Source organism: Amia ocellicauda, chromosome 13, assembly GCF_036373705.1.
Source record: "Amia ocellicauda isolate fAmiCal2 chromosome 13, fAmiCal2.hap1, whole genome shotgun sequence".
Classification (NCBI taxonomy): domain Eukaryota; kingdom Metazoa; phylum Chordata; class Actinopteri; order Amiiformes; family Amiidae; genus Amia; species Amia ocellicauda.
This window is the reverse complement of record NC_089862.1, coordinates 35,499,154-35,622,269: the sequence shown is the minus strand read 5'-3', so window position 1 is coordinate 35,622,269 and position 123,116 is coordinate 35,499,154. Positions and strand designations below refer to the sequence as shown.

At 40.5% G+C, this 123,116-nt stretch overlaps 1 protein-coding gene across 1 annotated transcript; it reads left to right on the top strand.

Moving 5' to 3' along the window:
- Window positions 1-8,306: 8,306 nt before the first annotated feature.
- On the top strand, window positions 8,307-101,908 carry pigg (phosphatidylinositol glycan anchor biosynthesis class G (EMM blood group)). Its single transcript, XM_066720758.1, has 13 exons — window positions 8,307-8,792; window positions 9,374-9,570; window positions 29,758-29,967; window positions 30,092-30,280; window positions 44,051-44,189; window positions 45,699-45,911; window positions 54,044-54,261; window positions 59,992-60,273; window positions 67,365-67,762; window positions 75,074-75,265; window positions 87,166-87,475; window positions 89,114-89,277; window positions 97,915-101,908. Exons 1-13 carry the CDS (start codon window positions 8,633-8,635, stop codon window positions 98,132-98,134), a joined length of 2,892 nt encoding a protein of 963 aa, XP_066576855.1. The 5' UTR covers window positions 8,307-8,632; the 3' UTR covers window positions 98,135-101,908.
- The last annotated feature ends 21,208 nt before the right edge of the window (window positions 101,909-123,116 follow it).

The following is a 123,116-nucleotide window of genomic DNA, read 5'->3' as shown; positions in this document are numbered from 1 at the left end:
GTTATAAATTGATTTGCATGTTAATGAGAGAAAAAAGTATTTGATCCCCTATCAATCAGCAAGATTTCTGGCTCCCAGGTGTCTTTTATACAGGTAACGAGCTGAGATTAGGAGCACTCTCTTAAAGGGAAGCACTCTCTTAAAGGGAGTGCTCCTAATCTCAGCTCGTTACCTGTATAAAAGACACCTGTCCACAGAAGCAATCAATCAATCAGATTCCAAACTCTCCACCATGGCCAAGACCAAAGAGCTGTCCAAGGATGTCAGGGACAAGACTGTAGACCTACACAAGGCTGGAATGGGCTACAAGACCATCGCCAAGCAGCTTGGTGAGAAGGTGACAACAGTTGGTGCGATTATTCGAAAATGGAAGAAACACAAAATAACTGTCAGTCTCCCTCGGTCTGGGGCTCCATGCAAGATCTCACCTTGTGGAGTTTCAATGATCATGAGAACGGTGAGGAATCAGCCCAGAACTACACGGGAGGATCTTGTTAATGATCTCAAGGCAGCTGGGACCATAGTCACCAAGAAAACAATTGGTAACACACTACGCCGTGAAGGACTGAAATCCTGCAGCGCCCGCAAGGTCCCCCTGCTCAAGAAAGCACATGTACAGGCCCGTCTGAAGTTTGCCAATGAACATCTGAATGAGTCAGAGGAGAACTGGGTGAAAGTGTTGTGCTCAGATGAGACCAAAATCAAATCGTGTTTGGAGGAGGAGGAATGACCCCATGAACACCATCCCCACCGTCAAACATGGAGGTGGAAACATTATGCTTTGGGGCTGTTTTTCTGCTAAGGGGACAGGACAACTGCACCGCATCAAAGGGACGATGGACGGGGCCATGTACCGTCAAATCTTGGGTGAGAACCTCCTTCCCTCAGCCAGGGCATTGAAAATGGGTCGTGGATGGGTATTCCAGCATGACAATGACCCAAAACACACAGCCAAGGCAACAAAGGAGTGGCTCAAGAAGAAGCACATTAAGGTCCTGGAGTGGCCTAGCCAGTCTCCAGACCTTAATCCCATAGAAAATCTGTGGAGGGAGCTGAAGGTTCGAGTTGCCAAACGTCAGCCTCGAAACCTTAATGACTTGGAGAGGATCTGCAAAGAGGAGTGGGACAAAATCCCTCCTGAGATGTGTGCAAACCTGGTGGCCAACTACAAGAAACGTCTGACCTCTGTGATTGCCAACAAGGGTTTTGCCACCAAGTACTAAGTCGAAGGGGTCAAATACTTATTTCACTCATTAACATGCAAATCAATTTATAACTTTTTTGAAATGCGTTTTTCTGGATTTTTTTGTTGTTATTCTGTCTCTCACTGTTAAAATACACCTACCATTAAAATTATAGACTGATCATTCCTTTGTCAGTGGGCAAATGTACAAAATCAGCAGGGGATCAAATTATGTTTTCCCTCACTGTATATCTGTATACAGATCATATGGGAATTACTCCAGTCAAGTCATGGATGATGTACAGTATTATCCAAATTCTGTCTTGCACTGGCATTGTATAATTGTCATTAAAAAGTTTAAATTATTTGCATCAGTTGCAATTCAGCTTTGCCATTGGCCTGTGGGTGCTGTGGAGAAGATGTGACATGTTCAAACTCCCATTCCTTGGCAAAACGCCTGAATAACTTGCACTGGAACTGCGGTCCATTGTCTGAAATCACCAGGTCAGGCTGGCCATATTGTGCAAACTGAGCCTTGCATCGCTTGATAAGTCTGGGAGTAGCTCGATTTCCCAGAAATCAGAGTAGTGGTCAACTATCAGCAGAAAGTCTTTTTGCAGACTGTGTGGTACTTGTGCTCTTTTCCCCTGCTACAGCTCGGCTGAGAGTGTCTAATGTATATCTCAGGGCCTGGTTTGCATGTGACGTCGAGATTGTAGTTCTGCAGGGTTAGCATCATGCTCAACAGTCAAGCCCATCCTTGCTTGAATCACTCTGTATGGTGACAGGCTTTGCAACATCGTAGTATTTCAGTACCGGTGTGACTGTAACCAGACGCTTTATTTCCTGCACTGCATTGTCATGTTTAGGAAGTCAGTGCCACACTGCCTACTTGTCTAATAGTCTCCGCAGCGGCTCACATTCCTTTGATAGATGGGACATAAAATTTGCCAGGTAGGTCACAAACCCAATGAAACATTGCACAGCCTTGACATCAGTAGGCTTTGGCATCTCTAGAATAGCTCTAGTCTTCTCTGGGTCAGCTTTCAAACCATCAGCGGACAGGATGTGCCCATGGAAATAAAACTCTTTCAGTTTGAACTGTAGTCTCAACCTCACCTGCCTGCATTGATCCTGCAGAGTCAGCAGTTTCTCCTCATGGTCACGCTCTGCTTCCTGTTCTGTCTCACCACAGCCAACAACTGGAATGTCATCTGCAATCGGCTCGATGCCACTGAGCCCCACCAGCAGTACGTTATTTTCGTTGATGGACCTCTGGTGCGATGGAGACTCCAAACAGCAGTTTCAACCTTTTCAAGCATTTCCGACCTCGGGGTCCAAAAGGTAGCTGCTCCCTTCGTCTAGTTTACATTGCATAAGAGCATCCCGTGCATCTGCCAGGGTAAAGAGACATGCTTTTGGCAGCTTGTATAAAATCTCCAGGGTCAGCAACATGTAATGAGATCTCTGGAGAGCTTGATTTAAGAATTTGGGGTCAATACAGATTCTTTACTTCTCGGGCTTTACAACAATCACCATGTTGCTTATCCAATCTGTTGGCTCTGATACTGATACACACTGACATGTTGAGCCTGACACTAGGGGGTTTTGATGAGCTTCTACAATCTCAGATTCAAGGCTGTGTGCGCGACCCCGTACAACACAAATTTCATTAGTTGTCCAGAATATAGCCTCAGTCTGGTGTCGCTTGGCTGCAGCCTGGTTCCAGGCGCTAGCTTCATCTTGTCTGACAAGCTCATTACGTCACATGTTGTCCAACTGGCAGGGTTGAATTTTGTTATTGAATGTGAGATTCATAAACCATTTTCGGGCCTGGTGACCTGATGGCTCCAATGCTTTCTGTTGAATATATGTCCCCTGTGTTGTGGTGATCTGCATCAGCTGTCATTGTTGGGTTTTTCTCCTCTAATTTGTGTATTTTCTCCATTGGGCTCTGTCTCTTGCTTGCCAGGCACACTTCAGAGAAGTGGTTTGGGATGCCACATGACCTTGACCTCATTCCGGCGCTTACTCAAGACACACCTATTCAGACAGTACTTATAATATTAGTCCTTTTAATCCCTGTTAGATAGCACTTCACAGTTTTATTATGCTTCTTCTGTTTCTGATTGTTTTCCTCCTTGCTCCCTTTCCCGTAGCCCTTGACTGTGAACCTACATCTTGATAGCACTTAGCTTTACCGTCCAGGATGTATGACCTCACTTACTGTACTTGCCTGTGTAAATAGGAAGTTGTAAAATGTATTATATTTTGTATTGCTATGTTTTATGTAAATTGAATTTGTAATGATTGATGCCTTGTACTTCACTGTATTTTTTGCACTTTGTTTTGCACTTCTGTTGTAAGTCGCCCTGGATAAGGGCATCTGCCAAAAAATATAAATAAATAAATAAATAAATAAATAAATAAATAATAATAATAATAATAATGACCTACACATTTTCCTGTACGCGGGGCATTGCTCTCTCCCTCACATGTGTATGCCTGCAGTATTTGCACATTCTATATTTATTTACTGGTGAGCTTTTGGTCTGGAAACACATTGCAGTCTGTGGGAGCGGTCATCTTTGTTATACATTTGTTTCTCTGTAACATTAACATTCTCAGTCAGTTGTCTGTCCATTGCTTTTATTCTTTGGTCTGTGAGCTCTGCCTTGCGGCAAATTTAGATTGCTTTCTCTCTCAGCCGGGTGACGAAGCTGTTGATGGGTTCACCATCCTCCTGTTTGCAGTTGCCGAAGATGTATCTTTTGTAGATCACATTCTTTGCAGGCTTGAAGAATTCCTACAGTGCATCAAAAATGGCTTTCACATAATTTATTTGATCCGCAGAGAGGTTCACGTTGTGCTTGTAGATATGCCGACACTCGCTGCCCATGACCCGTCTCAGTGTGGCTGCCTGCACCTCTGCTGACTTGTCTGTAAGAACCGCTGCCAGGATGAAGTCCTCAAACTCTGCTCTGAAGTTTTCCCAGTTTGTACTCACATTGCTGCTCATCTTCATCCCCTCTGGTGGAGGAGTGTTATTTATATCTGCCATGGTCTTATCCAATGTATTTAATGATTTTGTACTATTACCTAAACTGCAAGTGGAAGGCTAGTCACTTCTGACACCATGTTTCAGAAATATGCAATGAAGACATGCACAGGTTGTAGTTTAACAGTAGCCATGCACTTCCTAACAACAACCTAACAACGACCAGGTCAAAGTACAGTTCCTGTAGCTAAACGAACATAACCTGTCTTGCCACTAGGTGGTACCCTATATAACTAACTCCATATCGAAACGTACCCCTGTTCTGATTGGTTACGCCAGTTAGGTAACATACTGTATCGACAACGTAAGGACATGACACGTCATAAACTGACATTCCTAATCCTGCTCCATTCACACAGAATCACACAAGGTCCAGGGATGGAAAATTGCTGCGGTCAATGTGCCGGCTTAGACCCCTTCACACAGACCATGCCGGCTCAAGATTAAATAGACCTTGCACATAAATGCGGCGAAACACATTCATGCCGGACAGGTAAAGTGAGATTGCTTGGAAACCATTTAATTTAAATTTTATTTCCAATTGTGATGTAAGGTTTTACAAAAAGTGCTTAGGTTTACATGTCATGCACGTGAAAAGGTTATAAAAATGATTGAGGGGACATCCAGGGCAATCCTACATCCTCTTCCTTGTTTTGTCTTTTCCCACCTGCAGAATTTGGTCTGCCTCTATAGATAGCTGCCGGGTTCACCAATGGATGTACCACATTTCAGAAAGAACGTGGGATTTAACATTCTGTTTCAACACCTTCCAGAAGTGACTGCACCAATGCTTCCACTGCCAGAATAAGGGGAATTACATACAAAGGACCATTCAGCTCAAGCTCATTCGGGTTTCTCAGACCTTGGTTAATTAATTGTACTTCATGGACCAATATATTCTTCCGCAAACATAAACTGTATATTATCAAAAGCATTGGAACAACCCTCCCTCTGAGGGGAATGGATTGTACCAGAGGTCATGTTGTCGTCTACATGTGTATAAAATATATTAATCAATGGTGACAGCGTTTCAACGTGGAATGGAAGTTACCCTCCATATATCCAGTCTTCCAGAAGTGGAAGATTGTGGGATATTCTAGAGTGGGACTGGGACCCAGAATCAGCAGCCCTCAAAGTGTCACAGACGCCTTCCTGTGAATAGCAAAATGTACAATGAAGACACACAAGATGCTTGACTTCAAAGTGGTCATACAGGAAATAGCAGCCACACAGGAGGGTCCACTGAAAGTAGGGAATTATACACACTGCCATTTTATGGCTAACCAGAGTGTGGAGACAATCACAGAGGTCTAGTGTAAGTGGGGTAAAAACAAAACAGGAATATGGGGGGGCTGCAAAGACCAGCTTCACAAAACACAGTGCCATGGTACTGATACAGGAATTCTCCAGTCATCTGTCAAGAGGTGGTGGTAGGTTTTCCTGCTAGAATTGTTTTAAAGGACATAACATACACAAGAAAGATGATCTGTGTTAACGGTATTGTAGGTCTGTATTTTCTAAAATGTTTCCTAACCTCCTATTATCATCCACTTGTTTCTACAACCAAATTTTGTCCTGTATCTAGACTGTGGTGTATTGCCTATAAAACATACACACAGCTTACAAAATATACAAATACATATTTATTTATTGATCACAATATAAAGCAACATAGATTTTGAAATGCTTGAAAAGACAGACTGGACTGGTTAGTAAGTGTGTGTGTGTGGGTGCGGGGGTTGATTTAGAATAAGACAGATGTTTTTCAGCTAGATTTCTATGAAGAAGCAACAGAGAGTGTAAAATGTGACGTGTTTAGATTCCCAGAAGGCTTTTGTTGAAGTCCAGCATAAAGGATGTATTACCAAATTGAAAAGCCATAGGAGTCAAAGGTAATTCATGCAGATGGGCTGAGAAATGCTTAATTTGGAGAAAACAAAGTGGGACAAAACCTCAAGCTGGGCTGCGGTAATTAGTTGAGTACTGTGGGGATCTTTTTAGCCCGGCTGCTCTTCCCAAATTACATGAATAAACTAGACTCCTGTTAGTAAACCTGTGAAAGTGATAGATGATATGAAAACAGGAATGTAGCAAAAATTACAAAATAAAAATAAAATTAGACACTATTTGTGATGGGACAAATGTTGAAAAATGCAATGTACGTGTAGCTGCAGGTAGGATATTCAATATAAATATAAAGTGTGTGGTAATGACCTTGAAGTAGCAGTTTATTATTATGTGATATTAAGTTCTCATTAAGAACATTGTTTTCCATTTTGGTCAGTGTGGGGGGAAAAAGGGCTATTGCTGCTCTGGAAACTGTTAAAAGAAAAGGAACCAGAATAGTCTCACATCTCAGGTGCATGTTTACACACAGAGGTTAAAGATCAAAATCTCTGAAGTCTTGAACAGAAGAGAAAGAGAGTGGAGATTTGATTAAAGTATTCAGAAACCTCAAAGGTATTGACAAAGTCAACCGAAAGGACTAGACTTCAGCTCAATGATAAAATGAAGGTCATAACTGGAAATGAATAGGGAATGAAAATGGAAGGAACCTCTTACACAAACTGCATCATGGGATTCTAGACAAACTACTCAGCGAAGGAGTTCAAGGTGACTTCCCGTGATCCTTCAAGAAAAGGCTGGATGAGTTTCTTAGATTACTTAGTTCTAGACACACAAGAGAGATGGTCTTTTGTAACATTTCTTATGTTCTTGTATTAGTGGGCTGATGCCTGGAGACATTATGCATCAGAGCACTGTCAATTGGATAAATAGATTTATTTATAGGACAGGTGGTGATGAGAAGAGATTTCTCCTGTAATATACTCCATATAAATCACTTTATTTTATGCCTCACTCTTAATCTGAGTTTTTAGAGGTGTATTTAGCACATATTAATCCCCCCTTGCATGGAAACATTAATTACTTCTTTCAAAACACTTAAAAAAACTAATTTTGACTGTATTGGTTGGTGAGTATGAATGGCATTGCAGCAGGAATAATTTTAAAAAGCTATTTTAAAATGTGTAGCTAGAAATTAGAATTCCAGTTGATGGCTGCATTACTGACATAACTCAATTCAAATAAGAAGACCTTTCAAAACACCTGCCAGAAAAGAGGAGGAAATAAAGCAACCTATTAAAAATACACTGTAGATATAATACATCACATCTCTTAGTAATTCCATAAATCCTATCTTGGGTTTACAAATCTAAACCAGGTTGAGCTTGCCTGTATTTGTCATTCAGTCCATCATCCAGCTCACATACACGTGGCTTCAGTAGTACACCTGGTCTGTCTTGGGAAAGAAGAGACAAATATTTGATTGATCGGCAGCATAAAAATGACAGGACTATGAATATGAATATATTGCTGGTGATGAACACAGGGGACAGGAGGGAGCCTCCAGAGGTTTAATCCTCCATTTTCCCTCTTTGATGACCAGCTTCCTCCGTGTGTCAAAAGACCAAGACCTCCTCATCCATGCTGAACTTGCTCCATCATGTCACCAGTTCAAAGGGCAGCTTTTGCATCTTCCACTGCTTCTGTTGCTGCCAATCTTCGCCTATTTAACTAATGACATTTCCAAATGAACCATAGCACCCTTAAAACTCCTCGGTTAGAGAGTTGATTACTATCACTTATGCTTTTATGCATAATACTCCTAAACTAAATTGTATTACAACTGCTTAGACTAATGTAGAAACTACCACTGATACTAACCTGCATATAGTTTCATACATCACAATACACATTCAGTAATAATTTACGCAAAATGTAAGGTCAGATGCAGATATAGATTTTTAAATTGTTTATTGTCCTGCAGCGCCATCTAAGGTTGGGGACCGGTGTGGTATTTATACTATTTTAATCAAATCCTTTTCTTATTGTAGAGGAACTTATAAGTAGAGGGTTTAAAAGTGTTCTGCTCGGATGCTAAGCCTTAACAGCAATGTTGATTGCAACATCTGGGCTTTGAAAACCACTGGACACAGCAATGCATGATTCTCTTTAATAGTCACTTGCAGTCACCGCTCTGTTTGAACCTACTCCCTATCCGTAGTTCAACCTGACCCGGAAGCTTGAATTTCAAAATAGAAATAAATCCCATTCAAAGGGACACATACATGTCATGAAGTGCTACGGAAATGCATCTTTGTTTTAAAAGAAGCGGTAATATTGACATACGTTGTACAAGGATAGCTGAAACTGTTGTTTCCCGACTTGAGCAGCACTGTACACGTCGATACCAACTTTCCAATCCGTTGTAAACATTGAAGATGCAATTGTTCTGGTTGATCGGTGCCTAGCTCAGCACCACCGGGCTGTATCAGCATTACACTTCATTTTGAAGTCATTTAAGTTCATCTGGCTTTACCCTCAACTGTATGACAATGAAAATCCGCTCGTCAGTGTTTGCGTCCCTGTGTCTGATAGTCGAGGTGTTTGGAATAGCCTTGTTCCTGAGAGGATTTTTCCCTGTTCCCGTCAAATCCTCCTTTTCATCCAAAAGCAAATTATCTGACCTCCCACCGGAACCTTTAGCAGGTAAATCATCCATATATTAGTGTGTGTGTGTGTGTTAAAAAGTGTGGATGAATGTAGTTACACTTGTGTTAAGGCGCTGTGAATGTACATGATGCCACATTGTGAGGATGCTATGAAGACTGCGAATGTGAATGTCAAATCTCAATGACGTCAGCGTGACTCTATTAGTGAGTCAGTTACGTCACTGTAAAATGTGCCTGCCTTCTGTCACTAAATAAATAGGCCTACTACATACATCGACGTTTAAAAAAGTAAAATACAAAAAGTGCAACAAGGCACAGAGCTGTATGTGAGTGAATATATGTGATAGTGTGTAAAAGAAAACTAAAATTCAGTATAAGATCAAATGCAGGAGATGAAACACTAGAATGGATGATGAATCTGCAGCACGATTAATTAAGCAGTTTTTAGATCCTAACACCTGTAATATGTAAACTAGACACATAAGGGAAGGGTACCATGTGTCCTGGTGGATGTGTCTGCATTTCAGTAAGTGTTGATATATTGTAAACCTTGCATGCATGAACAGGGCTTTCAGGAAACATGCAACCGCAATTGGCTCTTTGATTTTACACCCCCAGGTAATTCCAGCAAGATCCCACCTCCTCTCTTTAAGAAAGTCGTCATTGTGCTGATTGATGCGCTCAGGGAGGACTTTGTGTTTGGACCCAAAGGAAGGCAGTACATGCCCTACACCAGGCATCTGGTTGAGAGAGGGTCGGCCCACAGCTTCGTGGCCAAGGCCAGGGCCCCTACTGTCACCATGCCTCGTATCAAGGTAAGGGGGGATAGGCCTCATTAATGTGCTCTGCAGATAACAGGCTGCAGTGCCCTTTGACTGATGCCTTATTTTTAATTAACAGTATATGGGGAATAAGAAAAAGTCCAAATTTTAAGGGTGTTTTTACTGCCCAGCACTATGTGGGAGTCGAAGAAAAGTGTGAAATTAAATTATCACAAAGTCTGGCCGACATTATTATTCTAGGGAACCTAACAAGGTGCACAAGCTCAGACAGACGGATACCCACACATGACTACAGCAGTTTAATTCAGAGGTATTCCCCTAATGTTCTTGTGGCTGTTCTTCCACCTCCGCTGTTTGGCTGCCCAGAAAGCTCCAGTTCCCTGGGGTCCAGCACTCACCTTCCAGAAATATGATTCAAGGAGCTAATGCCTTTTATTTTGTCAGAAGCACGAACTGGTCTAGTTTAACAGCATCTTGGTGTGCTGCACCATCATCTGCTGAGGCACAGCGTGCTGGGCTTGTAGGATACGTGTTCCGACATCCTCCCCTGCCCCTGTGGCGCATCCAGCCCGGCCCCGTCTTTTTTCTGTTTGAATTAAAGTCAAAAGGGGAATGGATGAGAGAAGGTCATTCAGCCGACCAAGGCTCATTGATTCTGTAAGATGTGGCTGGCTCCCAAAACGAGGCGTCTCATATCTTTATTCTTTCTGTGCTGCCCATGACTTTTCTTCTCAAATGCCCGTGAGGGAAAGTTGGGAGTGCGTTACAGGAGAAATCAGGTAACAAAAGTGTATTGCGTATTTTTCTTCCTAACCACACAACAGCACTTCTTAAATTGAATTGAGTGCAATGTGCATTTCTTGCCATAGTTCAAACCTGTTTTGAAATAGATTAACACGCTTAAAACTGACAGTGTTCTGTAAAGTGACTTTTATTTCTTTAAAGAATCAACTTATATTTCAGTTTTCTCAGGTGTCAACAAATATCAGAGTTTAAAAATATATACAAATGAGATAATAATGGGACACAGAGGGTAATTAAAAGTTATTATAAAGAAAGAAGAAACAAGCATAATAACACAAAGGACTTGGTGTGTATATTATAGTCTCTCTGTGCTGTGGATTTTGGAAATCATTTTCTTGTATTTTCTCTAAAGCATATGATATGGGACAATCACATGACATTATCCGTGCATGTTTTGTAGTCTTTGTTGGTGCACTTGAGTCACTAAAGAGGTTTTAACTACCTTGTTTATGTAGTGGAGTCATGTAGACCCATATAAAAGATGGCTTGCATGTTAAACCCAGTATGATTCAGCCTCTGGCAATTCTCATATCCTGCCATGCAAGAGCTCACAGTATTGTTCCTGCCTCACACCACAGGCAAGGTTTCCTAGTTGACCACCCAGCAGCCGTCCTGCCACCTGCCAATCCACTTTGTGGAAGATGATCTCATAAAACGACTTCATGAAAAACTGCTAAGCCTTTTGAAAAGCTCTTAATACAATTGTGTTTTCGAAGATTTACAGTGTCATGGTCTGAGTGCATGCACTTCAGGTGTTTCATTTTAATAAAGTCAGTCAGTTTCAGAAGATGAATGAAAAAAACTTTATACTTTATACTTCTTAAGAACTTTGTTTAAATGCACAGAAGGGAAGATAATACGTTTTGTAAAGTGGGGAGATAGGAACGTTGCTGAGTAAAGAGGTCCGTTCAGGTAACTGCTTGACCTTAACTGTAAAGTCAATCCACCTGCACAGTAAAAACTATGAGGAAGTATTTATGTCTGAGGTTAATGAAATGGAGAAAGTAAAATGATGAGACTAAAAGCTATGACTGCTGTAAAGCCATCTTTCACCATGATATGAAATAAATAATAAACCAAATCACTTATCAATGCGCAGGACTTAAGGAAAGCAGGTGCGCGTGTGGCCAAATGACGTGATCTGTTCTTGTTATGGACTGATCAAATCCTCTTGCAAGAACAAGCTCTAGTGTCTCTGATTTCACACTGTGACACAAGCGTGTACGTCTTTACATAATATTGCATGTAGTTTTACAAACGCACTCCTCTGGTTTGACAATGTATGATAGTTAGCTACATCAGCCGAATGTCAGTGATAAGCTGCTCGAACTTAAACTGTGAGTGATGGCGAGTTTCAGGTGCCTTCTACATTATGTATGTGCGAAACCGAATAAAACTGATGAGCCATCTATTCCTTTGCCTAATTGAGCCTGTCACAATGTAAAACAGTTTTAAAGAGTGGCAAGCTGGTGTAGTTTTCACTTGTTACTGTCAAGAAGAAATAGTGAGGAATGACAGCTATGTGACAGTGACAAGAGTCTAGCAGCAGTACAGACACTGACGCGCTGGGATACATTATTGCAGTAGTGCAGACTGTGTGGACGGCTGGACTGGTTATATGGAAAACGGTATATACTCTAAATAACTCAAGTGCGGCCTCTCCATGAGAATTTGCAAAAAATACTGGAGTATATGTATCATTTTACCCTGGGGCAGAACCAGGGCAACCTGGCTTATTACTGACTCTGCAACCCCAGTCCTGCAGAGAGGGTTCATTTAACATTTGGGAAGAACTGCAAGAAAAGTTTCTTATAGTACTTTTTAATGTTTGTATTAGTGTATTCTATCAATTCTACATTGTACAAACTTCCAAATGGGGAAATGGGCAATTACATGACAAAGTTACCATCCAGTGGTGAAATTACAAAATATATAATTGCTGTGGCCGGTGTGCTACTTCAGTGCTCCGGTAAATCATGTAACCAGATTGATTCATCATGACTTTCTTTTAATGGTCTGAGGAACATCATATTCTCCTGTTGCCTAAAATTCAAAACGTTCTTCAGTCAAAACTGTAAATCGTTTGTTATTGTTTGCTGTTATTCTGAAGAAAAGCCGCAAGCCGAAGGGTGCATAAGATAATCAGTTTAATTAGAATCAGAAGACACACTAACCAGCTGCCGTGCTGTTGCCTTTTTATAGTCGGTCCTACCTGGAAGCTTTTAACAGCAAACCATTGATGGGAAAGTTTCTCAAAGGAGCTCTATCTAGTGATTTGCAAATTTTAGTGTAAGAAAAGAAAATTAAAACTGCCGGAAAAGTTCCAAGACATTTCTCTGAATTTCAATTACAGTTCTTACCCTCATTTATTTCTGCAACATCCGTGCACAGACAACGGCTCCTGCCAATCAGTAGTGGTGTCCACTTTTTTCATTTTATTTCTTACATCTTTTTGGATATGAAATGTGCTCCTAAGGATCCCCTGTTCTAATTTCTGTTCTGGTTATAAATAGTCATTTTAACTCTCTTCCTCAAAATGTAAATCTGTTTGCTTAGTCTGGAAATGATTTTCTTCTCCTTTTGAGATCAAAAGTACAGCTTGTTCCACTTGTTCAAAAAAAAAAAAACTAAAGAGAAGGTTTTGTACTTTTGGTAAATCCATCCTGTATGTTTTTGTGAAGTGTTCTGTCAATCCTGAGGTGAGTAGAAGAAAGTGGAAGGACTAGCCTTTTTTCATCTGCTCATTAAAGTGTAATCTACATTAGAATTATTAATATTATTTAACATAACCATGTTGCAAAAATGTATGTTATGCATGTAAAGAAGCACTGTATTGATTTGTAAATGACTTCTTACTGTCACTAAGATGTTTGTTGTATTATTTCAGAGGGATTTATGTGAGAGGGTTGAAATGGCCAGTGGAGAACTTTGATCCTTTGCGCCTTCAGGAATGGTGCAGTGACCCTGGCTGTGTGCTTTGACCCAGAGTTGTAGGCCTAAATCTGTAACCGTAGTAGAAGATTGAGCCAGCAGTGTTTATGTGCATTGCTGCGTTTCAGTTTCCTTCATTCCCATGAAGATATCTGCAATGTCTGAAGCTTTAAAATAGGACTGTATCCGCATATTCTGTGACAAACTTTTAGTTTTAAGAATTGGAGTACAAGAGGGTTGCATCTCGCCCTATGACCTTTTCCATAATTATTATAGCAGTCTCTTCCACCTGCAAATCTGACAATGTAATCTCAAACAGTTAGTCTTCCTGTTTTAATGCAGTTGAACAGATTAAATCCAGCAATCTGTTGGGTAGTGAATATTTTTACATTGGACTGCGTGTACTAATGAGTAATTAACTTTTCAACATTTACTGCAATCTGTACCTGTATCTGTGAAACCCATTAATTTCTATTACTCTCCTGGAAACAAGTTAGTGTTAATTGGATTATGTACAATATAATGATGGTAAAATGTAATAGCTTGATTAAAACACATGCATTTCCAAACAATTAACAGGCAAGCAAAAGGGGAAAAAAGTTTTTCTGTTAAAATAATATAACTCTAAAATTGAATATGCAGTGCACTTATAATAAAATATATTTACAAGAATAAGCATAGCTAGCATAGTTTTTCTTAATATACAAAGATATACTGTGGGAAAAGCAGTATGCTGCTGATTCTCATGGCAGGGGGGACTTTATATATATAGTAATATAGTAATGGACTTGCTGATGTTGATATAGTAAAATATTAAGGACATCCAGTGATCTTTTTAGTATTTCCAGATGTGCCAGTCCTTATTTGCTAAACTACACCAGTAGGTGGCACTATAGCCTGGTTGGTGTTATGAATCCTGGGAATTTGAAGAATCTGGGTAAATGCAGTAAACTGGGTAAACTCGCATGACGTGACCAACTAACCTGAATAAACATTAGAGGAGTTGAATGATTTGGTCACTGAGCATTAGATAATAATGCCACTTTTGTCTCCTTGACCGAAGCATAGCATCACAGCATTAAAGCGAGAGGCATCTGTGAGTGGTAGGCCTTATAACAAATAAAGGAAAGAGAGTTATAAAGGAAGTCTTCTATTCATATTCACAAGTGTATTCATTGGAGCAATTGTCCATCCAAGGGAATTACAAATATGGTTCTGTGTGACAATTGCATGATCTAGGTAAAACTTATGTAAATACTCTTTAAGTAGTAAATGATCAAAGTAAGACTTGATAAATCTTCAAACTCTTGAGCAGGGTCAGTGTCTTGGTATGCAATCTCACTTGTATTTGGCGACGGGTGTATAAAACATCCTCTCATAGTAGTAAAGTCTCTCTAGATAGGATAAATTTGTGTTTTACACTTTTATTTCTTACTCATTCTTTTATGGGTGAGAAACAGATTATTGCATGTTTTGCTGATGATTGAATCTACTGCAGATGTCCCTGGCTTTGGCAATGAAGAGTTTGCAGTATTACAGCATCCGTTTGCCCGTACTGCCATAACTTGGACCGCGCCGGAGTCTAGCAGTAAACTCGCATTGACTGTTCCACTGGGAGCTGTGCTGATGGAGCCTTTAAGCCATTTTATTTGCTTGGCTAATTTTCCTCAGTAACGATAGACTCGCAAATTAATTTTCCTGGACTTGGAAGGCTTTTGTTTTTTGTTAGTACACAGAAGCAAGAACAACATTGCATTTCTTGAGAATCAACATATGCTTTATGATTTGGATGTCTCGTCTGTTTTTTTGTTCTAACAAAAAATTATTATGTTTACTAATACTGCCTACCTGGAGATTAATTGAAAATATTCATGTTTTTCACATTTAAAACAGCATAAGCAGTGAAGTAAGTAATTTATATAAATGGTTGCACCCTATTATTTTGTTTTATACATTGTTTTTATTTTTTGTTTAGTATTGTTCAGTTGGAATCACCTTAATACCTGTTTAACTGTCCAAAACATTATATGTCAAAATAATGGTCTTGGCTGGTTTTGTCCCCACCAGTGTAATGGACACTCTACAGCTGGTTAGTTTACTATATACTGGCATTTAACATATTAACCACAATAGTCCAATAGCAAATAGGTTAATGGTTGAAAAAAGCCTGGAATGCTTAAATACAGGTTAGATTTTTTTTTATGTTATATTGTGTTCAACACATGGGATGGGCTGAAGGTTTACCCCATCTTTACTATGTTTTTAGAGGAATCCCTGTAGCTGTAGTTCTATTCACAGTGTCTTCCTTCAGGGAAATGCCTTGGCCACATTCAAACTCTGGCTGCTGTATGATAGAATATTTTGGTTTTACCTCCCTCCGTTCATTCTGTATTTGCCATTTTGAGCTTCTGTTGCTGTTAAGCTAAACATACCGTTTGTAGGTTTCACTCATTTAATGCTAATATGTCCTTTAGATTGACAACATGAGGTTTCACTCTGCACACCAGTTCACTTCTCTTGGCAAGGTTGTTCCCAGGTGCTTCCATGGGGTTTTGAGGTAGAGAGACATCCACAGAGAATTAGATAGCTCCATTTAAAATACTTCATTAGATTAAAATTATTGACCCCTTGCAGAATCTAAATTTGTGCAGTTCTGTGCATTTGTCTCTTACTGCTAACTTAGGCAAGTAATACTGTGGGATAGGACAGGATGAAGACCTGGCACAAGTGTTGCATTTCTGCTTTTTTAATTCCTCAACTTCTTTGATAATTAGTGTTTAAGGAAAAAGGAGTTACATTCTCTACACAGATTTCGGTATTCTGTGTGATTAAGACAGGTGTAAGAAAATAATTGAAAACTTTGCTCATTTCGGTTGGCAATGTTTTACTATTAACATATGAACTAGCAGAAACAGAATATGAAAGGCCGTTGTCCTTTTGAGGATATGTTCATCTTGATGACTTTATCCTTTTGGATGCCTTAGAGAGGGTATGCTCACACGTTGTCCCAGTAGGTTCAGGTAGACTAGTTTGTTGTACTACTTTAAATGCTGGTGACTCCTTTGTGGTTTTGCTTAATGCAATTGTACTTTACATCTCATATCTGCATCTTGGAATCAGTAAAGTAAAGTTATATATTCTATGAGTAACTAACAAAAGACAATTAACATTTCCCAACAAGGGACAGAAGCAGTTTATAATGAGGTTATATTTATTTACAACTTCGGAAGGGGACTTCTTCAGTTTATTGGTTGCTCCAAGTGGGAGTCTAATGTTTCATAGCAATTGAATATATCCTGTTTTCTGTCGAAGGCTTGGATTTCCTAACTCACTATTTACACTGCCTCCTGGGACACACTGTGTAAGAATTTACATGGAGGTGTTCAGATTAAACAAATTAGCGTTGCACAAGCCCATTGGTGACACACTGAGCAGTATTGAATTGCAACATTCATATAATGTCTTTCATTTATTTTACTTACAGATAACTGTGTTGTTCCTACAGAGCAAGTCCTTTTCTGCTATGCTTAGATAGCAGGGTAAATTAGTGGAAGAAACAACATGGCATCACATAGTACACCCAATATCAATGAATCTGCCAGAATTGCCAGACTTTGATCCATGGCTGTTGTGAGGTCACAGCGGAACTCCGCAGTTGACCGATCGATCTAAATCACCATCAATGCCTCCGGGATCACATGCTCATTGTTGGAGTTCACATGTGTGTCCTAAGCATTTTGCTCGAGACGAAATGACCCTCTCCCTGTCCGAGGGTCTACATGGGCCTGGCCTTGCTTCGCTTGGAAAGAGCTGCTGATAACCCAAGATTTGAGGTGCAAAGGCCAGAGCTCTATTTGTTATTTCTTTGCTATTCCAACAGGAGGAAGTGATGATTTCCACGCACAGAGAACACAGACCCAGTTTGTTTGCCAGGTGAAACCTTTCTCCTGCTGTCTTGGAACCCACTCTCCTTTTATTTTTGTTTGGATTTCGTTCTTATCCTTTTCCACGTGTTATTTGTGCCCTTTTCTTTTTGTCTTCTAACGTCCGTCTCCTGAGTTTTTGACCCACAAGTGCATGTGCACAATCACTGTCTATAAAACCCACCACGGACCGTGGATTACGAGAACACCGATCATTCACAATCACCAGCTGCCAACACTGTGCTCTTCACGTCGTAGAAAGGGACACAGGGACAGACTTTTCACTGGCTTGCCGATTGTCAAGTCTCCTGATCATGTTGTTTTCACATCGGACATTTTGATTATACACAGAGCTTTGCAGCATGATAGGCTATTTAGGAATTAAGTGCATTAGCCGGAGATTATATCTCTGAATCATGTCAAAAGTTGTACAGGATGATTGTACCGTATCCTCAGCTCACTCGAGAGTTCATATGGATTTCTGTGCTGTATGGATCCTCTATCTGTGTGATGTCTATGCTAATGCGAATGACACCTTCTAAGGAAGTTCTGCATTGACAGGAATTAATTAATGGGGGAGGGGGAATCAAACCAACCTCATTACACCAGCAAATACGACTTTAGATGAACATGTGAAAGTAACACCCAGAAAACCCACACAAGGCACAAGGAAACAAATTACTATATTCAGATATTATAATTGAATAAATCCCAGGGAGGATTTGGTAGTGAAACATCAGATGTATGACTGGTGCACCATCCCAGGTGTTCAGTGCAGCGTGCAGTTCTCGTGTTAACATGCTGGTAAATAAGACAGGAAAGATAGCAGCATGTGAATACATCCAATCAAGCTGAAATCATTACCACTTTGTAAACCAGATTTGTGTACTGCACAGTTTGTTCTGCACCAGCAGTTGTAAGTACACTGACAGGTGTGTCAGTTAAATACCTGCATGTCTGTAATATCCGTTAAATGGAAAAATAAATATTGCTCAAAGTAAGAGGAAAAACAACAGGAATTAAACATACACATTCTCACAAGCTGTTGAAATCTGTCTTACGTTTTCTTCCTATTTTACATTACGCTGCTCATTGCGAAGTTATTATTGAATATGCAATTATAGCAGTTCTGTGTGTGACGGGTGAATGGATGTGGCTAGCGATCTTCAAATCCCGTTCATGCCCACAGTTCAGAAGTGGTGGTGACATAGTGTTGATTTCAAGCAGCTTTGTGTGGTGAAGGCGAGAGGATGTGCAAGCGTTTGTCACTCGCCGTGTCGTGCAGTCACACTGGCCCGTGGGTTTTTTTTGCATCAGTTCGTGCCAGCGCCAGCCTTTTATTTTTTACTTCCCTGCTTAGATGCTGACAACATAAACTGCGAATGTATTGATTTGCCTGCTTCTGCGCTGAAATCGATCGACGAGGGGGTTCTGTCATGGGCTGTTCGATTCTGTTTGGACACAGTATTGACTTTTCCTTCTTCCCCCCCACCCCTCATTTTTAGCTATGGTTCAGCTTCATCTTCAGCTGCCGCACTGACAGCCCAGCTTCAGTGAAGTATATGGTGTTTCTCTACAGCCGGTGCTTTTTGGATGTCCCCTATCCTTTTTTTAGGTCTTTCTCTGCCCACTTTTCCCTGGAAGATCAACCCAAACAGATACTCGTTGGCCTTTTTTATATTCTTCGTCTTGTTTAACCTTTTATTTGTACAGAATAAATATGATGTTGTTGTGAAGTACGGGAACGTAAAAGATGCAGTTTTGGTATTTATCCGTAATTGGCTCAGATTGCTGTTTGGTTTAAAGTGCTGGATATATCCCCCTCAAAACAACATTTGTTTGATTCCTTTGCTGTGCTCAGACAGAGCTTTTGCTTCAGCAGCAGGGATGCCAGCGGCTGTGAAGCACAAAAACAGTAGTTGCTGATATTTTTTATTCAAATCAACAATCCCTGAAACAGAAATTGGTATATCAGAAACTGGCTGCTATGTGTTAATGTCAGACACTGTCTCTTTCTATTAACTGTGAGGATGTATTTAACTCCCTTGCTTGCTCCGGGGCATATTTAATGATCCCTTTAACAGCAGGATGAACTTGTACGTTTTTCCAATGAATTCAGCTTGGTGTTTATGAATATTCTAGATGATTATCAAATTTGACATTTTTTGTCTAGTTCTCAAGGCAATTGCTTGTGATAAAGAATACAGTGATTTAAATACCAACATATATAAACACACTCACACATATTTACACCTCTCTCTCTCTCTCTTTCGATCTTATTTATCTATACACCTTTTTCCTCATCTCTCTTCATTTACAAGTAGGTTTTCCCCTTTTTTCCATTCAGTCTCTTGTGGGTGAAAAATATGAACATCCTATCCTGCCTTTGTCCTTGGTGTGCTGTTACTCCTAACTTGGTTATCAGCAGCTCACATTCCTTTCTTGCAACATATTATCTGCAAATTACCTTCCAATGCAACTGGCAATTCAGAGGTTAATTATTATTATTCATAAGTATTGATTAGGAAACAGGCACACATGAAACAAACAAACCAAAGCAGAGCTTGAGCTCCCCTGGAGGCCCAGTGGCCGAGGGAACTGGTAGAGCAGAGTGGAGGTTTAAAAAGTACACGCAAAGACAGCAGATCTGACACTCCAGTACCAGCAGTAAGCAGGACTGAGTAAATGAGGTTACATTGGTTAGTCTACATGTATGGTTCTGAAAGATATTGCTATTGAGTTTACTGTAATCCACTCCTGAATGAGAGATTAAGCCACACACTTTGTGCACCACGGAAAAGTAGGTGTTAATTCTGCTAGTAAAACCACGGTAGCCCTGCAGTGGCCTGTGAGAGCTGAACACAGCACTGAAACCTCCACGGAGATGTGTGCATTACCAAGCCATCTGTTTTTTTTCCACTCGGCAGTCTTGATATATAAACATTTATACTCAAAAAAACTGTTTTAATACTAAAACACAGTGAATACACATCAATCACAATTTTTTCAGACCTGTAAGCAATATATCATTTAGTTACTTAATCTCTAAGCTGATTTCAATTTATATTAATCAGTGTATATTTATTTAGCCATAGTAGTCTTTGCACTGGTCACAAATTACATCGGTCTAAAAGTTGATCAGTAAATTCTGCCTAATCCTGTATAATACTGCCTCCATATTCGGTATTTCTTCAATGCAAGCTGGAGGACAGTTCTTGTTAACAACTTGCCAGGCTGCAGGAAGCTGGAACCGCGACAAGGGTCAGTGATTGTAAAGCCACGCCCTCTCCCCCCACTGAAATCTACCCCACCTCAGCAGCACTCAGTCAGTTATGTGACTGAGAGCTCCCAGCCATTATCGGGGGAGTGGTGCAGCTTGGATCAGCACCAGCCACCTCCGGGCTGTAGGATCCAGTTGGCATTCTCAGTGGATGCTTTTAGCAGATGAACCCCTTTATTTTTGGCTACAGTGAGCGAAAAAAGTATTTGATCCCCTGCTGATTTTGTACGTTTGCCCACTGACAAAGAAATGATCAGTCTATAATTTTAATGGTAGGTGTATTTTAACAGTGAGAGACAGAATAACAACAAAAAAATCCAGAAAAACGCATTTCAAAAAAGTTATACATCGATTTGCATGTTAATGAGGGAAATAAGTATTTGACCCCTTCGACTTAGTACAAAGGTCAGACGTTTCTTGGAGTTGGCCACCAGGTTTGCACACATCTCAGGAGGGATTTTGTCACACTCCTCTTTGCAGATCCTCTCCAAGTCATTAAGGTTTCAAGGCTGTCGTTCGGCAACTCGAACCTTCTGCTCCCTCCACAGATTTTCTATGGGATTAAGGTCTGGAGACTGGCTAGGCCACTCCAGGACCTTAATGTGCTTCTTCTTGAGCCACTCCTTTGTTGCCTTGGCTGTGTGATTTGGAAAAACACCCCCAAAGCATAATGTTTCCACCTCCATGTTTGACGGTGGGGATGGTGTTCTTGGGGTCATTCCTCCTCCTCCAAACACGATTTGATTTTGGTCTCATCTGACCACAACACTTTCACCCAGTTCTCCTCTGAATCATTCAGATGTTGGCAAACTTCAGACGGGCCTGTACATGTGCTTTCTTGAGCAGGGGGACCTTGCGGGCGCTGAAGGATTTCAGTCCTTCACGGCGTAGTGTGTTACCAATTGTTTTCTTGGTGACTATGGTCCCAGCTGCCTTGAGATCATTAACAAGATCCTCCCGTGTAGTTCTGGGCTGATTCCTCACTGTTCTCATGATCACTGAAACTCCACGAGGTGAGATCTTGCATGGAGCCCCAGACCGAGGGAGACTGACAGTTATTTTGTGTTTCTTCCATTTGCGAATAATCGCACCAACTGTTGTCACCTTCTCACCAAGCTGCTTGGCGATGGTCTTGTAGCCCATTCCAGCCTTGTGTAGGTCTACAATCTTGTCCCTGACATCCTTGGACAGCTCTTTGGTCTTGGCCATGGTGGAGAGTTTGGAATCTGATTGATTGATTACTTCTGTGGACAGGTGTCTTTTATACAGGTAACGAGCTGAGATTAGGAGCACTGCCTTTAAGAGAGTGCTTCCCTTTAAGAGAGTGCTCCTAATCTCAGCTCGTTACCTGTATAAAAGACACCTGGGAGCCAGAAATCTTGCTGATTGATAGGGGATCAAATACTTATTTCCCTCATTAACATGCAAATCAATTTATAACTTTTTTGAAATGCGTTTTTCTGGATTTTTTAGTTATTATTCTGTCTCTCACTGTTAAAATACACCTACCATTAAAATTATAGACTGATAATTTCTTTGTCAGTGGGCAAATATACAAAATCAGCAGGGGATCAAGTACTTTTTTCCCTCACTGTAATTCATTGATGTGCTTCTCATGCAAATGTCACTGAGAACACCAGAGTATAGATTTATTTTCACAATGCACTTAACTCCTTGGTGTCTGCTTTAATCCTTGAGACCCAGCCTATGAATAAGTACATGAAATTAGCATTTTGGCTCGGTAAAAGGATTAAATAAAAAAAAATGAATATATATATATATATCCATTTCACTGCCGTCGCTCTTCATTTCATCTTACTTCAATTTAAGCAGCTGGGCAATCTGTTATTAGTGCTTTCAGAGGTCTTATAGAAAGGATTAGGGTTATTAAGGTAAGGTGTTAATGAATCTCCGGCATTGCTTGTTATGGGAATGCTTGATCTCCATGCAGTTCATTATTCTACATTATTCTACATTATTCTTCTGTGGTATAGCTGGTGGTGAATATTCTAGTGTGCGCTGTGTGTTCCTGGAATAGGATGGTGTGGCTAAGCACATCATTGGCTGAGGCCACATGATAGTTTCTCCTATTGTCAGCATTGATTACATTGTCTCTCATATATCTTTCCCCCCTTTAATTTATTCTTTGGGGTGTGTGAGTTTAAGCTAAAATCTCAAAAAATGAAAGTGGAATATGTATGTACACTTTATTTTCTTACTGGCTTAGGTGGTGTTCAAGCATCATGTCTCAGCAAGTGTGTCTCAGGGAGTTTAGTGGTCATAGGTGCACAGAGTTTGCATTGCAGAGTAGCTCATGAAAGCGATCTGCCTGTGATGTGACAAATAATGAAGTTACCGTGGTAGTCTCTTGGGGTCAGCCTGGGGCTTTCACCTGCCCCTGTAAAACCCAGTAAACTGGAGAGGACAGATGCATTACATAAATTAATCAGTAAATTAATGTCAGCATTGGACAATATTTGAGAAATACATATAGTTGCTTAATGGCCGTGACATTAAATTAGTATGCAATTAGAAATGTACTTAAGGAAGTGTGGCACAGGGTGGCTGCTCCTCTCATGGTGTTGAGATGCTGACCAGATGTCCTTATACATGTTGGATGTGAGAACTCTGGGAATTTTTAAAGTTGTTTTAGGGTGGCATCTGGGTGGAGCAGATGTGGGAGAGAGATATGGGAAAGGACTGGGAGCCAGACAGTACTGTTAAGGATTTATTGTGCCAGTAATTCTCCTTGTCCGATGCGGTTGTGTTGTCAACCATCCTGATATCCTAGAAGATAGTCCATGTAGCTCGGAAGGTGCAGCCGGTCAGGATGTGAGCAGCATGTTCAATGAACTTGTGTGCGCAGAAAGGACTGTGAGGACACAAGAAAGGTAAATGTGTAGACATCAGGGAATCCCCAGAGCGTAAACACTTCAGTCTACTCACAGTACCTGGAGGTTTGAACTCGATGTGCAACTTGGTCCCGAGTACACACACAAAACTCTTTAGCATGAGAACTGTGCTCAGATGAAGCAGATACCCACGCAACTCGCTGCAGTAGAGAAGTGTTCTGTTTCTTCGGCTTGATTTTTGAGATAATGTAATCTAAAAGAACCTGCCAAAAAAGATGACAACAGGAAAGCATCCTCTTTTGTCTCACCCTGTATTTTGGGGAATTTGTAAAACACTGATCCATTGTTCAAGTGGCTTCTGCTGTGACAGACTGCCTCTGAGCAAGTTACCGCTCATGAAAGTAAAACTGCACACAGTAGTCACAGCCGGTGTCTAAAATATCTTGACATCCAACACGGTGGCATAAAGAAGCACTCAATGTTTTGTTATTGTATTTGCAGCACAGGGTACCTAGTCCTGATAAGTTCTTCTCAGAAACTTCTAAAAGGCTGAAAAGGCAACTTCCTCTCATTGATGCCAACGGTAAACTTCAGAAGCTTCTGTAAAAGCAACTTCTGACCACTTCATGTCAATTCCTTTATTGTGTAGAATGAGACGTTTTGGAATGAACTAATCAATTCCTTTCTTTTGAAGTATTGAACGTCCCCAAAGTTGCTTCAGCTCAGAAGATACAAAGCATTCCCAGATGGGGTTTTATTCCCCCAACCCCTAACTTCAAAAGACTCGTTAGTAATCACCGATGCAGGTTTTCGCAGGAATGCTGGGAATTTATTTTCCTTAAATTTGTATTTATTTATCTATTTATTGCTTTGATGCTTTACAGTCACCTAGGTCAGCACTCTTAAAATGTATACCCGTGGGAGCAAGCAGCCTTCTTGTTTTCCTCTTCTTTAATTAATTGACGTTATTAATCACTAGATGGAATCAATTAAACCCTGCTCTGATATCTGAAACAGGTCATGATACACACCTGGTAAAGGTACTGTTTACAGTTAGGTGCTTGAGGACTGGAAAAGAAATGCAGCGATTATAGTCCGTGTATTATTCCCTGAAAATAATCTCACAGTGCTGACAAACCTCCATCTTCTTTGGTCATTTAGTTTTTTCTTTGGGTTTAAAACTGACTGTAATGTAGAATGAGAATATTTTAGCATGATTGTACATGTATTATGTTTTTTCCATGTGTGGAGTTTTTGGGAAAGTTGTGATTTTATGTATAATTGACTTAATGGGCTGCAATATTCGTATCTACTCTGAAAAACCTCCCAGGAAAAGGCGTAGTTATTCTCGCTCGATGTTACCTGATTCTGCAGAGGTAATCTTTGGAGTGTAGGGATGTACTGACTTCATGTAAGAATTTGACCATTATTATTTGATCATTGCTGGTGACGGCTCCAGGATTACGCTTCAGCCTAACCCTGAAAGTCTTCTCCCACTTTGCTGCTGAACTCCTTCGCTTCTCGATTCGAAAACTACAGAGAAGTTAAGAATCTGGTTATCTGAGAGAGACAATAATACCCAAAGTCTGCATACAGATGGAGCCAGGCGGTTCTCCGTTGCTGTTTTCTCAACTGGATCTTTACTTCACTAGTCATGAAAGAGACAGATGCCAGTTTCTAGCTCTGGACTGACTGAACAACCTTTATACCTGAAAAGCTATTTTAAAATTCTTGACTTAAAAACAGACCATTAAGAAGGAGTCTGTAAGGAATTGTTCTGAAAATATAATATGGAGTGATCTGATGCCACTTTCCACACAGCTAATTGCTCTTTGGCTTGATGCACGTCTGTGTAAAAAATTACTTTTTTTTAAATCCAAACATTAGGGCAATTATAATTATAAGCTATTTGGTTTTGCCACCAGTCCCTTCTCCAGCACAACCTCTTTGAGACCAGGTTTGCTGATTCCTTTTTAGGATTAATCAAAAGAAAATTTTCATTCCTCTGAGTAAATATTTCAAATTGCAATAGCTGCAACTACATTTTGAGAATTGCCAGAGATAACAGTGGAAATATTTATGTAATATTTAAGTGTCTTAGGGCTGGTTTCATAGGCAAAGATTAGCACTAGTCTTGGACAACCCAGTGTTATTGTTACTGGAGTACTGGAAGCTGTGAAACCAGTATTAAACCAAGATCAATCCTTGACTAAAAGCGCTATGTTAATTCATATTGTATCGTATTTGCCATAACCCACAGCACAAGAAGGTCTTTACTCCATTCTGCCTCCAAATAAAGATATTCAGTGCAGAAATACCTAAGTAACCTGAGATATCTCACTAGACCAATGAACAATCATCTGGCCTGGTAACATGGTCATGTTTTAGTTATTCCACAGCACACAGACAACGCACTCTCCAACCATAGTATAGATCCCTGTTCGATATGTTACTTTATTATTTTAACAGGTATTATAGAAAATCTCTTCTCTTTCAGAGTATGTTCTTTGTCCATCTCTGCAAAAGAGAATTGCTTCAGTTTACTGGTTTGCCTATAGGGACTCTTGCCTTTGCTTTCCTGGCTTTGATTCAGTCTCGGGGAGCCAATGCAGAAACTCCAGAATTCACTAACATCCAAAATGGGAAATCGTTTCCTACCCAGCCCCTGCTGGCTACTCAGTGTACATTCGTACAGTGCCTCTCTGGCTGGTGTTCATTGAGAAGATCTTTGTGAAGATAGGAAACACTGACACGCTTTAAAGCCTACAGTGAGGGAAAAAAGTATTTGATCCCCTTCTGATTTTGTACGTTTTCCCACTGACAAAGAAATGATCAGTCTATCATTTTAATGGTAGGTGTATTTTAACAGTGAGAGACAGAATAACAACAAAAAAATCCAGAAAAACGCATTTCAAAAAAGTTATACATTGATTTGCATGTTAATGAGGGAAATAAGTATTTGACCCCTTCGACTTAGTACTTGGTGGCAAAACCCTTGTTGGCAATCACAGAGGTCAGACGTTTCTTGCAGTTGGCCACCAGGTTTGCACACATCTCAGGAGGGATTTTGTCCCACTCCTCTTTGCAGATCCTCTCCAAGTCATTAAGGTTTCGAGGCTGACGTTTGGCAACTCGAACCTTCAGCTCCCTCCACAGATTTTCTATGGGATTAAGGTCTGGAGACTGGCTAGGCCACTGCAGGACCTTAATGTGCTTCTTCTTGAGCCACTCCTTTGTTGCCTTGGCTGTGTGTTTTGGGTCATTGTCATGCTGGAATACCCATCCACGACCCATTTTCAATGCCCTGCCTGAGGGAAGGAGGTTCTCACCCAAGATTTAATGGTACATGGCCCCGTCCATCGTCCCTTTGATGCGGTGCAGTTGTCCTGTCCCCTTAGCAGAAAAACACCCCCAAAGCATCATGTTTCCACCTCCATGTTTGACGGTGGGGATGGTGTTCTTGGGGTCATTCCTCCTCCTCCAAACACGGCAAGTTGAGTTGATGCCAAAGAGCTCGATTTTGATCTGACCACAACACTTTCACCCAGTTCTCCTCTGAATCATTCAGATGTTCATTGGCAAACTTCAGATGGGCCTGTACATGTGCTTTCTTGAGCAGGGGGACCTTGCGAGCGCTACAGGATTTCAGTCCTTCATGGCGTAGTGTTTTACTAATTGTTTTCTTGGTGACTATGGTCCCAGCTGCCTTGAGATCATTAACAAGATCCTCCCATGTAGTTCTGGGCTGATTCCTCACCGTTCTCATGATCACTGAAACTCCACGAGGTGAGATCTTGCATGGAGCCCCAGACCGAGGGAGACTGACAGTTATTGTGTGTTTCTTCCATTTGCGAATAATCACACCAACTGTTGTCACCTTCTCACCAAGCTGCTTGGCGATGGTCTTGTAGCCCATTCCAGCCTTGTGTAGGTCTACAATCTTGTCCCTGACATCCTTGGACAGCTCTTTGGTCTTGGCCATGGTGGAGAGTTTGGAATCTGATTGATTGATTCCTTCTGTGGACAGGTGTCTTTTATACAGGTAAGAGCTGAGATTAGGAGCACTGCCTTTAAGAGAGTGCTCCTGATCTCAGCTCATTACCTGTATAAAAGACACCTGGGAGCCAGAAATCTTGCTGATTGATAGGGGATCAAATACTTATTTTCCTCATTAACATGCAAATCAATTTATAACTTTTTTGAAATGCGTTTTTCTGGATAACTGTTAAAATACACCTACCATTAAAATTATAGACTGATCATTTCTTTGACAGTGGGCAAACGTACAAAATCAGCGGGTTCAAATACTTTTTTCCCCTCACTGTACCTGCAATCTTTTGGCTATTTATCAAATACAACAAGCTGAGAAAAGGTGGGGTACCAGGGAAAGAATTGAGTTATTTAATTGATTCAGTTCCCTTCGACTGTGTTTGAGATTTGCAGTTTGGTGTGCTTATCTGCACTGATACAGCAGAGGAATTTTTCTCAAGCAGTAAGCTACAATTCGTTTTTCTCTGTTCTCCAATAATTTCTCTCAACATACAAAAAAGTTCTTCCTTTCATTATGGCTTCAGGCTGCAGGAAATGTCCATCACAAGCAACAACTGCCAATGACAAAATAATTGATCTTCAATCCATATCAAGAAAATAGGTTTATGTTATTGGATGCTCACGGCACAATAATGGTGCATTTAAACAAGCAAACAATGTAAACGAGCAGACAAGACCACATTTGAGAACACTGAGCTTGTGTAAAAAATGCTAATCTTTCCAGAATCCTCCCCAACGTTGAGGTTGGTGGTCCAGCACAGATGCAATGTTTTGTTGTCAATGTAACTGGTAGCTTTTGTGAAACAATTCTGCAACATTTACAATGATTGCTGTAAACCAGCTGTCACTCCTAGTGTTGACAGATCTAGTGAGAAGGAACCAGATACAGAACAGAGGCCTTTTGAGAGTATTAATGACACGGTATTGTTCATAAACGTCTAAAGAAGACGTGCCTAGTGCCTTATACCCTCACTTTGCTTGGTGTAACACTGTCAGGCCTTGCCAGGATTTTGCGCACACAACCACACTGTGAAAGATTTGTGAGTATCTACCCTGGAGCTTTTTATGTTTTTAAGGAATGAATTTTACATGGAGTATCACACCATACATAAGCCGATAAGACTGTGTAAGAACTATAACATCCAGTAAATTTTCCAGTTAAACAAAAACACTCAAGACCTCTTCAGCTGAACAGTTTCTACATCAAAAAAGTTTTTTTTTTTCTCTTCAGTAACAACTACAGTAAGAAACCATCATTTATCTGACATTGAAGTGCACATTAGTTATGCTTTCCTGCATTGAATATATATTCATTAATCAGTGTTTTTAAGTATGCAGTATCGATCGGATCAGATTTATTTGAAATTCCTCAATGTTCCTTTTATAATTAATGCTTGAAGTCAATAAATCATATTTGAATACATGATATATATATATATATATATATATTTATATATTGTTCTCAGTAATTGATTTGTTTTCATGCGCAATTATGCTGCCAACGTGGGTTGTTTCTCAAAGGCTTTGGCACACACACATTAATTGTATGCATCTGCATTTGCTGTAATAATAAACTACACATAAAACATCTGTACCACATAAAGCTTGTGACAGTCGCTGACCAGCACTTTACACACACAATCCCCTATTGGTGTCACCGTGCCCAGGGCAAAATAGAGCAAATCACCCTGAGTGACTCAAATCAAACAACATCTTTAATGACAGAAAGGGATAATACACACATAGCATAGGCTCCCTAGACTTACAGAGACTAAAACTGTAGAAACCACCCCCCCAATAGGCTCTCAGAGATGTACCTCACAATACTGTCTCTTATTATACTGTTATCTCAAGCTTGCTTTAGAGGAAGATCAGACCAATAGGGGTCCAGTGTGGTAGGAACAAAGGAGTACTTGGTGTTGGAACTGGTTGGCAGTTTTCTATCAATAATGGCATCACTGAAAGCTGATTTTTACTTATTTTAAGAACAAACCTGGTTAATATTGGCTAGTGTGTTGACAACCTATGGAAAGCAATTGTGAAAATGGTTTAGGTGCTTGATTTTGTCTTCATGCAGCAGTGTGAAGGTAATATGAAAAGGTAATTAAAGACTTAGTTCAGTATATATACTTTGCTTATAATAATCGCTTTAAGTCATTTAAGTTAAACATAGTAGTAGACTAGTCATCGTAATTTATTTATTTATTTATTGTTTCCTCAGAAAGTGTAGAAAGCAAAGTGAGCATTAAGAATGTGCCCTACAGATTAAAGGAACTGAATCGAGCCAATAATCGACTTCTTTGACCTCAGGGTGAACTCGACCGTATGGGAAGTAGATTCAACATTAGTTATTAACCCGATTTGCCTTCCGGTCTTCCAGGCCCTGACAACTGGCAGTATACCAGGCTTCATTGATGTGGTCATGAACCTCAACTCGCCCGCTCTGCTGGAGGACAATCTCATCTGGCAGGCCAAGAACGCAGGAAAGAAAATGGTCTTCTATGGCGATGACACCTGGGTGCGCCTTTTCCCCAAGCACTTCATGGAGCATGATGGAACAACTTCGTTCTTCGTGTCCGATTACACAGAGGTGAGAGTCTGTCCTGAAGACACAGGGGTGTCAAACTCAACTAGTCTTATTCTGTATTCGTTCTTCACTGTTCTTTACTGTCAAACACAATTAAGCTGTATTTTTATGCTGATATTTTTCTCAGGTGGATAACAACGTAACAAGACATTTGGATACCACTTTAAAACGAGATGACTGGGATATATTAATTCTCCACTACCTCGGACTGGACCACATCGGTCACCTGACTGGGCCCCACAGCTCCTTGATTGGACCAAAGCTCATCGAGATGGATGACATCTTGAAAAAGATCCACACGTCTCTCATCTCCAAGGTAGGGCACAAACAGACGTGGTGTCGTAGTTTCCGAGGAATAATCCCGGATGTAGAAAACTCGCGCTGCACTTTGGTTTGGCATTTAAGAACATAAGAAAGTGTCCAATCGAGAGGCGGCCATTCGCCCCATCCTGCTCGTTTGGTGTCCATTAATAACTCAGTGATCAAGGATCCTATCCAGTCTGTTTTTGAATGTTCCCAAATTGTCTCTTCAGCCACATCGCTGGGGAGTTTGTTCAGATTGTGACGCCTCTCTGTGTGAAGAAGTGTCTCCTGTTTTCTGTCTTGAATGCCTTGAAGCCCAATTTCCATTTGTGTCCCCGGGTGCGTGTGTCCCTGCTGATCTGGAAAAGCTCCTCTGGTTTGACGTGGTTTAGATCATCTGTGTCCTTATTCAAATGGTGTCAAATGGTAATTTCTCAGTCTCCTGTACTGTACTGTACTGTGTTTTTACATATTTTGAATCTATAGAAATCTGTTCATTGTTATTTTCAAAATACTATAGTCTTGCTTTTGACCTCTGACTTGTTGAGTAATGGGTTTTACAAAAAACAAAAAGACAAATGAGTATTTGACCAGATGTCCATAAAATAAAAATAAAGTGGAGCATAATAAATTTAATTAACAAAACAGGAGAAAAAAAACAGAAGAAATGAAAATAACTTCAAAATAAACAAACATATACAGCATGGAGATATTAAAAAAGTGAGATTAAAAATTAAAGTGAAATGCCTAAAGAGCTATGGCTTTGGAAGTAATGAAATCCACTCAAATGAGTTTTCTCCCTACTTAAGCTTCCATATTTAAGCGTAAGGATATCAGGCAAATGCAACTCATGCACCCAAATATTCACAGTGGATTCTCGTAGATGGGAACGTCAGCTCCTAAAATGGGATATTTCTCTGATATGCAGTGCAGTGCATGATTTTATTAAATCTACAGTGACAATGATTACATAATTCCAATCGCTACTGTATTTGTAGTTCATCTTTGGAACACCTCCATACGTTTAATTACACTCATTACTTTAGATCTTGGCAATAATTGAGAATGGTGTAAAATGCAAGTAATGTTCAATGACGTTTGTGAGGGAATTTGTTTAATTTAGGAGGAGCCCACACAGGCACACACACACACACACACACACACTCTCACAGTCACGCACACATACACACTCACTCACACATGCAGACACACTCACACTCACGCACACACTCTCACAGACACGCACACACTCTCACACATACTCACACACTCTCACAGACACGCACACACTCTCACACATACACACACAGACACACACACTCTCACACATACACACACAGACACACACACTCTCACAGACACGCACACAGACACACACTCTCACAGACGCACGCACACACACAAAGGCTCCTGACTTGAACTGTGTAGTTACTTAAAAAAAAAAAAAGAGAAATCCCTGTGTCCGCAGTTCTGTTCTTTTACATATTTAACAGTGGTGTGCATTTGCCCTTTGAGGTTTCATTTGCAAGGCTTAAAGCTTTCTTTTTTTCCATCTATCAAGTGATTTTCAATGAAACGCCCAGGAAAGCTGCATTCTTTTGGCTTCTGGCTGTCTGAGCACAGTGACACAATGGCCAAATCACCTCCTATCCTTCAGTCCCATGACAGCTCCTATGAAACTCGATAAGAGCTTCTACCTACTGTATGCCAGTCTTGTTTCACCTGCACGATTTCAACCTGTGCCCTGAGGAAGACTTATAAAATAGATCATCAGACTGCTGAAATTTATTTATATTTTATTTTCAACATTGTTATTCAGACGAATTACAAGACCCCGAGCGCTCTGGTGGAGCGGGGCCACGCATCCTAAGCGGGGAAGACCACAAATTATGTGCTTGACTCCATAGTAATACATGCAAAAACATCGCCCTACTTAAAACTAATGCCGATTAAGATGAATTACTGCAGATTAGGAGCCCAGCCTGAATTCACTACAACACCTTCATCTCACCGTGTAGATTGTAGAAGAACAAATACTGTAATAAGAATGATGAATAAAGGATATAGCTAGGGGAAACAAATCAGCCTGGGATCAGATCCCTAGTCGCATTGAAGCATTGCTAAAAATAAACTGAACACAATCCTTCTTGGCAAAATCCATTGGTATTAAATAAGATGTAGCCCATGCTTTGACATAAACCTTTTTTTTATGTACTAGAAAAAAGAAACGTGCCGTTTACTCTGCACTTGACAAAGGGGACAGGAGCATTCGATTAGTCATGCAGTCTGTGTGTCTTTTGTTACACTAGCCCTTCTGGTTAGTGGGAAGAGGCGTTTTGTTCTAAGGAGATGCATGCAGTGTCAGTCAACGACAAGTCTCAAGAACATGAGAAAGGGGGCAAAGAAAAGAAGAGGCAGATTGGCCAGGACAGCTCATCTGGTAGTTAATATCATATTGATTGAAGACTTTCGTCAGCCGGGTTGCTTGAAAAAGTCCGCTGCCGCAAGATGTTTTGCTTGCTTGTTCTGCCTGAATAAAACTCGACATCAGAGATCAATATTCTAGGCCGATTAAGTTTTTCAAGTATTGTTAATGCACACATGCCTGGAAACGAGTAAACGGGTGTTTGGCTTCTTTTGCGGGGGCCTCGGAGTGCGCACATGAAAAACATATTAAGAGGACATAGACTGCGTGCACGTGGATGGGTTGATACCCCCTTCCTCAGCAGCAGCCGTTTCTTAGCCGACCTGGTCGAGATGAAGCATAGCGAGTGGGGAAACGGCGTTCTAGGCAGGGGAGGTTTTCAGTGAAAGAATCTGCTCTGTGAGTCTCACAGCTGTGTATTAACATCCCCCACAGGACGCCACACCGGCACAGCATCCGCATGGGCTCCCTTGTCTGTTACGTTTCCAGTTTGGCCTACTTTTCCAGCTGAGTTTAGCTATTGATTGGCACCTGATGTTACTGCTTTACTTAAAATAAATTCATAAAGATTGCAGTTTGGTGTGCGTGTGTGCGTGCGTGCGTGCGTGTTTTTGTTGTTTATTACATTATTTTACAAAAAAAACACAAACATTTTCACATTTAGGTCACATCTTATTAAAGGTAGCATCATAAACTTTCTTTATCTTTCATAAACCCCTGCACCCTCCCTTGGAGAGTCAATTTTCTATTACATCAGGAAGACAGTCTGTAAGTCTGCTTCGATACCATACTGCTTTAGCAATTGCTGTTGTTATTGTTGTTGTTGTTGTTTTAATTGTTTAAATCATATGGGGCTTTGTTTTTAAGCTGCATAATAAGGTTGAACAAAATCCAGGCACTAACTTTTTCTACCAGTATTTGTTCTGATGATGATAAAGATTATTATTATTATTATTATTATTGTTATTATTATTATTATTTTCATCATTTTGTTGTTTTTGTTGATGGTTTATTGTTAACAGTTGTGGTTAAGAATTTGCAGTAATTTCTGAAGCTTGACAACGTAAACCAAGATCTTTGCGTCGTTATAAAATCCTTGGATTTGACAAGTATGCTAAATTTAGGCAAAGGCATTTGATCTTCAGAAACAGCAGTGCAATTCGGAAACCTCCGATAATGCACTTGGGGGATAGGGATACTTAAAACCTTTTCTCTGGGCTTTTAGGGGTTGCCGTTTTCAGTGCAAAGTGCTTAGTGGACACAACTTGAGACTCATTAAAAGAAAAATGTACTTGTCCGATTGACAGGGGCTGAAACATTACACATAGGCAATCTGCTGACTTGAGCTCGGTCCGTCTCGGGTATTTCCTCAATCAATGGGAACACTGAATAACTGCAGTCTGTCTCTCTGCTGCCAGAGGCATTTCTAACCAGTGTAGTTTGATGAGTTTATCTTAGATTAACTAGATTAACTTTTTGTCATTATTATTGTTATAATTATTATTGGTGATTTAAAGCCTTTGGTAGAACATACATGTTGGCCATTTCACATGTTGCTTTGATGCACAGCATTCATTTGATACGAGAAAACAAAACTGAACAACTTGCGTTACTGCATTCAGCCCAGAAATCAGTTATTTGTGTCTGGCATATATAATGACTCCAACCAGGATTCCCAAAGCCAGGTAGCACCGTTGACATAGGGCTGCTGGGATTGAGTGGGTTTGAGTGGGCCAGGGTCTCGGTGCCTCCTGAGCGACAGTGTTTTACTGGTCCTGCCTCTGACACCCTGGCTCTGCTGGCTTCCAGTTTGAAAAGAAGCAGATCGTCTGCCAGTGCACTGTGTATGTTTTCATTTCTCCAGTTCTGCACTGTTGAAATTGACCGAAAGAGACCTGTTGACCACTACGACTTGACCCTGCCAATTGAAAATTAAGGACCAAATTCTGACTGAAAAGCATTAGTTAAATATCTCTTACCACCCACCCTTTATATGAAACTAAAACATGATTAATTTTTTAAACCGTTAATATGATAATCGTTTGGCGACGGGTGAATAAAAGTTTATACTGGGCAGTATAATAACAAGCAGCCTTGACACTGAGATCAGAACACGTGCGTATCCGCTAGCTTGGCCTTGCACTTTATTTTTATTCTGCAAGTGTATAAAATGGAGCAGAATGGTGTCATTGTTGTATTTCGTAAATATGCAGAAATTCAAAACTGACTGAGCTGGCGCTCAGTCCTCCAAATTGCCTGTATATATAGTGACCCCAGACCTCAATGGCAAGGATCATAAGAGCTCCGTTAGATTGAAGTGAACATCTACAGCTATGATCAGATTGTCCCCGAACATCCATTATCTATGACAGACCGGGAAAGAGGTTTTAAATACATGCATCCTTGCAGAGTGGTATTTTTCAGTTATATTTGACCTTCTGCTTCAGAGGCTATTGATGCCCAGTGTTTCCCATCTCAGCGTGTTTCTATCTCACACATTTTTCACGGTCAATTTGCATTACAAATATATGCACTGCATACACTCGAATGTCTTTTTTATGGGATTCATAAAGGTCTGCTCTTATAGCTGAGAGAGGAGTTTTGACAATTATACTAAAATGTCCATCTATAAGCAGAATCTTCCCGGAAAATGTATTTAAAAATTCTGCTGTCGAGCACAGAATCTTTATTTTGTGTTTATTATACAGTGTATAAATTACACACACACACACACAAACATTTCTCTATACATAATCATGGCTTAATCACTGCTTTCTATACCCTGTGTATTTAATTTAGCAAAGATAAATTGGAGTGTACTGTCAATGGTCAAGGTGAAGCGCTTTTTCGCGGTGCCGGAGCACAAGCTCTCTAATGTGATTCAACTTCCCTTTTGGAAATTTTCTTTATAACTAATGCATGAGGGATTATGTATTTACAGGTCATTAAATTCTCCTGTTTGATTTGCTGAGTCCGCAGAATTAAAAGTGCATCTGAATGTGGCGCAGGCTGGCAGGGCTGTCGGCACGTAGGTAAAGAAAATCAAGACAAAGCGCTGAAAGATTGCGCTTGAATTTGCATATTAATGCATAGGAATTATCTTCAGTGTTGTGAGTTTTATTTTTAGTTTTTTTGCTCCTTGTGTATTAATTTAATTATCCAAGAAACAAGATTTTTGACTCTTAATATTACGGTTGTGTTTGCTGTCCGTGCACCAAATATACATCTTAATGGTGACATCAGATTCAGTTTTGTCCTTTGCAGTTACATCCGATATTTAAATGGCTTGGCATTTGTACATTTTACATTTCCTTTTAATTAAGTGTGCCCGTCCTCTTATGTTATTGTTAAATTCAACTGTTTTCCACCTGGGAAAATGCTTTGGATGTATTTTGGCCTAGACATTGAGGGTAGGTATTGATTAGGATGATTTTTGTGTCGTGAGATTTACTGTTACCATCCATGCATTTTTAAGTGATGTTAAATCCCTGATGCTTCTGTAATATACCTGAACACACGGTCTTGTTAATATCCCTGTGTGCAGCTCCTCCTTTCAGAAGGTGTAGCTTCTTAATTGTTCAAGTGATCATAAAATCACTTCACAATAAGGCTGAAAAAAATCCTTATTGGGCTGCAGCCAAGTAAGACCTACTTTTTCCACTCTTTCCTCATCTATGCAAATGAGCCCAAGCCTGCACTGTGTTATACAGTCCTCCTGTAAGTATGCCTCCTGAAGCACTTCTAATTTTACTATTCGTAATTATAAAGCTCCATCGTGACGGCCGCAGTGAAATCTAGTCTTGGGGGCATCGCAAGACTCCACTTCAAAAGCTGTCTCTAAAGTACTTGTAGGAAACCAAGCTTTGTAGACAGCTATGGAAATATGAAGGGGATTTCGCCTCTGCCTTATCAATTATAGTACATTTTGGAGATTTGAGATAGACATGAAGAAATGTATAATTGATTAGTATAGTTTAATGCATAAACTTATCATTGCAATTTTCTTTCCAAATGAATGTTTTGTCTGTTTCTGACTACTGGTGTCACTTAGTGTGGCACAGTGACACGAGTGGTGAACGGAGAGCCGCAATCTTCCCTAAATCGCACCGGAGCGTTTATATTTTTACTTTGAAAGTGCTCTTACTCTTCAGCTGAATTGGAGACTGCTAGGACTGCACATTTTTACCTTCGAAGGTTCGCAACGGGGAACACATTACCGAACTAAGGTTCGAAGCTTTGTTGATGCTAATTTGCATAATGTATTGATGATGTCACATTAGCTACTAGTGTATAGATTTGAATGAAAATCCTACTTTTTATTTTTACAGGTAATCCATATTAACAAAATAAAACATGCCCTTGTAGTTTAAAATAAGATATTTATATTTACAAGCACATGGTTTTATGTATGATCACGATGGGTCGAATGCCTCCTCTCCTTTGTAAACTTTCTTCTGTAGCCTGGTATACATGTATACAAATCAGATGTTTTAATTCAGGGGCATCAGAAGACTCAACAACAACAAATCGTTTCATGTTTTATTATTGCAGCACACACAGCTCTCAGACTGACTCGCTCTTCCACCTCCCTTCACCTTTCCTCCCCTCTCCCTGCGCTCCTCCCCACCTTTACCCCATTAACCCTTTATTGGGTGCATTAGCAAGCTACAGTATTCAAACATTGTCAATTTCAAGAAATAAAAAATCGATGTGATTGTCACGGGGCGAACATTCGAAAGTCTGGAGACCGATCGAACCTTTGAACATTCAAAGACAGTCCTAGAGCCTGCAGCCCAAACAGCGCAGGCCAGAGCCACAGTAACAATATGTGTAGTAGTCTGCTATGGCATCAGAGATGATGCCACATAATCCATGCATAACTCCAGAAGCACTAATAGTCCCTGACTGTATGTTCTTTTACCACTGAATGAAGTCAACATACATTGGTCATCGTTTTTCAGACATTATATCTGTTGCTACAATGATTATGTCACTGCAGGAATCAATATGTATCCCATTATACAGAAAAACATCCTGCATAGATTTGCAACATAATGGAGGGAGGTCTGTGTGTGTGTGGGGGGGGGTAATATTGCCTCTATTATGCCATAGACGCTGATGCTTTTGTTGTTTCAAGCCTGTTCACACAAAGACAGCTCATCTAATGCGATTTCCTGACCAGCTGTATCCAGATCATCTTTAATGCAGAATACTGTGATTTTGCAAGGGCTTGTGTCTGTGTTGTAGTTTAGATTGTCTGCATTGTGTCATCAATCCTGTTCTCTGGTACTTGTGATTTGGAATGGGATTCCTTCCAATAAAAAGCACATATATAATTATCATTAGTTTTTTTTCTTTTTTTTTGCTTACAGCAAGACGAGGTTTAATTATTTTTTTCAGCAGATGGAATCGCTTGTTTGCAGTGGGATAAAGCAGCTGTTGTCATCTTGTTTAATTCCCCCTCCCTCGCTGGTTATCGGAAGGTGGCCCATGAATTGTCATTCGCAGATTGTACCCTCGATCGGCAGTCTCCACTCCTCGGCAGTGGGGGATTTTTTTGACACTTCTCTCAGTGCAGTGAAGTACCCAGATTATGAGGTGTTTTTGCATTCAGTGTTTCCTCTAAGAGGTGCTGTTTCTTTCTTCACACATACGTTCATTTTATGTGAGAGAGAGGATCTGTTCGTGTTGAGTTTGTTTATTTACACAGACGTTCATTTAGAGGATACTTCGGTTGACTTAATCAATGCACTACTAGCACAGAAAGCAGGCTAAACGCTACTCTTAAACCCACACAGAAATGTGGTACAGAAACTGTGCCTTTCTGTCTAACCATGAGAAGGAAGTTGAGTTAAAGCGCAGGAACCTGTCGCATGTTCAGTTGTGTTTGCAGATAAAGAGATTTATAAAGGGCTGGAATAAGAATGGTGTTCGATTTTACTCTGGCGATTCAAGAGCCCCAGCCTGATTATGTTTACAAGTGCATGAAATTGAATCTTTGAAGCTCCCTTCAGATGCCTTTCACAGAAAAGGAAACATCTGTTCAGCGCATTACACATGAATATTTTATTTAATTTAAACCTAGGAATAGTTCTATTCTGAAAGCACTCAAATGGCCAGATTAAATCAAAACTTTGACCCACCCGCTAAAAGAAAACTTCAAACCTGTACATCATAGCGGTTGCATTTCTAATTAGAAGAAAGTGGCATCTAACTAAAAATGAACCCACAACTGAGTACAGTTCGGTAGTTTTCTATTAGCGTGTGGGTCAAAGTTTTGATTTAATCTGACCCTAAGTTTCATGTTTTACAAACACAACCTTTACATCCTCTAGCTCAATCAAACCTAATGAACGTTTTAATATTAACAGAAATATTGAGTCATCTGTGTCTCCTAATTGATTTTGCCAAATTGTTGGATATAATTCAATGTTCTCTGCAATACTTTGCTACTTTGCTTTGGTTGTTACTTGCCATACCTTAGAATAATAACATCTTCGAAGACTTATATCAATAGACTGTAGGGGAAATACAGTGTAAAACAGCTGTGTAACATCTGTTTGTGTTAAAGCATTGTAGACTTATTTTGCTGCCCATTATTACGTCCATTCAGTATGACGAATGTTTACAGTGGCAGATGACACAAACCAAAATAAGTGATACACAGCTTTGAATATAGTAACATATTGAATAACAGGACATAGCACAAGATATAAAGTGTGTTGGTTGTTGTATTTTGAACATAGAAAACGAGAATCTTTCTCTGTACCAGCTTGGTATATGTTCATATTTAGGCTGCTTATTCAAATTCAGTTTGGGTTGTTTAATCTGGAAGTACAATGTGAAAACTCCTATAAATCAACTGTCAACTATCAGTCTCACTTTAATCTGGGCAAAAGTTTGGCTCTTTTTCTGAGCTGCAATGTGAATGGACAGCCATTATTATTATTATTATTATTATTTCTTGGCAGACGCCCTTATCCAGGGCGACTTACAACATAAGTGAAATACAAAGTGCAAGAATACAGTTAAGTACAAAGTACAGCCATGTCAGGTGAACAGTAACAGTGGCATTTGTATGTGCCCTTTCACCTTAGAAAACAAATGTAAAAATGACATTGTGGTGTGCGTTTTGTACATTTTCAGGTGATTTTTTAAATAAAAATGAAATGCTGTAGCGACCCAGCCAAGAGAACAGAGTCATTTTTCTCTGAGGCGCATATCAGGATCCAATTTTCTCTCTCCAAGCAAGCTGAGCTCATGAGTTCATGAGGAATAGACTATATGTGAATGTGACGCTACAGTTTTCTCAGGGAAGGCATCATTGATGCCCTTATACTTTCTCACACTTTATTACAATTCCTCACAAACACAGTGTTTTCTGCATATTTCTACAGGGATGCTCCTCATGCTGGAGGTGAACTTTGTTTCTTTCCTCCTTTATTTTTTAGGAGTATATCTGATCCCCCCCCCCACACACACACATAAGCGCACCGCTTTTATACTCTCTGTGACTACAAACCTAGATCAGAAGAACCAATGTTAATGTCTGTTAATTAAGCATATAATTGGTTAAATTAAGTAATTGACAGCTCAGCTGGAATGATTAGCAGAAGACACTGATGATTTGCATGCCCAGGTTTGGAGATCTCTTCTCTATAGAAACACCAAGAGTATTAAAAAACATTTTATGGAAAATAGAACCCTCGTTTTCTATCCTGATTAAAGCATTTGTTTCCATATATGATTCTCCCCCTGGGTATCCATGTGGATACTCTGAATATTTAATGGGCACTTGGGAGAATCAGAAGACATCAGCTGTACAGTTAGGATTTGTTCAGTGAGACCAGAGCGTGTTGAGAGCAAAGCATGTTTTGTTTTTTTGTAATTGTTCTACGTTTGGATTCATATAATCTGTAGGCTTTGTGGCCATTACACCTATTCACTAGTCATTTAAGCAATTTAAATTGGTTATGCAATCATATGTATTGTATTTTGTAATTTAGATCATAATACATGTTCCTAGTGAAGAAATAAAAACATTGCACTGTGCTAAGGACTCTTAGGGATACTATGAGTATGCACATATTAATTGAATTTGGTTAAGTTTTCTGTAGCATCAAACATTTAATGCTAGATTTTATTATATTGCTTCAGTATCCATTGCAGTCCATCCACAAAAGTGTAAATACAGAACAGAGCTATCTTGAACATTAAGACTGGGCTATTAAAATATTCTCCTATGCTTCCCTCTGGCTGGATTTCCCCCAGCTACCCTTGCAGTTCGTATCATGTGGAGTTTTCTGTTATTAATTTGACACTTGTTCAGCTCTCATGATTGTTCTGCAGGAATCTCATTTGTGAATGTTGTGGCTTTGGTGTGCAATGCTTACAAATAACGCAACCATGGAATTGCAGCCAGAAATGGGGATCGAGCTAGTGTGTGGAGAGGTAGTGATATTTCACAGTTGCTTCAGAGGTCGAGTACATCACGATGTGTTTATTTTTTAAAGTACAGCCCAAATCATTATTATTTTGTTCATAGGATTTTTGCTATTCACTCCATGCTATTCAGCAGAAGGCATTTTTGCTTTTATCTCAGAAATGTCCCATTTCAGACGATTGTTTGAGAGACCGATGTTCTTCCCCGTGGGATTGTCTGACCCTGAGGCTTATTTTGAAAAACAAGCACAGCGAGGATGAATGTAATGTCAAAGTACTTTGACGCCATTTGTATTTTACGTCATGATATTTAATAAAAGCAAAAGAGTACTCCTCTAAACAGAAAAGCTCATGTCCTAAAATAGTGTTTTTATACATTGCAAATTGAATGCATTTTCAACTCCCTATTAAGATAAAATACTGAGCTTTTTGCTAACTCACAATTAAGTCCACCAGCAGCACTCACTCAGAAACCACATTAATATGCAGTTTGTTGTTTTGGATTTGCTAGATGAACGTATCCTGACCTGTGTAGATTTCCCTGAGGAATACATCATTTCCAATTTACCCTGACAGTCGTTCTATTTCAACATTGAGATTTAAATTACCCAGTCTAAAAGTGGCACTGAACTCTAGCCTAGAGAAGTAGCGGGCCCTGCCAGCTAAAGAAAGCATCTTTCCGTCGGACCTGTTGTTGGGAGAATCAGTCCCATCTCTCAAACTGAAGTCCCGAGAGCTGGTGACGTCTGTATCCAGCGAGTGTCCTGTCTATCTGCCGTCAGAGATCAGGTGGCCGCTTTTTTCCCTTCTGCTGCTAATTGCCTCGACAAGAAAGCTTTTCAGACCTACAGATTACTTCACAGGCAGAGCCCGAGAGAGTCTGTAGGAAGGACAGTGTCTCAGTGTTGGTCGTGTTATTCACATGCCAGGCACAGCGCAGGACGGGCAGTGAGGGAAGAACAGTGCTTTGTTAAACAACCCATTTGTTTTCATTTATGGACCTGGCCTGAGATTTGTCGATCACTGCAAGTCTGTATCTTAGCGACTGAATGAAGAGACCAAACTTTTTTGTTCTTTCTTTATTCGTATTTATTAGAAGAATACTTTTATTTCCACAGCTACATAAGTATTTTTTTTCTTCAAGCACCAGAGCCTTTTGAAATTGCAGTAAACACAGCCACCACGGGTCTTCCGTAGCTCCTCTGTATTGTTTTGTTCACTTTCACACAAGATCTGCCTGTAAGTGTGGGTCACTCTGGCAAGGTGATAAATAACTTAAAGCAGCTGAAATATCTGAACGCACATTTTTTGAACAAATAATCCAGTTGTGCTAAATTCATTTTAGAATGTAATATTATCTTAAAAATGTAGATAGAATTATTATTTTTGGTACAATTAACGATACCTGGGACAAAATCGTATCTAGTTCATATGATGCTAATAAAATGGTATCACTAAGCAAGCAGGTGCATATCTTAAAAACTACAATATATAGGCTATTCATAGTTCATTCAACAGTTTTATGCAGAAGATGAATTATTGTTTGCTTATCTATTGTAGTACATACATACGCAGTGTGTTCAGACACTGTAGGCCCACAGATTTAGTCCATCCTAGGAAGCCAATCGTGCTGCATACATCAAGCGATGCAATTTAAAGGATTAAATGAGCGGACTACCTCAAGGGACAGACGCTTGTCCTAAAGACAGAGAGTGCTGCTAACATAAAATGAAGCATCTGTTACAATTCAAGATGAGGGAAGTCAATTTAAAAATATCTCAGTGCTGAGGTCATTTAGTCCTACTGCTGGAAGTGGTAAAGAACGTAAATGGCGACATTTGAACCTGCGACTTCCTGACGACACAGAAATATAAATCCCGTAAACATATATTTTCTTAGAACATTTCTATTATGAATAGGAGATGAATGAAAAGTTTGTAGAGTAAGATACAGCAGTGTAACAGAAAATAACCCATACATTTACCTTCTTCAGATACATTTTGATGCTAAGAAGGTACGGCATGGCCACACATGCAGCACCATTTAGGTCAGTTGCGGTAATTTTTTTGACTTCAGCAAAGGGATGTGGTCTCCGAGGAACGCAGTGGCGTGCCTCAGGAGTTTTCTGAACAAGCCTGCAAGCCAAGCATGCAAAGTCATGGATGGTGACCTTCTTGTTATGGAGTTTTTACTGACCTGTCAAGAGCTCCTTCCAGTGGCCAATCACACAGGCACCCTGGGGACGGCTGCCATCTGTAGAGCAGGGCAGAGACGCACTGGTGCTGGTGCGGATCCTTCACGCAGAGTGGAGACTGTCACCCTGTCCCCTCTGCACTTCTGAGGGAATTAAACACCCCCCCGCACATTGAATTAATTTCTGTTGCAGCCCTGTAAAGCTGCCGAATTCATTTTGAAAAGGTATCCAAAGTCTGGCTGTTGTTGCTGTATTTTGTGAACAGACAAGTTTGTTTAACAAAATATAGCCGTGTTGAAAAGAGATGAGCAAACAGTGGATGTGCTACTTGTTGGATAAAATGGGAGAACTCATAATTTAATTCCTTTAAGTCCTTACACTGTCGCTCCATGGTGTTTAAGAATCGAAATGCGGGAAGCTCAACTAATTGTATGAATCCGTCTCTTGCCTTGTGCTGTTGGCTTTAATAGCTTCATATACTAAAGCTGTCAGAGATGTGATTCCTATTACCAGTGCTGTGTTATGAAAGAAGAAGTGTGAAATAAGTGAAAAACAAGAGGTGAGCAGCTCAGGGATAAACTATACCTTTACCCAGATGGAGAAGACAGAATCCGAACCCTAGCCTTGTTCCTTCAGTCAGTATCGGGTTCCTTTTCATCCCAAACGCTAAACCAAACTTCTCTGTTTAAAGTGTACCTTGCTGTATTCCCCATGTCTTACAGGAGAGTGAAGGCTCTTTGTCCAATCTCTTGATGCTCTGTGGGGATCATGGGATGTCTGAAACTGGAAGCCATGGGGGATCTTCAGAACATGAGGTTAACACGCCCCTCGTTCTCATCAGCCCAGCCTTCAAGAGAAAAGGTGTGCCTCTTTAAAAACGGTCTATTTTAGCCCACTGCTCTTTCATTTCTTCTGTCTTGGTCCTCCCCACATCTGATGACTTCATGGTGCTTTCTGTAGATCATTCCTCGGCCCTGGTGCTGATGCGGTTCCCCGTTCCCTCTATAAACGCTATAAAATAAAAGCGGATTGCTCTTACTCACAAGGCGTTTGTCAATTTCGTTTTAAGAGGCTGAAACAGTAAAACATAAACACCGTTGAAGTGCACTGCACGGAAAGGCAGTTTATGATTTTTAATTTCCTCTCTGGAGCTTAATTCTGACTGGAGGCCATCTCTGGATGTGTCCGTGGCACTTTATTTAACATAAATGTGCCTGCTGTGTTTATGACCATTGATGGCACTGATGAATAGTTAATTAATTTCATCCCTATTTCCATCTGGTTTTCAACGCAGTAGCGTTGCTTGGAGTCCTTGGAGACTTTAAAAGCAGGAGGTTAATATGATGTGTTACTGTCCCTTTTTATGTATTGATCTTTTGTGTTTAAATGTCTTAGATTCACGGTAGCCTGGTAATCATTGGCAACTGATGACTAATTTGTGCTTAAACTAGTTTTCTCATTAAGTGGCCTTTTGTGTTTTGTTGTGGAGACGGTGCATGTTTACACCAAAGGATTTAATTTCTGTGCCTCTTCTAATCTCACCTGCCTGAATGCAGTTATCGCCCCGTGTGCCCTGTGTCTTCCTGTGTGGTTATTAAGATCACAAGAAGTGCTACAACCAATTATCCCGCTGCATAGTTGACGTTAAGCTATTAACCTGCAGGACTGCTCCACGGGCTAGTCTTTCTTTCTTTCTTTCTTTCTTTCTGCCGAGGTCCTGACTTCTGATTTTTTTGCTTTCTCAGGCACATGATTAGAAAATGCTCTTTCGGCTACTTCTAAAACTCTCCAGGAGCACAGGACCAAAGTCTTCCTGCCCACACAGTCCACTGTTATTTCATCTCTATACCCTGTTGTGTGCAGCAAGGAGCTGAAACCGCTGCTGTGTGCAATACCTAAACAATAATACAGGCTTAGTTCTGAAACCTCTGTTCTCCGTTACAGACTTTGTTTTTCTCCGCTGCTCCTATTTCCTTTCTTACCTTTAGTGCATTTTATTTATTTTTACCCTGCTTTATATTGCTAATGTACTACACAGAGTATGATGTTAACCTGCTGGCTTTGCCCTGCTACCTACAGAAATATAAGAGGCATTTTTTTCACTAAAATAATTGAATTCTTAAAATTATAGATGAGAGAAGAGAAAAGAAAAAAATATGAGTTTATAGAATATTGATTGTCACTTTTCTTTGGCACATATTTTTCTAACTGTCAGTTTGTTTATCCGGTCCATTGGCCAGTGTTTAGTGAATATGAGGGGCAACATAGGGGCATGCATTCCTTGGGAGATTGTTTCCAACTAAGATAACATTAGCAGCTACACATTTGCTCCCTTTGCCCAGCTCATGGTTTAATCAACTCTTCTTGCAGTGGGCTTCGAGACCCCGCAGTCGGTGGAGCAGGTGGACGTGACTCCCACGCTGTCCCTCGGCCTTGGCCTTCCCATCTCTCAGAACAACGTGGGGCGCCTGATCCTCCCGGTGTTTGAGGAGAGCTCCCTGAGGGATCGGCTCCGATTCCTGCACCTCAACGGCTTGCAGCTGAGCCATCTGATAAAAGACAGCACCCCTTCTTTCGAAAAAGGTCAGTTTTTCTGGTATCTCGGGGGGGTTCAAACCCACAAGCTCTTGTCGGGGGTTGTCCAGCACAGCGTTTGCTGCCTTGCATTGCACTGAAACCTGCACCCAACAAAGTGGTTGTGCTGTCATTTACCCTCATTATAGCGCAATTAAAATGGTGTGAAGGAAGCTGTTCGTCTTATCCAGCTGCAAGCAGTTAACTGATGAGAGTTTTATCATCCATCCATTGCTTGGCAGTGTATTGTGCACAGGCCACTGATCCTAGTGACCGAGATCACTTTCTGCCCTGATCCACAGTGTAATGTGGCACACCTGGGGACCACCGCAGCACAGATCTTCACATGACAAACTCTGTGGTTGCCTTTGTGGAGTTGACAGCATCCTGCCTTGGCCTGTATTGTTTATTTCTATAGGTTTAATATGCAGCTTGGGTGGATAGGGATTTTCCTTCCTGTGCATGACAGAGAAAGTATCAGGATAAGGTGGGCACAAACCATAATGATTTAGTTCAGTTTTAAACTATATATTTCACTTATGTGAATGTGTGTGTGTGGTTACCCTTGATTTTGCATTTCACCAGATTAGCATGGGTCTAATTACACCCTGTTCCCCTGCTATGCCCAGGAGGAGCCGATTTAAATGAAATGCAATTCCCTGAAGTCTAATTTCTTACTTGCTGTGTCTTATTATGAGCGCTCTGCGTGATGCACTGTAATTCTTTTTTCTTACATTAATCATTTATTTTCCATGCTATTACATGATTCTAGCAAATGTAGCTTTCAGTTTACAAAAGGTAGCTTTGAGTTTACAAATGTAGCTGGGTCCTCAAATGTCTCATCGCCAGGATGTGTACATAAACAAAAGGAAATTAGCATTTTGTTGTGTCTTTTTGTGTTTTTGAAAAGCTCTCTATTTACTTTGCTATCTGTCTGATCTAGATAGCCTGCAATAGAAGAAAACCTCTAAGAAAACAGAGCTACAGAGAAGGAAACATGCAATATAGCTTTGTGAATGTAAATGGTACACTGTGACTTTCATATTGATAGATGAAGAACTGTTCTACCTTTTAATAAATGCAGTTACTGAGACTGAGAAATCGTCAGCATTTGCCACATAGCTTTGTGAATTAATAGCTGTGTAGTGATTCTTCATAGAAAGAGAATCAACCACAGAAAACATCACTTTGGGAAGAATCCTACAATGGGTTAATCATATCTCAATGGTAACCCTGACAATTGTACATGCTTTTGTCACAGCAGTTATCAATGTACCAGTGTTATCAATTAACTTCTGCCCTAAAGGTTTAAAGATGTAGCTGGTTGAGAGACATGGCATTTATTTCACTATGAAATGGAATGCATAGTTGATGAAGCTCAAATTGTATTTTGTTTAGAATACATGAAAAGCATTCTTTAAAAGTCACCATTTTCTTAAATTTGTCCCCATCGTACAGTGAGCCTATATATTTTTTACAATCTTGAATAATTTATTCATTGCCACACATAAAATAAAATAAAAAACTTGATGGAGAAGTTGAAATCCTGTGCGAATGAAAGGAAAGTGTTGTTCAACAGCCAGGTAAACATGTCATACTGCTCCTCCAATTGCAGAAGACGGGACAAGTACATTTTGATATGTAAACTGAAGCGAATCACAGAGAAGACAGAGCCATCGCGTTCTCATTCTAAGTGCTAATGACAGCAATACGTCTTCTTTTTTTACATTGCAGTATTCTGCTCTTTAATCGGCTTGCAGCAATACTCAGCTGAATGATTTATGCTCATTACTTTAAAAAAGACTGATAATTAATCAAGGATACCTAAGGTTCCTAACAATGCCGTTTAACTCACAACGGAGTGCCACCAGCTGGACAAGGCATTGTTCGCAGAAGGCCCAAATTACTGGACTTCACCCTGCTGTTTCTCAGGGTAAATTTGCCCACAGAAAATTCAACTGCATCTTCCTTTCATCCTGGTTGCCACAGCAACTCCGAAGGTGTCTGGAAGCAGATGACGGCTTCGAGCGGCATCTCTCTGGACCGCCAGACAGAAGACGATAATTAAAACAACGCATCGCCTCACCCAGGCAATAATCATTGTCTTTCGTCAGCAGAACTGAGATATTTACAGGTGGCAAGTGTAGACTGGGGCTCTGTGTTTATGATACAGCCACGCCTTCACTCCATATTTTGGAATATCTCCCAAGAAATCACGTCGATTCATTTATTTTGGCAAAAGTATTTCATTCGGATGATGACTGCTGTTCTCAGGCCTGTTCTGAAATAGTGGTCTATGTTTAAGCGTAACTTGGGAGTTGTGCCTCAGACAACAAACACAATTAAACGTGATTATTTGAGTTTACCCACAGAGCGAAGAAGATGCACTAATACCTATACCACACTCCTGAGAGCACAGATGTGAATACTTTATTCAGTATTTCTATTTATATTCTCATAAGCAGGCTCACAAGCCTAGCAAACACAGGATCCATTTGGGACATTTGGGATTCTACCTCATTAAAGCAAATACCCTCATTGTCTCTGTTCTTGCAGTTTGAAAGTGTTTGAAACAACAATAACAACTTTCCTAATAGAACCTGTGGCTTAAAATGCTAATGGCCTTTTCTGCTATAATTATCTTGTCTATAATTGTACTGTTGAAGCAAGGCAGATTATTTTTCGCTAGGCTTTGTTTTATTTCAATTTTATGATTTTGTGCTGGGAGGCACATTTGTATTCCAACACAATTGCACTCTCTAATCCGCTAAGTGAAAGATTATTGTATTGTTATGAAAAACATGGAAGGAAAATGTGTTTGGGTTGTGGATTATTATTATTATTATTATTTTTAGCAGTTGTGATTGTTATTATGACGATTAATAATATGATTGTGTACAATAAGTTTGAGATCTGTAATATTGGTTAATAAAATTGGCGAGGTAATAAAAGAACGCACTAAACCTTGAACAACCGCACGCTTTTAAGTTACTTTATTGATGTTTCTGGCCTGCTTCATATCATCTGCGTTGTTCTGTAATTTCACTTAAATGGCTTTGTCTCCGCTGACACAGCCTGGAACATCTTCAGTATGCGTTTTCACCCAGCCTCTTTATCTACACTTTATCAGCAAGGAATTATGCCAGACTTTAAAGGTCAGACTCCAGCGAGCTTTTCATTAGGGACACTTTATCTTGCTGATCCCAGGGACATTAATGAAAGAAAAATAAACATCTCTTCTGAAGTACAGCTGGTCAAAACAAGTAATGGGGAAAAAATTAACGAGAAACATGTTGCCTTAGTGCTCGGTAACCTTGCAGGCTGTTTTGTGATGTGGTGGAGGTGTATTATTTGGCAGAACTCTATGTCCATTAACATATAGCTCTTAGACGATTGGTGTAACTATGGTAATGTGCTCCTGATAACATCAGATATAGTCGACTGCTTTGTTCTAAGAGAACAAAAAATACATCTCGAGTAGACAATTTCTTGAGTTTCAGGACTGACGCTGGAGGGAACTGCAGAAATAATCTAAAATGCTGCTTTTTTCTCAGCTAAGGTCCTCAAACCTGTTTCAGATCAGAGCGACTGAGCTCATTCCCTGGCCTCTGGCCATAATATGTTGTCAGCTAGGATCAGGGACTGTCGAAAGTGGTGAATAAACTAGGGATGGCATCCTGAACATCAAACACTTACAGAACTTAACCTGACAACGATTCTCTCTCAGCTCCTGCTACAGTAGAGGAAATGTTTATCTACTTCCAATCTTCTCCACAAGCAACCTGAAGGCCTCTGAGAAAAGTCCATTAAGAAAGTCTGTGTGAGTGGCTGACTGCAGGCTGCTGTCTGAATGGAGTTTTTTAGAAATATAAATGAACTGAAACCAACAGTCCAGCAGGATGTTCCCGGCGAAGACTGGTCTCCAGTGTTGGTTTATATAAACTTAGAATACTAATACTAGTGTCAAGAAGTGTCGCATGAGAATAATGTATTTAAAGATATATATATTTGTATTAGTGTGACAACTGTATACAAGATTTCACAATCTGTACTTTGCACATACAAAAAGTAATTAACATCATATTTACAGAACAAAAATTACAGTTCTCTGAAAGTGTTTTATTTCATGTTGCTGTGGTTGTATTTAATCATGATCTAATAATACATCAATATGTTCAAAAACATCTCTAAAATGCCACAAGGCCAACATATCAGATCCTCCTGCCAGGGCAGCTTCATAAGAGCCCACAGGGATCCCGACCGACAGACAGATAATTCGATATGATCAGAAATACAACTAAACATGTATTTTTCCACTTCCTTTATTATGCGATGGTATTGATTTTTGAATTCTAATTTAGTCTTCAATGTGTTCATGTTTTGGCTGTGCTATACCTCCTTTGAATCGGGTATCGGTTACATAAATTTAAAAAACAACAAAACTAGAACTGGATAGCCAGAATCACACGTGGAAATGCTGAGCTGGTTTCACTTCACTTTAATGGCGGTACTCAATCATCCAATTTAGACATGGACACCGCTGTAAAACTTATTAGGGGTCTGAGAATAAACAGAAACTAGACAGATTTCCACACAGACAATAACAGCGGTGTGTCAGTACTAGTCCATAGCCTTCGTCAGCATTTGCCAGATAAGATGATAAGAGTGATAAAAACAGAAAAGAAAAACAGAATTTTGCTGATGTAATGGCAGCTGGGTTTGGAATGGAAAGGAGGTTAGGAGTTAACTTCCCTGCTTTAAACTGCACTTTAATGTTATTCTACTTTGCTTCTTTTCTCACAGCATGATGATTGATTTAGTTTTCTGCATGCACATGTGCTCATGGAGGGAAAATGAACTTCTGGAGTCTTCTAGCAGTGTGACAGCCCAGAAAAGCACAATCTTCTCTCAGAAGCCACTGCTACTTCTCACAGCAGGAACGCAATATGAATGTTTCATATATTTTTCTCTCATACACACATTTTCCAAAACATGGAAAGGATGCGATGCCTTAATGAAAAAATATAAATGTGTTGGGCAATGCCCTGCCTCCGGCTAATATCGAATTGGTATTCATGTTTACAATGGGTTTCCACAGGTGAGGCAGAGGAACAGGTGAGATACGCATACTGCTCAGTTAATTGTTATAAAGCTGGAGATTGCCTTAAGCTGCCATGGTTGTTAGTTTAATTAAAGTATGCCCCCACCAATGACAAACCTACATTCATCATTTAAGTAATTTGTGTCTCATCTATTGATTTAAACAAGCAGACCATTTTTTCCAGTGATTATACAATACTGCACTTTCAGTAAAATTCTGTTCTGCTTTTTTTAACCCGATACATGATGTTGATGCAAAGTCTTGGTGCTTAACTGCAGATTATAAGAGAGCACCAATATTGGCAAAACAATATCTTTCTTGATTTCCATCTGTTTTGGTCTTTTCTTGTCCAAGCTGCATTAACAGATCCAGGCATAGAATAGACACAGACGTAGAATAATGGCCGAGGTGACTGAGAGGGAACGAGATGGAGGCGGCGCAGTTTGTTAATTGCCTCCATCCTACCCAGTGACCAGATCACACGGCACAGTATATTGAGCGGGACCCCGTTTCATCTCTGCAAGTGGGAAATCATAACTGTGCAGATAAGAGTGTCGGAACATGAATCTGCAAATCTAAAAAAGAGCTACGGGTGTGCATTTCTGTATATTAAAATGATTCCACCAAACTTGAGTGCTTTTAACTTGAATTACATATTATTCAGGTTTTTGTTAATTGCTTAACCCTGGATTACATTAATTGGGCTTCTCCCTGCCTGTCTTTTGTGTGGTGGCTTCGCTGATTGGGTTGATCTTAGTTTTTTAATAGCTGTAAATAGTCTGCCTGAATGAAAGCAATGTTACAACAGCTGTGTTCGGTTTTCAGATTGCTGTGGCCTTGGCTGTAATTACCCAATTAGAACAGGGGAGAGACGGGAATTCGTTTTATTCTAGCTCAGTGCGATTTCATGCGAGATTGATTAATTAAATGTTTGGCAAAATACTAATTATATAAAAGCTGAAATGCAGTGTACATGTTTGAAAAACTTTGCAAGAAATACTTGTCTTTTCAAATTAATAGTTCATTGTTTTTGTTCAATGCTTGACTCATTCACTATCCCTTTAGTTCTGTAGTTCATCAATCCAAACACTCTAAACTCAGGAACAGACATACAAATCATCTGGTTGAAGATATCTAATAATCTGATTATATCTGGATATTAATTAGTAGAATTAGTAGTAGTATAGAAAATGGTTAAATTAGTAGTTCAAAATGCTTTGTGTCTTGAAATGCCTGCAATTGTAAGATGTTACATTTATGTAGGTTTAATTTGCAGTAAGTCTTTGGCAAGATAATGTGTGCTATTCTAAGATAGTTCAATAGTTTCTTCAGTGAGAATGAATACATTACACTTTTATTTTACTTTTTTAAATACAATTAATTCCCTTGAGACTTTATCTTGCAGGTCATGCTTTTACTGTCTTCACTGGGGATTGTTTTACATCTTCAGTAGCATTTTCATTTTCCACTTCTACTCTGAGAAATTAAGCTCTGAGTCTTATCTTTCGTTTACGTTTGTCTGTTGTGCCCAGCATCCAACTGGGGAGATTTTAAATCATGGCTTTTATGTTGTTGTAGCTGAAATAAACTATTTTCACTTGACACCTATAATTGTTTGCTTTTAAATACCCATTTACATGAATCCAACAAACAAGACACATCCCCAGAATAGTGGTACCAAGTGCGCCTGCAGACTGCATGTGTCTGTGGTGTTCAGCCCGTCAGGAGGAGGCTCGGTATAACTAGGGTTGATGCTGTCATTGTGTGTTCAGGAGAAAGCTTGGCAATTGCTCCTTGGCATTGTCTCAGCTCTCCTCTTGGAGAGAGATAATATGCTGGCACTTCAGCACTGTTAATTGGGAGCTAAAACCACTGGGCAGATCCTGAACGTTAGTGTCTTTAATGTGAGACAGCTGGCGCTGAGGGGACAGCGAACCCCAGGGTCTGTCCTCTCGTGGGCTTAGTGGAGGGATATAGAGTGTCACATGGAGCAACAGAAAGAATGACAGAGAGTGTGGTCTAATCTGCATGAATCCCAGCACTGGGCCCCACGATTCAGCTCTCTCAGGCGCTCAATACACGGCCCACAGTGGAACACAACCCCCGCAGTCTAGAACCCTGCAGTTTTCTCGACCAGCTGGGAGCAAAGCTTCTCAGCCCTGGCCAATTGTATGACACGCCAAAAATCAGAGATCGGACTTCAATAAAAGAGCTTTAGTCCTTCAGTGTTAAATTAGCCCCAGCCTCTTATACATTGTGTAATGCATTTTGACATAATAATTAAATGGTCTTGTTCATTGTTATTTCTATTCACTCTATTCTATTCTCTTTGTATTCTTGTCAATGGCAATATTTTTGTATTCCATCTTCTACAGGATCATTAAAAAGTCTGGTATAAAACCCTCCAGTCTGCCTCATTCAGTTTTGCATTACATTATTAGGTCAAAGCCATTGGGTGTGTGGAAGATAACCATCCTTGTAAAGGCCTGTGGCTAAAAGATCAAACTGAATAAGACCCCACAGGACAATCTCTGAATACACACAACTTTTTAGAGTTTAGAATATTTTAGAGTTGCTTATCAAAAAATACAGTTAAAAGACATCTCCTTATTTGTTTATTTGTTGTACCTGCCCAGACTTTGGGGTTTGCCCCAAAATGTGGGGTTTGATTTGATTATGTTTGGGTCAAAATGTATTACATTTCTTTGCTTGGATTGTCCTTTTCTTTCTTAAAATACTCCTGACTATTAAACACAAATAATAATTAACTATCACTATCAACAAAGGCCTTATTATTCTGTTTACGTTATTGGCTTCTTACACACCCAATACCTGATCAGCTCCTTAATTCGTGTATGCTTTAAATCCTTTATTTACTTATGCAAAATACATTCACAATTTACAAACAGTAGCTGATGCTCAATCACAGCTGATTCACATCATTCTTCTGTCAGGAGCTGCTGTTGTTCTTTCCCACTCCTAGGTCTATTTTTACTTTTTGTCACCTCTGTAATGCATCGTATTTCTTTTCCCTTCACAGATCCGGGTTATGAACAGTTCAGAATAGCTGAGAAATCCCATGGAAATTGGATGAAGCTGTATTTAGAGGGGAATACGTCAGAGGTCCTGAGCAACATGGGCAAGAAAGTGCTGAAGCAGTACCTGGAGGCCTTGAAGTCAATGAGCTCCTCCCTCAGCAAGCAGCTGGGCAGATACGACATGTATTCCATGATCGTGGGGCTCATCGTTGTTTTGGAGGTAAGAGTGGGTCCCGTCTTCAACACACTTTGTTTACAGTTCACCTTACATAATGGTATGAATACCTTTTTAAAGAACCAACTCTTTTATTACACGATTTTAAAAGTCAAATCTAAGCAGGTTGTTATTTCAATTAAGCTTCAATTAAGTAATGGAGAGTTCAATTAAGCAGGGTCGGGGGTCCCACAGGAACAGGGTTGGGTAAACTAAGGAGCCAGATGCTCTATATCATATCTCTGACTGCCACTGTATTGTCTGATGGGAGGGAGTGTTCTTAGTTGGGATGGGAGAGTTTGCTGGGAACAAGCAAGGAAACAAAACCCTGTTCACTAAGACAGGATGCTTCAATAAAACCACAACTTCAGCGTCACAGTCCTCTTTTAACAACTGCATACTTCCTCGAACATGCAATGAGACGGGAGCTGGTAAACCGAGGTGATTGCGTTCACTTCGATCCCCGAAGTTATTACAGAATTTGATGTTGTGGTTTGAGATGTTTTTTTCTTTCTTCCACTGCACTTAAATTAGTGGCTGCATTTGGATTCATTACACTTTTCTGCTCCTGTTTCCCTGTCTGGCCCCGCTATTCGTCTTGTGGGTTTCCAGGGAAACAGGCGGTCCGTGCTGCCGCTGAGGTTGTTTATGGGGGATGATTCATGAATCCATCCACCTTTACTGCTGAATTTACAGAACAACGGGAATGAGTGAGAGCGAGCGAGCGCACTGCTGATATTTGAAATAAACCGTTAAAATCCATTTCAAAACATACTTTACTGACAGCTGTATGCAGACACGACAAGCATGTGATTGCGCTGTGAAACTCATCATTCCAGGACCTTTTAAGTTAGCTGGCAGTTACTCATTTTTATTTTATTTGTAATATTAAAGTTTATCATATAACATCTGAATATATGTTTAAACCGCAGGCTGTTTCTCTAAAGGAGAAACTCAGTGTAGTCATCCCTGGACTCTGGCTTGTGGAGCTGTGGTGAAAAGGGCCTTATTTGACACCCTGGCTGAAGACTCTTGGAAGTGAAGAAAGGGAATAAAGATGAATCGTGATCCCTTCATTCTCCCAGTTGGCTGGCTGAAGTCCCGTAGAGGCTGCCATCGAAGTAAAGGGTGGCGGTTTTGCCCATTTCAAGGAGAGTGGCCAAGCACGTTAGAGATCAGAAAGGCCTCAACCAAACCGCTCTCAGCTGTGCTTCCTTTAAAGGGTGTTGGCACAGTATCTGGTGCTGTTGGAGATTGAGATTGTGTTTGTCCCTATGATACGTCCGTGCTCTCCTGTGACACGTCCGCTTTGAGAGCACAGTTGGGAATTGTAGGAAGCCCTGCCCGTCTCGTAAGCAGAGCAAAAGACTGTTTTCCGTACAAGGTGTATCATTTGCAGTATCTTGAGCTTTTTTGTGCTTTTTTCATCCTCTGTAAGGAGGGAACCGAATCAAAACACAAGTTGGTCTAACATTAATAATACAGCAGAGCACGTGTACAACCACCAAGACAAGCACGTCGAGGGGGAAAAAACAATGTTACAGTTACAAGCACACCGGCTGATGTAACTCATCATAGTTCTCACAAGGGTGTTTTATAGAGGATGTTGTCCGTTCTGAGTGGTGAGTAAATTCCACAAACTCCTGAAGCACTTTTTAAAGAAAGTATCAGTCTTTCCGCACCTTCAAGAATTTCCATGGAGACCTCCCTGACATAAAATGAGAAAAAGAAAAGATAGTATCAAGGAGAAGTGTATCTGTCAGCAGTTTGTCAAGGTAGAAATCCAAGGACATCCGCTTGACAGTTTTAAACTAATGTCCCTGACAGACGTGCTCTAGGGATTACTAGTTTTTGGACTCAGAATCACAATAGAAGCAGCAGCAGCAGAAAAATACAAGAAATACCTTTACAATGTAGCCCGCCTGCAGCCCGATTTAATTACCTCTTCACAGCCTTCTGTTCTCTGGATGTCTGAAGATAAATGCTTTTATCCATTTGTGGTTGTCTCCATTTGTTTATGCAATTTAGTCATCTTTCCTTGTTTCTTATAAAAATCTTAACTTCAAAGATAGAACTGTCCCACTTAGTAGTAAAGTAGTAACTGAGTAGAACAGGACTTTGCATGGAATTTACTTTTGTTACATCTTCATTTAGTATTCAGCGTCTCTAAGTGATAAAGCGAGAGCTCGACAGAATTTGACGACCATTTCCTGGGTGATGGCATTGTTGTTAAGCGCTGTCTGAGAGAAGAGCTATGTTTGATCCTTTTTCGCTAATAGATGTGTCTTCACAAGTTAGTCTTCTGCTCCTTGTCAGTTTATTTTTGTGTTCTCCATGCGCAACGCATTTCTCTTCCAGTTTTTACCAAAGCGTTGTGCTTCTGTTCAAAATCAGAACATCTTTTGCTCCCAATTGAAATGTGTCTACTCTCAGAAAACACTGCAGCTTCATATATATTGTGGTTCAGCTGTAAAACTACCAGTCTTTGTTTCTTGTGGCTTTGCAAAATGTGTCCTGGTTGTTTACTATACGGCATTGATGAACCTGAGCAGTTTCCTACTCCTGTAGAGCAATCTTCTCAGGAGCTCTCATTCTTCTAGTATTAGGACAAATCCTCTTTATTATTTTTTTTGTTCCTCCTCTCCCCCAAACAAAACTAATTTTCTTCTGACAGTAAATATGTAAAAGACCTCTGAGCTTGTGGGGTATTGTTGTTTGTTCATGCGGAAATAAAATGTTTGCAGCCACAGCAGCACCGAGTGTGACACTGTTAAAAGGGAACGTCTGATGTTTTATTTAGAGTACCACGGATAGAGAAATTGCTTTAGGTCTTTCCGAAAGATTGTCAAACACTGAGACTGAGGCGACTGCGGATCTTTACCACGAGAATAAGTACTTGTCAGAACTCATTTTACAAAACAAAGGAAGATGCTGTGTTGTAGGCTGCATGCACCAGGTGGACAGAAACAGTGTCTAGTTAAATGCCCACAGCACGTGCCGAATGAGTGCATACTCGCCAAAATTACACGATTCGCATTCAGTAAGCGTGTGTCTCGCCACCTCTCTCGCCTCTCGCACGACAGCAGCACTGTGTTGTTATCCTATCCAGCGGTGAACACTTCTCTGATATGCTTTCGTTGCAGGGCCTTTCTGGGTTTCCACGGCTCGGCGCAGTCTCAGTCATACGTGCTCCCTTTGATGCCAAGCATTGTGCTCACAGCTGAATAGGTTTATCTGCACTGGGGACGCTGGGGGACATTGCAGACCCCTCTGCCAGTTGTGGGGACAGCCTTGGGGTACTCAGGCCCCAATTGATCCATGTTATGGAGAGAGACTACTTTCATATCTGTAGCCAGTTCTCACAGATCCCTGCCATGGGGAAAGACTCTTAATCTCTCTCGAATTGTCAGCTGTTCCCTGCACAACTTTTCCATCCTGTGCCTGCTTCATTTTGTGGTTCGTATTGGTGTCACAGACATACTAAGTCTTTGTCTAGGCTTCTAATTTTATTACCATGTTCTTTCTGTAATTGTAATTTTCAGTAATCATTTTGTTCACGGACTGCAGTAAACCTGCTGGTCACCCTGATAACACATTAAGCACATTGGTCACTGTTGAGCCCCTGTTGAACTACAAGCTTTAAAAACAACCCAGTTGGATGTGAGACTGCCCATCCAGCCAGCACCAAGTGTGTGCTACTCCGTCATGATCATGTGATTGCATTGAGCAACTCTAGGCCCCTTACGTTCACATTATAACTTGGCAGTGCTCTGGACTCATTCCTTGTCACCTCAGATGCCAGATGGCCCATTATAATAAGACAGCCACACTGTGATGATTTCTCAGAAACAGCGCACATTCTGTTGTGCTTTGGCCGGACAAAACCGTTTATGACTTGTTTACTGTTCCAGTTAAAGTAATGGTGCGGGATTGAATTATAATGCCACGCTCTCTGTTGTGAAGGGAGCTCTTCAAGAGTTTTGCATTCATATGTTTAAACACCTTCTGCAAGATCTGGTGTAAAGGTACAAATCTAGTGAGGAGACCTCTTAAGACAAAATAAGAACATGTTTTCCACCTATAATATAGTTTGGGAAAAAATAGTTGCAGTGTCAGAGAAAGTGTCGAAGGGCATATATATATGTATTTAGTATTAAGTTTTAAACTTAGAAGTAGTCTACTACTGCATAAATGCCAGTATAAATGCCAGTTCAGCAGTGCTGCCTGGAAACGTTTGTGTTGTCGACTATAAACTCCCAAGTGCCAGGATGTTAAAAGTGAAGAGAACCATTGCAGCTGGGGTACTTAAATACTTAAACTGTAGCGACACTTGGGAATGTACGTTACCATATGTTTTGCAGTCTCATACCTTGCTCTTTAAAACCGAGATACAGCTGAATATTCACTAATCATGCATTTCATTTCATAACTCGCCAGGCATACGTTATTAATTTACTGTTGGGATTTGTGTTCGCTTTGACACGGATCTCCTGATTCATCCCTATACAGCAGGGAAGGTATAAAATGTGTAGAAAAAAAAGTATCCATATATTTGAACGGTTTTAATGATGAAACCTATAAAACCACCTTAAACTGCAGAACGCCTGCCTTCCTCACGTGAAACAAGTTCATAAAGGTCCATAAATATTTGGACAGTGACACAATTGTCATCATTTTGGATCTGTACACCACCACAATGGATTTGAAAGGAAACAATCAAGGTGTGCTTTAAGTGTAGACTTTCATCTTTAATTTGACGGTAGTTACATCCAAATTGGGTGAACGGTGTAGGAATTACACCCATTTTTATATGTGGTCCCCCAATTTTAGGGGCTCAAAAGAATTTGGACAGAGTAACATAATAATGAATTACGTTGGGAGTTTCAATACTTGGTGGCAAGTGCAGGTGCAGGCCTGGCAGAGCATCACTAGGGTAAAACCCAGCATCTGCTGATGTCTATGGGTTCCAGACTTCAGGCAGTCATTGACTGCAAAGGATTTGCCACCAAGTATTGAAACTCCCAACGTAATTCATGATTATGTTACTCTGTCCAAATATTTTTTAGCCCCTAAAATTGGGGGACCACATATAAAAATGGGTGTAGTTCCTACACCGTTCACCCAGTTTGGATGTATCTACCCTCAAATTAAAGATGAAAGTCTACACTTAAAGCACACCTTGATTGTTTCCTTTCAAATCCATTGTGCGTACAGAGCCAAAATGATGACAATTGTGCCACTGTCCAAATATTTATGGACCTAACTGTATAGTGGCATTTAAGTCAGTATGCAACTGATATCATTAATGTGTTTTATTATTTCACCAATCGGATCAATATATCAAGAAAGATATGTGGAGTCTGGGTCTTAATTACAATTAGTATTAGAATTGGAACTAATTAATTAACATAATTGTTTAAGATATAATTGGGTAAGGTGTTTTTCATGATTTGTTTGTTTATTGTATTGTGGTGTTTTTATTGAATGTTTTGAAAATGGTAAATTATTGTCCAATACTTTTACAGTGAGATTGCAGCTACAGATCTTCAATATATACACACATATATAATTGTAGAACTGACCTCCAGTCATGTAGACAACACCGGCACCCCAGTATGTGGAGCTACAGTCCCACATAATGGCCGATCAGAGAACGTAGACTAGAAACGTAGAACGTAGAAAGTGTGACTCAGATGCTGACACATGTCCTCTCTCCCTTGCTGTGCTTGTCCCCAGGCCCTCCTCCTGCTTCTCGTCAGCATGGCCGAGGCGCTGAGCAGTGCGGCCGAGGTGGACCTGCCCCTGGCCTCCTCCCTCTGCTCCCTGCCCTTCTACCTGACCTGCCTGTTCTTCTCCGCCGTCCACGTCATGATGTGCACCTCCACCGAGAGCTCCTGCTATTTCTGCAGCCTGTCCTGGGCCCTGGTGTTCGGCGTGATAGTCTTCTTCTCGGCCCTGCTCTGTGTTGTGTTGTCCATCACTGGCCGGTGGCTCTCCTGGGGGAATCCTCCAGCTAAGGTGAGAACACAGGCTGACCATATGGTGTGTCTGTATCTCCTCCTCTACTGGCCACCAGCTTTATGGAGGGCCCATGTGTCCATGGTGTTTCCACTGCCCTGTGCAATTTCCATCGTTTTGTTCAATGCCTATTATTCACATTTCCTTTTCCATTTAAATCAATTAGGAACCAAGCATGCTGTACTGCTGGTCGCCCCCCTTCCAGTTGATGCGACTGAACAGGGTAGCTTGAGTTTCTAAGAGCCTTAATGAGAGAGACTAAAGTGCTTGTTGCTTTCCAGGCACGTTTCCGTGGCCTAATTCTCAAAGACCGGGTCAGGATTTCATGTCGGTGCTGAACCACATCGTCTAAACGCATCACAGTCTTCATAAAGAGCCATTGCGTGTACAAACAAAGCTGTTTAGCAATACTTGTAAGTAATATGCAAAATCTCAGTTCAGCTAGGCAGAGAGAACTTCAGATAGGGGAATCCAGCCGTGTAAATGCGTTTTCCCCACACAAGTCCGTTTCCGCTTTCAACAATGACACGGATTCATCTTGATTCATATATTTTTAATTTGCCGAGAGGGCTCACTGCTACAGAAGTCGCCAGATGGATAGGATCAAACTGTGCGAATTGGCTCAACATCTGTACTCCCTCACACTGTCATCTTGTTCTAGCTGTAGTATTAGGATAAGGTGTTATGGTGCAAACGTTTCTGGCTGCTGTTCTCCTAAAGCCTGGAAGGTGGCCCATTTTTTATAACAGAAACGGTACACTAGCATTACTACACTTTGCACCTCTGTGGTCAGGTGGTCCCAGTTCATGTTAGAAGTATGACCTTCTCATTCATAACATTTATTACCATATTGTGACCCCCCCCACATCGCACATTGGGGTCTCTGTTGACTTAATAACATATAATATCAAGTTATGTTCAAGAAGATGCTAATCTGATATATTTAGAGTAGCTGTCCTGCTTTCCTGACAAGTTCCGTGAGGGAAAGGTATAAATCGCTTGTAATTTGTCTTTGTGATACTTCACATTTGCTTCCCTCCTGGATCTTCATCTAGACTCTCGCAAGCACTGTAACGCGCTCCGATAAACCGACTGCCTCTTCACTACCTGGTGCAATAACCAGAACACACCGACAGCCGGGCGCAATCTAGAGAGATTATTCTCACAGGAGTCCTTGATGTGGGGGGAAATTGAGTGACTAGGAACTACACAGAATGGTAAAACATTATACAGTTCATGGGATATGGTTTTATTTAAATAAATCAAATAAACTGAATGCAGCTGCAGAGAATATAAGATTTTTATTGACTTGATGTAGGGATTGACTGAAACCTCAAAGCCACTTTGGGACCATCATACTGACCTTGCAGTTACATGTGTAGACTGGAAGAAGCAAGACGGTAACTGACCTTATTGAATTCAACTGGTATTTACGTATAGCTTACACCAAAACCAATCTGCAAATAGGTGGGTATTTAGTAGGCATGAAACAGACAGACTTTGTGTATTGAAAACAATACTAGTCGCCAGACAGCAGCCTCACTGGATGAGCTCAGTTTTCTGAAGAAGACTTACATATAGCTTCTTTCACTCACCATCGCAAAATCAAAGAAATGTGTCCGCAAAACATTTTGTGTCTGGCGTTGTTCATCCATAACTTTATTAATCACTTTGTGTGCTGTTTAACTTTCAAAGCACCCCATACTGGAGCTTGTGTAGTTACAGTTATGGGTTACACGGACATTGCATGTTCCCTGTAAATGTATTTACAATTAAATGCACTTACCTGAAAGGAAAATAGGTCCAGTGAAGATCTAGGGTCAGGACATGCAAAGAAGGAATTAATTATTAGTATTATATATATATATATGTGTGTGTGTGTGTGTGTGTGTGTGTGTATGTCTGTTTGTTTGAATGACAAAGCAATTAACAATTATATTTAATGGGATGCCATGCATTTCATCTATTCACCGTTTCTGTTATTATTAGTAGGATTTCGCCATTTACATCAACAGTTTAATTGCTGCCTTCATTATGATTGACACGTTAAGTTAACAAGGTAATTGTGATTTCATTTGATTTACTCCTGTGCACAGTGTGAAAGGAGAGTGAAGTGAGCCGGTCGGGAGTGGCAGTCAGAAGGCTGAGCTAGATGGATGCACTTCAGGAGTGTGTCCTTAATCCCGTTTGTTTTGTGCATGTATTGGACCTCATGTCTTGAGTTTGAAAGACCTGGATTGCGGTCTAGCTTAACTGTGAGCTCTTTACTTTATGGAACTTTGGCACTTTAAATAAACTGCACTTACTACTTCACTCCTGGTAGTTTTTATGCCCAGGCAGCCCAGCCGTGATTTTTGTGTGAATTATTAATGCCAGGAGAAAAATGAAACGCTAAGACCCACTGTGGTCATTGTGCTGTTCAGATAGGGATGGAAACTTCTCAATGAGGAGTTCCGTTTACTGTGATAAAAAAGAGCTTCAGTAGAAATTTTATAGGCTCATAATTGTGCATAATTTCCATGGCAGAAGTGCGCCGCAGCAGAGAGGCGCGGTGCGGGGATGCGAACCTGGGGAGCATCGCCTCCCTGAAGTCGCACAGAGGCGCACTTCTGTTTCTCTCACTTCATTGTTTAGGTTTGGTTTGGGTTTTTTGCATGTGGATACATTTCAGCCTTTTCTGAGGCAGAGGGAAATTGTGAATTTGTTTTAAAGGAGTAAATGAGTTGTCTTGGGTAAAGGTGTGGACTAAAACAACATATAAACATCCTGAAACCCGGCACTTCCTGGTGAGTGATGCACTTTTAAGTGTTAAAACTGAACCAAAGTCACGGATACTTCACTTCACAGGAAGACAAATAGACCATACTTGGAGAAACTGTGATAACTGTGCTTTTAAGTACATGTAATAGTCAATAATTAGTGTTTGTATTGTGTTACTTGCACCCATTACCTCAGTACCCAATCAGCATAAAGTACCAAATGTTCCAACCTTGAAGAACAGTTTATTTTTATATCATAGATACATTCAGATTTTGTCCTTGTTGTTTTGCTTCAATCCCCGTTTTGGATTTTTGTCTTAATTGCTGAAATCTTATTTCAGGCAATAGGGATCGATATCAAAGTGTCGGCAGTAGGCTGTCCATTTCATTGCATTTCTTGAAAGGCAGAAAAAAGGAAGGTAAGAAAATGAAATTTCAAATGCAGAAAAAAAGAGGATTATACTTTCTAGTTTCTAGTGAGTGACCTCGTTTGACCTCATTTTCTTTCAAAGATATATTCTGCGATTCTGAAACGTTCTGCTCTGTACCAAGAATTTGCAGAATCAAATTAATCGAGGCCGAGGATAAAGTGCAAAACCATTCACCGAGGAGGAACATAAATGTTAATTAACAAATAAATGGAATATACAAATAAAAAGGGCTAAAATTTAAACTCGGCAAAGAGTCTTTTGTTTCCTACGTTTATATAATGCTGGTCTGCATTCCTTCAGAATATATTAGTTCAATCAATCATGCTAACATGACAGCTAGCTAATGTGTTTTGGAAATCATTCTGAATAATATCACTTCCTATTATCCTATCTTTTCTTGTTAGCATGCATTGATGATGGCTGATGATTTTCCTTTGTTTATATAGACCCCTAATGGTAAACAAATTGTCCCAGCTATTGAGCAGATCTCGCTTTAATGAAATCAAATGGGAAGCCAATGGTGTCCATGGGTGATTGAAGTTATTTGCGTATTAATGTGCGAAGAATGAGAGGCTTCTCATTGAAATGAAAAGCAGCACACCCAGATACATTTCAGTAATAAGCTGCTTTCCATTTGTTTAATTTGATAGACTATCAGTGGAATCCACAGGAATGGGAAGAAAAAAAAATACCATGCCTGTTCATGGTGAAAAGAAGATATCGGCAGGAATCTGCAACACTGGAAAAACACGTTTGGATTAGCATATAAATGATGGTCGGCACTAGGATTTCATTCACAGGCAAAGGAGAGAGCAGCCAGAAGAAGGGGAGGGAAAAATCCTCAAATGTAAAGTTAGCAGATTTGACACAAATATATAAAAAGCTTAGAGATCTAATCTACTTGTGCAAGCTCAAGGGACGTCCGCCAACTGTGTTTACACTAACAGAAATGTGGCTACACAATTCATTTTCTTCTTGGTTAAGTTCACCGTGCACTCCGAGATTGATTGATTACACAGCTGCACAACATAACACAGTTAGGTGCTCGTATCATAAATAGCCGAGTGTCAGATCCATCCATCAAGCTGATGTACAGTTCTTTAGGCTAAGAGTTGCCTTCGCCGAGGTAGGAATTATGAGAACACTTGGCAGAAATAGATCAATCTCATGTCTCCTCCACAGATTGCAGAGGGTCAGAGGAAATATTTCACATTAGCAACTGAACAGAGCCTCCTTTACATGACTGTGTCTGTGCATTGGCAGGAGGTGAAGGGGTAGAGTCTTGTGAGTGGCCAGTTAGCAGAACATTTGCTTTGAACATGGGATAGTGGTATATACAGCTCTGGAAAAAATTGAGACCACTCCAAGTTCAGAAATCAATGTTATTTTTTTCCAGAGCTGTATATCAATGCAGGGGGTAAATAAGAGTTCAGACTGATTCTGGAAAGAGTCTGTAAGCCACCACCTTCATTTTGTGGGTTGAGGGTTCAAACAATGGTGGCTGTTCAGTCAGAGATATTAAAATACAAAACCCTCTTCCCATTTGTAAACAGCTATATAAAAAAAGAAGAATCTAAATTAATTTCAGTCAATTTATCCCAATTGGTGAGTGTAAGTACATTTTAAATGGTTACTATAACGCACACGTACTCACACACACACACACACACACTCACACACACACACACTCACAGACCATTTCCAACATTTACAGTAAGAACAAGGTAAAAAAAGCTGTATTGTTAATTATTACACAGGGTCTTTATATATATATATATATATATATTATATCTACAGCTCAGAGACTAGTTTCTCCAGCTTGGGGTATATGGGCAAAGGGGTGCCTGCTGTTTTGACAGTTTGGACTTTAATAACAGCCGAGAGCTCTTATTGCTTAGTGGTTCAGAACCAATTAAACCTCCTCAAAGCTTATCTAAGGTGTTGACAGTGCTACATTTGCATTTTGAAGAAAAAGTAAGACTATTAATGCCACACACACTTCAGCTGGTACGGGATATTCTAGGTTTGTTTATTTGCTGCTGTTTATATTTTTTCTCTTCACATTTTACTCTGTCCTTGAAATATCCACAGTCAAAACTTCACCGAATGACCTTGGATTATTCTGCTGAGGTGATGCTGTAATTTTAGTAACTACTTGAGAATCAAGAAAAATGTTCCACTTACTATTGAGGAGGAACTATTTATATTATTTATTTATTTAGTCGATCGTGAAGTTCATCATATTCAAGATAAACCACTTTTAGTTATATTGAAATCAGGGGGACCTGTTACTGTGCCCCTTTCAAACGGCATCCATCATGCTGTGGATACGTTTACCGGCCGCCCTCTGAGAATACTTTCTCGTTTAATAAATGCAGGTGCCTCGTGCTCCTCAGACTAATCAACGTTTCTCCAAGGTGCGCATACATTATCGGGCGCCTGTTAATGATACACTTTGCACTTGTGCATATTGATGAGTGAACCTTCATCAGTGGAGACAAAACTGAACTGAAAGAATACAAAAAAAATGATTTACAGTTTTTCTTTACCAACAGGACTTTTTTTTTTTTGTTTTTGCTTTTTAATAAAATGAATACTTGTGACTGGCGTGCAGGAAGGAGGAGTTTATAAATGTAGTTTCTGTGTCATACTGTGACATGTTGCCAAGAACCCAAACCTTTTGTGCCATTCTGTTGTTTTATTGGTTTGTTTCTTAGTTTGATTTCTGCCTGAAATGTCTGTTGAAATTGTTTACCAGCTGACTCAAAGCCACACAATGTTCAGTACTGTGCAAAAGTTTTAGGCAGGTGTGAAAAAATGCTGTAAAGTAAGAATGCTTTCAAAAATAGACGTGTTAATAGATTATATTTATCAATTAACAAAATGCAACGTGACTGAACAGAAGAAAAATCTACATCAAATCAATATTTGGTGTGACCACCCTTTTCTTCTAAACAGCATCAGTTCTTCTAGGTACACTTACACAAAGCCAGGGATTTTGTATTCCTATAGTCAGGTGTATGATTAAACAGTTATACCACACAGGTGCTAATGATCATCAATTCAATATGTAGGTTGAAACACAATCATTAACTGAAACAGAAACAGCTGTGTAGGAGGAATAAAACTGGGTGAGGAACAGCCAGACTCAGCTAACAAGGTGAGGCTGCTGAAGACAGTTTACTGTCAAAAGTCATACACCATGGCAAGACTGAGAACAGCAACAAGACACAAGGTAGTTCTACTGCATCAGCCAGGTCTCTCCCAGGCAGACATTTCAAGGCAGACAGGGGTTTCCAGATGTGCTGTCCAAGCTCTTTTGAAGAAGCACAAAGAAACGGGCAACGTTGAGGATCGCAGACGCAGTGGTCGGCCAAGGAAACTTACTGCAGCAGATGAAAGACACATCATGCTTACTTCCCTTCACAATCGGAAGATGACCAGCAGTGCCATCAGCTCAGAATTGGCAGAAAACAGTGGGACCCTGGTACACCCATCTACTCTCCAGAGAAGTCTGCTCAGAAGTGGCCTTCATGGAAGACTTGCGGCCAAAAAGCCGACGTGGCAACAAGGCCAAGCGACTCAACTATGCATGAAAACACAGGAACTGGGGTGCAGAAAAATGGCAGCAGCTTCTCTGGACTAATGAGTCAAAATGTGATATTTGGCTGTAGCAGAAGGCAGTTTGTTCACCGAAAGGCTGGAGAGCGGTACACGATGTTCACTCACTTTGCATTTAGTTAATTGATAAATATAATCTATTAATGTCTATTTTTCAAAGCATTCTTAATTTACAGCATTTTTTCACACCTGCCTAAAACTTCTGCACAGTACTATATGTTTTGTGTTTTTGTTTTCTTCCATGTGTTATGGTCTTTTAATGTTTCTTCTTTCGCAACAGACTCAGACCTCCTCCAATTCGGGCTTTTCCGAGCTTGACACCCTGCTGCTCACCGGGACCCTGGGCCACGTGCTGAGCCTAGGGGCCAGCAGTTTTATCGAGGAGGAACACCAGACCTGGTATTTCTTACTCAACACCCTGTGCCTGGCGTTGTTCCAGGACGTCTGCAGGAAGTACTTCAGGGAGAAGAAGAGCTACAAGGATCTAGAAGAAAGCCCCTTCCTGCCCTCCAAAGAGGACGCTCCAACGCCGAGCTATGGGCCGAGAGGCAGCAATGAGAAGTGGCTGGCCTTGGCCACTCCCTTGGTCAGTCTGGCGTGCTGTCGCGTGCTCCGCTCCTTGAACCAGACAGGTGTGCAGTGGGCTCATCTCCCGGACCTTGGGCACTGGCTGAACAGGTGTGTAGTGTGGGGGAAGGGGCGCGGTGCACCAAGTCCCCAATAAGGAAAAGAACAACTCATAACACATCTAGACAAGATGTTAAAAAAGTAGGCTATATCACTTGCAAGATGATTAATGGGTGTCTGCACTGCTAGGGAATATGAGAATGAACCGATAAAAGGAATGATTGGCGTGTGAACAGAGGCATGCTTCTTTCTCTGGTGTTTTCATGAGTTCCTCTTGAAAATCAACACTGCTGGGCTTTTCTCACATCACTAATTAAAGCCGCCGAATGTGTGTTACTTGGCATGTGAGTTTAATTCTGTGGTTTCCTGTGATGCAACATAGTTAATCATCTCAATCCAGACTTTCTTCGCCGTTTCACATACAAACAGGAGGCGTGAACACAGATGCGGAGATGTAAAATGTCACCCATCTTGATTTAATACAAAGGGAGACGATGTTTGGAAAGTGAAATGTGCTTACATTGTTGCCGTGGTCCTGCGTAGGTATTTTCATCAAAGTTTAGTCATTAGCTGTCTTAGTGGCACCCAATCCTGCTCCACAAATCTTCCTCAATCAGTCCGACACAAGTATGAACTGAGAACATGTTACACGCGGGCTGCAAATTATACAGCATTTATTTACGTCTGACCAGAACAGTGGGTGGAAGCCGTCTGTATATTTGTGTGATCTAAGTAAGCTAAAGGAAAGGGTACTTGTTCTGTGTAAGGTACTGCATGCACACAATGACGCTGAAGGTATTTGGAAGCATGATTAACACAGGTGCGAATGACCAGTTCTGAACTAAGGAAGGAAAATAATGTAATGGAGATGCATCATTAAAGAGAAGGAGGAAGGGGTTATTATATTATGTTTTTTTTTTATATATGTCCTGATTTCTAAGTCCAATACATGACTTAAGGCAGGCACTTAGTATCTGTATGTTCTTGAAACAGTCTGACGGTAGGATGACAAGTCAGCCGTGTGATTGCACCGGTGTGAGTTACCACGGAGACAGACAGCCCGAGGGCAGGTTCGCACTGGGATCTCCGCTCTGTTAGAAGTGTACTTCTGATCCAGAGCTCCGCAGCGCCTGCCTGTCTGCCTTTGTGAATCCCGTATGTCAGCAACAGCATTGAAATGAAGAAAAAGTGTAAATAAATGATATTATTAGTGTACCGTATCGTTATACCGTTGCTGAAATGGGTTTAGTTCCTATTGGATCACAGAGTCGGACTACAGTGCAGCCCCAGCACACACAAACTGGCATCTGTGGAGATACTTCAGCTCCCTCCATACCATGTACTAAACATTGCTACAGGTCACGCAGGGCACTCAGTTTCAAAGGTCTGTGTGTGTGGAGGTGGCATCCGAACACAGCTTTTTGTCAGGTGTGCTTCTTGGCAGTTGTGTCCCTTGGAGGATCGAAATTTACTTAAGTTTTTACCTTTTCATTCTTCCCTATTGTACACTTTATCTGTCTTCCCTAGTCGTATATAGTAGGTAGCTGAGATTGTATAGTCCCCGCCTTCGAAGTGAGTGTATAACGCTTCTCAAGTTGGTTCTTCTGTAGTTTCTAAGAACACATACCTTGTATCTAGACTGTCACAAGTATTTACAAAGATATATGTTTTAAAGTATATATTTTGTCCTTCTAGAGGAGTAGAATGGTCTTCGAATCCTCCGCAGTAGAGATATAATAGAGGCCTCTCTGAATAGTAAGATTAAAGCTGTCGAAAGCTAAATCTTCTTCAGCTACATTTCTAATTGCGTTTGGTAGCAAGTTTGTTGCTAGTTTTTGTTCTGTTGGAATCCCCTGAGCAATCCATCGGAACTCAAGTAGAATACCTCTGTAGAACTCCAAGGCCATTGGATTGCCGCTTCCCAGCAGAATCGCATCTTTGTGTTCGCAAATAAAAACACCAGCAGCTTTTCAGTTGTGTGCAACTATCACCCTCACGCCTCTTTTGCACTTCAAACCCCTAGAATATCTGCAGCGAACAATTTCGAACTGGATAGAAACACACATTTCTATATAATTCCATCGAGAGTAATGCGTTGAGAATTAACTTTGTAAAGCTCATTTCAAATGGGGGTAAGCTTAAGAGACACGGGAGGGTTCCCACTTCTGTTTGTAATGTGAGATGTGTTCATCATCCAGAGGATACAATCTCCACCACCGAAACCACAGAACATATTTAAATGTTTTTTTGGTGTTGCTGCATAAATTATCTGGTCTCGTTAAACATGCAGACGGTATGGGCCAACACACAGAGCGTTGGTCACAAACACACCTGCCACACAGAGCACCCAGGAAAACATTGCCCAGATACTAAACTGGGTAGAGGCAGATCAGATTAAATTGAATGTAAGTAAAGGTGAAGGCAATAAGAATGTGCATTACTGGTACCAAATAGGGGGTATCAAACTACAAAAGGAACGCATTGATGAGAAACTGTGGATGTTCGAAATCCCTTACAAACCAGCAGATTGCTTTGATGTGTAGTAAGACGGGCTGAATTCAAATCAGAAGAGGGATGTTTTAAGCTAAGGTGCTGTGGTGTGCCACATAAATAAAAAAGGACTGATTGAGGCAGAGGTGTGAAACAATTTATATACATATGGGTTAAGGAAATTGAATTTATTTAGCCAAGAACAAAAAAAAGAAAAAAGTTGTTTTGGAGGTTTGTCTGAGGTCTTCACACTGTTGTTTGATAAAGACAACTCTCTCAACTTCATGATTATCACTGAAACCAGCGACCATATCTGAATCTCAGTTGGTCACCAAAGCTTGATCAATGCTTTCAGCACATTTCTGTAGAAAGAGTTTCTTTGGACCCCCTATGGCTGCTGTTTTAATTTTCTTTGTTATTGATGGGATTTTTTTTCCAAGGCAGACTCCGATCTTAATTACTTCGTGTCATTGAACCCAATAATTGAACTGTTTGCTTGATTAGAACAATGTTTTTCAAATTGTTTTCTTCTCTTCCTAAATTAAACGGATAGAAATTACCATTAACTTCGTACCAAAGGCTGTGTTTCAAAGCTGCCCCTCCCTGTATTGTTTCAGTGACCAGATGCCTGGAGTTAAATTAATTTGCCTATGGAGAACTAACAGTGCTTTTTATATGAGTGCAATTTTCTACTGTGTGTGTACATCCTTAATTAGTAATTGGTAATTAAGAGTTTAGACCGCTGTAGTGAGGCAGTAATGTATTTAACACAATGGAAGAAAAGTCAAATTGTAAGTCCTTAGAAGCAGGACTGTGAAGCTTTGTGTCAGAAGTTACATCTCATGACACCTCCTTGCACTGAGTTATCATTTCTAAATGTTTTTTAAGCACTAAAGTAATTATTTTGATAGAATAAACAAACACATACTGACAAGTAAGACAAAAGGGGATAATGAGCTAAAATAACTTTTCTCTGTTGAGCTATAAAGTCCTGTATTTTATCCTGATGAAAACTTCATAGTTGGCAGCCTTTTCATGAAATGCCTATTGAAGCCTAAGCATTTAGTAGTCGATGTGTGTTTCTGAGCATGTGTGTGTGTGTATTTGTTTGTTAACTTGTTTGTTTGGGCTGGCGTGGAAACTATCTGCAGGCTAATTTAATAGGCACCACCTGCAATTTTTTAACAAGTTCATTATTTGGATTGAAACCAAAGTAAAAACAAGATTTATTATTTTGTAGCACTTCTGGCTGAACCACTGAGATGTACTAAACATATCGGTTCTGTATATTGTGTATAGGCAGGATCTCTGTATTTGTCATTTGTAAAAAGAAAATGGTACGGAATTACAGAGTTACTGACCAACGGGGGGCTTCAAAACTTTTCTAATTTGTTTACATATTAGAATTATTTACAAAACATAAAGTTTCTATTGCTGAATTTCAGAGCTGGCACAGTGCTGTCCCAATCAAATCCTCACCAACTGTCCCCCCTAGTAAGCCAGCCAGTAATGAGAGGATTGAACAGTATTGCAAACTAAACATCCATCTTTAAAAGCATCACTTTCATTATTGCTTATGTACACTAACATGAATTATATTTTTGCATCTGACCAAGCTTGGTGGTTTCCTGATAACCAAAGCGGATTTCTTCTTGCTTTCCATCCTGTAATACATTAATCTGGGATTCGTAAAAAACATTTCAATTAATACAAAAAAGGCAGGGATACAATTGTTTACCAAAGGCTTTAAATACTGAGCAACAGGAGGAGTAGGAATATGCGCAGTCAACATTGACAGTGTAGCTTGTGGTAGAAAATAAAAGTTGGATAGTTTTTACAGGATGTCATCAGTATTCTCACTGTGTGTGTGTGTGGGGTGGGGTAGTGCAATGTATTTTCAATTATAATATTGTACTGGCAGGTTATCCTGCATTTTCATATTTCCTCACACACACACCTTTCCCTAATGCACTGCTTCTGCAGTTCCCATAATGAGCTCTGGGTATTGCACTCCCCTGTGCATCCTAAAGTGAACAAGCCGCCCCTGTGCTACACACTGATTACTGCTGGAGATGAGGTGCTCCTTTTTTGCATGCCTGCCTTGTCTCCTTTGAATCCATGGTGCAGAAGAGAAGAAGAGCAACTCTTAACAGCCACGGTGAAACAGCGCATTTCCTGAGAAAACAAAGTGGCACAGACTTTGTGTTTATAAGGAATTCCAGCTATCAGTTGGACCTTTTTGTGTGTAGTTTGTATGGTGAATCCTTTTGCGTTTTATACTGCATTGCCTGCTTTTTCCATCAACACTTGTGTAGAAGTTAAGCACAACAAAGAAGTAGTAGACACTATGGGAAATGCCATCAGTTTCACACAATTAGGGCATTATTTAGCAGTTACAGTTACAAATATTGCCTAACTTAAGGACAACAAAGGAGAGAAGTAATGATGCAATATAGGACTATTAATAACTGTGCCAGACTGGTTGAAATCCTTTAATGCTCAAAAATAAGGAATTCCCATCCTCACGGATCTCCTTTAACAGTTTTCATCACATCTGACAAGATTAACAGTTTCTGTGTTCAATGTTCGAAACTTGAAATGGTTCCTTGTGAATGCTGTAATTCCTTCTCGGTGGGTTGCAGCCCCATGTTGTACTGTGCCTGGGGTTTCAGCATTTCTCCCCTCTCACTAGTAGACTACCGTGTTAGGTATTTAAAAAATAGTACTTAAAAGTTGCAGCTTTAATCTAATGTCTAAATCCTGAAAGCAACCAGTTCTGCGAACACGGCCGTGACTGACAAGATATCGTTAATTATGCAATGTTTGTACATCGTGTCTGTAGAAAAGCCTTTAAGGATTAATAACATTCAGATAAAATGCTTAGGCCTACATCAGACCATTAACGTTTATTTTCTTTTTTCCTTTGATCTAAAACAGACCTTCATGACACGTTGTCACAGAATACTAATAGTCTTGCTTTAACCATAAATGTATCACGCGTGCCATTCATCGAGCTTTGGACTGAAGCTTTGCAGCCAACAAATCCATAACTTTGTAATGTAAACTGTTTTCAACTCAAGAAAGTTTAAACATCAAACCTGGAGGCCAATTTGCTCCTAATATTTCAGGGCTACAGTTTTATTTTGTTTAAGCACTGCAACGCTTGCTGGCATTTTCTCCAGAAGGATTGATGTTCTTTCTTGGGGGCAGAAATAATGGAAATGTGAAGCTGCTTCTAGAAGAATCTCTGCAAATCTGATTTCCTTCACAGGGTTATGTAGCTCATCCCAAATATACCTCCAGCATGGTTTAATTTAAAGTAGTGCCTTATATGTTCTGTCTTAAATGCACATGTGCTTCTTTTTTTTTTGGTAAGCTGCATCAACTCACCATTTCAAACATAAAATGCAAATATAAATATAAATAAGTAATTCCCCAAAGCAAGACATTGTTCTGAGCCCCGATACACCCATCCCTTGGCCAAGAATTTCAGTGAATAGTCCCTCATTGTGTTTTACCTAGAAATATACATAAGCAAATCTGTTTATAGTTCTCTAGCCGGGGAAAATGCAGCAGCAACTTGTATATGCAATGCTGTGGCAATTATACACATATCTTGAATAGAGCACTCCGCCAATAGTTCTTTTTTCAGGGTTAATCTGCTGTTCATTTAATGTGTACCTTTTCTCCATATCTCATTCAATATGAAAACAAAACAACGAATGATTATTGCACAGTTATTGCTGACTGAAACCCCTTGTGCAGCTTTATTATGATTCATTACAAAAATTGCTTTTTGTTCACTGAGCAATTCTAATACATGTAATTGGTACAGTTATTTGTATTCGTGTACAAAGTAAATCGTTCGCTACTTCATCTGTTACTTCAGGTAAGTACAGAATAAATTGATCTGTTGCAAGAATTCGCAGGGGGCTCTGTGCATTGGCTGCGGTTGTGATAGTTTGGTTTGTTTTGTTGCCGTTTATTGTAAATAGAAACTGCACTGGTTATGATACAGCAACCTGAAGACCAAACACAAGACAGATAACCAGCCGCCAGTGAGTATTTTAAAACGTTTCACTATTAGTCTTCACGGCTGTTTTACATTTTACCTCCATTCTTCTCTGGGGAAAGCCTGATAACATCTGGGGGCTTTATGTCGTCCTTAATCTACGTCCGTTTTCTGATTAATTTAAACCAGCTGCACAGGGACAGGAGAGGAAAACTCAAATGAAAATATGCGCAGTGAAAATAAATGTTCGATAAAAATCGAATTGATAAACGTACAGTAACCACTACAGTGACCACTGGACCACTACAGTGACAGTATGTATAGAATGTAGGTTGTTAATTGTGTTTGTCGATAACAGCCTGATAGTATGTAGGTGTGTAGTAGTAGTAATGTACGTAGATTAGTGTCTGGGTAGTATGTAGGTTAGAAGATGTCAATCACAATGTGGTTGGAAACTGTATGAGGACAATGGTACTGTATATGATTGTTCAATAACTGCTTGTAAAATAAAGGGATCTGCTCCAACAGCTGTAAATCCTCACTGCTGATTGGTTGTCGATCACATTATTTACAACAGAAGATGTAGAGTTGGCTTGTTTATATCACCGAGATTGGTTTTGCCATCCCCCCAGTCCCCTTGGCACTCAGATGACCGTGTTTGTGAGAGACCCTGCTGTGTGGAGATGAGCAGCCTTCGCATACACACAACTGTGACAAAACACCAAGCAGCACGCCCATGTGTCCCTGTTGCTGAGCACAAAATACAGAGCACACCGCGAGATGCCTGGACGATCGCCCCGCCGGGATGTCTGATGGAATAAGCCGCGGCCGCGCTGATGGTTGTCCTTGTTTCCCCGCAGCTCCGAGCACAATGTCGCGCTCTCCCTTCTTGCCGCGGCCTCCCTGGCCCTCATCTTCTCCCTGGTGCAGCGGCGGTGCTCTCTGGTCTCTAAAGTAGCCCTGGCGTTGGGCCTGCTGGGCGTCTACAGCTACCGGGCCGCCGTCGGCAATGTGCTGTTCCCATGGCAACGGGATGGGAGAGACATCTCCAAGTAAGTTCACGAAACCGCCGTCTGAAGTGTTGTCCTTCCCAGCGTGAAATGAGTATACGGTTATGTAACCCTTATTCCCTGCTTGTTCACTAAACCAGCATCTAATCTGGAAACCCTAATAGATTACACCAGCTAAATAAAACACTCGGAGTATAATCTATCTGACTAGAGGTTATTATGATTAGGGGCTCTGAATTCCATGTGCAAAGTGCTGATCCACCCCACTTTTCAACAGCTCCTCTGCTGTTATTGAGAGCTACCCAGTCTGTCTGACTGTCACGCAGTCTCTTTGTTGGCCACCTTTAACCCTGCGTTGTGGGGACGTTGCAGGGAAACGCAAGACGCACAGCTCGACCGGAATGGCCTTCATCTCACCCTCCTGGAAGTAAAATCGATCGCGAGGGAGTTCTTTCGTATTATAACAGCAGCAGCACAGGACACATAAGATACAACTCGCAGATGCAGCTTCCTGGAATTGACCCAATACCCTCCAGGATATTAGTATCCGCGTACCTCCCATTTCCCACTGGCCATGGGGATACAATAAAACCAGACCTGGAACTAAGGAATGACGGTCTGGTATGTATATACATCTATATTAATGAATGCAGTGCCAGAATACGTTGCCCCCTGACCAGTGTCCTGTACTGTTCCCTCTAAACAATATTATTAGCCTTTGTTACAGTTACTTTCTCTACAAATATATCTATCTATCTTAGGTGTGTATGACTATGTAGAGGTTTTATTTTGTGTTAGTTTTCTTTTCTACTTTATTCGAAGTCTGCAGAAAAAAGATGTCTGATGAAGACATCATGCCTTCTCTGTTTTGCAAAAAGCAGCATAATAATTGTTAAGAGGCTGCGAATTTCACACCCCTGAAACCTTCGTGTTTCGGTCTGGGTATTAACAATGAAGTGAAAAGTCACTAGTGTGTTATTTATGCAGAAACAACAACATGTTTGGACCCTATCTTAATGAAAGCTGCCATTTGCAATCTGAGGCATCAGACTGGAGAGGTTAGTTGAAAGAGTTGATTTGATTTCTATCAAATCACTCATTTCAATGTATGGCAAACAGCAGGCAGACATTCCCCTCTAAGTGTGTATCGCTCTTGCATGGCATTGGCCCGTCACATTGAGGGAGTTTGCCAAGCCCTGCTGAGTACTTTCTCCCCAGACCATGCGGAGTCCTCTGCCACTTTTGCCAGTAAGGAAGATCTTAAGCGGATAAAATATCTTTGCAAAGGCAGCCCCAGGAACTCCGACAGCCTTCAACAGACAGTGAACATTGAACTGACTCTGCTAAAATAACAGCTTAAAGAATTCATGGGATTTACGCTCCTAGAATCTGTTTAATGTGCAGGCGTTTTGGACCCGAAGCACCCGGCCTGCTTGTCAAGGTTCCAGTTGGTCTGGCCTGACCCGGGTCGGTTTTCTTTTGCCTACATCTTTTTGGTCCACCATCATGATTTTTCTCTTAATGGTATTTCCAGGTCCTTTCATGAAGTCCGCTAGGCTTCTCTATAGATGAGTCCTGCTGCCTCTGGCATTGGAGGGCGGTTTGGGATGTCTGTCTTCAGGGATTGCTTTAAACCTTTTCAATCTGCTCTGACACTTGCTTTTATGGAATTTATTTTCATTTAAATTTAGTTTTTTTTTAAACCCTGCAAATCTGCTGCCTTTAATCTGTTTTCCAGCGGTGGCCTGGGCGACAAACTGGGCATACCTATTACTGTATTGGTGAGGTGTGCCCTCTCTCTCTCCTCAACTGCTAATTCCCTTTTTCTGAAATGTTCTGTTCTGTTCTGTTGTTAGTACTATGGCATTGTACATGTTTTTAGTTATGAGTTACAGTATACCCTGTCAACCCAGCATGTAAAACTAAATATATTTACTATATACTAAAAATATGTAATATAATAATAATATGATGAAGCTGTATCAGTGTTATTAAGATGTAAATGCAACCTTTAAGAGAACAATCAACTTGAACAGCATTTAACCTGTTATTCTCACTGTAACTGCTGTTCCCTCACCTTAAATTAATCTGTGTTGGTTATTCCCGTCATCAGAGGATTCACCTGACCTTACATTGTATTTCCCTGCCAATATGAAAAATAGTCCTCAGTAAACCAATTCCAAGTTAGTCTTAAACTTGGCACAGCATCGTTTTTTCCAGCACACAGTACTATATTCTGTGTCTGAGGCCATCAGATGCATCCCTGGCTGGAAGAACAGTTAGCCCGAGATGTGAACTGCTGTTTTGTTCACTTACCAATCTTATTTCCCCTGAGGGCAGTGCGGGCGTTGATGACTTGAACCCCAAGTTTCTTGCTGCGTCCCATATATTATACCACACAGGCACACAAGGTTGTGTTTTACAACTGATTGCTTTCAGCCATGGTTGATTAATTTCATAACGGCTGCACGCCCAACCATAAGATATCGCTTATGTGTTTTCTGCAGAGAATTAACAATGTTAAAAAAAAAAAAAAACTGCAGCTTCGTCCTGCTAACACACGATGTAGCCTTTTGATCTCCCGGACACTTCTGCCTCCTTATTAAAACCATGAACTCTAACCACCCGGCTTCATTACTGGAGACACGACGGCTGTAGAGAGCAGCAGGGCTGGTGGAGCACTGGGCCTGAAAGTCTGTTTGCTTTGGAAAACATTTTGCCACTTATAACTTCAGGCTAAAATTCAAGTTGACAATAATGTGGCTCCTCAGGAGGTAAGCACCTTGGCTTATGCTGCCTTTTATCCCACGGAGCGATATTTTATTGCTTCTCCTGACTCCTGGTTTTTACTCCCGAATTAAATTTCATGTTCTGAAATAAAACTCTCCCGTACGACTAAGCTCCCTCGCTCTAAAGCAAAAGAACGGTCCTTTTTTATTTTCAAATACATTTTCATGACCAAATATAATTACCTTTAATATTTAATTAGGAAATATGGATGAGGTTGCTCAAGTATCCCAGTCAAACTGAGCCTCGCTGGCATGTCTCCTCCCGCTCCCACTTGGCAGTGTTATAAATCTATCCGTTAAATGCGAGATCAGCAATAAAATCCTAATTTATATTGTGTCTGGGAACAGCCACTTCTGACAAGTGCAGAATTAGCCTTTTTTCTCTCCACAGTATGTATTTTCTGGTTGTATGTGGCGTACCTGTGGGAGATGCAAAATGGACCAAGATGATATTGTTCTGTGTGAAACAACAGCATATGAAGCCGGAATAACCCCGCGGATTATAGACTCATCTATGTCTAATATTAAATATGTATAGTCTATTTTAAATATATGACTAAATATATCAACATAAAATTATATATTATAAGTTAATGGGTCTTGTGAAGGGTTTCTCTTACAGTATAAGAGTGAAGCTGCAAGTTTAGTGCATTTGTTTTCTTTGTCGAAAATCCGAATCTTTAGCGATGTCAGTATTATTTCTGAATACTGATAGTGCTCTGCTTCGGATGACACTGATACACAAGATAAAAGGTAAAGGAATCTTGGGAAATTCTGGTCTGTGATTGGCTGGTTTCTCATATGTGATTTATAATACACATGTTAATCTTCAATTTTGTTTCCTACAAATGTTACTTCTGTTGTTTGTTTTACTTTATGAAGTGCACAAATACTTCAGCAGACATGCCCATGCTGTCTACAGTCGCACTGAGTCCTTTACTTCACTTGCTTTTGAATTTGGCAATATTTATTTATGGTCTCATTCTCTTTTTTTGGGGGGGGGGGAGGTGCCTGAATCGTCTATCATTTTGTCAATGCTTTGATCCTTCCCACCCCTTTGAGCCGCGCAAAAGAGGCTCCAAAAGATCCTCTTTATTCACATGCTCCCTGGAGCAAAGTGATACACTTTTTACCGAGATTCTGGCACTTGAAGTTTGAGTCATAGACCGAGAGATAGAGCCCTACGCCTTCCTCTGTGCCGCAGAGCACCGTGATTGAATACTAAATTTTCACAATTTAATACCCTTTTATGGGCTAAACTGTGTCACCCTGGGTAATAATTTTTTTAATTACTATTTTGAATAATAATAATTTCCGTCATCTTCGTCATCATAATAAATCTAATAGTAACATGTTTTTATAAATGTCTTGCTGTTCAGAGTTCAGAGAAATGATGAACACGGTTTGATATTTTTAATCATTCATTAATAAAAAAAAGGGCCCAGAATATTATGCCTTGGCAGTCTGATAACACTTTGCATGCATAATAAGCCAGGGCAACAGCATTTGTCAATTATTTTCCCTTTGCTGAATATATATGTAGCTGTGTGTGTCTTTTACATTGGTATAAAAATAATTGTCTGCGGTGGCACTTCCAGACAGGATATATTTAAGCACACACCGTGGCCGTGGCTGGGAACATCTGTTCACAGACACTTTTCAGTCGGTTAGATGTATGAGCAGTGCGTGCGCTCAGGGGCACAGTCGCACTCTCAATCTCAGAGTCAGCGTAGGTTCAGGAAGACAATAATCCCGGAGGAGTGTGTTTGTGTGTGAGAGAGATGTAGCTGCTTCCAGTGGGTTATCTCTGTATGAAGACAGTTTAATGTCTTCAGTAAGGTCATAAATTACATGAAATTAACTCCTGAATTGCTGATCTAAACTGTGAGGGCAATGGGCTTGACCACTGAAACCCATGGAGTAGTGTCAGCAGTCATTAACTATTAAAAACTAAATGTCAGATGGTCAAACTCTCTTCTCTGTTACTGCATGTTTCTTACATGTACAGTATATGTATAAGATAAGCTCTAGTGGCTCCAGTGAGGTAACACCACCACTTGGACGCTTGCACGCTACGTTCCCACGTGCCTCAAATCCTGCCCGTGCGTTGGGCTTTGACTGTGCGTTCCCACAATTTGGCCGAGTGCTGCCTGGTGGGGGCGGTTCGAAAGCCATCTGGGCAGAAATCAGGTCTCCGTAGCCGAGCGGCCACTGTGGACCCTCGGGCACCCCCCTACTGGGTGGCGTTAGCCGTTCTGTCTGTGTCTGGTGCTCCAGTCGGTGGAATCGATGAGCGGGGGCACTCTGGGCTCGCAGTGTGAAGAATAGCAGATGGCTTTCCGAGGCGAGCAGCTCAGAGGATGCGAGAATTATCTCATCCCTCCTGACGAGGCTTCGAGGTCGTTCTAGTGAGTCGCGTTCAGTAATTAGGGAAGGGGGGGGATAATTGGAGATTCTAAAAAAACAAAAACAATATTAAAACACTTTCACTATTCATTTCACTGTCCATCTGTGACAGATAGCTATCAGATATGATCTGTTACATTACTTTTGATATGCATGTCACAGATTGTCAGAATAAAGTGTTTATGAAAGAAAATAATATACCATTATGTGCGGTTTGATTTGTGTTTGTTTTACTAATGAAGATGACGAGTCTGGCAGCAAATGCTTTGACATCTGTCTTTCGGGTCAGAAAATGAGCCGATTTTCCTTCCCTCAGTCTTCTATAGCTTCTTATGATTGAGTGTCTGCAATAGCTTTGAGTGTTGGTGTGCGTTTGTTTTTGTGTGTTCATGGTTCGCTAACAATCCAGCGCATTGTAGACGACTCTGCTTAACACACGCAAAAAAACTCGAAATCAGCGAGATGCCACAGAACAGCAGGGGCCAATGTGCACCTTGCCTGCTGTTTACTAACTGGATTCAAACCATTGTGCCGCTATGATATGTATAATTATACAGCATTGTGCTGCTTCTGAGGATCTGACAGTTCAATTATGAGCAACAACAAAATAATACTTGTTTTGCTTTAAAGACATGCTAAATTACGGTTTGATTTGATGCATAGGCTAAAGCCCTGCAAAATTCACGGTGATCTGGGACATCCTGCCACCCCAGTAGTCAATCTAATCCCTCATGCTGTCGGTCAAGCTACTCGGATAAATCAGATATAAGGAAGAATGAACGCATCGCCCACAAGCTGCATATGAACCTGTCCTGTTGTAATGTGGGAGAGTTTCTGCAGCTGATTTATTTAACTTCAGTTAAACAGACTTGTGTACATACATATAAGGTACTGCAGTTTGCACTACATCTTCTTTCATAAATAAATAAACAGACAGAAGACGATGAAACAAAGCCCACAGTGCAGTTTTTTTAATTTCTGTTTGCACAGAGGCATTATTAACTCCCCAAAGAAGAAAAAATATGAAGAAAATATGCATATTGTGTAGCAATATAGTTTAATCTGAAGAGATTTCATAAACGCATGGAATTCTTTCTGAAAATCATATGAACAGTTGTGTAAATTATTTAAATGACTTAAATGTTTAAACAAATCTGTCTGAGGTATATTTTAATAGGATCTTGTCTGACAAGGCTTACCATCTTCAAGATTTGCTGTCAGGTTCAGTGCGTTTGATTCTGACAGGCATCTTTGTGTGTTGTACCATCCGGTTGTTTAATAAATTAATGTTTAATGAGAAGGCATACAAGACTATTTCAGATTGTTTTGTTTTGATTCTATATCTATAGAGAGAGAGAGGCTTCATCAGCTGATTAAAATCTACAAACGTACTGTAATATGTTACTGTCAAAGGTGGACAAAGAAAAACATGCCTGGGGGTCTTCTTTAGTGTATCCACTTCGAGAAGGAGACAGTAATCCACAAGTACAAGTTAACAAATGCATAATTACACTGTTCTGATGAGTAACTAAGATGTAGTTACTGAGGTCCTGCAATGTCAATACAGTGACCTATTGTAACGTGTTCCTGAGGAGCCTTCAAACCCTGTGAAGGCTTCCAAAATAAGAGAGGCAAATGAAAACGAGACGAGAACGGGTCGGCGCAAGATGGCTGTCAGTGTTCAGGCTACTACCACTACTGCTCAGAGAGACCGAGGGGGAGAGAGAGGGGGTTAGATTGGGGAGACACCTGTGGGGAGAGCGCTAATTGAGATTGCTCTCCATGCAGCAGCTGCGGCCACGTAGGAAGTGTGAACGACAAAAACGGCCACAGCTGTCGGCACTGGCCAGAGTAAACGTGAATGACCTTTGCCTGACAACCGTGTCTTGCACACGAGCTGGGTTTACTTAAATAACTAAAACTTAGAATACGTCATTGCATTGTAATCTAGTGCTGAATCAAAAGGGTTCGCACGGAGCCTGTTATTTGAGCCACAGTGGTACTTTTCCCATCGGGATGCCATTTCTTCCATCTTGAAATGAAGTCGTCTCTCTCCCGCTTCCATCTGCTCGTCAAGCGCTTTTTATTCAAGCCGAAATTACAGGGTTACGTGCAACGACCCTGTGTTGAAAGCTCAATCACATTATTACACAGCTCTTTTTCCTGTTCCTTCCCCCTCCGTGGACTCATTCCAGGAACAGGAAGGATGCTTTTGAGATTTGAGGGTCATTTATGGAGGCTGGTCTGTGGTGACATTGACCTTAATTGACCTCCCCCACCGTTGTCTCTTGGTTCTTTGCTGCTTTGTTATCCCTACTTCCTGCATGTGCTGAGATGAACATTGTAATTTCACAATAATCCACGGTCCAGTTATTTTCATGGTTTTTATTTCATTCTGAAGGGCGCCACTGTCTTCACGACATAAATCCTGTGTTCGTTTTTTTATTGTTATAAATGTTGCTCGTAACGGTGCATATCTGAGACTTGCTATAGCTGTATATCCACCAGCACTCGCCACGGTCCACATCAAATCACTGTTGTACAAACCTCACATTGGGAGGAAAAACGGGAAAAAGAGGTTTGCTGTAGCGTGCTCTGTGCAGTTTCGGAGTTTGGCTATGAGGGTGTTGTGTTCATGTACAACAGAAGACTCCCTAGAAGTTGAACTTACAAAGTGTTTGTACAATGAAATGGAGTAACTTTCACTTCATTTTTATCAGGATGTTGTTTCTCATGTAATGTTATGTGTACAGGTGATTGTTAAACCGTGTAAATTGCCTTGGATAATCTGCTAAATAATTTAAATAAAACTGATAATAATGATTATAATAAGACTTACATTATCAGAGAGCACACCACTGCTGGTTAGGAAAGTATAATATATAGAAAGTGATCAGAACTGGTTTATTCTTAAGAGATGATCATCTTATTAAATGAATTACCCTTACTGTGCCATGGGTATATTTTGTTGTTGTTACTGTTACTGTTGCTACAATTGGATATCAATATTTCTCCCTCTTTATTTCTACAAACGTGCAGCTTTTTGGGTAGCATAAAAACAAACCAAGTGTCATTTTTCCCTCCTTAGTGTGACACTGTATGGCTGCTTGTGTGTGCTTGTCTGGTGTTGGTTGGCGAGTTGTTTGTGACATTCTGGACCCATCGCCCCAGTACTCGCAGGCAGAAATGCCAAGTGCATCAATGACAGAGATGCACTTCATTCTCCATTACAGTCTCTTTGTCTGCATCGATTTTGAAAGAGGGGAGGTGTTATCTTGGCAGCAAGAGAATTTTACTATGCAGCGCATTAATGCCATAGTGACATTTCATCGTGATTTCCCCTTGAGGGTATGTGCCACTTCTAAATAGCGAGAGGAGAGACAGAGATTACATTTGCATGTATTTTCTGCCCATCTGTGCCGCTGCGGAGTCGCACGCGGCAAACTTTTCAGAACCCCCTCAAGAGGTTGATTAATTTCGGTGCCCTCTTCAAATTGTAAAGGCCGTGCGGAAGCAGCCATTTTTGCGTTTGCAGCTTGTGTTGCCCCAGCTTTGTTTAGTGCCCCTCACTTCCTCTGCTGCTCCATCTGAAGTAGCATTTTCCTCCGCCACGGGGGAGACGTGGAGTGAGTATCTCAGGACCTGAAGTGACCCGTCATTGACATCGCTGGATATGTCGGTACAGAAGAGGACTCGCTGCATTGCCATTGGTGGTGCAGGCAACGTCAAACACTCGCACAAAGCATAAAGCCAACGCAGCACTGAAAGCAAACAGATAAACCCAGGATGATTAGACGCTCCACTGTGTGGGAGAAATCTGCTCTCCGTTGAAGTGCTCCTTCATAAAGGATGAAACTGAGAGTTCAAGACAGAAAAAAAGCAACAGGATGAACAACTGGCAGATTTTCATACAAGAGCCTCTTCTGCAGTCGAAAGCACCTTGGCTTCTATTTCTGTCCCACCACGAGGACATGTTGTTCTTGTGTGGCTAAAAATACAAATTTCATCCAGTTCTGACATTTCAGAAACCTTTATCCTGTTAAGTTATAAATCCCTGCTCAGTCACTACATATTATTTCCAGCTAATGAGCTTTTCTCTTTAAAACTTCCTATTTCCAGGTGATGAATCATAACTCGGGTTCAACCAGGGGACGTAATTGATTATTAGATTTCTCTTTCACTTTCTATTGTCGTTTTTTCCATTCCACTGGCTCGATCCGAGTACAAAATGCTTTTACAAAGTGTGGCCTGACCGCCTGGGACTGAAAATGAGATTTTCACTCACTACTGCCGATTGATTTACAAGGCACTTACTGGTCCAAACAGATGAGAAACCTCTCTTCAAGATAATAGTGGACCACCTATCGCCCAATTATCAGGTTGAAGATGTTGGATCATATATAGCAAGGCCTGCCTTCCATTCTGATTGAGAGGCACTATAAGTCTGTTTGCATCCAGTCTTTACTCAGCATTCACTGCCTCTAAGTAGTAGGGATGACCAATCATGTCGTCATCACCTGTGAGACAGTGTGGCCTGGGTTTGCTGCTGTCTGTGCCACGGTAGGTCCTGCTTGGCCTACAGTAACAGTAAAGCCCTTCTAGAAGCCAGAAATGGCTGTGGTTTTCCCCTTTCTGCATCCTATTGAGACCTATAAGGCATGCCACCTGCATTCGGACATTTCTGAGGAACAAGCTCCGTAGATCATCTGTTTTGCACACACACTTTTAAAGCTGTCTAAAATGACAGGATCCTTTTCAAAGGGTTTGTTCAGTTGGTAGTCCCATTTTTTCTGTAATTGCCCTCAAGAAGCTTCTTCAACTGTCAAAGTAAAATATTTGTCTTTGTGTTCCCACTTGCGCTGCTTCATTTAATTTGTAGCTTTTTTTGATGGGATGAAGTGGCATTGTGGGAAACAGAAGTGCCTTTAGTGCCAAGGAAGAGAAATCAAACTCGCAATAATATTTAAGTCAACGTATTGTGAGAAGATGCATCATAGTAATGTTAATGATGTGCTTTCTTTCATTTTCTTTTAATTTTATCGAAATTGTTCTTTTTTTTTCCATCATTGTGAACTTCATCTCTGTGTTATTTTGTTGAGAACTGGGTGCTGAACTGTAGGAATATTTTCAGCCCTCTACCATAGAGATTTCAGGTTTCACTATACCTGTGACATTATTTTGAATCTTGAATTGCATTCAAATAAATTTCCACAATGAGAATAGTTTCAATATGTTTTAATAAATGCTGCCATTAGAAAACTGAAGCACTTAATCAGTTAAAGATAAAACAAAAAATACAAATGTTTTCTTTTTTTTTATTTGTCGGCTTGTTTTTTAATTAAAGATGCCCGTTTGACATATGGTTTTCTATACACAGGTGTTTTTCAGCTTATAGGAGCTTTTCAGGATTAGAAAGAATAATGTTGAATATTTTCTGTGATTAATCTGTTGGATGTATAGAGTGATGCAGGACTGAGTTACTGTGGAGCTTATAGTCTACTAAATCATATGCAAAGTCTTAAACACTGGTACATGAGGCATTACGGGGACAATCATTGTTCTCTGAGTGGCATAGTGTCTTCTCCACATGTAACAAAGAAGTGGAAGCTGGTTTTCGCATTACATACTGCTGTAAAACATACCAGAACACATTGGGAATATAAAAACTTCTGGAAACAGGAGAAGGGAATATATTACTTGACCCAGATAGATTCTAATTCTAATTCCTTACAACTAAGGACTAAATGCCCAAAGTGTCCTACTGGGCTTTTACAACGTGAGCATCAGGGGATGCTTTGCCTCACTCTGAAGGTGCCAAGTGGTCATAGCGGTGACCTGAGTTCAGTCATTGGCAATTCAAAATTGTGGCGGAAGAGTGAAAAATATATTTTTTATTTTTTTTTATGAAAAGGATTGAGTCCTGCTAAATTGCTTACTCCAGTGATGTAATCAGTGTGACCAATCTAGAGACTGAAAAAAAATGTTTGACTTGGACTCTAAATCATTAATATCGAGGTGAAACTGCTGTCTTTTGATTGACCGTGGGGACATGCTGTTTGTGGTTCCTATTCTGTATTGAAATACATGGTTACTACATGACTGTTGCAACACTGTGAAACATGCATGAGACGGATGTACTGGCTCGAGATGCCAAGCAGAAAATCACCAAGGCCAGATGTTGTCCTTTTAAATAACTGTTTGTAGCTCACAGGGGTCTGAGGGAAAAGCACATTGTTAGGGACTGACAAGCTGACTGACAGTGCGGTTTGTTTTCTGCATAACTCTAGGGTGTTTACCTTAAAAATAAATGTATATAGACATTGTAGAAAGAGTGTATGCATTACTTTTTTATATAGAATCATATACACCAGTGTTAACCACACAGGTCAGCCTCAATGCCCCTGCTGTGTAAGTGTGAAGGATGCAGGAGAGCAGCTGAGTTCTACACGAGTGTCCTCTTCATTCGATTGATATGGACAATTATTGTATGGCAATGCAGAGAGTTTCACGAGAGAACGGTGTACTTCACCGGCCGCCATGCGCTGTGGATTTGAACACAGGAGTCATTTAATAACCGTGTGCTCTCGACCCACTCCACGCCCTCATGTTAAGCCGCATTCAACACACTGTCGCATGACTGGAATGGGAATCACTTCCTTGCCCGGTTCATTTGATATCCTGTGTTTTGAGCAGTTTTTTCCCTCTCTCTCCCTCTCCCTCTCTCTCTCTCACTCTCTCTCTGCCCAGGGGCACGGTGGAAGCCCGTTTCGTGTACATCTTTGTCCTTGGCATCCTCTTCACTGGCGCCAAGGACCTGCTGAGGTCGCAGGTCATCACCTCGGACGGCCGCCTGCAGAGCCGCGGCCTGTGGGAGGTCTACAGCGGGGTGGTGCTGCTGGCCGCGCTGCTGTTCAGGCCCCATAACCTTCCCGTCCTGCTGTGCTGCCTCCTGACGCAGGCCATGATGGCCCGGTACATCTGGAAGGAACTACAGTACGACGCCGCCCAGACCACCATCATGCACTACTGGTTCGGCCAAGCCTTCTTCTACTTCCAGGTCAGCAGTCTGTAATATCAAATATCCATGGGTTGGGCTTTTAATGGGCGAAGGCGCTGTGGGTTGCAGGGGTCGTGTATTTGTCTGAGAGGCTTTGAAATTCCAGTACGAGTCCATTAGCTTGTTATGCATTGAAGCATAAAATGACAGGCTTTTAAAGGTCGATTTGCATAAAGCGATGACCGCAGCTCCATTCCCGATTTTTATTTTTAGCCGGCATAATTGAATTGTTATCATCGTGGCTCTTTGTTCCATCGATGATTGCTAATAAAGACCAAAAGCAACGTGGCGGTTTTCAATTATTCACCTTCATACTGGATGTGTGCAGCCCTTGCTTGTCAGCAGAGCTTTGTCTTCCTTGAGTCACACATCCCGGACTTTAGAGAAAGGGAGGCTGCGTACACATTGATTTGCAAATGCTTCAACTTTCTCTGTCAGTGGCACAAGGAGGATCCCTCGCTATTGGCAGAAGTCTAAGGTCTTTTCATCTCATTTGTGTCATTTCTGAGCCCTCCTCTGCAAACACAAAGGGATATCTGAAAGAAAAGAGAGAGGAGAAAAACAAAAAAACAGCTACATAACCTGGTGATGTGGCAGCTGCTTGTTCAGGATCCAATTAAGTTATATATTGGATCCTAACAGTTGAGCACGCATTTGAAACTCAACTGCTGTGTACAGGCTATTAGAATCGCACAAACACGTTAACTTTGAGAAGGAAGTTGTGGCCCTGAGAGATTTTGCTCAAAATGAAAAAGTTTGTCAGGTCTTGCACTATATATAATTCCTGTGTAATAGCAAGTGTATATGAAAGGTCAGATGGTCGGGATTCAGTAAGAATAGCTGTGAGAAAAGATCAGAAATAGCATCACTCTTTCTACTTCAGCAGCAGTGCTAGACTCACGTGCATGACTTTAAATGTAAAAACAACATGGATACCTACAGAAATTAATTCCGTAAACACCGCAGGAAATTACATATTTTTTCCTTAGCTGTTTTCAGAAACTAAGCCATTGGACCTTTAGCATGGGCCAGATTCAATCTTTTTCATTTCAACAAACAAATAAACAACATTATTAAAATATTAAAATTGTCTCCCAGGTCCAGCGTTAATAAGAGGTGGGATGTGATATCTTAGTGCCTGAACGATCTGTTGCTGGCTAAACCAGTTACTAATGTCTGTATCAAGACAGAGTTATTTTAATATGTATAAATTATTCAAAGCTGAGATTTGCAGTATTAAAAAGAACGTCATTAAGCAAAATGAGACAAAAGAAGAAGAAAAAAATGAGATGTTTGGGGTGCTGGTTACCAACACGGTAATGGAGACACTTTCAGAGGTTGATGTTTTCTTGGTGTTGAAGATTAATCATGCCAGACGTGTCCAGTTATAGGCATGGTTTTCTGCATCTGTGGCAAAGCCAGGATTAGTGAGCATTCAGTTTGCTATGTGGCATTCGACAGGTGTGTTAAGCTTTGATCTCATTCTGGATTTTGGATGGAAATGTCTTATTAAATCACTACACCACACCTACTCTGGCCAACCTACAAAAAAGTATGGCATCAGGGCTGTGGATTCTGATTTCCAATTGGTATTTTCACACCTCTATGTATTGTTTGTTTATTTGTTATGTTTTTCAGGGCAATTCCAACAACATTGCAACTGTGGACATATCCGCAGGCTTCGTGGGCCTGGACAACTATGTTGAAATTCCCGCCATTTTCCTGACCGCCTTCAGCACCTATGCCGGCCCGCTCCTTTGGGCCTGCCACCTTGTGTGCTATCTCAGCTCAGAGCGAGAGAGGTGAGTTCTAGGTGATGTTAAACTGTGCATCTGTCTATGTAAGCAGTGATTACATTTAGCAGGCCTCTTCAAAGATTTCAGTTTTCGTTCCAACCGACCGTGCAGTGACATAATTAACACGTTTATTTGCTAAATTAGTCAGCATTGATAGGATCTCTGTTTAAAGACACCTAAACTTCAATCCGAATATCAGGGTTCGTTGTATTTCACGCATGCAGTCATGAGAGACAGATATGTTTGTGGATAGCCTGGGGGTTTTGCAGATCATAGCTTTCCTGAGCAGGTTTGCCATAGCTACGTGAGTGTTTAGTACGGTGTGCATTATTAATGAAGACTGAACTCTGAATTCACTGCGTGTGGTTCGGGCAATTACAACTCCACGTGTACGACACAGCTGTGAGCGGCCTTGACTTCAGATAGCACATCTGGAGGAAGTATGAGGAGCACAGACTGGAAGAGACACCAACACGCCTGTGTCTGGTAGTGTGGCCTGGTACACAGATGGGCTTGGGTGAGGCTTGTGTTCAACAGACCAGGAAGTACAGAAGGGAATTTGGAAAATCACACGCACGTCATTTTAGAGTCATAGGGCTCTGTCAGTTGAAGAGGCAATTAAGCGAACTCCAGGGTATATTTAGAGCAAGGAACATACAAGTGTAGTGAGAAGTATTCCTACCCTTCACTTAAAACAAAAATTTGGAGATCTATTTAGTGTAGTAAGTACTGTTCAGTAAACGACACTCATTTCTCAGTAATATGTGTATTGGAAATTGGTGAACAGTGGTTTAGCCTGGAGAAAGCTGTAAAGACGCCATTGACTGAAGTGAGTTTAGACAGGGTGTGTAAACTTTTAACTGCCATTGCATTGATTTTCACACCCCCTGTCTTAACGCACTTCAGCTAAGTGGTATCTTTACAGTTTTCTCTAGGCCAAATCAATGCACAGCGAGTGAAACGGGGCAGAGAGTGTAGGAGATTGATAATGTGACCCACCCCACCCCCCCGAGCTCGGAACAGCGCCCAAAGCCCCCGTCAGGGGCCTGGAATTGTGGTGGTGTTGTTACCCTGCAGGGCGCTCAGAGGCGTGTCTCAATCTGGGTGGGGGGGCTCTGACCTAATCCACAGCTGTATCTACTTTGAATGGAAATGGAAATGGAGAGTATTTTTGCGGAAGTGATATAGACAGACATAGTTTAAAACACATCTGAAGTGTATCTTGAGTGGCAAGTGATCGAGATTGATTGAAGAGAACCCTATTACACGTGTACCCTAGCCTGAAATTAACTGTCACATCAATTAATCGAGGCTTGTATGTTGTTCATATGCACATTTTCACAGTGGAAAATAACAAAGGTAAACAAGATTGTGCACTGTATAGAGATGCAATGTTAAAGTGCATCGTGTGCTTAAATATACCGTAAGTAATTACTCTTTCAAATGAATCACATGTCAAATTGTGTATTGTGTGGGAGAGCGTTTAAAGAGTGTTTTTTCATTAAGCAGCTCTCAAGCCTTTTGTTCTCAGTGTCTAATTCCAATTAGAGTGACTGATAACGAGCTGGAAGAGGGGAAGGCTTTCCACGCAGTTGTGTTTGTGTGCTGTAGTATTTTAATATTTGATGGCTTGTTGTGCGTTCATCCTTCCCCTAGGAACTGTTTTGGGGGAAGAAAAATTGGACGTCCAATTAAAATAAGTGAGAGAACTTGAAATGTGCGCCTGCTGATTATAACCTATAATGTGAATCGGCAAAATCACACGGAGGCGTTCCAAATAATATGACATTTAGTCTTTCAAATAAATTAGTTTATTACAGTGTTTTGACTGCTGTGCCTTGTGCAATTAATAATAATATTGTGTAGTGGTAATAATAAGTTGAAAAAAGTTTCAACCAGTAATAAATGATGGTGGACTCCTGTCGTTAATCCCAATAGGCAGTTTGCAGTTTTGTCCCAGCTGATTGACCTGGTCACAGACATATTTTATGTATTTATTGCTTGTTTCACAGGGTCAGGTACGTTAAGCACCATGCTGCACCCCAGACTCATGGCCTCCTAAGCACCGAGCATTTTTAATTTCCATCTCGAGTGTCTGAACAGGCCGGTTGATCAGATTCATACTAATATAAGAGCCATGATTTATGCCGCAGTGTTGGTGTTGAATCGGCACCGTCTCAGTCTAGTGCAGCAGCAAATACCCGTCCTCCCAGCGGTCTCCAGACCCTCATCTCGTCTCATTACCCACCGGTGCTGACTCTACCGTCTTGCCCGTGCTGCTCTAGCCTTCACAGTGTGTCACGTTGACTACCACCAGTCTGGACTGATGCATTGGTGGCGCTCCAAATGCTGGGGGCACTTTGTGTGATCTATTGGCAGGGAATCTGTCATCTCTGAAACCCGCTCGGCGTGGCCATCCATATACGGTTCAGCAGAGGTGTGAGAGACAGATTCGCAGGCTGAGGGAATAATAGCCATGATTCTGCAGTTCTGCACAAAGTTGTGTGTATATATATCACATTGTCAAAACTGCGGAATCATGGCCATTACATGTGTGTGTGTAATATAGTCAATGATAGTTCCTGTTCCTGCTAGTGTTATTTTATTTCATATTATATTTTCGGTTTTTGGTTCACTGTTTGATGCACATTATGTTAGTCAAAGACTTTTCAGCAAACTAAAAGCTTTCAGTAGAAAAATGATCTCTCAGCTGCAGACTGCGAGCTTATATCTTAACCATTCATCTGTCGTTGCCTTTCAAACATTTTCCTTTTACAGAATAAAGTGCAGATTCAGAAAACGCCTGTGATACATTACATCCTGAGTGGTATTTTGACCGAAAGCTCGTGTTTCATCCACAATGCATTATCAGCATCCAGAAAACCTTTACTAATAAGTGCTGAATACTTTAGACGTATTGCTACGGAATTTGGTCAAGGATTTTTATGCTAATACACAAAAACAAAAAATGAATTTATGTATTAATTTGAAATCTCTTGCTAGTCTCTAGGTATCCCCTTAATGATGTATGACTTTGCTCAAAATATCTCCCATTAAGAAAGGGGGGAAAAATCTATTGCTTTTATTTGTGATTTTTTTTTCTTCTTCTTCTTTTTTTTTTTTTTTAACTGTATGTGAGACATTAATCATTTTAAGATAAAGCTCACTTTCTCCCACAGAAGCTGGTGCTTGAAGGGAACCCCCTCTCTGTATGGGTTAAGAATTATATTTCACATTAGCTATGCAGACTCACACCGAGCCGTCCCGCAGTGTGTTTGCAGGAGATTTTTATTTCTCAGATACACTGACCTGATTTATACCGCGTTCTTCTGGGAAATTGAATAAGTAAGGTTGCAGCTGAAGGACCTTTCACTGTGCAGCTCCGCATCTGATACATTTTAAACGGCTCTCCACAAAACTACCCTTTGTTTTTTCGCGTTTTCGTCTGTATTGATTTGTAAGCGCCAGCCAACATGTTCTGTATTGGAAATGCCACTGAATTCATCAGGGTTGTCCTCATTTAAAGCTGGTCATTTTCTGTATATAGAATATGTTGTCGCAAGTTGTACCTCATTGCTTGCTCTTACGATTAAATGCTCTCTCTTACAATCCTGGTTTTCAATTTAATGCCTGATATTCAGCCTATGCACAGGGTTTCAGGATGATTCAAACCAGTTAAAAGTGGCTGCATGAGCTTAATCCACAGTTACAAACCCATCAGCTTCTCCAGATACTCCTATAAAGACAACTCTGCGAGACGCTGCATGTAACTCATACACCCTTTGAGTTTTAAGCAATTATACCTGCAGGGATGAAGTTGCCCTTCAGGTGGAAAATATATTTTTATATCCATGCATTTGTGATTGCCCCCTTTTAGGTCAGGTGACTTTCAAGCAACCTGAGACAGACTGAAGCCGTAGAGATGCCGACTTAATGTGTGCTTCAGTCAACTCTGATCACACATGCTTTTCAATGGCAGTTATATTTTAAGTGGCATGTGTCTGTGGAAATATTTAAAATAAAAAACCCAACAGCACTGTCTATCAGACTATAATTGATGTCACTAAATATTTTCAGTTCAATCTGTTTAGGTTCTTTAATTGGACTCACAGTCCAAGATGTTTGCATGATAAATTACTGTCACATTTTCAAATGGCAGGCAGAGCGTTTACACACATCTTTGTGTTACAACACAATTATAATAGGGGGTCACTGCTTTGATGGGAAGGAAGTGCTGCGTGGACAGAACCATTCTCAGGTAATCACTGGATCTCCTGCACCAATGTCTCCCAAACACCGGTTCCCCGGACCATCGCCAGTCCAAAGCCTATACTGTTAATTTAAAATCCTCATTAAAAAAAAATCCATTGAGATATTAAGAAACTATTTTTTAATTCTTCAAGTGTTCTGCGTTGGTATTGCATATTTTACACATGTGTATGTTGTATATGCAGTAACATATATGTTGGCTGTGTAGTTCATACTGTCCAGTCAAGAGGAGCCCATTGGCCCCATCGTGCTCGTTTGGTGTCCAGTAATAACTAAGTGATCAAGGATCCTATCCAGTCTGTTTTTGAATGTTCCCACATTGTCTCTTCAGCCACATCGCTGGGGAGTTTGTTCAGATTGTGACGCCTCTCTGTGTGAAGAAGTGTCTCCTGTTTTCTGTCTTGAATGCCTTGAAGCCCAATTTCCATTTGTGTCCCCGGGTGCGTGTGTCCCTGCTGATCTGGAAAAGCTCCTCTGGTGTGATGTGGTCGATGCCTTTCATGACTTTGAAGACTTGGATCAAGTCCCCATGTAGTCTCCTCTGTTCCAGGGTGAAAAGGTTCAGGTCCCTCAGTCTCTCAGTTGGGCATTCCCTTCAGACCTGGAATAAGTCTTGTTGCCACCCACAGCCAGGCCACAGTGTGAAAGAGTTTGTCCGCTACACATTGACAAAGACCAGCGCGGTTTGTTGGAATTCGACTCCAGCACCACGTTGACACAATGCACTTGTAAGCAGTTCCATAAATATGTAGTGGATTAAAAACAAGAGACATTGTGAGTTAATTTCATCCAGACATCTCTGGGGGAAAAAAAATACATCACTACTCATCTGTTAATCTGTGTGCCCCGGCTTCCATGCCTTAGCACAGCACTGAGAAATCATCTTTCACAAGCAAACAGCAGGGAAGAGACTGTTTGACCGTCGGGCTGTGAAGCAGCTCCAAGGCCTGATTGAGCTGCTGAATCTCCACAGTTAGAGCTGCATTCATCTCACAGGAGTTTGTTCTGTTGACTATTTCTGCTACCCTGATTAAATAATACGATGTTTGTTTATTCGTGCAAGTAAACAGTCTGCCCAACATAATGTTCTGAGTAGCCCTTGAGGGGAAAACTAAAAATAGTGCGAGTTAGCACTGTTTCTTTTTATCAAAGCACAACGTCTTCCCCTCACAGCAGATTCCTCCCTATATCTTTTTTAATTAAAATTACAATTACGGACGACCTTTAAAGGTCATCGTGACTTTGGGAAACAAGGCTATGCCATACAAACACCACTTTTTGAGCTTCTTTTGTAATTTATTTTATACCTGATACAGAGGGAAACAAATGGATGTAAACATTGGCACATACAGCTCTGGAAAAAATTAAGAGACCACTGCAAAATTTTCTTAAATCAGCATCTCTACATGTATGGCAGCCATACCATTCCATTCATATTTTTATTTGGACTTTGGGAGAAATGTTGTCAGTAGTTTATAGAATAAAACAAAAATGTTCATTTTACACAAACACATACCTATAAATAGTAAAACTGGTAATTTTGCAGATTTTGCAATTTTCCCCAGAGCTGTACGTAGATTGGTTAAGCTACAGTGTGAATGATGTGTTTATCTGACTTCTGCTCGTTTTATAGGTTTTTCTTGCTGTGATATTTTTTCTTTAGTAATCCATCACCCAGAGAGCAGACCAGTGTTTAATTCCTCTAAGCTTAATTATATTCATCCTCACTTTCAAATGGCATCGTTTAGTTCTTTTCTGTGTAAAAACAAATATCTTCTAAAATGCTGTTGAAGGAATCGTTTGTATCCCTGGCTTTCTATTTCTTGTCAATGTAAAAAAAAAATCCTGAAATGTCGCTATTGACACTGCTGACTTAATTTCCTGCTTGAAGTCGATTTCTGTGAGCAGACTGCTGAAAAGTAAGACTTTATTTTTAGCTATAGGCAAAGACAAAAGTGTCTTTTTTCTCCCATCTGCATAAATCATGAAACATTATGGGTTTAGAAGTGGTGAGAATCATTAAAATAAACATTAATATTATTTGTATAATGTATCAAATATAATTCTCCCAAATAAAAATGTGTCATGAATAGTCTCATCCAAAAGTATTGAATCAGTCTAAATTGAGAGGATTGTGGTTCTTAAGAAGCATATTCATATAAGCATTGTCCTCAAAAGAGCCATAATTGGCTGATTCACAAGAGCACTTTTAATTCGGTGGAAGTAAGGGTCATATTTATATTTTTTCCCCATGCTAGGTACAATAAAGGCTCATTTACAACTGATATGCAGAACAATGAGAGCGATAATAATTCGAATAGATGGCTAGATATTGGGCCGGATTAAATCAAAACTTTGACCCACCCGCTAATAGAAAACTACAAACCTGTAAATCATAGCGGTTACATTTCTGATTAGAAGACAGCGGCATCTTATTAAAAATTAAGCCGCAACTGAGCACAGCTCTTTAGCTTTCGATTAGCGTGTAGGTCAAAGTTTTGATTTAATCCCAGCCATTGTTTGTTTTGCCCCTGTGGATTTATTTGGTCATGCATTTCCCTGAAAACATAGGGGCTCCAGGGAATAACTCAAACCCAGTCTGGGAAAATCAGCTCAGTGGAAGAGGTTGGAAGACGTTTTTGTCATTGTAGTGGAAGTTTCCACCACTCTGTGTAAAGAATCTGGGGCCGCTGTCACAAGAGGAGTTCTTAGACGCAGACTTCCCTTCAGTTCTGTGCTCATCTTTGCTATTTCTAAAGCATCGGTGAGGTTGGGTCTTACATTCATCATTCAGCACTGCCTGATAATTAGTATTGCTGTGAAATTGCACGCTTTCATTAGAAAGATAAATCCCAAGTGAGATCTGTGCAGAGATGGATATATTTGCCTTTCGCTGAAGCAAGCGGTGCCTCGCAGCCACAGTGGGACGTCCTTGCGATTTAGTAAATGGTAATGACATGTAATACTATGCATTCTGTTGCCTGAGTGAGCATTTGCAAACGCACAAGATTAATTACAACGCGATGGGCTCATTTGCGACAGACGCTTTGTGGCAAAGCTTGTCACTCTGCATCGCACCCTAAATGTGGCTTCGCATCACAGGGGCAGATCAGTTTGGTTTGCAGACTGTGCAGTGACACTGAGCCAGATTGATACTACTTAATGGAAAACCTCTAAGATTAGGTATTTTGTTCGCATTTGTTCATTCATTTCTTTCCCAACCATGAACATGACATCTGTGGTGACATGCTTCCAAAAGGATTTTTAACGGAGGGAGTTTAATTAAAGGAAAATAATCGAAGTGTGATGTGTGTTAAACTAACAAGGTCACAGAGCCGTCCGTGATGAGATCAAAGGATTGCGCAGTAATCCAAGCACCACACTTGTGAACAAAATCCCCTTTTTAATAAAATAATCATATATCCATTCTCCCGAGATATTGACTTGTTTTGTTTAGATTTAGGTTATGGTGTCTGTTAATGGCAGATTTTGGGTCATTGTGATTGAGACTGATCGAGACCTGCTTTTGTGTGACAAGTGAATAAAGTGTGAAAACTAAATGATTCTGGATGAGTTTGCGATTGGAGCCACACATCAACAACTGATCCCCATCCTGGTGTGAATTATACAGCTAGAGAACGGTAGCATGCTCACAATTGAGTGTAATTGTGAGCCCAGATCTTTGCTGTACATCTGCGTTTCTTCTTGAGCCATGCGCCTCCCAATATATTTAGAATAGCTGCAAGGGTCCCTTTCACGATCGAGTAAATGGATGCATCTTGCGAGTGAAATGGATTTCAGACTGTGAAAGGTAATGTAGTATGAACCAGAACTATTGTAAATGTGTTTTCTATTCATAGCACTATGGAGCTGAAGCTGCTCCCCAAGCCGCTGTCAGCGTAAAGTGATACTGCTGTGTCTTGCAGCGTATATTGATTTTGTTTATAGACTCTCCTGTCTGTGCTTTTTGTTCCTTTTCTAAAGGATTCATCTTCATCCATTGCAAGTCCCCTAACCCTATAAATGTGTCTTTGCTCTCTCTTTTCCTTTGAGTCACTTAGCTGCCTCCTCGTAGCAGTTCTTAGTGGCAAGAGATTATCTTGTGTGAGATCAGGCTCTATGCAGGTGGGCTGCGTTGTTTTAAAAGGAGCCCGACTCTTCCTCGACCCAATCGGAGTGCTTTATGTCGTCGCATCTGGTTGGCTTGCCCATCTGTCTCACGTTTCATCTTTTCCTTTGTCTGAAGTGTATGGAGCTGAGAGGGAACTTGGTGGGATGTTATTTTGCGTGTCTGTGTGTCTGTAGTCATTATCGCATGCTGCAGGCCAAGGTGGCGCAGACCCCACGCACTCACTTTTTGCCATCTCCCGACAGGAGCACCGCAGCGATGAGCCACGGCTGCTACTGCTTTGCGCTGCTGCGCTCCATCCCGGCCGCGGCGTACGTCGTCCTCGTCACGGCGCTACGCTACCACCTGTTCATCTGGAGCGTCTTCTCCCCCAAGCTGCTCTACGAGGGGATGCACACGCTGGTGACCACGGCCGTCTGCGTGTTTTTCACGGCCATGGACCAGAACCGCCCTGCCAGGACCTGAGGTGCAGGAGAGAGGGCACCGTGCTGCGGCGCGAGGAGGGCGCAGGTGGCAGGGGATGAAGCGGGGGCGGGAGTTGGCACCATCTTGGCGGAACACTAATGTAGGGCTACGGCTGTGAATGTATTTTAAGAGCTGCTGAAATGGTCAAAATCAGGGTTTTTACAGATCCCATTCAGCAGCTGGGATAATGTAGCTTTTTTAATTTATCATACTTATTAAAAACAAATCCCCAACATACAACATACAACTAAATGAGAGTGGTTATGATTCAGTATTTACACTAAAGCAAAACTAACCTGTTTTCTCGAAAGGAGGCAGTTGGGTGTGCAGTGGATTTACAGGAATCATCTGTGGGTGACACTGTTTAGGGGGGGGCTTTAACGCTGATATTCAAGTTTTTGTCATCTGTTTCTGTGCTTCTAGACCATGAATAACAAGACACAGGTTTGATTCTGTACAAGTAATGGCACCACACTTACTAATTTACTGTTTTTGTTCATTCAATCAACATTTTGACCCCAAAACCAGGGCATGTCAACATGAAGCCGATGATTGGATGGACATAGAAACTAACCTGCCTCCACACATTCAGATGATAATCCAAACTATGGTGAAGGATGGGTACAGGGAAGTTTTTGCACTATTTACATTATACATTTAATTAAGCATCAGTCATATTCACCAATAGACGTCTGCAGTGGCTTCAAATCAGGTTTTCATGAAGAAAAAGTTATATTAAAAAACCTCCGTCGTGGTGCCATTTCTTAAGACATGAAACATACCATGACAAACTCGGACACCTAAATGTGGTTTTAACACTTCTCAGAACTACATAATTGCACGGTTATAAATAATAAAACATTGTTGTTGGTATATATAAATAGGCTGTGTATAATGTGACATATATAGCTTGCTTATGTATAACTTCTCCCTCTGTGTACATGTTTCCCAATGTGGAATAAGCTTGAGTATTGTTCCTGTTTTTCTCACTGGCTTGTATGTTGTCTTTTACTTCTCTGTAACTCCACTTTCCTGATCCCTCATATATATATTATTACCCCTCTAAAGGATAGCCCTCTGCATAAAGCTTGAGTAATCCATCTGTTTTAGGAACGTGTGCTTCTAGTTGCCTCAAGCCCGTTGTGAATTTATTTTGTGTTTCCAACTCCCCCCGATGAATAACTAGAAATTGAACGTGTTTTGTTAAAAGATGGGATGGCTATATATTGTTTGGTGGGGAAAAAAAGATCATGGACTGTTTTTAAATCTGAATCAACGGTGTGTAGATATTTATGCGCTCTCTGTGAATAAGCTTCTAGTTCTGTAAAACACCTTTTCAGAAAGTACCTATGCAATCTACAGATGTATTTTGTACAGAGAGCTTTACGAGAACCTGTACGGAATTCATGTTCTTATAGAGATTTATATTTATTGCTTAGGATATTTTGTTCTTTGTGTAAATAGGATTCATAAGAAAGAGAGACATGATACGGTATTGTAAAAACTTTTTTTTATCGCTCGAATGATACAGATCGAAGAAGACATAAATATTCTACGTCATCAATCGTAAATTCAGAACACCTGCGGGTGAGAAGGCAGTCAAATGTGCAAATATAATTTCCACGTCCGTAGCAATAACCAGGGGGACCTCTGGAGAATCTGCCACAGATATCGGCTTCATTCACACATATAATAACACGTTCGATGTGTTTTGCTTTCTGAACTAATCTGACTTCAGTAACGTGAAGCAATGTTCCAAACGGAGCACAGGGAGACTCTGTGCTTCTAAAGCACACTAATTCTCCATTCTGCTTTCTGTACTTCAGCTTCAGGAGGTTGTCATTTTGAGTAGCTGATGCCTTGACTGAGTCCCCATGGCTGGAGGTCCACAGGGAGCACCAGACACCTCTTGGTGCTCAGAGGAAATTGTTGGTGGGACTTGGTCTTTCTTCTCCCGATTGCTCCGCAGGGGGTGAACGCTAAAACAGGAAGCATCTCCCTCGTCCTGTGATCCTCTGAGCTATGCTGACTGAAGTTTCCACGGGTTCACTAGGGTCCGGACTGTATCCCGAGGACAACCCAATTTGCCGTAGCTTTTTTTTTTTTCCTTGTTTGATTGTTTGCAATCCCAAATGCAGTTACAGGTGTTGTTTGATTTTTCTGAACTACATACTCATTCCAGGGGTGAAACCACTGTACAGGGACTTTTGTATTGAGGAAACAAAGTGGCTGTAGGCAAGAGATGGACAGGGAAAAAAAATGAGATTTTTGCATCAATGAAAGCTCTATTTCCCTTCTGGAAAAAAAAAATGTTTCATATCATTCCTGTGGTTTAGACTAAGTTTACTCCTCTCTGTTCAATAAACTGCAAGCACTCTTATTTATTCTTTCCTCTTTTAAGCGTTTGTGCCATTTTTGGTATTGTCTAGGGGGCTGTATAATTTATTTATGCTTTGCAACACTTTTGATGGTTGATTTTTTTTATTGCAGATGTGTTTTGTCCTCTTCACTGGGTTTCCAAAACTGCAGCTTTGTAAACCCTTCCCAAAGGCTTTGGTAATCTTTATCTTTTCGCAAACACAGGGCCATTTGGCATTAAAATGTCACTGCAAAAGAGTGACTGTGGTCTGTGCTCCTCCTCTTGGACTCGAAGGGAGTGTTTCTAGTGCTGCTTGTTTTTATAACACACTCACACAAAATTATATGAGAACAAAATGGGCTGTTGAACAAGAAGAGGAGTCCCCTGCAGCCTCGCCAACTACTATCGTATTCAACATATAGTTCTTCATTCTCCTCTGCAAATAAAACCACTCGTGAAGTTGATCCGCTAATAGTATGGTAACTAATCCTTGTATGGTTATACATTTCAGGGTGTTTTCTATGCAAGAGGTTTTAATATCCTGATTCTCTGTGGAAAAACGTCTGCAAGAGGCATTATCCGGTTTTAACATTTGGCTTTGAATCAGAAAAGGGAAACGAAAATTTGCATGGCACTAATCTTTCAGTTTACTTTCAAATTAGCTTGCAAGCCCGCTGATCTACTTGCGGCTTTTAAATAATTTATGCCTGCAGATGCATTTGAGATCATCTCATTGTTTGGAGTTACTGTGCATGAAGCCGGCGCTGCGCGGTAGCACAGGTTGACCAGAAAGTCACACAGTCCTTTACAATGATTCTGCTAAACAAAAACCGCAACAGTAGAGTGGGTTAGTGTGCATGACCAGTAGTAGTAAAAATAATACCAAAACAATCTAATAATTATAATGTACAATGTTAATCATATGATAAAAGCTTGTCCTCCGATCACACACATGAGTACGATTCAACTTTGAGTAGTGCCTCTACTACTCTACTGACTTTTAAAACTTGTTCAGCTGCTCGATACATTGTGGTACTAATTCTGAATTGATGGATGAGACTTGGAGACAAGAGGCAACTCACCCGTCTGACTCAATATCAGTTTGTTTATAATGATCTCATTCTGTATTTTCACAAGTCCCCCCTACATGATTTCTTTTAAACTACTGAACTTCCGTTTTTTGTTTGTTTGTTCTGTTTTTAATTGTAGTCCTTGTTTTGATTGTTCTGGAGATCTGTGCATTGTACATCATCTTATATTTTCAGTTTTGTTTTTGTCTCCCACTCGAGTGATCTGTTTTTCATGATATGATTGGTTTCCAACAAAGCATCCTGGGAATTGATTTGATCAGGGGTTTCTGCGTTGTTGTGCAATGTTACAGTGGAAGACGTCTGAATAAATGAACTCTACTTTGATTCTGGGTTTCATTTAATATTTAAAGGCTGTACAGCACATTGCCTTGAATAGCATTCGTTTCTATTTTCAGTTAGTTTGTAATTATAAGAAGATTACACGAATGTATACATTGTCGACCTAATTCAACCTCAAATGAATATACTTTGACAGGGGACAAAGATGTGAATCCTGCAGAAGTAGAGGTTAGTGACCAGAATTACAATGTATCAATAGGTATCCCGCTTTTTCATATATTCCCACTAAATGTGCCGACAAAATCATCCTTTAAGGGAACTGTTTGGACCTTTGTTGAGTCTGTTATCATCTTAATTACGATAATGTGTGTTAATCTTCATTTAGAGATGAGTCGCTCTACTTGACCTCAATTTCCCACAGCACTTCCACTTTCCCTTTCAACATTCACTGCCAGAAATCATGTTGTTTTGCAGTGCTTAAGAAAAGCCCCTGCATTAGTTGGACGCACTCTGTTAATAGTGTTGATTCAGCGGCCAGCGCAACCCGACCAACTACTTCAACATACACGGGTGGAAGCTGAGTGCTTGTCAGGTATGTGTAGTCTAATCCATGTCTGTGCGTATGGATACTGGAGAGGCATTAGTGGATGTATTTATGCATCGTTCATCCTGATATCCCGTGTTGTACAGCTCATTTGCCTTGACATGAAACTACGTGTACTGTTTACCATGTGCTCGTGGCAAAAAGGAGAAGAGAGAGCCGACCCGTATTTATAATTCATGAATATGTAACAAAAAGGCCTCAGCCTAAATGGATTATACTTCATGTAAGATTTTTACCTAGTGTTTCTTCATAATTTGCATATATATATAAAAATATATAATAAATATTATCAATTAACTTGATTTGTTAACAATTTATGCAGCTACACTGAAAACAGGTTTGTTTATTTTATATATATTTTAATCTAGTTGATTGTCATTCAAAAGGCCTTATTTGGGGGGAAATGCTGCTCGGCTAAATCAGATTAGCGACACTGTGGAGAAGATGCTGTTGATAAGCGCCTCGTATTGCAAGGTGGCCGTGCCCACGGTCTGCGCAGTGTGAGAAAGTTCTGAATCACTCTGAAGATGTAAGTCACACACTGCCTCCAGAATATTAATTAGGGTGATTGTAAGGAAGGGCTGTGAAGAAAGGGATATGTTCATCTGAACTGGGGATACTTTTAAGTGTAGCGCTGCGGGCTGGGTGTGAATTACTGAGCAAGATCCTTGGGGAATCGTAGCCAGTGGCCAATGAGTTCACTGTGCTCTCCAGGAGGCATGTGGACTCGTGTTCAAATAAATTGCTCTTAGGATATGTAAGCAATACTGGATACAGTAAAGTCTCCTTTGATGCTTAACCATCGTGTTTATTTATTCTCTCTCCTTTGTACCTGTAATGTAACAATCACTGTCAATTATTTATTCACTTATTTTTGCATTTGTCTCTTCCGTTATTTCTTTCAAATAAGCCTCGCTTTAAAGGAAGGTTTGCCCAGGGACTGTTGCTATTTTATAAGATTTGTTGCGGTTCACAGTTGGCTGTAACACTTGCACTCTGTTGTTGTGTGTGCTTTTCCTCGTTGTTTTCTTTCCTCTCATCTAGGGAATATAAGGTCTTCACAGCGATGCAGACCTTTTGTACTTCTGCACAGTGCGATATATCCTTTAGACTTTCTTCTTGGCCTTACAGACCTGTGTATCCAAGCTGAGGAATATCTCACCTGACATCTAGCTGTAAATTCAGCCAACTTCCTTCTGCCACAAATACACAAAGCATCAGTACCTATGACCGTCAGGATCTCCCACACTGCGTTGGGAATGTGTGGACATTCAGGAGTCTGATCTTTTCAAAACCAGCCCTCACCCCACATCAGATGGAACCATATCAAAGGAAACGCCAAGGGCTCATTGTTGAGACACTGACATGATGGGAGAGCTGCAGATCACTGCACAGTGGGGTGAGGAATATGTAGAAACAAGACCTGTTTTGGTCATGTCCACTGGTGAAAAGGCCAGACCGTAATGGACACATGAAATTATGTTGATTCCTGTCCCAGGGAAATTGATCTGTAAAAAATGTAGTGTAGTGCCTCAAACATTGAGGGGGTGATGTACATGAAACTGGGGATGATGGTGCTGGAATCATTGTTCATCAGCTTGTAGTCCACTCTGCAACGCGAAACAAAGAGTCTGTGGTGCAGCCTTGTCATGACCCTAAACATAGGGCCAGAGTGAAACAGAATTAGGAGGAAGAAAAGATGTTGAAATTGGTGCATTGTTCAGGGATATGATATGAACATCTGCAGTGAAATGAACACCAAAAGAGAACGTCTGCTCTGCTGTATTTTGAAAATGTTCTGAATGTGTAACCTGTCTGAGCCAGGGTTAAGCAAAAAATAACCTGCCTGCGGTAAATGAAAATAAAACGCTAAATATGAAGTGAAAGCGTATTAAATGCGATACTGATGTATGTCGTACATTACCACTTTTTTGTGCAGTTTTACAAACTATCTTACCAACATTTCATAAACCATCTCAGACCCTAACGAAATGTAATTAAATTATAAGACCACCTATGCACAATTATCATCATCATTATCATTATTAATATACTAGGTTCTAGGGGGAACATGACACAGGCTGCATGTGAGAAAATACTTTATTGTCATTGTTCTGCTCAGAACTACATATTTCACTCCAGGCCATTGACTCAACGGCAGTTTAGAAACTCCTAATTGCATTTTTATTGAGACATAATTAATGCTATTCTTTGCAGTTTTGCTCAGTCCCGGGTATTAGCACAGTGCAGAAATCGTTCCCAGCTAAACGTGTTTGAAATATGGTTCAGGTTCTCACACGAGGAGGATGTCCTGTCTTTGATGTTCTCTGCGGTTGTCAGTCTGCCAACCAAAAACCAGGCCACCTGCCAGCCACTTGAATAGAAGAGGTAGAGCTGTAACGCTTGTATCTTACAATATAAAACCTGAATTATACGTCTATAATAGTAATAACACTAATTAACGGACAATCTTGACTTTATTGTTTCTTGCTTTCAGCCCACAATACAGGGAATGTAATGGCTGCACTATCAATGCTTCTCACTTGATTTTCGATCAATGTGCTCCTGAAGTACAGCTGCTCCAGATTGATCAGCAGTCTCACTCCTGCTGAGTTTCAAGAAACAAACAAACTGGTCATATTTGCACAGTAGACACCGTGCTCTTCTGTTCTGGCCGGCTGTGTGAGAGATTGCAACATTATCTGGGATCGTCTAAATGGGTTTCCACAAGCAACAAATGAATTCGAACGCTCTTTGAAAGACGGTGTTACTGAACTCGATCTGGGTGGAGAATCTCTCGTTCAGTTAGCTTGGAGAAATGTCAGAACACATGGCTACAGTTACTTCACATGGTGGGCAAATAAATCCTGATATGGGTTGTAATTGATGTAACAAAACGTATCTACACACATGTAGCTATAGATATCTACATATGAATCTTTATTCTTGCATCTCAGCATTTCTCATTACATTATTTACACCGATCAGCCATAACATTATGACCACCTGCCTAATATTGTGTAGGTCCCCCTTTTGCTGCCAAAACAGCCCTGACCCGTCGAGGCATGGACTCCACTAGACCTCTGAAGGTGTGCTGTGGTATCTGGCACCAAGACGTTAGCAGCAGATCCTTTAAGTCCTTTAAGTTGTGAGGTGGGGCCTCCATGGATCGGACTTGTTTGTCCAGCACATCCCACAGATGCTCGATTGGATTGAGATCTGGGGAATTTGGAGGCCAAGTCAACACCTTGAACTTGTTGTTGTATTCCTCAAACCATTCCTGAACCATTTTTGCTTTGTGGCAGGGTGCATTATTCTGCTGAAAGAGGCCAATGCCATCAGGGAATACCGTGACCATGAAAGGGTGTACATGGCCTGCAACAATGCTTAGGTAGGTGATATGTGTCAAAGTAACATCCACATGAATGGCAGGACCCAAGGTTTCCCAGCAGAACATTGCCCAAAGCATCACACTGCCTCCGCCGGCTTCCCTTCTTCCCGTAGTGCATCCTGGTGCCATGTGTTCTCCAGGTAAGCGATGCACACGCAGCCAGACATCCACGTGATGTAAAAGAAAACGTGATTCATCAGACCAGGCCACCTTCTTCCATTGCTCCTTGGTCCAGTTCTGATGCTCACGTGTCCATTGTAGGCGCTTTCGGCAGTGGACAGGGGTCAGCATGGGCACCCAGACTGGTCTGCAGCTACGCAGCCCCATACACAACAAACTGCGATGCACTGTGTGTTCTGACACCTTTCTATCAGAACCAGCATTCACTTTTTCAGCAATTTGAGCTACAGTAGCTCGTCTGTTGGATCGGACCACACGGGCATCAATGAGCCTTGGCCGCCCATGACCCTGTCTCCGGTTCAGCGCTTTTCCTTCCTTGGACACTTTTGACAGGTACTGACCACTGCAGACCGGGAACACCCCACAAGAGCTGCAGTTTTGGAGATGCTCTGACCCAGTCTAGCCATCACAATTTGGCCCTTGTCAAAGTCGCTCAGATCCTTACGCTGCCTATTTTTCCTGCTTCTAATACATCAAGTTTGAGGACAAAATGTTCACTTGCTGCCTAATATATCCCACCCACTGACAGGTGCCATGATAACGAGATTATTTTTTTTATTTTATTTATTTATTTGTTGGCAGACGCACTTATCCAGGGCGACTTACAACATAAGTGCAAACAAAAGTGCAAAAATACAGTTAAGTACAAGGCATCAATCATTACAAATTCAATTTAGCTAAAACATAGCAATTAAAAATAATACATTTTACAAATTCCAATTTACAATTTACACAAGTACAGTAAGTGAGGTCCTACATCCTGGATGGTGAAAGCTAAGTGCTGTCAAGATGTAGGGTCACTATCATCACTATTATCACTGTTATTCACTTCAGCTGTCAGTGCTCATAATGTTATGGCTGATCAGTGTATATATATTAGATAAGGTATATAAATAATACCTACATCAGATGCCTGTGTTGTGTGTTGAGGAAGCCTTGGCCGCCATCAAATGGGAATTTGACTTGTACTGAATGGAACCCAGTCAGCAGAACTCAGCTTCTGTTTTTTTCTTCTCACTCTGTCTTATACGCGCATGTGTGGTACCTGAACAAACCCTGCATGGCTAAGTGCTCTATCTACCAGCAACATCCTGCAGCCCATCCAGACAGGGGTGTATTATGCAGGACGTACTATACCTGTGAGGCCTCTGCAATATAACTCCAAACCATCTCGGTGTGGTCAGTTCTGCATGTGTCCCCACCCTCTGAGAAGGTGTTTTAACAGCTGGGTGCAACTTGCTTATCCTTTTCATTTTGGTCCACTTCTCTGAAACCGGCATTTGCATTCATTGAGCACACCTCTCTTCTCGAAATCAGGTTAATTATGAGTGTAAGCGATTGCTCGTCCTAATGGGTCGTTATCGTCCTGCGGGGTCAGTTTGACGGACCGCTGCTGTATTTCTAGTCGATGCTGCTTTTCATTACTTTTAAGTGGAACTCCTGGATCTCCGCAAATGGCTGCCTTTGTGTAACCCAGGGTAATCTCACAGGGCTGTTGAAGTCTCATATGAAATCTTTCAGTGGTTTAGCTCATTGGGCTAAAGGTTAATCTGAGTTTGGAATTAAATACCAGGGGAGTTTATGCCTGGCTCAGTGCTGCCCTGTTTCTGCTCACTGAGCGATTCGGGTATTGCTTCTTCTTTCTTTTTTTTTTCTTTTTGGGGGGATTTTAAACTCAAATTGGGATTTCTTCTTGTTTTTGTACAGATCAGCTTTGAAAATGTGTCGCAGACTAAAAGTACACAGAGTCAGGCCGCAAAATCCATGAATGAATTCAGAGCTTGTGGATGGTGTGGGAAGGAAACTCGGGATTTAAAACAGACAAACACACACACACACACACACTCAGCTGATTCACAAAGGTGTCGTGCTGAGATATTTGTAAAGAATCTGACTAAAAAGATATGTAGAATCTTTTGAATATTCTTACACTGTGTCATCGCATTCGTTTCCTGCTTTTGAAATGTATCTTTTCTTCCAGTTTGGCTGTCCATCCATTTTCTGTCCTCACTTTGAGTACCTGTCATCGGTTGTATTGTCCTACTGTTTCTCTTCTGTGACTAAAGTAATGGCCGCGTCCAGTGGCACCTAGATAAATATGTAGGTTGAGTATATAATTACCCCCTGTCTAACCCTGATGGCAAAGTACAACTAAACAGTCTGTAAGAAGGTGGGAAAAAATAATCTACTGGATGACTAATATTTGGAAAGAAAAAAAAATCAATAGATGGATAAGACAGCAGGCTAAATAAATACAGTGGGGAAAAAAAAATCCTGTGGGTATTTGTGTGTATAATCAATGGGAACGCTGTAATGTACTTTCATATATTTGGAAAGCTCTCAGACTGAGCCTACAGTAAGTTTACGCTTGCTGTTTTTTCCTATTGCAGATGCTTAAGACCGAGATACACAGGAGCAGTTTTTGGCACTGTGAGATGATGCTATTGGAAAGCAGTTTTTTAAAATCATTATTGTTTCACACCATGTGTACTGTCTCAAGCCCCAAAACAAGAAGGCACACTATTCGATGGACGCTGAAGTTAGCAGAGAAGTTGTGCTTTTACTGAAGTCGGGCGGCTTTCCTGCCCTCCTTAACTTTGTGTTGCTTTGTGTTTATGTTTGCTTATAGCAAAGCAACGCCATGTGATTATTTTTTAACAAGGTTTGTTTTCAGACGCAGACAAAATGATTTCCCCGAAGCCCTGAGAGTTTGCTTCCCTCACCTCTTGTTGCGTCCCGCAGCACAAAGTAGTCTGTAGCCGGTAAGCTGAATTTTATTTATTCTGTTTTATAATACTTTATGAGTACACTGTGCAAGGGAATTAATGGACACCAGGGGAGAGTGAGAATTAAATGGATTTTGCACACAAACACAGGTAGAACGGACGAGTTCCCATATGGATGCTTTTTATTTAGTGCCGACTCTCCAGAAGGGAGTTTATTTACAGAAGAATATAGACTCACCTCTTTCAGCTTTAGATAATTGTGTGGGAGCAAATTCCCAGCAGTCTTCTGATCTACAATATTGCAGTAGATGCTCTCAGATGATTTGATCTCTCCCTCTGCCAGACAGTTTTTGTGCCCCCCTTTCATTGTGAATGCCCTCCTCTTTGCCTCACTCTGGGCTCTTATTATGCTTCAAGAAGCTGCAAAAGGCCATTTATTTTGTTAGTGAGGCTCTTAGCACAGCGTCTGCCACAATACTTCAGCCTGAACCCAAGCAGTCGATGCCTATGACAAAGCAAAACAACACGGCCCACGCATTCACAATACTACGCCACCACAACGCCCATGAAACAGCAATGCCCACCTCACATTGTCATTATCATTATTGTTATTAATTGTAGCAAGTCCGATCAGACACCATTTGGATTTAAAATCAGGCACAAGCCCAACTTCCTCATCCAGACAAGTGATTGCTGTCACTTCTGTTGCCTACGTTCCTACGTGCCAAAACAACCTGTACTTTGTTTACAAATCACGAGTTGTTGCTGGGCAGATTCAAGAGTCAAACTTCATGGATGTTCACTCATAAAGGAGACGGGAGAAACGCACTGTCCTACAATTCTATGAATATGCAAGAAATACTCACCCTAAATAGAAACCATATTCTTATGGGCTCTTTAAAGGATCAGAATATCTAAAAATGGAGATGCAGCTTTCTACCTAGGCGCTTGGGAAAGACTGAATTATTGACGAAGAACTCTTTGACAGCTGGTAGTCTTCACATTTTAGATGTCACATTTTATTGATTTTTTTGTTTGCCAGTTTCCCTGCATTTTTTGTCCCTCAAGACAAAAAAATGATAAAGGAGCCCGGATCAGGTGCTCGTGTGAAAACTTTAATGAGTTGTGCAAACATGACATCCAGTGCCTGAATCCTCCGGACTGGTATTTAACCACCACAATAAAGCCACCGCTTATAATACAAATACAAATATTACTCCTTCAGCTGCGGCTGCTATGTCCCGGCCGCCCGGACCCTCAATTCTGGAATAATTCTGGGGACGTTTTAAATCATATATTTAATGCAATATGATCTTTAATTAAATTGGGAACACTGGTTAATTAGTGTCCGTTTTAAAACAAAATGTACCGCTTTTGGTCAACTAACATATAATCCATTCAGTTCAGTTCATTTAAATAAATGAAAATGTTAACACTGTTAATAGTATAATGCCTATCACTACTACTACTAATAATACAATAATACATTATAAAATATAAAAGATGTTTACAGGACATTTGTGTTTTTCGATGCAAAGTATATAAATCAGCTCAAAAGGAAGATGCTGAAATGTGATCGCTGTGCTGTGTTAAAGCTCATACAACCCCTGTCAACACCAGCATGTGCAATGCGTACTGTGGCACAAGTTCTGTACAATTCTAAATAATTTAAAAACCACAGCACTAATGTGTTAAAAAAACATTGACGCTAACTTCTCTATTACTTTTTTAGTATTAAGATGATGTGCAAATTGATTGCTATATTGTGTTCTGCGGCTCAGGTTTTAATTATTAAACATAATGAATTTCCAACATCTGGAATTGTCTCGTACGATTGCTTCTTTCTCCTTCTTTTCTCCTCTAAAGACAGCACCATTCAACTGAAAGAGAAGTCACATAAGCCAGATTTTAATAAGGAAATGGGATGCTTAGTGTTATTTTATCTTTCTTCTGAAACACTGATCAGGTGACCTGTAATGTAATGTAATCACCTGTCTGAGAAGGTGTCTATGTGTCCTTTCTTGTGTACTTCACGGATGATTTATAAATATACCAAAGCCTGAATCAGCTTGAGTGCTTTAAAGTTTCTCATAGCATGATGACATCCCTGCCCCCTGGCATTGCAGATCTCAATCCCCTTCGCCCCTCAGTAATTATATCCCAGTCACACAGATGCAATGATAATAATAATCTCCAGATATGCTGGATACGTGACGGGGAGACTATGGCAGGCTGTAATGAAGGCGCACACCTATCTTATAAAAAAGGGAACCCGCTGCATATCCTGATGAACCTCGAAACAGATTTCTTTCCGCCTCTGAAGTCTTACTTCACCGCTCAGTGGAAACGCGCAGTACTACTGTAATTGTGCAGGCTGCCCACAGAAACGCAGAACTAACCTGATCCACGGAATAATAATAACTTTATTTTTGTTATTGAAGGAAGCCAGGGCTTCAAGGCAGAAGTCCCAGTTGCTAGTGTGAGAGAGGGAGCTTCAGGGCAGTGTCGGAGTTGCCAGAGGCCGAGTGTTGTCAGTGAGGTCGCTCCAACTGAGACACACATTTCAATATTTATGAATCAACCAGTGCTGAAATTCAGAGAGTGAAAACACTGCATCGAGAGCACACAACCTCAAACCTTCAAGACCTTGAAACCTTTACCAAATGAATATATTTTGTTTGTTTTTTCTTTTCTGTATCTTAAGTGATGCCGGGGCATTTTTACCATCAAGCGATCGGATCAGTGGTGCTGAACATGCCTCGAAGAGTCCACAGTAATCCTGAGAAAGAGATGTTGTGTCAATAACAGGAATTTATTAGGAGCGGCTGCAACGAGCACCATTTGTGGCGCCATCCCACAAACAGTCCTAAAGAAGTAAGAAGTATTTTTGTGCTGGCAGTGCAGTAGACTCAAATTCTGTCCTGCGTATGTCTGACTCGAGCAAATCTGAGGTCTCCATATATACAGGGGCTTTATATGATTTATTAGCCCAAAACTGCGAGCATAAACTGGTTCTTTTCAAACCCTGTTCTTGTGAATTTCAATGTTGAACTACGGCAGACTGCAGTCCTGGGGGGCTGCAGTGTCTGCTGGAATCTGTCCCAGCAGGAGCTCCCAATGACTTAATCAGTGTCATAATTTACTCAGTAAGGCATTGATTTTACAGCCCTAATTTGAGAGCCTATAGTTTGGTCAAAGCAGAATCATGATGATAATAAAAATAGGCACATTCTTGTCAATCCTAGTGGAGATCAGTGTCTTAAAGTATATTTCAGTTCTTAAAGTTTTTTTTTTTTTTTTATTTATTCACTTTCTCAGTTCTTGAAAGAACACCAGGATGAAATATCAGTTTTAACAATAATAATCATTACATTTCCATAGCACTTTATCTCAATACCCAAAGCACTTTACATGTTATGGTATCCCACTGCCCCACCACCAAGCAGCATGCCAGTACGTTCGCCACACATCAGCTACTCAGTGGGGAGGTGGGCGGAGAGATTGATGTTCATATTCATATTTTTAGATACAATTTTTAGGAGGCCTTAATAGTTTAGGGCCATAGTAGGAAATCTGTGCGCTAATGATGTAATGAAGGGAACCGAAGACGGTCCCACACTGGCCAGAGATTGTTTCATACCTATACGTTAGTTTCTTTTTAATTATTCTAAGATTTCCAGAATTCATATTTAATTTATATGAAAGCAGCCGCTATGTCTAGAAATTGTCTGACTTCTTCACTTTGTACCCGTGAGTCATCATCATGAATTAACCATGGGCACTCGATTATTTTAAGCAGTTCTCGTGTATGTAATGCTAATATGGGAAACACACAGAAGCTACAGATAAATAAATAAAGCCAGGTAGATAATATATTCCTTTGTGACAGAGCCCGTATTATGAAAAGAGGTGTTTTGGTGGAAAATGTTTAGATGGCAACGTTCTGAGGGAAAAATATTCGTATTCCCCCCTGCATTTTCCTTTCGAATTCACATTATTCTAGGAAATGTATCCAAGTTCATTTGACAAGAGTGACGCAAAATGTGGCACTGGAGCTCCGATTGTTTAAAGTTCTTTTGTAAACATTTGAGATACACATAAACCCTTATTATTATCCAATTTCTTAGCAGACACCCTTATCCAGGGTGACTTACAATTGTTACAACATATCACATTATTTTTTTACATTTGTACCCATTCATACAGCTGGGCATTTACTGGAGCAATCTAGGTAAAGTACCATACTCAACAGCAGTGTCCCTCACCTGGGATTGGACCCACGACCCTCCACTCCAGAGTCCAGAGCCCTAAACACTACTGGCAGCTTAGGTCTCTCTCGTCTATTAAAGCTTTCAAGTGAATCTGTTTCAGTAGGAGTCTGGAGCGAGCTACCCAGACAAATGATTCGAGTGGATCAATAAGCTACCAGCAACCAAACAAGCAGCACAGGACAAACAGTCTTTTGTCTCATATGGTCTTTAAAGACTGACCTCAAAACTGTGTGAATGAAAGCCTTCCCCACTGTACCCCAACACTGATGGTGTCAGTATAAATCTTCATGAGTCAGGCTCTGCTTACCATTACTAGACATGTTAGTTCTGCTCCCTACATTGTCCTCCTGCATCCTAAATGTAGTGGCTGCAGTTCGAGAGAGGTTAGATACAGGACTAGATCACTTAGGAGCCGTTAGAGAGTAAATCTTTATAACCACCGTCTCTCTCGGTCCATTTGTAAGCGTTTGTGGTTGTATCTCAGCCAGCAACATCATTTTATGTTGCCATTTCTGGCTCACTCTAATGACTCACTTTCTTGAACTGTCTATCATTGACACCTCTCTCTGATTTATCAGTACTTAGCAGAGTGGTTTATAGAAGAACTATTTTAAACCTTTCTGTTACCTAATGGACGACAACAAGGGAAAAGGCTGGAATATGTGTTTTTTTATTTTCCTTTCCTTCGTTGATTTTGGTGACATTACTTGGTCTACTGCGAGTGATAACACAGAAGTCACTCTGAATGTACTTTTAAAGCTTTAAACGGTTATTCAAAAAGAGTAAAGATAATAGTCAAAAAACATACAAAGGGCATGTATAATAATGTATTTAAAATATAACACATTATCCGTAATAAAAACAGGTTTGAAAATGTTAAACAATATATACTTTATACCTCTTTCATTGGATTTTTGTTTTTTCCCTTCATGTTCTGGAGGAAGGGTAAGTTATATAAATATTATTCTGGTGCTTATTTTGTAGCTGATTAGAAGAGGGTTAATTTAAATGTTAATGTCCTTTTTTTTTACTACATCATCACAATCTCTTGGTATGTAAGTGGAGATGCTATATTACTTTGCAATGAAAAGACTGGTAAGCATTTATGGGTTTTATTACAGATTAATTGGATATGAAAGACACAGGCATGCTTTACAGAGAGGGAACAGAGTGTCCTGTTTCAGCTGCTACAGAGGATCACAGGACCACTGTGCTCAAGGTCAGCAGTTTGTGTTCTCCTGTCTGTGGGCACACACACCTGAGCTGTCTTTCAGTGGGGTAACTGAGCAATAAGCTGGGGTAATTTCAGGCTCTTCGAGGGTCCCAGAGGGGCTTTGCATAGCCTGTGAACTAGTTAAATCGCAGAACAAAACCAGCACAAACCAACCAGCTAAGTATAGAGCCTGAGAAATGTAAGGATTAAGTGATGTGCAAAACGCCGAAATCTTTATCACGGCTAATGTCTCGTTTTCCCCTGAGCTCTTCATGTACTGCGATAGATACTCTGTATGCATAATTCAATGTAGCTCCCTATGATAGCCCGGAATACAGCGAAGCACGGAGAAACAGCGCTGTTTGTATTGATTGATGTTTTGGCGAATTTCAAAGCTTTATATCTTTGTGAGTCAGTTGTCACCCAACATGCCTGACACAACACAACGGTGTGGGTTTTTGTTTGTTTGTTTGTTTTTAACAACTTATTGTCACGGACATTCTGTGCTGCTTAGGATGTAAACCTGACATATAAATTATTTATGGATATTATCAAAAATCCTATCAGCCCTCCAGGACAACAGTAGGCCGTTCCTGACCTAAATGAGAAAAGTGAGTGCTGAACTGATCATAAATGTGTTTAAGTTTATAAATTCATGTTAAAAGGCTCACCTATAAACTCTGCTCACCTGTGGCTGTCCAGGACCTTGCTTCTGTATCTGAATAACACGGGGCTCCACTTGTATTCCCTGTCCTTTCCCTGAGAGCATGTTGTTGTGTATCCACAGCAATTACATCAATTGCTCCAGTTCAATTCAAGCTGGAACGACCCCTGATTTATGTGCGGTTCTTAAAATAATCAATTATTCTCTTCAAGATCCTGCTTTACTAAAAACATTTAAAGATAAAATGTATTTGCGCCAAAAGAAAATAAAAACAAGATGGTTTGTGTCTGCAGCAAACTGAGGCCTTCTTGTAAAGGAAGGAGTCTCTGAAGAAGACGTGGAGTGAATGAAGCTCAGGACAGCCCAGGCTCTGGCGGTTTGATCACATACACGTATTCATCGGTGCTGTTATAAGTGTTTGTGGGGTTGTGTTGTCCCTGCCAGCACACTTAGTTGTTAGGTGTGTTTTATCAGCCCAACAATACGATTGCCTTTTAATCCCTCCATTGATGAACACAAGCAAAAACTATTATTCCAACATTGGCAACTGCTGCAACTTTATTATCAGTTTATGTTTTATGTCATTACGCAATTTGTTTAATTGGGAAACCACTGTATTTTGACATCTGATCTGATCATCTGATCTCAGATGGGAAAAAGTTTGAAGAAATTCAGAAGTTAAAGGAAGCAGTACACTTGAACCAAAAAAAACTCTTGACTTCTCTGTACCACAAACTTAAAACTTATGACCCTGTCTGTCTGAACATGTATCTGCACCCTGAATATTAAAGACACTGTGTAAATCTGTCCCAGAACAGTGTTGTAAAAAGGTAGTAAAAGATAAAACAGTGGATCTGAAAATCATACAAAGTCATGTAACTGCAAAATAGTGCTAAATAAGAAAATAAATAGTTAAAAAACCTAGTATCATGAGTTTGATTTATTCATAATTTAAACAGAGCTAGTTTCCAGTTTGTGTTCTCATAGTTTCTAAAAATAAAAACTGTGAAACAATAATATAGAGAAAGACATCAAAATAAATATGTAAAAAGGTGCATGAACCAAAAACCAACCAATGGAAAAGCACCCCAAACATCTCTCAGATTCGGCACGAACACTAATCTTTTCTACCCAGTGATACCTGATTAGTAGTCTAATTCAATTATGTTTCGCAACGCTGTCCTGTTAAATTATTGAAGGCAGGTAAGCCACATTTCCTTGTTATTTTGTATCAAATAAGTGAGGTAATATATTGTCTGGCTGTAGAGGTCGGATACTCTGTGCAAAAGGATCCATTCCCTGTAACATCTTATCTGATCACCTATTTTGAAGTCAGTTTTATTTTTTTGATTTATTTTTCTCTTTTTAAGAACCTGTAGTTATGTCTGTTTAATTTTCTCAGGCGCTGCAGATATGTCTATATATATATGAAGGTTTTCACACAAATACTCTATTGATCTGCTGCTTTAGATACCTGAGGCCGCAGGTGAGCCCTGCTCGGCGTCCTTCACGCCGGCTTCGTCTCTCCTCCAGACCGGCCATCATCGTTTCCATGGCTACCCTGGAGCGGTGACCCACCGCTGGGCTCTGTTCCGACCCCACACTTATTTTGGAAAGCCGAGGCTGTGTGATTGGCATACATTATGCAGGGAGAGACTGGAGCCGAGTCTGGCAACTCTTCGAGGTGCAGAGCGGACCCGACCGTGCCTTCGTCAGTCGCTGAACTGTATTTTCATAACCGGTGAAGAAGGATGCTTTCTCGTGGACCACTCTAGGGTACTGAGGAGCTGTGTGTAGAAAACAAGTGTGCTGTATGAGTTTAAAATCTAAACAGATGAACAGCAAGCTGCTGATCTGGAGGCAGGTACCGCCACAGCCATAACAAGACACAGGTCTCATCTACCTGCCTCAGGCCTCCCAAGACATCAAAATGATCAAGTTAAACACAAGGAAGGGAAGATTTGACATGAAGTTAAGCTCTCATCATAGCAGAGATGGAGAGAGCTGGTCTCAAATACTGTGTGTGCTTCTGAAAGCTCAATACGTTGAAATTCCTCAGAAAACATGATGAAATACGGTTTCAAACTACATGCACTGTATTCCAGGTGCGCACCAACGTCAGCTGATTCGTGGATTTTAATTTGGTATAACACCCTTCACAGCAAGCTGACAAATACAGTTACAATACAGTCATAAATGTCAAACTAACCATCAGGCACAGAGGAGGGGACAAACCAGAATCTCCCCAGGATAAAAAAATACAGATCTCTGCAGGTCCGAGATGGGATAGTTCGTCTCTCCTCCAGGCAGTCAGTCCGGACTGGCGGGGAGGCAGGAAGGAGTCTGTAGATGCAGATCTCGTTTTTCAGTGTCATGATCCACCGATCCACACTGTTGTCCAGCATTCGGGGTCTGTTGTTGTGTTCTGGACAAGTAAGAGGATGCCAGGGTGTCTGTGTATTGCAGGGTGTAGCTCAGTGCCAGCCAGTGGTGGTAATATATTCACGAGTAAGTGAGATTAAAGGAGCCTGGATTTAAAAGCTGAGACACATGGGGCTGGCAGGTGGTCCCACAGGTTAGGGGGTTGGTGGCTAAACACTCTACCTCCTGTGCTCTTTGTTTTTAGATTGGGGGGATTATACGGTTCCCAGAGCCCTGAGACCAAAGTGACTGTGCTGCTGTGTAGGTGATTACAAGCTCTGTCAGGTGTGGGGGGAACTAGACCATTTAAAGCTTTAAAAGTAATCAGAAGAACTTTTGAAATCTATTCTGTATCGCACTGGGAGCCAAAGCAACGGCAGCACGGGTCATGTGGTCATATTTTGGTCATATTTTTTGGTTGTTGTTAAGATTCAGGCTTTTTATACTAGTTGAAGCACGGACAGTGACTGAAACATTCTGGCATACCTTATTAATGATAAACAATTATTTTAAATGTATTTAATTATATTTTACATTCATTTTCTGTGTTTGTGTGCATGTTGAAACCCTAAATCCCAGGCCTGGAGAGGGCAGGATTAATTGCAGCAGTTTTAAAGAGGATCTTTAATTCAGCATATTGGTAGTCTTAGGCCCACACTTCATACCTGTGCCTGTCCCCCTGGATCAGAGCAGAGGAGGAGAAAGAGATGAAGGCAACGCATTTCTGACATAGTGGTCACCGCACTTGATCAATTTCAGATTAAGGAGGAGTTTATCTCTCTGCATTTCATAATCACTGACAGAGAAAGCAGCTTCTCAATCCCATGTGAAACCTTGGGAACGTAAGAAATGATGGTGTCAGAAAAGGCATTTAAAAGAGTGGGGATCTAGATCCATTGTTTTCCTTTTCTGGATTGTATTGAGGGCCGTCTCTCTTTGGTTGCCTACTAAATATTTACAGAATAAATATCTTTGCTTCAGTGCAATTTCGGTTTGCTTCCCTCAGTTCCCAATCATTGCAGGCTGCAAAATGTATCCTTTCCCAACTCTATTCCATAGTTATGTTGTATCTTCCCAGAATGTACTTTTATTTAAATTAATAATAATGAGAGAAAATTGTGCTCTTTGATCACGAGACATATATATTATAGTATAGTATATGAATTAGAATATATAGTGAGTATATGATGTGTGGCGCTGTAATCCTCCACAAACTATGTGACAGAAAATGTTAAAAAAACACCATTGTTTTACTTTGTCAGCAAACATTTGAAACTCCATGTTGCTTTAATCCTTTCAAACCCTATCCTGTCTGGGGTATCAGGGGACAAAAGTTAAACTTTGTACCAGAAAATATGAAGAAAAAACAAACGGCTGATAAATAATGGTCATATAGAAGTGTGCGATTCCCTCACATTTTTAAACTCTTCTCCAGCAGCATTGTATGAGCTGTAGGGAGTTCAATTTCATTTTAATACAAGTGAAGAAATATTATTGTGAGCCACATTTGTTACAAAACTATAATTTGAGTTTATATATAATGTATAACATCCATTTATTTTTTATTCTAATTTTAAAATAAAACCTTTTAAATATTTTATGTGACATGGATATGTGGTATAACAAATGAACAGTAAAAAAATTTAAAGAACAAGAAATATGTTTTTCATATATTACTTTTGCCCAGGGTATTACATTGAAATTATTTTAAAAAGAAAATGAAAAAGGTTACTGTCAAATATGCATAGATGTGTATATTTTTGCTTGGTTTGTTTGGGTTTTGTCAAAAGATCTGACCTTTCCGAAAAATGTCAACTTTTGAATCGAGATTATTAATAGTATATCTTTTTTTCTGTGTAGACGAGACTGCAAATCATTTTAAGCTGAAAATAAAAATGCTTGCGATAAAAATGTTTGCACCTGGAGAGAGGTATCTAGTTAGAGTTATCTTTTAATGTGCTTTGTGATAACATATCAATTCTACAGTAGCAATAAATTAAATTTATTTTATTTCACATTTTTGTTTCTCCAAACACTTTTTGTTTGACTCCGGTAAGGAATATTTGTCCCTGGTATTATCTCTGCAGTTTGTCCTTGGATGTCATTTATATCTTTCAAAATACTGGCTTTGCCCAATCACATACTTTTGTATTTGTAAGACTTCAGCATCTGCAGAAAGATGATTTAGTTCCAGCAATACTGCTTTATATACTGCATATGGATTAAGAGAGTAAAACATCAATATACGTATTCAATGTAAAAATATTCGTAGTTTGTTTCCCAAATGGGTGTCCTTTTCTATTTTTTACCATTCTGCTTGTAACAATAGTAGTTTTTATGAACAACCTCAGTGGAAAAAAGCCTTTCCAAAAAGTAAAGGCACTCATTTAGGCCGAGTCACTGTCTGCAAGAATGCAGGAATGCCCAGCGCGCTGAAACCACTGGTGTTTATTTCAGGCTTCCTGGCGCTCTGCTATTTAAATTTATGTGCAAGTCAATATGTGAGCATCAAGCTTTCAGAAATAGGCCAGCAACACACTTTCTCCTGTGCATTAGGGGATAAATGGTTATTCCAGTAAAACCAAAGTGTATAAAGTGAATGTAATGCAAAAATAATGGGTTTTCATTATTAATGAGTAAGCCAATAGCAATGATTTAAAACTCTGTAAATCAATGAACACATATCAGCCTTGATATAATAGTGCAGAAGTTGACATTTTCCTGGGGGAGGGCGGGGGGGATAATAACGCTGTGCTTCTGGAAGAACGATGGGGATAAATACCCTCAGAAGTGTTCAAAATAAGTACATAGTTAAACTGCAAGAAACAAGTTCTGAAATCAGACAAGCACAGATAGGCTGTAAACCTCTTGCAGAAAAGAGCAAGAGAAGACGGGTGTGTTTTAAAACAAGATTAATAGACCTAAATACATATAGAATATTAGTGTATGTATACATCAATGGAATATATTATTAAAACATTGACACAGAGTAATTAGTAACACCTTGATGTCCATTCGTGATTAATTTAACACTAACATTAACATTAATTGCACATTGTTCTTGTATAGTAAAACTTCATATATGCATGTTAGAATATCTTTCCGTGTTCGTAATTTATTAAGTGTTACCAACATACATATCCTGATATATGAAACTGAGTATTCATCATATTAGTAATAATAGTCATAATAGTCTTTAAGTGTTCACACAATTCTGTTATTCCTGGAAATGATTTTGTTCCCTGTTCGTTTGTTTGTTTTCCTTTACAAAGAACTGTTCTTTTAATGAGACACCTTACTACCATTAACAGGATTTAGCGGCTGCAATTCTACAACCTGCAGATTTGCTGTGGGCAAGGAAGGTGATTTCCTCACCGACAGCAATGTGTTCAAACTGTGCCTCTGGTGTACTCAGAGGAAAGAGAAATTGAGAAAGTCACCTAGGATGCTCCTTTGTGTTCCCATACATGTAGTAGCAGGGGAAACACATCACAGCCTAATTGCAGTGATGTGTTCAACAGCTATCAATGCTGACAGACTTGCTGATCACACATGGCGTTTTCCCTGTATAAAATAATAGCCTGTAGATGTAGCATATATCATAATACAGTACGAGATTTGAACCTAGCCATCTGCAGTTGGGATTGTTGAAATCATCTTCACATCAGTATTCCTATTGTTCCAGTGTATTTGGACACTACAAAAATGTCACATTTTCTGTCTATTTATCTGTTTGTTTACAGAGACAAGAGCTAAAAATCCTACTGCTTTCTGTAACTTTGACAGAAAAACTGAGCTCAGCATAAAAAAGAAACAGTAGTGGCTCTGTTTCTTTGATTTTATTTTATTTCTTATTGTTAAGGACTTAGGTGTATTTATATGCCTGTCAGTACAACAAACAGTGTTGACAGTACAATACATTGTGGTAAACCTGTTTAAAGTGACCACAATTGATAATATTATACAGATCTGTCCATTTCAGTGCTTTGCTTTTTACTCATGAGAATCCCTTAATTACTGCTGAATAATTTGCTGTTCATATAAAGGCATGTTGTTGTAGAGAATCCTGTGAAATGATTTTTGTTTAATTAATAAATGAACCACAGGATTGTGCAGGTCTTTGCCTGTATACTGGGCTGCTGCCCGATTCTGAGCTCTCTGCCCTGTGGCATCCTTTGCCAATAGAGTTTAATCCGTGTTCTTTGTTAATTTATGGCACTCAGTCCTTGCAGTCTCATGTGGCCCATAAAACCGTGGTACACAATTCCAGTCAGCTTGATCTGTAGTTAAATTTTATAGATATCTTTAATCAACTCCTCAAGAGCTTATAAAACATTCAATTGATCCAATTAAAGTCGCTATTTAAATTGTGCAATTGAAAGTACAGTTGCAACAAGTCAACTGACAGCCTTGGCACAAATTCAAGGGCCTCGACCCTCTCTTGACATCTCTTTCTTTCAGGATTGCAATTTTACAATAGACTGGTTTTATGCAACGCATGCCTGTGACCCCACTTGGTTCTGCTGTGACATTGTTCTTCAGACTCCACTGATTGGAGTCTCAGTGTCACCATTGTCACTCAATTAGTGTGACAGTCACATCACTGTCTAGTTTACTGCAGCATTTAATTTACCTGTTTTATTAAATGTGAATTCATCAGTTATTACAAAGAGTAAATATTACATTTTTGTAGTTGGATTGTCTCAGAAAAACAAGAATCGTCTTCTAAGAACTTTGAAGATTGCTTCAAATCTGAACTCATAACTTACGAGTTAACATTTGAAGCCATTTTCAAAGCTCTTAGAAGACGATTATTCTATTCTTCCCTGACATGAGTCATAAGTCATTGTTGTAAGCTGAAATTGTCTGTAAAATGGGTTTGTTGCATCGACACATTTCCGTTCCGCACTCAACCGTTCCCATGTGTTGAGCTTTTCAATTTGGTGCTGTCCAAGGTGCTGAGAAGTGGATTCAAAGTAATTTCTGCATTACTGGCACTAGAAACGGGTGACGTGGCGCAGCACACAAAGTGGTAGTAATGATGTGAAATTTTACCAATGCAACTTGGTGTACAACGTGCGGGGCTGTCTCAGTGCTTCTTATCTGCTTAGAGATGACGCAGAAATGCTGGGTAAGCAGCTTACGCACACCTTTTGCTGTCCGATTGCTGCTTTAAAAGGATGTTATACAACCAACCGTGTCTGAAAAAGGTGCTCATTGCTGCTGATTATGGTGCCCATTTAACATTTTCTTTTGCTCCTTCCTTTCATAAAATATAGCAAAAATATAAAGGATATATATTGCCAGGTTGAGAATTATATTCAATTGTAGCATGGCCCGTTATCCCAATGAGAACTGACTGCCCATGCATCTGGGCACAGTATGTGTGTGGTGTGTACACTCCTCACTAACCTCAATTATTGTAGTCTCGACTGGAATGACTTCAACCGCCAGCCCAGCGACAAGTGTCACACAGCGTCATGCTGATATATTTCAAGTCTCCATGCTGAAACCCAGCCACTGTTTTTCCTCGCATCCAGACCCTTATGGCATTCATGTGAAAGGAGAACCGAGCCGCTGTGGTTCAGTGTGGAAGTGCAGGAAGTTGATGGCTGTCTGCCTGTTACTTTACAGCACAGGGAAAACCGCACTAAAAGTAGGTGTTTAGAATTGAATATTTGTTTTTCATGGCCCTAGTCAGACATCTATTTCAAAGCTGAGTTCTTATTTAAGAAAAACAAAAAAATCTACCTACTCCATGTATTCTCTCTGGAATACAATAG

Bases quoted from the DNA above. Each gene is read 5' to 3' on its own strand.
- pigg (XM_066720758.1), top strand. From the start codon at position 8,633: ATGACAATGAAAATCCGCTCGTCAGTGTTTGCGTCCCTGTGTCTGATA. The intron at 45,912-54,043 runs GTCAGTTTTTCT...TTCCCTTCACAG, and splicing joins CACCCCTTCTTTCGAAAAAG to ATCCGGGTTATGAACAGTTC. The intron at 87,476-89,113 runs GTCAGCAGTCTG...TATGTTTTTCAG, and splicing joins AAGCCTTCTTCTACTTCCAG to GGCAATTCCAACAACATTGC.